General features: G+C 46.6%; 1 pseudogene; it reads right to left on the bottom strand.

Moving 5' to 3' along the window:
• Window positions 1–34,966: 34,966 nt before the first annotated feature.
• Window positions 34,967–131,214, bottom strand: LOC132835329 (beta-1,3-galactosyl-O-glycosyl-glycoprotein beta-1,6-N-acetylglucosaminyltransferase 3-like; annotated as a pseudogene).
• Between the last annotated feature and the right edge of the window lie 12,965 nt (window positions 131,215–144,179).

Genomic DNA, 144,179 nt, shown 5'->3' with positions numbered 1-144,179 from the left:
CAGAAATGGCCTTTCGCCCAACGTGCCCATGCTGTCCTGTTTTCACCGTTAAACTAGTCCCTTTTGCTTGTGTTTGGTGCACGTACCCCCATATTGAACCCGTCCATACACCTGTCTAAATGTTTCTTTAATGATGAAATTGCACTCACTTCCACCATCTCTGGCAGCCCATTCCAGACACTCACCATCCTCAATGTGAAGAAAACTGCCTCTCTATACCCTTTTGTATCTCTTCCCTCTCACCTTAAACATATGCCCCAGAGTTTTAGACTCCCTTGGGGAAAAGATTCTGGCTACCTACCTTATCTATGCCGCTCATGATTTTATAGTTCTGTATAAGGTTACCCCTAAATCTCCTACGCTCCAGGAAAAATGTCCCATCCTATCTCATCTCTTCTTGTAGCTCAAACCTTCTAGTCCAGGTAACATCCTAGTAAATCCTTTCTGCCCTCTTTCTAGTTTAATAGTTACTTTCTATAGTAGAGCGACGAGAACTGCATACAGTATTCCAAATGTGACCTCACTCATGTCATAGAGTCGTAGAGATGTACAGCATGGAAACAGACCCTTCAGTCCAACCCGTCCATGCCGAGCAGATATCCCAACCCAATCTAGTCCCACCAGCCAGCACCTGGCCCATATCCCTCCAAACCCTTCCTATTCACATACCTATCCAAATGCCTCTTAAAAGTTGCAATTGTACTATCCTCCACCACTTACTCTGGCAGCTCATTCCATACACGTACCCTCTGCGTGAAAACGTTGCCCCTTAGCTCTCTTTTATATCTTTCCCCTTTCATCCTAAACCTATGCCCTCCAGTTCTGTACTCCCCGACCCCAGGGAAAAGACTTTGCCTATTTACCTTATCCATGCCCCTCATAATTTTGTAAACCTCTCTGAAGGTCACCCCTCAGCCTCCGACGCTCGAAGGAAAACAGTCCCAGCCTGTTCAGTGTCTCCCTATAGCTCAAATCCTCCAAACCAGGCAACATCCTTGTAAATCTTTTCTTAATTCTTTCATGTTTCACAACATCTTTCCAATTGGAAGGAGACTAGAATCGCATGCAATATTCCAACAGTGGCCTAATCAATGTCCTGCACAGCTGCAACATGACCTCCCAATTCGTGTACTCAATACTCTGACCAATAAAGGAAAGCATACCAAACGCCTTCTTCACTATCCTATCGACCTGCGACTCCACTTTCAAGGAGCAATGAACCTGCACTCCAAGGTCTCTGTTCAGCAACACTCCCTGGGACCTTACCATTAAGTATATAAGTCCTGCTAAGATTTGCTTTCCCAAAATGTAGCACCTCGCATTTGTCCGAATTAAATTCCATCTGCCACTTCTCAGCCCATTAGCCCATTTAGTTCAGATCCTGTTGTAATTTGAGGTAACCCTTTTCGCTGTCCACTACACCTCCAATTTTGATGTCATCTGCAAACTTACTAACTGTACCTCTTATGTGCACATCCAAATCATTTATGTAAATGACAAGAAATAGAGGATCCTTGTGGCACTCCAGTCTGAAAAACACCACCACTCTCTGTCTTCTACTTTTGAGCCAGTTCTGTATCCAAATGGCTAGTTCTTCCTGTATTCCATGAGATCTAACCTTGCAAGTCATTCTCCCATGGGGAACCTTGTCAAAGCCTTACTGAAGTCCATATAGATCACATCTACTGCTCTGTCCTCATCAATCCTCTTCGCAGAAGTAACAAAGAACTTTTGTACACCTGCAACAAGGCATTCCAATTCCTGTACTCCATGCTCTGTAATTTGTTCAATTGTACAATAAACCTATTTGTTATTGATTATTTCTTAATAATTAATTCCCTGTCTTCAGTTGTACATAAAACTATATTCAATTTGTCATAAACATATGCTTACTACACAAACAACCATATGTTCAAGTGTGTAATTATTCCCAGCGTTAGACTTTAGTGACAGTCTGTGTTTGATACTGGGTCAGAGAATGGTCAGCACTGTAACTGTTCCTCTGTGGGAATGACAGGGTCTGCATCAACAGTGTGTGTAAATACAGGGTCAGAGATTCCTCAGCCCTGTAACTGTTCCCCTGTGAGAATAACAGGGTCTGCATCAGTGTGTGTGAAATCAGTCAGGATCAGGTCGTAGTTTGGAACCAGTGACCATCTGCACAACGTGTGCCTGCCCCACTCTCATCAAATACACTGGTGATCCCGACACTAGCAGAGACCCCGCTAACAAAACTCTGAAAGAAATCACATTTGTAAGGGAAGATTAATTAAGTAATCTCCCTCCCAGTACTTAAAAGGCCATTGTTGATGCTCCCACTGCATTCACTGTGATTTCAATTTGACCATCTCTGGTCCCTATCTCATGTTGGGTTGCAGGGTCGGGTCGACATGTCAGTGTCCAAAGGCAATTTTGTCGATTTGTCTGTTAAATGTTTGCCTCTAACACAGATCTCCACAAGGCTCCATTCAATCGTAGAGTTCAACAAATGGTGCATCGGCCAATGGTAAAGACTGGAAAGGACCCAGCATCTCATTGTGCACCCGTGTGTTCAATTCAGACTGTACTCAGCTAAATGTTCAAATATCAGTTCCCACACTGTAGACCATGTATTACTGTAGACCATACAAACGTGCACTCTGCTATCTGTCCACATGCTATTGTCACACACTGTAGACAGCATATCGCTGTTGAAAGTTCACACTTTGCACACTACAGAGTGTCCGTATATTAGTTATCAAATATTATAGATGTTGCATTACTATAGATATTGTATTACTGTAGACAGTATATACATTGCACACTGTGGACTGTCCATACATCGGTTATCTCACACTGTAGACATTATATTCCACATCAGCACTGTAGCAGTACAGGCACACCTTTATTAGGTATGTGACAATTTTTAGAGACTGATGTTGTCAGGATGCACAACCTTTGCAGTATCCAGTGCGACCAGTCAGGTGATGGTAGCTAAGTGGAACAGGGAGGGTTGAACCTAGACTAAGTGTGGGATATCCAATGATCAGGACCCAGCCCGTGCCATCCGCACATCCACACACCAACGTCTCTCTCTGTCAGACTGGCTTGTTAGAACCAGCCGAGATTGCTGCAGATCTGTTCCAGGCCCAGAGTCACAGCTTCTTGATGCTGTTCAGACTGAGCTGGAGGGAAAGGAATTGCTGGACCCTTCCCTATTCCAGCAATTATTTCACACAATTCCCACGGGATCAACACAAGGTATGAATGAGACTGACATAAACCTGTAAAGTCAGAATTTTTTTTTAAATTGAGTTTCCGAGGGTAAACATCAATCCGTTTCAGATTTGGACAAGTTTGTTAATTGTACAAATAACCAGGAGATTCAGCTGTTCCTTTACCTCAGTGTCCCTTAGCTTGGTGTCATGCAATGGTTCTGCAACATGAAACAATATTGGGGTGAAGATATAGCCACAACTACTCCTCTGTTTTCATTGATTTGGTTCCAGTTTCTTCCATCTGTGGGAGAGTTGGCATGGTGGCTCAGTGGTTAGCATGACTGCTTCACAGTGTCAGGGACCTGGGTTCTATTCCACTCCTGTCTGTGTAGAGTTTGCATGTTCTCCCTGTGTCCATATGGGTTTCCTCCTTCAGTCCAAAGGTGTAGAAGTAAGGTGGATTCACTATGCTGTAGTGTCCAATGGTGTGCAATGCTAGGTGAATTGACCATGTTAAACTAGGATTACAGTGGTAGGGGGATGCACTGAGTTTAGGTGGTATGCTGTTTGAAGGGTTAGGGCAGACCCAATGGTCCAAATCACCACCTTCTGCATTGTAGGGATTCCATGATTTCGACAGATTGGGCAAAGAGAATGAATGAGCAATTGACTTCCGAAATAGGCTACATGAGGATAATAACAGCACAATTTCACACAAAATTACCACCACCATCTGAAATAGTTTAAGAGAAAAGAAAAAAAAATAGAAAATTCAGTCTCCTCACTTCAGGGACTGATTCTGAGCTGGCTACCCACAGCCAGTGTACTGTGCAAATGTAGATAAAAGGTGACCTGATAATGGGATACCAGCTCTGGGCAGTTTTTTCCGAATCACAATTATTTTACCCTCTACAACACAACCTGCATCCCCCTACACACCGTTCCCCAGCAGCATCTCATTCATCCACCCACAAAATCAGCCACTAGAGATATGTAAATGTCAAGTTAAGATATTAATAAACCTTCCATGCTTTGGAAACACTAGGATCTGCATTTGGACACTCAATGCTGTTCTATTTGTTGATTACAATGCTGATTTATGTAAAAGAACATTTCACTGCTTTCTTTATCTAGTGCCTGAATTTGGACTGTGTTGCCCCACAAATAAATGCATTTGTGCAACCACTTAAATTCACCAAAATAACTCCGACTTGTTCAAATAAGTGTAAAGAATGATTTCCATCGATGTGATCAGTTCAAGGAATAGTATTGTAAATGAAATTTATCGCACATGTGGAACACAAAATAACAAAGCTACCAGAAATGGTAGAGAGTAAAATTGTAGACCTCCTTCTGCTTTCCATCTCTGGATCACCGTGATTCTCTTCTTTGTTCTGACCCCTCAGTCCCTTACGGACTCGACTGTCTACTATAATGTGTCTGACTGTCAGAGCGTTGAGCAGCAGAATTAGATCAAATGGCAACAATGGATTAAGAACTGTAAGGAACTATTTAAATCCCACCCAGCTGGGATTCACTATAATAGCTCGGCTTTGAAATACAAAACTATGGTGGATTGTTGTTAGAATTACAACAGCATTTCTCTTTGTGCAATATTTAGTTTTTCATTTTCTGGAAGCAAATAGTGACAAAACGATCAAAGCTGAAAGTGACAATGAACCAAACAGAGCAAGAAGTGGCTGTTATTGACAGGACATGCTTCACACAGGAGTTTTATCCAAGAAAGATAAAGGGAAATAATAAACATTGATCTGCCTCGGTATGACCTCAGTGATAACAACCATCAGGTCAGATGCTGCCATGGCCACCAGGTAGCAAGTGGTGCAGGAAGACAGGCCACACTTTCCAGAGACAAAATATTAAGTGCCACTAAATTAACTGTTGTTAGGGAGTTAAAGAAAATAGACTAAAATAGTTTGAATCAAACATACTACTCGAGTCCAGGCTATCATATCTGTATTTTGACACAAAAAGACATGGACTTTGAATTAAGCAAATGGTTAAACATCACAACTGTGATCACATTTAATCTCAGATATGCCTATTCCAAGGTTTAATACACAGAGTTTATGGGATAAACCTTAGTCCACTTCCTGAAAGCTGATTTACACCTTTGTAAGTTTCAATGAGATTTTTGAACCTTGATTTAACTGACTTTGCAGTTTGAGCATTTCCCAGCCTGGTGTGGGAAATCAGGATGCTGAAGGGAGGCAAACCCAGAATCAGTGAAAATGTAAGCACACTTCTTATCAGACTGGACAAATGGGAATGGTTTTCTTTGACTTAGCTCACCTATTTTAGAGTCACGAGAAGCTAAAGTTGCACAATGTTGAAGATAGGATCCAATTACGGTTGTATCTTCAGATCGTACTGGGATTTGGTTAATTTAAGTTTGGTCAGACATTCCTAATTTTAGACATTACCTCGACCAGAATTCCACTCCAGATTCCACCACGTTACCCCATTTCCAATCACACATCTGGACGATGAGTTGAGTGGCCTCTTGCAGAGGAGTAACAGAAGGCCCAAATACGAGGATGAAGCCCTGTATGGAAGAGTTGTCTTCTGACCAAAGTTTAGACAGGTTGCCAAAAATTCATATCATGAGCAGTGACCTCAGTCACCAAAGTGGATCAAATGCAGCTGGACCTCAGTTTGTTCTGGATTCCCCATTTGGGTAGGGGTGGGAGCAGGAGAGCAAGATGAGCTGGAACGATGAAGCTAATAGAAACAAAACCAAAGCTTTCTGAACAGATTCAATTCTGTAGAAGGGTCACCAGGCTCAAAACTTATACTTTGCTTTCTCTACACAGATGCTGCCAGACCTGCAGAGTTTCTCCAGAAATTTCTGTTTCTGATTCGATAATATCAATTTTTCTTTTGCAGGCATCGCTGGTTTAGGTATCATTGTACTAAACAGTCATGCCAACTACAAACAGAACCTCACTTGGATCCGAGGCAGTGAATCAAAACTCCAGAGTTAATTGATACCAACCGACCAGTTTGAAAATATATGATAAAAGTGACCTGGTATCTGCAGAAAGACAGTCAGCAGTATCAGTCCCACAGTAAAACCAGCACATTTACACAGTTTGTGCACAAACCCACTTACCCGGAATACCAGTGATGGCCAGGATCATGTCATATATTTTATTGACATTGCGAATAATTCTGTGCATTTTCTGACTGCATTACTCTGGCTCAAACAACCCGACTGAATTAAACTTGGAGTCAATGAAGCCAATCATCTATATTCTCTGCAAATATCCACAGGGACATTCAGATTGCAGCATTTTCAAAGATTTTGCGTACAGTTTGGGTAAACAAATTCTGGCATAACCTGAAGATCATGACATCTCAGACAAAGGGAAAGGTTGAAAAGAAGAGTCCTTCTTGGTAACCTCAGCCAGGGTGCCATTTGAACTTCTGCTATTAGTATTACAAGCCAGCTGCCCTGCCAACTGAGCTAAACCAATGGCTCATAGTGTTCAGGGCTGTGCAGGTTAGGTTCATTAGACTGGGGTAAATGTAGAGTAGTAGGGTAGGGGAATGGGTCTGGGTGGGTTACTGTTCAGAGGCTCAGTGTGGACTTGTTGGGCCAAAGGGCCTGTTTCCAAATTGTTAGGATTCTGGAAAAAAAGGCAATTGTGATTGTTGGGCCTTATTTCAAGGAGCTTGGAGTATAAGAGTAGGGAAGTCTTCCTGTAACTGTACAAGGTGCTGGTGAGACTACATCTGGAGTACGGTGAACAGTTTCAGTCCCTTTATTTAAGGAAAAGCATCATTCCACTGCAGGCAGTTCAGTGAAGAATAACTCGGATGGTCCCGAGAATGGATGGATTGTCTTATGAACAAACATTAAATAGTGTGGGACTATACTCACTGGGATTCAGAAGAATGAGCCGTGATCTCATTGAAACATAGGCTTTGACAAGAAAAATGCAAGGAGGATGTTTCCTCTCATGTGAGGCTTGGTCAGTTCACAGAACCTGCATATCTTTGGAATGTGGGAGGAAACTGGAGCATCCTGAAGAAATCCACACAGACACAAGGAGAACGTGCAAACTCCACACAAACAGTTACCAGTTTGTTGATGGCATTTGGAGGTGGCAGAAATGGGGCTTATGCAGCGTAGAGATAACTACCTCAATTCTGGTTTTCTTCCATTGACCAGTCCCTTCCCACTTACATCTATAATTTCTCTGACACTTTACTTCAGTTTCAGAAATTCCAGTTTGCAGGTTGCAGCCACCTCCCCTTTACTGTGGACAAGCAATCCTTTCCCCATCCATCCCATCAGGGTGGTCTCAGGGCTCTCTGCTTCTTCCTGGAAAAATGACCTGATGGGCCCTACCACCACCACCCTCGTCCACCTGGCTGAGCTTATCCTCACCTGAACAGCTTCTCTTAATGGCGCTCACCTTCTTCAAGTCAGAGAGGTTACCATGGATACCCACATAGAGCCCAGTTATGTTGTCTCTTTGTGGAATATGTAGACATGGGAAGGAAAGCAGAATTGAGTTAGGTCTCTCTACACTCCATAAGCCCCATTTCTGCCACCTCCCAATGTCATCAACAAATATGTCCTCCCACCTCCTCTCCTCCCGTGTCAGCCTTCTGCAAGGACCATTCCCTCTGGGAGACTCTGGTGCATTCTTCCTTCATTCTGCAACCCCAGCAGGTGGAATATCTGTCCATTTACTTCCTCCATCATCAATATCTCAGCGGCTAAGCACACCTTCTAGATGAAATCATGCTTAATCTATACTTAACTCTATTTAGTTTACTACAATCCCTGCTCAAAATGTGGTCTCTAATACACTGGGGAAACAAAGCATAGACTGGGTGACTGCTTTACAGAATATCCATGTTCTGTGTGCAAACAAATGTTCCTGAGCTTCCAGTTGCTTGAAACTTCAGCATCCCATCTTGCCCTCTGGCCTATATCACTGTGTCAGGCTTGCTGCATTGTTCCAGAACAGTGCATCATTTTCTATTTGAGAGCTCTAGAGCCTTCTAAGACTCTGAGTTCAACAATTTTAGAACTTGAAACACCTTCTTCCATTCCTTACCCCAACCTCAAGCCTTGACCTTGCATGGTCTGCTATTACATACAACCCACTATTAGCCATTAATTTATCTCCCTATTAGCTATTTGATTTCCCAGGCTGCTCCACTTCTCTGTCTGCCCAACTGTTTATCTCTCTCTCTGGGCTCCATCTCCACTTTACTCCTTCCCTCCCTCATCCCAACCCACTCTACCTTCTGCATAAAAAAAAACAACGCTTTCCTAATGACGAGCAGCTATGTGGAAGAGTCACTGGACCCAAAATGTTAAATCTTGACTTCTCTCCACAGCCACTGCCAGACTTGTTAAGGTCTTCCAGCAAATTCTGTTTTTGTTGGTGATATTAGACTAGATTACTTACCGTGTGGGAACAGGCCCTTCAGCCCAACAAGTCCACACTGACCCACAACCCACCCGGACCCATTCCCCCCCTACACCTAACACTACAGGCAATTTAGCATGGCCAATTCACCTAACCTGCATATTTTTGGACTGTGGGAGGAAACCAGAGCACCCGGAGGAAACCCACGCAGACACGGGGAGAATGTGCAAACTCCACAGACAGTCACCTGAGGCGGGAATTGAACCTGGGTCTCAGGCACTGTGATGCAACAATGCTAACCACTGTGCCACCGTGCCACCCAGACTTGCTAAAGTCTTCCAGCAAATTCTGTTTTTGTTGGTGATATGTTGTGATTTGTTTAATTAAATGTTGATTGGTCTGGAACAGCAGCAGCTTCAAATCATGTGATGCTGAGTGACCGTGGGGCATCGCGATTTGCTGAAACACTGGGGTTTCCCGAAGTCCCAATGGAGGCTTTGATTACAGAACGTTTAGGGGATCGATGGCAGCGAAACCTCCAAGCAGCTTCCACCCCAGTGGGTTCGCAAATGTAAGTGTATTTAACTCTATCTTATTTTGTTCATTAAACTATACCTCTTACAGAACCTCGTACAATGATTTTTATTGACCTCAGTATCATTATAGTTATGGGGTTTTAGTGTGGGCTCATTTGATATAATTAGCATTTCTTTCAATATAGTACTTGTTTGAATCAAGTTGCCTGTTACCTTCCTTGTTTTACTGTAGTGTTAGATGTGGAGCTGGAGTTGAGCAGGATTTTCTGAATTCTAATTCTGATATCTGCAGAATCTGAGCCAAAATGTAGAAAGAAGCACGACCCTGAGTTATGGCCAGAGCTACTTTTACACTTGGATGTTGTTCATTCACCCTCCATTTGCCTAAAATAGTCACATTCGCAATAGTGTTTATCACATTGTAGACAGATCCTCAGAACACGGTCACCGGGCATGTGATATCAGAGTTAATCACTTATACTTGCAGTAACCAGCATTTCCTTCTGCTATGTTAAAGTTTTAGGTGAAAGTGAGGACTGCAGCTGCTGGAGATCAGAGTCAAGATTAGAATGGTGCTGGAAAAGCACAGCAGGTCATGCAGCATCTGAGGAGCAGAAAAATCGTTGTTTCAGGTAGGACCCATTCATGAGGAATGAGGCTGGGAGCCTCCGGGATGGAGAGATAAATGGGAGGGGTGTGGGGATGGGGAGAAGGTGGCTAGGTGTGCAATAGGTCAGAGAGGAGGGTGGAGTGGAAAGGCGGGAAGGAAGATTGGCAGATGGGACAGGTCATGAAGAAGGTGCTGAGCTGGAAGATCGGAACTGGGGTCAGGTGGGGGGGAGGGGAAATAAGGAAATGGTGAATCCTGCATTGATGCCCTGGGATTGAAGTGTTCCGAGACGGAAGATGAGGCATTCTTCCTCCAGGCGTCGGGGGGTGAGGGAGTGGCAGTGGAGGAGGCCCAGGACCTGCATGACCTTGTCAGAGTGGGAGGGGAGTTCAATTTCTGCTGTCACTCATACTAGATTTTATCTTTGTGACTAAAGCTGTGCAAGAACGTGAGCATAACTTCAGCACACCATGCACTAACTTCATATCCCGAAGTTTGACTATCTGCGAACAAAATTATGTCATTATTGGAGCATTATTACTTGCTTCAGTTCAAGTGGACAAGTAGACGTCATTTTAACCTAATTGCTGTGCTTAATTGGTTAAAGCAATTTAATACTGAAGGGCTGTACACTGATATATATAAAGTATTATTTCCAATTTTTTAAGCTTCATTTTTGGCTAGCATAGAGACCATTTGCTATTGCATTAGACAGTTTTGGAAATGTGGCCTGTGCCACTTCCACTGTAGGCCTAACTAACACCTTGGTCGGCCGGACTGGTGATAGCCCCTGCATAGGTAAGCTTTTCCTCTTGTTGCTTGCATGGTATTCCTAACTTACCTGTTTTTGCACGCTCTATCCATGCAGTCACAGAACAAGAGAAACCAACTTCCATTCACTGAGAGTGGAGCAAAGGGGAAGTTGGAGGGCTTGAGGGAGACTGGGGGAGATGTGGCGGTCAAGGAACTATAGGATGCAGGGGAAATGGAAGGATTGGTGAATGGGGTTGAATTCTGCCTGGAGAAAAGATAAATGGAGATGGAGAAGAGGAATACTTGGAGGGAATCCCATGTGGAACCAAACCACCTTTTGACAACTATCATTCCTCAATCAAATATATCCACTGGCCACTCATCCTGCTGTCAGTGGAGCCTGTTTCTTTTTCTATAAATCGTTTCTAGCAAATCTTCCCTTCACCTACTCTGCTGTCAGAAGAATATTCCCAGCTTCTCTTGGTTCCAACTATTCTTGCTATCATTCGTTTTCCTCAATACCATTTCAGTGAATCCCCTTTTTGTGCATTGCCATTCGTCCTATATTATGTTACCCGGTGTTGAGCACTCTGATTGTGACTTAACCAATGATTTTTCAAAATTGGAGGAAAGTCTTTTGCTTTATCTTTGCATCTATTTGCTCCTTCGTAACGTCAGAGGTGAAAATATTTGCTGATGACCGTGCAATGTTAAGCACCATGTGCAGCTCCTGTCCTTACTGTATCCTGGAGCCACTTGTCAAGCTGTTGCTTCCAATTCTGGACTCTCCATCATTGAAAAAGACTCACTTGGCAGATGCATTCACATTCGTGTCCTACCTTAATTTGGAACTAGATTGGTATTCCTGCATTGTCACTGAATCAAAGTCATGGAATTCCCTGCCTAACATCAGTATAGATGCATTTTCACTGGATAGACCAGTTCAAGTCAGCAACTCACCAGCACTGTCTCAATGGAAGTGAATGACAAGCCTTGCTAGTGTTGGCCCTGTTACTAAACTGTAAGTTAAAAACAAGATTGCTGGAAAATCATGTATCCATAACCTCTCAACACAAATGGAGCTCCATTTCAGGTGCATTGTTTGTAGATATGTTCTATGTTCAAAGTTATTATACATCTCTGGAGCAGGTGGGATTTGATCCCAGGCCTCCTTGACAAGACACATGGACTTTACCATAAGAGACCTTCAAATTGTGGATTTATCAGGTGCAATTTTGGATTGATTGTCTAATCTATGTTATAACTCGGTCTGTAGATGTGCTATTTAGTTCCTGTCGAGGGAAGTAAACGTTTTGCCTTGGGAGCAGAGCATGATAATTGGAGCGGTTCTGGGAACGTCCTTAAAACAGGTAAACACCTTACAGCTCCGACAACTTTTCATAAGACACAACAGGTTTTAAAGTTAAATTGGTTGGTCAGCTTGTCTGAAACATCCTACGAAAGCAATAAAAATCATACTAATATGAAACCTTTCTGCCTTCTCCCCATGCTCAATAATTGGACTGCATTTTGCAACTGAGGATGATGTAAAAATGCTGAAAATGTGTTGCTGGAAAAGCGCAGCAGGTCAGGCAGCATCCAAGGAGCAGGAGAATCGACATTTTGGGCATGAGCCCTTCTTCATTCCTGAAGAAGAGCTCATGCCCGAAACGACGATTCTCGTGCTCTTTGGATGCTGCCTGACGTGCTGCGCTTTTCCAGCTCTGATCTCCAGCATCTGCAGTACTCACTTTCTCCTAGATGATGTAAAATGTCCTGTACTAAAAACTCCTTAAATTGATTAATGATTTTGCTGCTTTTAGTTTCGAATTCTCCAGACACATCAACGTCAGCAGCGCTTCCACTGACTGCCTGATTTTACAATATCATCTCAAAGGTCTCTTCTGTTTTGAGCAACTGACTATGCAGACATTGGGGAAAAAATGATGTTTTGCAGTGCCCTTCCTGAGTGACTTCTGGATTCTCACCAGAAATGAAATTCACTTTGCGTATATTCTGTCTTCATTTAGATTTCCATCTAACGTGCATCTTTATGTCCAAGGCCTTTCCAAATGCTCGTTCCTTTCAAAAAACTTTGAGCAAAGAGAATTTTAACTACGTCAAGTTAAAGTAACAGTAGTGAAATATAGTTTGTATTTTGAAATACTTCCATTGGAAGCTTTGACGAAAGAAAGAGTAACAGGGATTTCAATGCTTGGCTTTTATTTTTAAAACTGAAGACAATTCTTTGAGAAATCGAATCTAATCTAAAAATAAAGTGACAAAGTTGATTGATGAGGGAAGGGCTGTAGATGTCATATTCATGAACTTCAGTAAGGCATTTGATAAGGTTCCCCATGGTAGGCTGATGAAGAAAGTGAAGTTGCTGGGTCTCCAGGGTGCATTAGCTAGATAGATGGAGATCTGGCTGGGCAACAGGAGACAGAGAGTAGCAGTGAAGGGAGTTTATCAAAATGGAGAACTGTGACCAGTGGTGTTCCACAGGAATCCGTGTTGAGACCACTGTTGTTTGTTATATACATCAATGATCTGAAGTGATGTATAGGTGGTCTGATTTGCAGATGACATTGAGATTGGTGGGTTAGCAGATGATGAAGGAGACTGTCAGAGAATGCAGCAGAATATAAATAGATTGGAGAGTTGGGGAAAGAAATGGCAGATGTAGTTCAATCCGGGCAAATGTGAGATGATGCATTTTGCAAGATCCAATTTGAGAGCAAACTACACAGTAAATGGAAATGCCCTTGGGAAAGTTGACGTAGAGTGTTCAGGCCCTGAAGGTGGCAATGCAGGTCGACCGAGTGATCAAGAAGGTGTACGGCATGCTTTCCTTCATTGGACGTTGTTGAAGAAAATCTCAGATGCAGACCTTGGGAATTGATCAAGCTTATTACATCTCATAATATGACATGGGTAGCAGCCAGTCCATAAAACAAATGGATCACGACTGCGTCGAAAAGCTCCAGTTCAGTGGGGATTTATAAATGGCCCAACGACAATTTGCTTAACTAGACTCAGTGACACAAATTAGCCACTAGATGGCTGACTTGCACTTGCATGCAGCAGAGTTGAGACCTTGCCAAGTATGGGGTATTAATGGTACATTGTCTCAGGACTTGTGTCAATACTCTGTATTCAAATGCTGATTAGAGACAGTCTCCAGATAAGGCAGTTCATGAGTCATGCGAGAAAGCACACTATCTCATAGATAAGGCAAGTCTATTTCTAGAACGAATTATACAATGATGGAAGAGAAAGTTAAAAATCAGACAACACCAGGTTATATTCGAAGAGGTTTATTTGGAAGTACTAGCTTTCGGAGCACCGCTCCTTCATCAGATGGTTGTGGAGTATAAGATTGTAAGACATCAGTCTTTTTCACTTTATCATTTCAGTTACATCACACTGTAAACTTTTGCTATAAATTCTGTGTCTTACGATCTTATATTTCATAACCATCTAAAGCACTGCGAAGGCTAGTGTTTCTAAATAAACCTGTTGGACTATAACCTGGTGTTGTGTAATTTTTAACTTGGAACCGAATGCAATATTCTAAGTATGGCTGAACCAACACAATATAAAGTGCAAAATGACATCCTGACTCTTGAACTCAACGTCCTGACCAATACTGGAAATACAGCACACACCTTCTTAACACCCTACCTACACGCGTGGCCACTTTCAGGGAGCTACAAACTTGAACCCTAATATCCCGCTTTACATCGATATGTTCAGGGTTCTGCCCTTAACTGTCTACTTTTCCTGAACATTTGATCTCCTAAAGAGTAGCACCTCACACTTAGACAGTTTAAACACTGTCTGCCATTTTTCTGCCCATATCTGCAACTGATCTATATGCCATTGCATTCTCTTAGAACCTTCTACAATATCCACAACTTTACTGAACCTTGCATCATCTTCAAACTTACTAACCCACCCATCTACAACTTCATCCAAGTCATTTATGTCTGTTACAAACAGTAGAGGTCCCAGTATGATTCCCTGCAGAACACCGCTAGTCACCATTCTCCAGCCAGAAAAAAACACCCTACCACAACTACTATGGGCCTTCTACGGGCAAACCAATTCTGAATCTATGCGGCCAAGTTACTGTGGATCCCATGCATTATACTCTTCTGGATGAGCCTACCATGAGGGATCTGTCAAAAACCTTACTCAAATCCATGCAGATAATATCCACCCGCTCTGCCCTCATCGATCAACCAAGTTAGTATGACACGACCTACCCTACACAAAGCCATGCTCACTGCCCCTAATTAGATAGTGCTTTACCAAATGTGCTTAAATCCGATCCCAGAGAATTCTGTCAATACCTTCCCAACGACTGATGAAGGAGTCACCAGTTTATAATTTCCTGGATTATCCCTAATTGCAGTATTGAACAGAGGAACAACATTAGCTGCTTGCCAGTCTTCCAGTACCTCTCCAGTGGCTAGTGTTGTGGTCAAGGTCCCAGTAATCTCCTCTTTTGCCTCACTCAAAAACGTGGCGTAGGTAGCATCAAGCCCTTATGACTTATCAACCTTAGTGCTCTTCAAAAAAAACCCAATACCACTTCTTTCTCGATCTCAAAAAACCCCTGCATATTAGTGTGCTGCACACTAATCTCACTATCCTCTAAATCCTTCCTCTGGGTCAATACTGACACAAAGTACTCATTTAGGATTTCGCAAGCCCCCAAGCACAAGTTCCTCCTTTATTCTCAAATGATCCGACCTTCTCCCTCGTTATCCTCTTGGTTTTTTTAAATGCATGCCTAGAATGTCTTGGAATTCTCTTTAAACCTATTTGTCAATTTGCTGGTCCCTTATTGCTCTACTAATTCCTTGCTTGAATGCTTTCCTGCTTTCTTTATATTCTTCACATTCCTTGCCCAATTTTAGCTTCCTAAACCTTCCATTTGTTTTTTATTTCTTTCAGAGTAAATTCACAACCTCCCTCTTTATCCAAGATGCCCTTACCTTGTTATCCTTATCCTTTCTCCTTACTGGAACATGCCAATCCCAATATTGACCCGTTGGGAACTCCACTCCAAATCTTCTCCCAGCCAGAAAAATATTCACTGACCATTGACTCTCTTTCCTTTCACTCAGTTAATGCTGTATCCATGTTACCCATGCCTCTTGTACCATCACTTATAATCTTCCACACAATTTGTTGAATGCTATCTTTTGGAAATCCATGTTAATCACATCAGTAACAATGCCCTCATCGACCCTTTCTGTTAAGTCATCAGAACACTTCAGCATGATAGTTTTACACAATTTCCCCTTGATATTTTTTAAACAACCCACTTTTATCCATGTGCTTATCAGTTTTATCACAGTAGTTGCTTCCAGAATCTATCCCAACACCAGTGTTAAACTGACAAGGCTGTCAATTCCAGATTAACTTACAAATCTTCACAGAACAAGGTCATAATGTTGATAACCCTCCAGTCTCCTGACACCTCCTCTCAGTCCAGAGGAGCCTGTAATGTTATGGCCAGTGTCCCTCTCACTTCAATCAGAATCCTTGGATGTATCTCATCCTGATCTGGTGTCCTGTTAACCCCGAGTGCCAACATCATTTGGACAGGGAATTGGATAGGAAAAGTTTACTCCTCAGCGTATCCGCACATTAACAGTTTACTGATTAGTATCATAGCTGTTTTCTTACCCTCACTGAAAAGACTTAAAAATAAACTCTTATTTCTCTCCAGCACGAGGCCCCAGTCCGCGACCTTGCGCAGAGTCGGTTAAACTGCCGCGGCCTCGAGACCCCACGTGACAACTCAGGGCGGGCCTTTACTCTCATTCAGCTCTGATTGGTCAGAACATCTGTCAATCTCGTGCTTATAGCCAATAGAAGTGCTGTCACGCGTTGGGAACGTCATCTGGAAGTGAATGTGGATGAAAATAGAAATCGCTGGAGAAACTCGGCAGGTTTGGCAGCTTCTGTGGAGTTAAAACAAAGATAACGTTTCAGATTTAGTGACCCTTCATCGGTACTGAAAGTAGCTCGGAAAAAAAGTGCAGTTAGTGGCTCTCACTCCTGCAATAGGTGGAGATGGAGCCCAGAAAGAGAGAGAAGAGACGCAGATAAAGGGGATGGATAATTGTGAGGCAGGGAGAAATAAAAGCTGATACAGGGGAAAATGTAGGAGCAGATTACTGCCGATACTGGAATATATAGAAAACAAGTCCCATTACTGATGAAGGGCTTATTTCTGAAATGTGGACGGCACAGCATTTCTGCATTTTGGGGGTTTCGTTTGAGGGAAGGATAGGATTGATAAATCAGTGGCTGAAAAGGTGGTGCAATGTGCAGGAATTCCGTTTCTTGGATCGTTGGGATCTCTTCTGGGACATAAAAGATCTGTTCAAAAAGGATGGATTTCACCTGAACTGGAAAGGGACCAATATCCGACTGGGGAGATTTGCTAGTTCTAGTTTCAGATCCTGTCAACATTTTTAGAGTGGTGAGGTGGGAGCTTCTAAGTAACAGCGTATAGACAGAAATATGAGGATGGTTCTGAATCAGAAAAGAGCACGTTAATTCGAAAAGACAGACATGAGCGGTCAGAGAATGATTTAACTCTCAGGTAAGGCTGATAAGTTCAGCACATGAATGGGAATGCGGGTTTGGGATGTCAAAGCTACTACAGGAGCTTGGCTGAGGAATTGACAAGAGAGGCAGCTCAACATTTCAGGCTTTAGGTGTTATAGGAGGGATAGTAAGAGAGGAGAGGGAATGGCGTATTTAATTAAGGAATACATGACTACTGCAATCAGAATAGAATTTCTGAGGGACTGTCGTAATGTTAAAGTTTTGGTTGGTAAAGAATTTGATAAATGTGTTCAAGAAAATTTTATTTATCAATATATAAATGTTCCTGTAGAGAATGAGCAAAACTTGAATATCTTTTGCAAAATAAGACAGAGCAAGTGACTGGAACTAGTGATTGTAATGCTTTTAGTTTTAAAGTAGCTATGGAAAAGGATAAATCTTCCAGAAAAGTTAAAGCTCTTAATTGGAATAAGGCAAAATTTAGGGGAATGATGCAATAACTTTCAAAAGTTGATTAGAGCAGACCGTTTACAGGTAAAATATGACTGACAAGTGGGAGTCTTTAAAAGTGTGATAATGAGAGTTCAGAAGCATATGGTCCTGTTGGTTGAAGGATAAAAAGAGGGTAGAAACATGATTAAAAAGCAAATCAGAAAGGCAAAAATGGAAAATTAGATAGCCTTGGCAAGTAAGGGTTAAGATAACCCAAAAAAGATTCTATAAACACTTCAAGAACAGGAGAACAATGAGAGAGAGAGAGAGTAGAACCCTTTAAAGATCAACAATGTTGTCTTTGTATTGAACCTCAGGAGGTGGGAGAGATGCTAACTGAATATTTCACATCAATTTTTACTGTTGAAAAAGAAATGCGGGCTAGAGAACTCATGGAAATAAATCTTGATATTTTGAAAACAGTTCACATTACAGAAGAGGAAGAACTGGAGGTCTTAGAAAACATAAAGATAGATAACCCTCCAGTACCTGATTATATGTGTCCCAGGATGTTGTGGGAAGTTGGATAGGAAATTGTGGGGCACCTAGTAGAAATATTTGTTGGGGAAAAGTTAACATTATTTGCCCAGAAGCCATTTTCCTGGTTCGGGTGAGGTTTCCGTTTTATGTCCCCAGCCAGAACTTTGCTGGTTATGCATTCCTTACTATGAGGTAATGTGAAAGGTTGTCCTTATCTTCCTTGTCAAGATAGTGTCTCCTCCCTTAGCTGAAGGATCAGCCCAGGCTGTAGAACCAGTCAAATTGACATAGACTTTCCAATTCGTCCCCCTTCCTTCTCTAGTTCTTGCCTCTTCATGGCCATTCAGCCAATTGGGGGATCTCTGCTTAGTGTTATCTGGAGCATGTGGTGATATCATTTCATTTGTCCACTTGTAGAAATCATCATAGTGCTTTAGTTTTGAACTTAATGACTAACCTCTAATTTAGTACCAACTTGTAAGCATGCCAAACTGTGTAATTAACGATCAGCTCCTTTCTCTATATTATCCTGATGTACTTCGGAATAACACAGAGCCACAGTTAGGATGGTGAATTCCCATGATATATCGCGTAATAAACTAATTAGTTTGCAAGGTCCGAGTCTCGAGAGTTTTCTTCAACACTATGAGCATGGGTGAAGAACCAAATAACTAGAATTTGGCTAATGTTGTGCTATTGTTTCAGAAAGGATGTGAGGAGAAGCCTGGGAACTATAGACCTGTGGGTCAAACTTCAGTGGTGGGTAAGTTGTTGGCAATGATCCTGAAAGATAGGTGTTATATCTTTTAGAGAGGGAAGGATTGAGTAGAGATAGCATGGATTTTTTGCAAGGAACATTGTACCTCACAAACCTGCTTGAGTTTTTTGAGGAAGTAAACAAAAACATTGAGGGCAGAAGAAGTTGTTTACTGAGATTTTAGTGCAGCCAGTGACAAGGTTCTGCATGGTTGACTCGTTAGTAAAGTTAGATCACACGGAGGATTCAGGGTGAGTTTGCCAATTTGTTACAAAATTGGCTTTGGAGTAGGAGACAGGATGGTGGTGGAGGTTTGTTTATCGGACTGGAGGCCTCTGACGAGCGGTGCTCCACAGAATTTGGTGCTAGGTCCACTACCTTTTATCATTTTACATAAATGATTTGGATGTAAATATAAGAAGGTATGATTAGTCAGTTTGCAATAAATTTGCTTCATCTTAAGATGGCAGCATTATATGGCAGAACGGCTCTTGTGCCAGAACTCATTTGCTCCGATCCTTTTCTTTTTCTTTCTTTTGCTTCTCTGTTTTTTATTTCTTTTCTTGACCTTGTCCTGAGCTTGGACAGTATCATGGCAGCAAGCGTCCAACAGAGGGAAGAGTGGGCCCTGGGCTCACCTCGAGTGAGCTGCTACTTACTTTTCCAGAGCATGCACAGGAACTAAAATCAGTGTCTGTCATATCGGTGGAGACGACATCAGCAAGATCAACCCAGAGGCAAAAGATCGTGCCTGAGGTTTGGCGACTTTATTGTTGGTTGGGTCCAGCACTAGCGCCAGTGAAGCAGTGGTGGAAAGGCACGATGACAACATCGACGAGGTGGGTCTACCGGTGAGAAATACAGCTCTGATGTTGGTTGGTTTGCCACATAATTTGCTTGCAATAGTCGAGCAGTACATGTCTATGGATCAGCAACTTCAATGTTGGTTGGGTCCACTGCATACGGTGGTGAAGTGGCGATGGAAAAAGGATTATGGCATAGGCATTGATTACCGTGTTTCGCTGGCTTATCTTCAGCCATCTCTTTCCATTTTTCCTTATTCTTAAATTATTCAAAATAGTGCTGTATCATGGTGACAAATGAAATGTTTTCACTGTATTTTATTGTATGTTTTATGTAAATACATGTGACAATAACATAATAATCAAATCACACCAAAATTGGTGGTGCAGTGGACAGTACAGATGGTTATGTCAGAGTACAATGGAATCGTCATCATATGGGCCAATGTGCCAAGGAGTGGCAGATGGAGTTTAATTCAGATAAGTATGTGGTGTTGCATTTTGATATGGCAAATCAGGAAAGGACCAATACACTTAGAGGGAAGTGCTGTCAAATAAAGAGACCTTGGTGTGCAGGTTCATTGTTCCATGAAAGTGAAGTCGCAGTTGGACAGGGTAATGAAGTAGGCTTTTGGTGTGCTTGCCTTTATTGTTCAGTGTGTTGAGTATGACAGTAAGAAAGTCCTGTTGCAGATATACAGGACTTTGATTAGACCTTTTGGAATGCTGTGCGCAATTCTGGTCTCCCTGTTGTAGGAAAGACGTTGTTAAACTCGAAAGGTTTCAGGAAAGATTTACGAGGTTGTTGCCAGGGTTGGAAGGTTTGAGCTGTATGGGGAAATTGAATAGGATGAGGCTATTTTTCCTGGAGTGTTGGAGGCTGAGGGGTGACCTTCTAGAGGTTAATAAAATCATGAGGGGCATGGATAGGGTGAATCACCAAGGTCTTTTTCCAAGGGGAGAGAAGTGCAAAACTAGGGGGTATAGGTTTAGGAGACAGAGTTGGAGAATCAGAAGGACTTTGAGAAGGAATTCAGAAGTTTAGACAACGCAGCGACTCAGGATTGTTCACAATTGTCAAAGATACTGTTGTTTCTGGCATTCTTACCTGCATTTCATTTCACTTAATTCTATAAAATTGGTCATTTCTTTCATGATCACACCAGTTGGTAACATTTATATCACAACAGAACAGCTAGCACTTTCATAGAGATTTTATAAAATGTAATTCACACCTCTCCAAGAAAGCAAAAAAATTAATGATGAAAATGGAACATTTTGAATACAGGTAAACAGGTGAGAATGTAAATTCGAGAATTTAGAGGACAACATCCTCCATTATTAAGATTAAATCACATACTTTTTAAAAATCTGTGTCTTTTGACTGCAAACGTATTTTCAGCAATACTTTACTTGATCTGTTTCCATTCAGTTCATCCTGGCCTGATGCTGATGTACCCACTTTTATCATGACAAATTAAATGAAGTTAATTTTGACCCATCAAGCATGCAGGTACCGCAGGCAGTGAAGAAAGCTGTTAGCTTGCTGGCCTCCATAACAAGAGGAATTGAGTATAGAAGCAAAGAGGTTCTTCCGCAGCTGTACAGGGCCCTGGTGAGACCGCACCTGGAATATTGTGTGCAGTTTTGGTCTCCAAATTTGTGGAAGGGCATTCTGGCTATTGAGGGAGTGCTGCGTATGTTCACGAAGTCAATTCCTGGAATGGCGGGACTATCTTACGTTAAAAGATTGGAGCGGCTTGGCTTGTATACCCTTGAGTTTAGAAAGCTGAGAGGGGATCTGATTGAAATGTATAAGATTATCAAAGGATTGGACACTCTGAAGTCAGGATGCATGTTTCCATTGATGGGTGAGTCCCAAACCAGAGGACACAGTTTAAAAATAAGGGGAAGGTCATTTAGAACAGAGTTGAGGAGAAACGTCTTCACCCAGAGAGTGGTAGGTGTGTGGAATGCTCTGCCCCAGAAGGCTCTGGGGGCCAAGTCTCTGGAAACTTTCAAGAAAGAGTTGGATAGAGCTCTTAAGGATAGTGGAATCAAAGGTTTTGGGGATAAGGTAGGAACAGGATGCTGATTGAGGATAATCAGCCATGATCATAATGAATGGTGGTGCTGGCTCGAAGGGCAGAATGGCCTCCTCCTGCACCTATTGTCTATACTATGTCAGATGACAATAGCTTATTCAAAGACATGAATTTTAAATGGTATCTTAAACAGGAGAAGAACCTGTTTACTCGGAATTATGATACTGGCTGAAGGAAAGTGCAGCCTCTCAACCTGCACCAGCCGTTACCTCATGGCTGTGGTGACAGCAGACCTATTTATTACAATCACAGAGGTTATTCTGTGGCAGATTAAATGTTATCAATTTCCCCTGTCTTTCCTGGATCTCACCACTATGTGTAGTGTTCACAATGTTCCGATTCATTCAGCCAAACACTGTTCTGTCTGGTTGAAAGTTACCTCGTCCTTTGATCGATGTAATTGTCACCTATTTCCAGAACGTGGATACACAATATTGCACCAAGAAAAATGCAGCTGTTGTCCTCTAAATACCATGCATTCTGGTCTATTTTTAAAAACATCCCCTTCTACTATAGATATGAACCGACAGAGGTAATTACCAATTGTTTCTGTTCTCCAAAGCAGAATTATTTTTCTGGGCCGGTTGGGTGGGATTTGACTGTTTTGATTGGGTTTTAATGCCCTTGGTTCCATACACTTTCATTCTGTCGCTCAATACAGAGACATATATTTTTATGACAAGTTGGGCCCATCAGAGACTGAGGGGCCATAGCAAAGGAGAGAATCCAACTGACCCAGAGATGGAAAGCAGAAGAAAGACTGTGATTTTACTTTTGCCGTTATCCGACACTTTCATCTTTCTGTGGTCGGTACAAGAATTATAGAATTCTTTTATTATTACATTTGGGGTACATACCTGAGACATTACAACAGTTCAGAATTTATATTTGAAATGATTGGCGTTTCACTGGTGAATTTAAATTGCTGCATAAACACTCAGTTCAAATTCAGTCTGAAGTCAAAGAAATGATGAAGTATCCTGTCATATAAATTATCCAATTAATAAGTAAGCAAAATATCTGACAGTAGTCTTTATAACCCAGTATATACATCGCATGAATGAAAGAAAAAATCACGAAGGCTATTACGAATAACTGGAACCCAATCATTGATCCTTATACTACCCAGTGTCATTACCTTCCATTCCAAACATTACACGTTCTGTTTGCTATGAATTCTCAATTCATGTCAGTCTATTATCTTGATCCCATTTGCTTTGATGTTGCAAACTAACTTTTTATGTGGGACTTCGTCAAAAGATTTCTGAAAATCCAAATACCCACATCCACTAGATCTCACTTATCTATTCTCTGAGATAATACCAACTTAACAGAATTATTTGAGGAAGTGACAAAGTTGATTGATGAGAGAAGGGCTGTAGATGTCATATACGTTGACTTCAATAAGGTGTTTGATAAGGCTCCCCAAGGCAGGCTGATGGAGAAAGTGAAGTTGCGTGGGACCCAGGGTGTACTAGCTAGATGGATAGAGAATTGGCTGAACAACAGAAGGCTGTGAGTAATAGTGGAACGGAGTTTCTCAAAATGAAGAACTCTGGCCAGTGATGGAGTAGCAGTTAGTGATGGGGACTGGCAGAGGATGCAGCAGAATATGGATAGATTGGAGAGTTGGGCAGAGAAATGGCAGATGGAATTCAGTCCAGGCATATGCAAGGTGATGTATTTTGGAAGACCCAGTTCTCAAGCAAATTATACAGTAAATTAGAATCCCTACAGTGTGGAAACAGGCTATTTGGCCCAACAAGTCCACACCAACCCAGTCCCCTACACCAATTACCCTAGACTTGCCCTATCTAATGCACCTTGCTTACATATTCCCGAACACGATGGGCAATTTAGCAAGGTCAATTCACCTAATCTGCACATCATTGGACTTCAGCTCTGGGAAATTTGACATACAGAGAGATCTGCGTGTTCAAGCCCCATATTTCCCTGAAGGTGTCAATGCCACCTCCAAAAAGAACTCACCACCAGGGATATATTTCCCTCCCCAACCCTTTCCGCCCTCTGCAAAGACCGTTCCCTCCATGACTACCTGGTCAGGTCCACGCCCCCCTACGACCCACCCTCCCATCCTGGCATTTTCCCCTGCCACCGCAGGAACTGTAAAACCTGTGCCCTAACCACTATCCAAGGCCCTAAAGGAGACTTCCACATCCATCAAAGTTTTACCTGCACATCCACTAATATCATTTATTGTATCTGTTGCTCCCGATGTGGTCCCCTCTACATTGGGGAGACTGGGCGCCTCCTAGCAGATCATTTTAGGGAACATCTCCGAGACACCCGCACCAATCAACCACACCGCCCCGTGGCCCATCATTTCAACTCCCCCTCCCACTCTGCCGAGGACATGGGGGTCCTGGGCCTCCCTCACCGCCGCTCCCTCACCACCAGACGCCTGGAGGAAGAACACCTCATCTTCCGCCTCGGAACACTTCAACGCCAGGGCATCAATGTGGACTTCAACAGCTTCCTCATTTCCCCTTCTCCCACCTCATCCTAGTTTCAAACTTCCAGTTCAGCACTGTCCCCATGACTTGTCCCGACTTGTCCGACCTGCCTAGCTCCTTTTCCACCTATCCACTCCACCCTCTCCTCCCTGACCTATCACCTTCATCTCCTCCCCCACTCACCCATTATACTCTATGCTACTCTCTCTCCAGCCTCACCTTCCTCCAGCTTATCTCTCCATGCTTCCAGCTCACTCCCTTTATTCCTGATGAAGGGCTTTTGCTCAAAACGTCGATTACGCTGCTCATTTGATGCTGCCTGAACTGCTGTGCTCTTCCAGCACCACTGATCCAGAATCTGGTTTCCAGCATCTGCAGTCATTGTTTTTACCAGAGTGGTCAAGAAGGCATACAGCATGCTTTCCGACATCGGATGGGGTATTTAGTACAGGATTTGCCAGGTCATGTTACAGTTGTATAGGACTTTGGTTCGGCCACAGTTGGAATACAGCATACAGTTTTGGTTGCTACATTACCAGATGGATGTGGATGCTTTGGAGACGGTGCAGAGGAGATTCACCAGGATGTTGCCTGGTATGGAGGGTGCTAGCTATTTAGAGAGGTTGAGCAGAATAAGATTATTTTCATTAAAAAGATGGAGTTTGAGGGGGCGATCCTGACTGGGGTCGACAAAATCATGAGAGGTATAGACAGGGTGGATAGCAAGAAGCTTTTTTTCCGGGGTGGGGGACCTAATTACTAGGGGTCACAAGCTCAAGGTGACATGGGAAAGGGTTAAGATATATATGCGTGGAAAGTTCTTTATGCAGAGAAGAGGTAGAGATGGACGTGATAGCTTCGTTTAAGATGTATCTAGACAACTACATGAATGGCCAGGGGACAGAGGGATACAGATACTTGGAAAATAGGCGAAGTGTTTTAATCGAGGATCCGGATCAGCAGAGGCTTGGAGGGCTGAGGATCTGTTCCTGTGCTGTAATTTTCTTTGTTCTTTTTTGTTAGCGTGGTTTTGTCAGAGGGACAAAATGCATCACAAAAGGAAGTGACCAGGTCTTCGGATGAGAGTAGGGCAATTGATGTAGTTTATATGGATTTTAGCGAAGCCTTTGACAAGATTATATTCAATTCCCTACAGTATGGAAACAGGCCATGCAGGCCAACAAGTCCACACTGACCTTCCAAAGGTTAACCCACCCAGACCCATTCCCCTACCTTTACCTCTACCGAATGCATCTATCTCTATGGGCAATTTAGTAAGGCCAATTCACCTAACGTGCATACCTTTGGACTGTGGGAGGAAAACAAGCACCCAGAGGAGACCTGCACAGACACTGGGAGAATGTGTAAACTCCACACGCAGTCACCCATGTCTGGAATCGAACCCAGGGCCCTGGTGCTGTGAGGCAGCAGAGCTAAGCACTGAGTCACTGAACTGTCCCAAAGCCACCCATAGGCGACTGACAACTAAAGTAAAAACACATGGAATCCAGAATAAATTAGCAAATCGACTCAGACAGAGGAAGCCGAGGCAAAGCTGAAAGAAGGCTGTTAGTGTAATTGGAGACTGGTATCCAGTGGGATTAATTTTGGATCTTTTATTGTTTGTGATATTCTTAAATGATGAAAAAGAGTGTGTGTGTGTACTGTATTTGAGTGAGTGTGTGTATGTCTGCATGTGTGTGTGTGTTCATGAATGTGGGTGAATGTGTGTGTTGTTGGGGGGTTGGGGGTGTTTGGGGACACTAAGTAAGTTTGTGATGAGACAAATATTGGTTGGGTGGTTGGCAGTGAGGAAAATATTCTTAGGCTTCAAAAAATATAGGTAGATTGGTCAAACGGGTAGATCAACGGCAGATACAATTTAATCCTGATAAACCCTGATGTGATACATTTTGCCAGAAGTTGCTTCTGCTTCTTAGAATTTTTATTGCATCTTCCTTGCATTCTGGGTGATTGTAAAGGAGGTGAGTGGGAATGACTGCTCGCCTGTGTTCACTTTATGGGTAGTTGTTCATGACTAGACCCTTTGCTGGTTGGGAATGGCTATTCAGGGAACTGATCTCACACAGGGCAGTTTCGTATGTTCAGCTCCTGTTTGGATGACAGTTCTGAGGTCGGGCCACTTAAATTGAAACATTACATCTGATTTCTCTCCACCAATGCTGCCAGACCTGCTGAGCTTTTCCAGCAGCTTTTGTTTTTGTTTTTGATTTACAACATCGGCAGTTCTTTCAGTTATTATTTGTCATTTTTCGTGTTGTTTGAATCACTGTGTGAGAGTGAGGTGATTTATTGAAGATCACATTTAGGTGCTGAATAACCCCAGACTGCTTTGTGGTTATTGATGGTTGGAAAGTGTATCAGGGTGGGAGTTAGGTAATATTGAAGGGACTTGTTGTTGCCAGCTAACAATTGAAAGTTCATAAATGTTTGCAGTAACAACAACACTGAGCTGAACATTCCCCCAGGACATTGTATATGCCATGTTTTACATCAAGGGAGTAATGCAGTGGATCAGACTTTTTGATGGAATAACAACCTGTTTCTTCAATTCCAGAAATGTTCACTCAAAGGAAATGCTGTTAATGCTTGTGCAGAGGCATGGGGTGTTCAGCAGAGGGTATCATTTTAAACATGAGAGAGAAAGAAAGAGAAAGTGGAAATTAACCCCCAAAACAAAAGCGACTCCATTGGACAGAGACACAGACACAGAGATTACTCACAAATATACAACACACTGATACATTCCCAGGCTGAAGCAAACCTCATGGGAGAGACAGAATATGAGAAACCATCAAGAGAGCTGGGACTAACTGGAATATTCACTCTGTCCATGTCTTAACTTGTGTTTGTCCCTGTCTGGCTTTTCCTCTTCTCCCTCTCTCTCTCTGTCCTTTTGTCTGCCTCCCTCTTTCTATCTCTCTCTCTCACTGTCCTTCTCTTTCTCTCTGTCTCCATCTTTCTTTCTCTCACTCTCCCCTATTTCTTCCTCTGCCCTTCTCTCTGTCCCTCTCTGAGATTCTCTAGCTCTCTCTGTCTCTGTTCTTCACTTGTGCTCCTCCTCCTCGATCTCTCTGTTCACTCTCTGTTCCTGTTTCATCATCACCACTCTTCCTCTCTTCTCTCTGTCACTTACTCCCTCTGTCTCTTTCTCTCTCATTCTCTCTTTCACCCTGTCTTTTTCTCTTAGATCTGAAAGTGCCCACACAATATTGCATGCCCCTATTCTGTTCCCATTTTACTCCCCTCCCAAATGTTTGCCCTTCCCCAATTATTTTGCCCTCCCAAATATACACCTCACCAAATGTGTACCCTCTCAAATATTTTGCTGTCCCCCATATCATGCTGAGCCCCACTCCCTGGCACAGAGATTAATGAGTTTGTCTGGACTAACTGGCCTGTAACTGACTATTTTCGTTCACAGCAAGATCCCAGCCCCAGAAGTATGGAAGCTTCACATCACAGAGATAATCCTTTCAACCCATCATGCCTCCCTAAAACCACAACCCCCCATCCTCTCCCCATTAAGTAATGCTGAGGCTGTCCAGCTCCTCATGCCTTGCCCCGAATGGCATTTGTACTCCCCTACCTGGGGAGACCGCTCTTCCACCCTGTCTCATACTCTGCCTCTTTGTCTTTTCACTCCTCCGTCTCTCTCTCTCTCTCTCCTACAACAGTCCCTTCCCCCCTCAAGGCCCATGAAACACTCCCCCTCTCCCTGGCTCTCTCTCACCAACTCCTTGCTTCCCATTCCTCCGCTCAAGAATTCAGGGGCATGGCTACTCCGCCTCCTCTCACAAACTCCCAACCCCTGGGCTGAAGGACCTGGTGAGTATGTTCAGAGACTAAATGGTCTTTTGACTGACTGCCGTAATGCACAGCAAGATTCCAATCTGCAGCCAACCGATCATACACTCAATGAGAAAGGTACTTTATGCCCCTTCCACTCATCCCTCCACCCCCTGGCCCGGTTTGGACAACGTGAGGGTAAAACCCAGGAGAGACAGGGGAAATGTGTATCCTACTGCATTAACTGTACAGCAACTTGTGGCACTAAGTCCTAATCTTCCCAAACTCCCTTCTCTGCCACTGAGACAGGGCCAGGGAGAAAGAGGGAGAGAAAATGCATTGAGAGAAAAAGAGAAGAACCAACAGGCAGAGAATGAGATAGTGACAGTCAGAGGGAGGGAATGAGAGAAAGAGAGTTCAAGGGAGGAAGAGATAGCAAGTGAAAATCCCAAGTACAGAAACAAGATGTCAGGCTAATAAAAGCAAGTATATTATCTCCATTCTTTATCTACCTTCAGAGACTGGATGCACATTCACCCCAAATCAATTGTCAATGCTTCCCAGGGTCCTGTTATTCATCGTGTATTTCCTTGCCTTGTTTGTCCTGCCCATGTGCATTACATCTCCTTACCTCACCTCATTACTGCTGTTTCCTCGACATCAAGGATTACTTTATGTTTCGAGACTTATTGTTAAGTTTCACCATTTTAACATGAAATTCAGTGGCACTGCTATTACTGAGTCCCCTTTATCCATACTCTCTGGGAGTGAGGGACAACTGAGAAGGCGGGGGGGGGGGGTGTTGGGGGGGGGGGAGGCGAGGCGGGGGTATATGGGCCAACACAGGCAAATTGGACTATTTAACAGTGAAAACTGAGTGGCATCGGCAAAGTGGGCTGAAAAGCCTGTTTCCATGCTGTAGACCTCTAGGACTCTATAAAGTCTTCACAATCACAGCTCCATCTCCCTCTGCTTGACAGTGACTATCACCAACACCCCAACGCTCACCAGCTGCTACTGAAATTTTCCACTGAATCTTGTTGAAACAAGGAAGACTCCACATCACTCCCATTTTATTTCAGAATTCCAGGAATTTCTTTTCTTGAGTCAATGTAATGTCTCACGTGTTTTGCTTTATCCTTTATAGAGGTGAGAGAAATACACCACACTGTAATATCGAGTCCAAATAGTTGGCAACTTCTTGATCCTTTGATCACACAAATATTCAGACACCAGCCCTACATTCTCTGTGATCAGAACTACCTCTTTCCATCTGAAATGAACTGATTAATCCATAATCTAAGAATGAAATAAATGATTAATAACCAACCAATTAATAAAGTTAAAGTTACAGAATCATTTGTCATTTTCCAACTGAAATGCACACATTTTGAAATCAAACTGTAGCAGCTACACAGTAACAAATGGGTGTACGTGGTGGGGGAGAGAGAATCAAATGAGCTGCTGCACGCACAGACAGTGCTGTAGGAAACTAAGGTGTTGATAGTTGGGGAATAATGAAAATTGTGATGTAGTTGGACTGGGGGAACCTCACTGGACATGTAATGCAGTGACTAAGGATACAAATACCAGCAATTGGCAGAATTCAATCTCAAATAATTAATCCATCTGGAATTGAAAGTTAGTTTCATAGTCCCATTGCAGAACCTAACACCAATTGCTGTAAATGCATATCTGCTTCACTCATGTCCTTCACCAAAGGGAATCTGGGAATCTTACCTGGTCTGGCCCAGAAGTGTTTTCAGAAGACATGAAACAGTTCTGACTGATATATAATGCATGGTTAAAGATGTATGTTTCAGACATGAGTGAGGAACAAAAACAGGAATGCTATTCGGTTTCAGCTTCGACATTGAAATTGGCAACACACACAATGAGCACAGTAAAGTACTTCTTCCTAACAATTGGTAGCAAGACAGACATGGTCAGGGTTGTTTTTGCTGATTATTACATCACTTCACTTCTAAGTGTTGATTGCCCTTTAAACACCATCTCAAAGATGTGCTTCAAATGGCAAGGACGGAGAACAGATTCTGACTGGGGAGCATCAGATTCGCAGTAGCAGCACGAGGGACCAAATTCGTCAATTCATGAGGAGATGGTCAATCAAACTAGACCTGAAACTCGCATGAAAGGAACCAGTAAGAGAGACCAGCTTACTTGTGTCCCACCCCTCCAATAGATGGAGTCCAGAAAGAGAGAGAGAAGAGCAGTCTGGCAGACAACAGGATGAATAATTGTGAGGCAGGGAGAAAGACAAGCTGATCATGGAGCTACAGGTGAAAATGGAGTTGGCTGTGCCTGAAGCAGCCCATGTCATCACCAGGGCCTAGGTTGTGGAGGGTCAATGCAAACTCAATGGGCCAAATGGTCTCTTTCTGCAGTGTTAAGGATTCTGTGATCTTTGACAAGTTGAGATGATGATCACGGATAAGTACCTAATGCTATTAATCATTAAAGCAAACATTAAAAATTAGAGCAACACAAACCCTGTCAATTGAGCTAAACGTTGAACTGGGAACCGAACTGAACTGCATTGCCAAAGAATTCATCAATCTTGGAGCGTTGGCACTGGAAGATTACCAGGAGAGCACCAGAGCTGGAGAACTTTATTTAAATTTGTTCACAAATGGGAACATCATTGTTTGGGCCGACATTATTTTCCATCCCCAACTGCCTAGAGGGTAGTTAAAGGTCAAGCACATTGCTGTGGGTCTGGAGTCATATGTAAGCCAGACCAGGTCAAGTGGCAAATTTCCTTACCTAAAGCTCATGAGTGTATCAGACGGGTTTTCACAACAATGTTTTAATGGGGAAGACTCCTTCCTTTTCACTTGAAATTGAATTCAATTCCCACCATCTGCCACGGTAGGATTCAAACTCATGTTCCCAGAACATTGACTCGATTTTTTTTCTGCCCTTGCCCAGTCCCTTCCCACTTCCATCTGTGATTCCTTTGGCATCTTACTTGGGTTCTGGATGCTGCCAGGTTTATAGTGTTATCAATCACAGGGAGTCTGTTTCCTAAACTCATTCAACTTCCACGACAGAATAATCATCTCAATCCTTGTGCTCCTCATGTTGTGGCTCAGACTGGGAACACTTCACAATTCCCATCTTCATATCTCGCAGTTCGACCTACACTGCTGTCCCACAGGGACAAATCACCTTTGGGTGTCGAAGGATGGACTGGGCAAGGAATGGGAATTTTAATCAGTCACTAAGTTAGCTTGGAAATATCTGCTGCACATTATATTCCATCTGCTAATTCCTTTCTCACTCAGTGAAGTTGCCCATATCTTCGGTCGTCCCCACAGCTTTCTCTCTCACCCACTTTTCAGCGAACCTGGAAACATTTAATTTGTTCTCTTCAGCTACTCATTGCTATCAATTGTAAGTGCCTGTGTCTTCAGGCAGTCCCACTTGGTACTAACTCGGAGAAAGTGAGGACTGCAGATGCTGGAGACCAGTGTTGAGAAGTGTGGCACTGGAAAAACGCAGCAGGCCAGGCAGCATCTGAGGAGCAGAAGAACCGAAGTTTCGGGGTTAAGCCCTTGCTCAGGAATGAGGCTGGTGTGCCAAGTGGGCTCAGATAAAAGGTGGGAGGGAGTTTGGGGGAGGGGCGCTGGGAATACGATAGGTGGAAGGAGGTGAGGGTGAGGGTGATAGGCCGGAGAGGGGGGGTCGGAGCGAGAGGTCGGGAAGAAGATTGCAGGTCAAGAGGGCGGTGCTGAATCCGGGGGTTGGGACTGAGATAAGGTGCGGGGAAGGAAATGAAGCAGGAGAAATCTACATTCATTCCATGTGGTTGGAGGTTTCCTAGGCGGAAGATGAGGCGCTCTTCCTCCAGGCGTCGTGTAGCCAAGGTCTGGCGATGGAGGAGGCCAAGGACCTGCATGTCCTTCGGGGAGTGGGAGGGGGAGTTAAAGTGTTCAGACACGGGGTGGTTGGGTTGTTTGGTGCGGGTGTCCCAGAGGTGTTCCATGAAACATTCTGCAAGTCGGCGGCCTGTCTCCCAAATGTAGAGGAGACCACATTGGGTGCAGCAGATACAGTAAATGATGTGTGTGGAGATGCAGGTGAATTTGCAACGGATATGGAAGGATCCATTGGGGCCTTAGAGGGAGGTGAGGGGGGAAGAGTGGGCACAAGGTTTGCACTTCTTGTGGTTGCAGGGGAAGGTCCGGGAGTGGAGGTTGGCCTGGTGGGGGGTGTGGACCTGACGAGGGAGTCGCTGAAGGAGTGGTCTCTGCGGAACGCTGATAGGGGTCGGGAGGGAAATACATCCCTGGTGGTGGGGTCTGTTTGGAGGTGGCAGAAATAACGAAGGATGATACGATGTATCCTGAGGTTGGTAAGGTGGAAGGTGAGGACCAGTGGGGTTCTGTCCTGGTGGCAATTGGAGGGGCAGGATTCAAGGGCAGAGGTGCGGGAAATGGAGGAGATGCGGTGGAGAGCATCGTCGACCACATAGGATGGGAATTTGCGGTCTTTTAAGAAGGAGGCCATTTGGGCTGTTCGATAGTGGAATTGGTCCTCCTGGGATCCGATGCAGCAGAGACAAAGGAATTGGGAATATGGGATGGGGTTTTTACAGGAGGCAGGGTGGGAGGAGGTGTAATCTAGGTAGCTGTGGGAGTCGGTCGGTTTGTAGTAAATGTCTGTGTTGAGTCGGTCGCCTGACATAGAAATGGAGAGGTCGAGGAAGGGGAGGGAGGAATCTGAGATGGTCCAGGTAAATTTGAGGCTGGGGTGGTACTAGCTCACCAAGCTGGAAATGACCTTGTTTACTGCCCACTAGCTAGTCCTCCAACCTCCAGGGCACAACAAACACCGTGACATTCATGATACACTCTGTCTTAACATTGCAATGGTATCACGAACCCACAGAAAACCCACAGAAAGCAGAGATGAGGGAGGGTGGCAGAAAACTGAAAGGCAAAGAGAGAGAGAGAGAGAGACAGGGAGAGAAATAAGGAGACAGAAGAGGAGAGACAGACACAATGTCGATGCCAATGAGGGAGAGAGAGCTGTGAGGGCTCACTGGGCTGAATACATCCCAAAATGATGAAACAAAATTCAGAGACAGATCTATAGTCAATGACAGTGTGTGGAGGGCATTTCAAATCCATGGCCAAAGGAAAAATGATGGGAAAAATGTCGAGGTGAGCTCTTCCTCTGTACCTAACACCATTCTGTCCCTGTCCTGGGAGTATTTGATGAAGGTGGAGTGGAGGGAGATTTACTCTTATCAATCCCAGGATTGTTCCTGCCCTGGATGTATACAGATGGCATTACATGTGGCGTTACAGAGGCAACATTTTTCTTTGTACAGCTTCTGCTGTCGTTGCCCTGTCAGTTTTGGTGGGAGACGGATAAAATGAAGATGTCTGAGTCCTTGAAGTATGAAGCAAGCTCCATTAAACAATCTCTGGATGTTAGACTAACACGGGACATTCACACACATAGGTCAGCTTCCCTCATTTGTACAGAAACTACCCTGAACTCCTCGATTGGATTCCAGTCTGAAACTCACTCCTGCATATCTGTTAATCTTTATACAAACCACCCCAAGACCCTCAATTAGAAGTGGACATCATTGCAGTGTTCTGATTTCTGTTCATTAAACAGCCATAATCATTCTCACTCAGTCCCATTTAGTTCCCATTTCTACAAGTAGATTCTATCTCATTTGTTTTCTTTTTGACTGCTTTCATTTCTATCTGCATCCAAATGATATCCAGCGTCACTATTTCCGGTGTTAGTGACTACAGTTAAAACATATGACATCACAATGTCCAGCATTACACTGTCCAGTGTCACAATCTGATCTCACAATATCTCGTGATAGTGTCCAGAGGGACAGTGTTGTAACCGGAGTGACAGTGTCAAGCGTTGGAGTGTCCGGACTGACAGTGTCATACATGGAGTGAGAGTGTCCAGAGTTATTGTGCCCGGAGGTAAGGTGTGTCCGGAGTGGCAATGTCCAGAGTTATTCTGCCTGGAGTGTTCCAGTAATGTAGTGCCCACTTGTGCAATGTTCCAGTAATGCAGTGCCCACTAGTGCAGTGTTCCAGTCATGCAGTGTCAACTCGTGCAGTGTTCCAGTAATGCAGTGCCCACTTGTGCAGTGTTGAGTATTATTGGTGGATGTGTCCCTGTGAGAGTGGGCACAAATAACCCCATTGACCTGTGGCCAACCACTTCAACTCCCTTTCCCACTCCACAATGACACTTCCTGCCTCGCCAAATCCAAGCTATCTGACAACTGGAGGAAGAACACCTCATCTTCTGCCTTGGGACCCTCAACCATTTGACATCAACATTGAAGTCACTAGTTTCCAAATCTCTCCTCTACCCCCACCTCATCCCAGATACAACCCTCCAAGTCGGCTCTCCCCTCTTGACCTGTCCATCTTCCTTCCTAACTATATGTCCGACCTTCCCCACCGACCAATCACAATCACCCATCCAGCTGGATTTACCGAGCACCTTCCCAGCTACCATCCCCAAAAGCCCCTCCCTCACTCTATTTATCGCTCAACACCCTTATTCCCCCACATTCCTGATGAAGGACTTATACCTGAAACATTGATTCTCCCGTTCCTTGGGTGCTGCCGTGCTTTTCCAGCACCACACATTTTGACTCTCACAGTAACTAATGTTACAGTGCTCAGTCTCACAGTGCCCAGTGTTACAGTGGATAGTATTAAGGTATCCAATCTCCACAGTGCCCAACGCTATAGTGCCCAGCCTCACATTGCCTCGTGCTACAGTAGCCATGTTACAGCATGCAGTTTCACAGTGCCTGGCCTCCACAACAGCCAGTGTTATAGTATACGGTCTCATTTTGCCCAGTTTCACAGTGCCCAGTCTCTCAGCGTTTCCGATGTCTCACCCACCACCCCTACCACCATCACCAAGGTTTACTCTGTCCCAACCTTCAACCCAGCCCCTGTTTTAACAAGTGTCCTGTTTCGGAGATATTCCTCCATGCACTGTACTGCCGTGTTGTCATTGTTGGGGTCAAACTTATTTGCAAAGTAACATCTCTGACGAACCAACCACTGTAGATCTCCTGCCCCATACACACAAGCCAAGTGGCGATACCTTCCCGTGCAGGAAGGTTATAGGGCACCCCTTGCAACGTCACCAGCCTCAAAGGACCACTTTCCTGCCCGGCCAAGTGTCCTGATGGCTCCTTGGGTGTACGGGATAGAGGCGGGAACATTGGGCATTCTGTGCAGGGTAGCCCACACATGCTCGTCCGGGCTGTAGGTGTCCCCCGACCACTTGAGAAAGACTGGAACTCGGCACTGTCAAACACATGGCCGACAAACTCTCTGGTGGCCATGAAGTAGGCACTGCCCACGAAGATGGAGGTGCTGATGTTCGGCTGGTCTTTCTGTTGCGCCGTCAAGATGATTTGGTCGAGGGTATCGTGGTGGTATTGTTAATGTTTCTAAAAGGCAAGCGCAAGTGAGAGAGACGAGAAAGTAGAAATGATAGCTTTTCAACTTTGCCTATGGCTTTTCCCCTCCCCAGCTCCTCTGCAATCTCCTTGTCCCCAGCACCAGCAAGATCCATGCACACTCCTTCTCTCACCTTACAGTGGAGAACAAGGCCATTCAGCCCCTCAGTCCTTTCTCACTCCTATTGCCCAGTGCCAGTCACGTGCCTCCCAAACCATCTCCCAATGCTCATTCGCTGAGCAAATATAAAACTCATCCTCAAACTCTCCCAGTGGATATGGCTCCAAAAATACACTTCAACCTGTGCTCTCTGGTCTTAAACGTTGAGAGCACCAGAAAAATAGATCCTTCAGCCCACCGTGTCTGCGCTGGCAAAACAGGCTCCTTGCTACTCCACTCTTATTTTCCAGCACTGGGAACATCGCCTTCCATGCCTCACCAGTGCAATGGAGATACTTTCCTGTGGTCATCAACTCCTGGAGTGGGACTTGAACACAGAGCTTTTGCCTTAGAGAGAAGGACATGGTGTGCAGGGATCTAGTTCTTTGAAAGTTGCATGGCAGATAGACAGGGTGGTGAAGTATGTGTTTGATACCTTTACCTTCATTGGTCAGTGCATTGAGCATAGGAGTTGGGATGTAATGTTGCAGCTGTAACAGGGATGGATAGAGCTCTGAAAGTTAGTGGAATCAAGGGGTATGGGGATAAGGCAGGAACAGGATACAAATTGTGGATGATCAGCCATGATTATAATGAATGGTGGTGCTGGCTCGAAGGGCCGAATGGCCTACTCCTGCACCTATTGTCTATAAGAAGGAGTGTCTTTGACTATCTCTGATATGCTTTTGCCATTACCAAGTGTGATCTATTGTCTGTAGAGGACATTGGTGAGACTACTTTTAAAATACTGCATACAATTCTGGTCGCCCTTCGAAAGAAAGGATATTGTTAAATTTGAGAGAGTGCAGAAAAGATTCACCAGGATGTTGTCGAGGTTGGAGAGTTTGAGCTACAGTAAGAGGTCGAATAGGTTGGGGCTATTTTCCCTGGAGTGTCGGATGCTGAGGGGTATCCTTACAGAAGTTCATAAAATCAGGAGGAGCATGGATAGATGTTGAAATAATCAGCCGGATGATAATACACCTCACACAGCCTCCTTTATCACATACATGCAAGAAGACTCAACCATCCGGGTCAAAGCCCACCCTTGCCTGGAGAGTCTGAAAGAGGCAGTTGCAATCACACTTTTACACACAAATCAGCGTTCCCTTTTCATGAATTACGTTTTGATTTCAAGCCTTAGCAACACAACTGATCAATCAGATCCTGATCTAGGTACATGACGTTTAGCATTAGATCATTGACCTTAAGCTTCTACAAAAGCTGTTGAGTGTTGTTTCGGTATTCCTGCCTTCTCACTTAGCTGGAGCCAGTTTCAATAAGCTCGCCAGCTTACATACGTGCTTGGCTGCACTTTTCTGTTGCTGCTCAGAATTGTTTAGCTGACCTCCTTTTCTGTTCTTGCCCCATTTTGCTTCCTTCCACGTCGGCTGAGTATAGCCAACGGTCTTTTCCCAAGGGTGGGGGAGTCCAAAACTAGAACCATAGGTTTCAGGTGAGAGGGGAAAGACCTGAGCGGTTAGTTTTTCACGCAGTGGGTGATGTGTGCCTGGAATGAGCAACCAAGAGGTGGTGGAGGCGGCTGGTACAATGACAATATTTAAAAGGCATCTAGATGTGGACATGAATAGGAATAGGTTAGAGAGGTATGTGCCAAAGGCTGGCAAATGGGGCTAGTTCAGCGCAGACAGGTTGAACTGAAGGGTCTGTTCCATACTGTATGATGCTATGACTCCGTGCTCTCTGGTTATTGAGGTTTAGAGCACCAAAATAATAAGTTGCTCTTCAGCCCATCGTGTCTGCACTGGTCAAAAAGACAAGCTCCGAGCTATTCTCATCCCATTTTGCAGCACTTGGCCCATACCCTTGAGTGTCTCACAACAGCAATGAAGACACCTTCCTATGGCCATCAGCTCCTGCAGTAGGACTTGAATCCAAAGCTCCTCCCTCAGAGTGAAGGACACCACACATTAGATTCTCAACAGTATGGAAACATGCCATTTGGCTCAACAAGTCCACACCAATCCTCTGAAGAGCAACCCATCCACACTCATTACCCTACCCGATATTTACCCCTGACTAATGCACCCGAATACTATGGGCAATTTAGCACGACAAATCTACCTGGCCTGTACATCTTTGTGGATTGTGGCAGGAAATCAGAGCACCTGGAGGAAATCCATGCAGGCATGGGGAGAACGTGCAAACTCTACACAGACAGTCGCCCAAGACTGGAATTGAACCCAGGTCCTTGGCACTATGAGGCAACAGTGCTAACCACTGAGCCACCATGCCACCCCTTCTGCAAGACACAAGACGCTTTATTCACATTGTGTCAAAGGGTATCTTTTATCTTCGGTCCTTGTGGCATCATGCATGGGAGATATGGATCCTTGGTTACCAAGGGGAGGATAGATTATCGATGGTATGCAGGAATGTGGATGGTGGAACAGAATCAAAAGGGCCAATGGCCTACTCTTGTTCCTTGTGTGTATGGGAGGAGATCTCTTTTTTTCTCTAACTTACATCGGAACTCGTCATCATCTCATACCAATGTAGTTTAGGCTTCATTTACGTTTCAATTCCTCAGATCTCCCCACCATGCCTCTAACCCAAAATCTTACATCTGCATTCCATTGCACTTGTACAACCGGTGAACAGTGAAGTATATTTCCTTGACTTCATTATTGAGTGCTAACCCTGTACCTATTCAATAAACCTCACCCCACTCTCATTTGTTCCAATGGGACCACCGTTGACCTTTCCAACTGAGCATCCAACTTAAACCCTGGCACCATTCTGCGAAATCTCCTCTTCTCCCTGTCCTGAGGGCCCTAACATCATTTTATAGTCACCGGAAATGACCACAACAATCCAACTGGGGCTAAAACAATTCGACATGCAGCATAACTCAAGCATTTCTTGGCATCAATGCCTCTATTTATGAAGCCTTCTGCTTTTCTACCCTCTTATAGCCTCCTCCATCTTCTAATGTTGATGAATGTTTATCGCCAGGTCCCTCTAATCCTGTGCACTCTTTATGATTGTGCCATTACATTTCTATTACCTCTCCACATCCTTCTCCCAAAACATATCACCTTACACTCTTCTGTATTCACCTCTGACTGGATGCTGTCTGTTCATTGTGGTGACTCTGGACAATTTACGTCTTCCTCACCATTTGCCTATCCTCCAGGTTTATCATGCCCCAAATATGGGCATTTTGCCACATACTCCAAATTGATATCACTGACATATTGAATAAAAGCAGTCATCTATTTAGGGCTGAGATGCGGAAACATTTCTTAACTTACAGGATAGTGAAGTTATGGAATTCTGTACCACAGAAAGTTGTGGAGTTTGAGTCATTGAATATATCCAAGAATGTGACTAACAAATGTTTAGGTTTCAAAAGCATCAAAGGCATGGGGAGAAAGTGGTAGTATGGCATTGAGTTAGAGGATTAGCCATGATCATATAGTATGGTGGGCCACATGTAAGGCCAAATCATCTTCGCCTGCTCCGGGTCTTGATGTTGATATGTCCCAGCTGTGTGGATCATTCCCACCTACCAACCTACCAACCTGTCCTCCATAACAAGATCCATGAATCAGGGATTGTATTGTCAATTTTGTTGTTCAGCCATTTTTATCTAGTGCCGAGTGAAACACTTCATTGAATCCAGTCCAGACACCATTCTCTGCATTCAAATTCTCAGCTGCTTCACCAATGCATGATGCGAGGTTGGAGACTTACCTTTTGAAAACCTGCAGTGGCTTCACTTCATTAATTTGATCTAAGGCAGGTTGGTGCGAATTGCAGCCATAACTATCAGCATCAAGTGCATGATATAAAGTAAACTAGGATCCATGCGGTGTGAGCCTAGGAGACCCGGGTTCAAGTCGCTTCTGCTCCAGATGTGCGATAACATCTTTGAACAGTTTCATCAGTAAATGTAAGACCATTAACAAGTCGGGACAGGAGTCAGCCATTTGGTCCCTCAAGCCAGATCCACTAGTATCATGGCTGATTCAACATTCCTCACATCCATGTTCTTGCCCTCTCCCCGTAACCTTTAATTTCCCACTGGCCAAGAATCTATCCATCCGAGCCTTAAATATATACAAGGACAGCTCTATGTGCAAGGAATTCCAAAGATTCACAACCTTCAGAGAGAGGAAATTCCATCTCTTTTCAGTCATAAACTGGTACCCCTTTATTCTGAGTCAATACCTCCCCCCCCCCCCCCGGTTCTGGACTCTCCCGTGAGGAGAAACATCCTTTCAGCATTTATCCTGTCAAGCCCCTTAATCCTGTCACCTCTCATTCTTCTAAACTCCAGTGAGTAGAATCCTGATTAGCCTTTTGTTTTTAAGACAATCTCTCCATAATGGGGCCATCCCACTGAACATTCTCTTAACTTCTTCCAATGAAACAACATGTTTTCTTAAATAAGGTGACCAGAAGTGCTCACAGTACTCCGGTTGTGCTCTCACAAGCACCTTGCACAGTTGTAGTAAGACTTCCTGGCTTTTATACTCCAACCCCCTTCAAATAAGGGCAAACATTCCACTTCAGTTTTGAAGAAAGGTCACCAGACTCAAAACATTGACTCTGTTTTCTCTCCACGAATGCTACCCGTCCTGCTGAGTCTCTCCAGAAATTTCTGTTTTCATCCAATATTCCATTAGTCTTGCCAATTACCTGCTGCCCCCGTGTGCAAGCTTTCTATGTTTCATTCACTAGTTCCCCCAAGTCCCTTTGTTGCAGCTTTCTGAAGTTTTCTCCATATAAATAATATTCTATTCTTTTGATTTCCCTTCAAAATGAACAACTTCACATTTTCCCACATTGTACTCAATTTGCCGACATTTTTGTCTATTTAATCCATCAATATCTGTCTGTAAAGCACATAAAACAACATTTTTTTACTGTAACTCAATATACATGACAGTAATATATCAGCAAGGTTTGAGAAGGTTTGTAGTTCAGGTTGAGGCTCGAGATGTAGGTTTGCTCGCTGAGTTGGAATGTTCACTGAAGATGTTGCCTAGTATGGTGACGAAACATCTGAAAATGAACCTTCCAACTCAACGAGCAAACCTACATCCAGAGTAATGTTTCCAGTCAACCTTAGAGTACAACGGGGTCTTGATCAGATGGGATAATAGGCCGAGGAGTGCCAGATGGAGTTTAATGTCGATAAATGTGAGGTGCTCCATTTTGGAAAGGCAAATCAGGGCAGGAATAACACACTTCATGGTAATGTCTGGGGAGTGATGATGAAAAAAGAGATCTTGGAGTGCAGATTCATAGTTTCTTGAAAATGGAGTCGCAGATAGACAGGGTAGCGAAGAAGGTGTTTGCTACGCTTGCCATTATTGGTCAGTGCATTGTGTGTAGGAGTTGGGAGGTTATGCTGTGGCTGAACAGGACATTGGTTTGGCAAATTCTGGAATACAGCATGCAATTCTGGTCTCTCCGCTATAGGAAGGATGTTGTGAAACTTGAAAAGGTTCAGAAAAGTTTTACAAGGATGTTGCCAGAGTTGAGTGTGGAAATGCAGGAGATTGGTACAAGATGTGGAAAAATTACAGACACGATGGGCTGAATAACATCCTTCCACAAGAATTATTTTATTCTGTGAATGGCACAGAGGACGATTAACTTCAAGGTTCATGTTATCAGGAGGGACACCAAAGTCCTTTCCTCAGATGAGTGATCAGACAACTCCCTACTCTTTACTTGAACTAAGGCATAACCTGACTCCGCCAGTATCATAGCAAAAATCAGCCATTCGTCCCTTCAAGTCTGCTCCACCATTCAAGAAGGTCACTGCTCTTCTGGTTGCAATTTCAATTCCACATTTCTATCGATTGCCCCGGGGTCCTTATCTTTTTTTAAAAAAAAGGTCAGCTTGCTCACCCTTTCAAAACTTCATCAACCCAGCCTTCACAACTTCGTACAGAAGAGATTTAAACAGTGCACCAGCCCTCTCAGGGGAAAATAATTCTGCAAGGCATTGGTGAGGTCACTTTTGGAGTACTGGGTAAATTTGTGATCGCCCTGCTATTGGAAGGGTGTTGTTAAACTGCAAAGGATGCAGAAAAGATTAACAAAGATGTTGCCAGGACTGCAGGGTTTTAGTTATAAGGAGAGGCTAGATAGGCTAGGGCTTTTCTCACTGGAGTATTGGAGGTTTATAAAATTGTGTGGGAAATCAATAAAAGTGAATAGCCCCAGGATGGGGGAGTCCAAAACCAGAGGGCATAGGTTTAAGGTGAGATCTGAGGGTGGAGCAAATACGGAGCAAGTTGCCAAAAAGAATTGTTGTAGTGTGTACAATTACAAGATTTAACAGACGACATAAATAGGACAAGTTTAGAGGGATATGGATCAAACACAGGATAATGGGATTAGTTCCAATTAGGATACCTGGTTGGCACGGATGAGTTGGATGAAAGGGTATGTTTCAGTGCTGTAGGACTCTGACGATATCTTATTCTACAGAACCTCTTGTCAAACCTACAAGAGAAAGCAATGTCCCACCTTATCATGTCCCCTCAGAAAAAAATATACATTTCAAAAAGATTTCTCAGATTTTCAAACTTAAATGTGTTCAGGCCAATTTGTTTAACCTTCCTTCACAAGATAAAGCCTTCATCCCAGGAAAAAGGCAGGTGAAACTTGCTGTCAACATAATTATTTTATGTTTTAAATGAGAGAAAAATGTACAGACTGATTCTGATGTGATCTCATCAAGGCCTTGTATGGCACTCTCTCCACCCCTCAGGCCTGGAAATGGACTCTACATTTTGAAGAGAAATGTCTGTACTAATGGACTCTGGACTAGAAAGGACTCTGGTTGTTGGTAATTAACTGTCATATGGTTTGTTGGGCTTATCACTTGCACTATCTTGCAAGTCCCTGGGTCTGGCAGGTCTTAGTGTGGGCTGGCAGGCTCATGGGTCATCCTGAAAGCTGTCACCCCGAGAGCCGGAGGGTGTGTACGCCATCCTATGAACCTAAAGTTTGGTAGGCTGTCCCGAAAGCCGAAGGGTGGATCGGCCACTCTGTTGATAGTCTCCCCGAGAGCTAGATGATGGGTAGACCGTCTTGTGTGTCATGTGTGTCCCTGGGTCTGGCAGGCCTTACTGTGAGCTGGGACGTTCATGGGTCATCCTGAAAGCTGTTACCCCGAGAAGCAAAGGGTGGGTAGGCCACCCTGATGCCAGTTGCCCCTAGAGCCAGAAGGCGCATTGGGGCAGGCTGAGATCCAGAAGGCTTGTGGGCTACCCTGCACGCTGTCGTCCCTGGGAAGGGGACGCCTGTCATAGAGGCGCGGGAAAGTATGTTGGGATAGTCCGCTGGTCGGATGGTGCATTGGGGTGATGAGAGCCCAATGGTAAGTAGGGGCAGACAGAGAGCCAGAAGCCATCCACAACGCTGTCGCCCCGGGCGCGTAACGGGGCAGGCTGTCCTAGAGGTAGTCGAATGGTGTGTCAGAGCAGACCAAGAGCCGGAAGGTGCATAGGGGCAGGCTGCCTTAGAGCGGCCAGAAGGTGAGAGGGATTGGGGTGGGTGGGGGAGAGGCTTGCTGTTTTTTTTTGGGAGTCTGTATTGAATGCGCTCTTTCTTACACAAGCGGACCGTCTTACATGTATGAATGTCATTGTTACTGTTTGTAATGATTGAAACTGGGATTTGAGATTTGTCCTCATTTCCCTGAACACCGATTGAATGTCAGGGTTTGGGGCTTGGCTTTGTCATTCCCCTCCCTTGTAAAATTGCTGTTTCTCTGTATACAGCTGTAAATGCAATTGTTTGTATAAACTGTGAATTGTTTAATAAAATATAAATAAACAGGACTATCTATTTCCTTTCTTCCTGGTGATGGAATATAAATTGTGATGAGCAATTAGAAATGTTGTCTGCAAAAATCACAAAGCTGAATCATGAAAGAGGAAGGGGAGTGTAGGTTAAGCTAGATGTGCTTGTACAAACAATTATAAGCATCTGTTTCCCGCGTCTGCAAAAAGAAAAAAAACCACAATCGAGGTCATAAGGCTCAATGTGGACGAAGAATGAGAGGAAATGTTGCTTTAGCAGGGAAGGAAGCAGATGGCAATGAAGGAGGATATATGCTAACAATATTCCACAGAAGGATGTGGAAATGGCCAAGCAAGACCTGTACTGATACGCACAAGACCAGATAAGGCAAGAGATAAACAAAAGGAATGGATGCTGGGTTTAGAGTAGTGGGAGGAGGGAAAGAGAAATGATTTGTACTCGGTGTGCCTAGCTTATAGACACCACTCTTGCAAGAGTATATCAGACGATACTGCTGCTTCAGATCTTGTCTTGGACTGAAATTATTGAAGTGAGTGGGTTCTATTTCCCACATAAATTAAGATTTACACACTTGTTGTTTTTCATGCATCTGAGACCTGCACACATGACCTGGGTATAAGGGATAAATAAGCATGACTGCTGTTAGATGGTAGTGGAAGAAAAATAAACAGGCATGTCAAGGGATCTGCTCGCTCAGAGCTGGCTCCAGGGGAGCTGGACCAGCATATGAAGGACTCTTCAATCCTCTTGAGGAGAGGAGACTGACTTCGAAACAGCCTCAGTATGTATCATGTGCTGCTGTTGGCGTCTTCCTACTGAGGAGGAGTTTATTTTTAACTTTTTTTTTCATAGTTTGTTGTGATTGTATTCTGGGGTTTCTTTCTGCTTATTTCTGTTAATTTGAAGCTGTGCTCAGCTGCACAGACAGCTACTACCACCAGTGCTGCTACAGTCTGGGCCTGCTCCTGCTACTGAAGCCTGGACCTCGCCTGCACCCCTTCGGCTGCTGCCTGACCTTCCTAAGCCTGGGGACGATTTCGACTACTACTCCTGAGGCTGCTTCCGGAAAAAAAAATTAAACAAGACGATCAGATGTTCTGTTCACTTTCAGCTGGCTCTGAGGAAGCTGGATCCATGTCAAGGACTCTCCATGTGTAAACAAAAGGGTGAGTTGGTGACTGGATAATCGCCTCTGTGAAGTTATTCCTGATGTTGGGGTTTCCTGCTCCTAGGATGCTGCCTGACCTGCTGTGCGTTTCCAACACTACTCTAATCTTGACTATAATCGCCAGCATCTGCAGTACGCAATTACAGTCATAGAGATGAGCATGGAAACAGATCCTTCGGTTTAACCTGTCCATGCTGACCAGATATCCCCACCCAATCTACTTCCACCTGCCAGCACCTGGCCCATATCTCTCTAAACCGTTCCTATTCATATACCCATCCAAATGCCTCTTAAATGTTGCAATTATACCAGCCTCCACCACATCGCCTGGCAGCTCATTCCATACACGGACCACACTCTCCATGAAAATGTTGCCCCTCAGGTCTCTTTTATATCTTTTCCCTCTCACCCGAAACCTATGCCCTCTAGTTCTGGACTCCCTGACTCCAGGGAAAAGACTTTGTCTATTTATCCTATCCATGCCCCTCATAATTTTGTAAACCTCTATAACGTCACCCCTCAGACTCCAGCGCTCCAGGGAAAACAGCCTCAGTCTGTTCAGCATCTCCCAAAAGCTCAAATCCTCCAACCCTGGCAACATCCTTGTAAATCATTTTGGAATCTTTTCAAGATTCACAACATCTTTCCAATAGGAAGGAGACCAGAATTGCACGCAATATTACAACAGTGGCCTAACCAATGTCCTGTACAGCCGCAACATGACCTCCCAACTCCTGTACTCAATACTCTGATCAATAAAGGAGCATATACAAAATGCTGCCTGCACTGTCCTATCTACCTGCGACTCCGCTTTCAAGGATCTATGAACCTGCACTCCAAGGTCTCTTTGTTCAGCAACACTCCCGAGGACCTTATCATTAAGTGTATAAGTGCTGCTAAGATTTGCTTTCCCAAAATGCAGCACCTCACATTTACCTGAATTAAACCCCACCTGCCACTTCTCAGCCCATTGCCCCATCTGGTCCAGATCCTGTTGTAATCTGAGGAAACCCTCTTCGCTGTCCAATTTTGGTGTCATCTGCAAACGCAGTAACTGTACCTCTTATGCTCACATCCAAATCATTTATGTAGATGACAAAAAGTAGAGGACCCAGTACTGATCCTTGTGACACTCCAGTGGTCACAGGCCTCCAGTCTGAAAAACAACCCTCCACCACCACTCTCTGCTTTCTACCTTTTGAGCCAGTTCTGTATCCAAATGGCTAGTTCACCCTGTATTCCATGAGATCTAACCTTGCGAATCAGTCTCCCATGGGGAACCTTGTTGAATTCCTTCCTGAAGTCCATATAGATCACATCCATCGCTCTGCCCTCATCAATCTTCTTTGTTACTTCTTCAAAACCTCAATCAAGTTTGGGAGACTATTTCACTATCAACCAACGAACAATCCTTTACATGCTCTGAACCGAACTTACATTCTTTTGTTCACTCTCAACTCTTAATGGGTAGCTATGAGCACCACATGGGCCCCAACTAGGCCTGCCTCTTCATCCGTCGGCACCATTCCCCACCTTTTCCTCCACTACATTGATGACTGGATTGGCACGACCTCATATTTACATGAGGTGGTTGAAAAGTTCATTAATTCTACCAACACCTTCCAACCTGACCTCAAATTCACCCGGACAATCTCGGACTCCACCTTCCCCTTCCTGGACCTCTCCATCTCCATCTCTGGCAACCGACTAACTGTGGACATCTACTACAAACCCACCAACTCCCACAGCTACCTGGAATACACCTCCTCCCACCCTGCCCCTGTTAAAACACGATCCCTTATTCCCAATTTCTCTGCCTCTGCTACATTTGTTCCCATGAGGACCAATTCCACAACAGTACATCCCAGATGGTGTCCTACCTCAAAAACTACAATTTCCTCTCCCACATGGTTGACAATGCCCTCCAGTGCATCTGCTCCATTTCCTGTACCTTCACCCTTGAAGCATACCCCTCCCAATGCAACAGGGACAGAACGCCCTCGGTCCTCACCTTCTACCCTACCAACATTCGGATACATTGCATTATCCTCCACCACTTCTGCCACTTACAAACAGACCGCACCATTAGGGAAATATTTCCGTCTGCACTCCATCTGCATTCGATGAGATCATTCCTCCTACAACTCCCTTGTCAGATCCACACCCCCCAACAACCCACCCTCCCTTCCTGGCACCTTCCCTGGCCTCTGAAAAGTGCAAAACCTGCACCCACACTTCTCCCCTCACCTCCGTCCAAAGCTCCAAAGGATCCTTCCACTTCTGACAGAAATATACTTGTACCTCCACCAATGTCATCTACTGCATCCATTGCACCCAATGTGGTCTCCTCTACATCGGGGAGACAGAGCTCTTACTTGCGGATAGTTTCAGAGAACATCTCTTGAACACCCGCACCAACCAACCCCACCGCCCCGTGGCTGAACATTTTAACTCCCCCTCCCACCAAGGGCATGCAGGTCCTGGGCCTCCTCCATCACCAAACCCTTACTAGCTGATGCCTGGATATTCCACCTTGGAACCCTGCAACCAGACGGTTCAATGTCGATTTCACGAGTTTCCTCATTTCCCCACCCCAACCTATCGCAGTCCCAAGGCTCCAACTCAGCACCACCCTACTGACCGGTCCATCTTCCTTCCCACCTGTCCACTTGACCTTCCACCCCACCCCCACCCCCCATAACATCATCTATCTATCACATTCCCAGCTACCTTCCACACCCATCCCACTTATCTCTCGCCCCCTGGTCCAGAAGCCTTATTCCTGATGAAGGGCTTATGTCTGAAACATTGATTCTTCTGCTCTTCAGATGCTGCCTGACTCGCTGTGCTTTTCCAGTGCCACACTCTTGATTCTGATCTCCAGCATCTGTCGTCCTCACTTTCTCCTACACTCTTAACCTACCTACATTCCTGTATACTCTCGTAATCAGTCTATATCCCTCCCATCCCAGGCCCAGCCCTCTCTATCCACCCCATCCCTTTCACTTGACCATCTTCCTTTTCACCCATCTGCTCCACCCCACCCACTGTCCAATCACAGCCACCTCCTCCCTGCATCTACCAATTGCCATCCCACCCACCTTTCCACAGCCCTACACCCCCATTTATTCTGCAGCCCCTTCCCCTCCCCGGGTTCTGAAGAAAGTTTCCGACCTGAAACATCAATTGCCCTTCTCCTCTGTTTGCAGCTCAACTCTCCAATTCCTCTATATTCCTTGGTACATTCTGAACCTTCCTCCATGCAACTGAACAGTTTTAACAACCCTGTCTCTCTTTGTACAGACAGGAGTGTAGGACTGGAGGGGAGAGAGAAATGATGGAGGGAGGGAGGATGGAAAGCACTTGGATGAAGAGAGGCCCAGCAGAGAGGAAGTTGGTTACCTTTTTGAACCCTGGTGCAGGATCCAACTCAATCACGTTGGAGCCGTTCAGAGCTCTGAGGCTGCGGACGATCTCCCAGTTGGTCTTCAGGGGGAAGTCTTGGCCACATACACTGATGAAGTATCTGCAGGGGACAGGGCTCTCCAGCAGCTCCTTCAGGCAGTTGAGATCCGCCTGAACTCTGCTCCAGCCAGCATAGGTGACCGACTCCAGCTTGGCTGCGATGAAGACATTGTGGAAACACGAAGCGATGGCCCGAACGGCCGCATGAAATGGGCTCGGGGATTTGCGGTCCACGTGGGTACAGTAGACATTCTATGGTGCGTAAATGCTCCATAGAAGCCTCTTGAACATCTCAATGCTCTGGTGGATGACCATGGAGTATGCCAAGGGGAAGTGTTTCTCCTCAGGGCTCAGGGGGACAGTGATATACTTGCGGGCCCTCACAAACGATCTGCAATTTCGGGTCATGTTCAGATAATCTCCCTCAGTGACGGCTTGTTGCTTGAGGGAGACAGTAATAGAGTTGAGGAGGGCCCTTTCCACCTCCTGTCTGTCCCCCTGGATGATCTGCCAGCAGGTGGAGTTCTCGACCAGAAGGAGGTGTTCCTGCATTGGACTGGCGCCTGGTTTCACCAGCCTGAGGGTCAGCCGGCCCCCTCCTCTCAGGACCAGCAGCCATTGGCACAACAAGGCCACACTGAGCACACACAGCGCTGATCTGAGGCATGACCAGTGGGCACAACGCTGGCTCAGCTTGAGCATGGCACTTTCCAGAGGGCAGTGTCCCCAGTCTATAGGCGATAGGTAAATGCAGAATGGATGATCTCTGTGCTGGGCAGCACTGCCTCCACCAGGCCTTAGGGAAGTAATAATTGCAATTTGCTGGAGAGGTCGCCCCAGCCAGTCTCCTCTCCTTGTTAGACTCTGGTCCTCCCTTTTCCCCAAGATTCAACGAATGACTCCGACTTTCACTCCCTCTCCCCCCGGAATTGCTCTCCCTCTGGAATTCCTCTCCCACTTTAACAGCTCTCCCTCTCTCCGTTACCCCTTTGTAACCCCGCTCCCTCTCTAACCCCGTTCCCTTTATATTCCCTCTTGTCCACTAACTCATCCCTCTCCCTCAGTAATTCATCTCCTCCCTCTCCCTCAGTAACTCGTCTCCTCTCTCTCTCCCTCTGTAACTCCTCTCTCTCTCTCACACTGACCTCTCTCTCTCTCTTCCTCTGTCCCTAAGTCACTCCTCTCCTCCCTCTCTCGGTAACTCTCTTTCTCTCGGTAACTCCTCCCGCCCTCCTTTGGATGAAACCTAGCCAATGTTCCGCTGTTTCTCTGTCGGAGTCCAGACTCCTCTCACTCCTGTCTGCCTGCCTGGCTACAGGCGTTTCCTTGCCCAGTCTCTGCTTCTCTCCAGCAGTTCTCTCCAGACAAGCCCAATAAACCACGCCCCAGCCTGGACTGAGATGCTCTTTCAGGAAGGAACCTGCTATCGAGCCCACAATAATGTGGGAGGGGTAACCCTTGGATGAAGAGAGGGCCAGGAGACGGGAAGGTGGTTACCTGTTTGTACTGCCCTCTGGGCAATTAGGGATGGCCAATAAATACTGACCTGGCCAACGATGCCCCCATCCCATGAATTTATTTGAAAAAAAGTGACAATAGTAAATCAAATTAAATCAAACTTCACCACCATCTCTCTCTCTCTGATGCAAAATTGGAATTATGGTGATTTGACCGTTTATAATAAAGCTGGGAATCTGAGCACAGCAAGTTGCTATGAATCCAAAAAAAACAATTCCCCCGGCCGAGAGTGGCTCAGGTTAGCATTGCTAGAGCACAGTGCCAGGGACCAGAGTTTGATTCCAGCCTTGGGTGGCTGTGTGGAGTTTTGCACGTTGTCTGCTTGGGTAACCTTCGGGTGCTCTGATTTCCTCCCACTGTTCAAAGATATTCAAGTTAGGTGGATTGGCCATGCTGAATTGCCCATAATGTCCAGGGATGTGCAGGCTAGATGGGTTACCATAGCCACACACACACACACACACACACACACACACACACACACACACACACACACACACACACACACACACACACACACACACACACACACACACACCTGCAGATTTAGGCAATGCTCAATGTTATGCAACATCCTGGTGGATCTCCTTTGCCCCCCCCCACCCCAACCCCCAGTACAAACACATCCTTCCTATAATGCGGTGATCAGAACCTCGCACATTACTCCAGCTGAGGTCTCACCAAAATCCTGTAAAGCTCCAACATGACACCTCCCTGCTCATGTATTCAGTAGCTTTGACCCTTCTTATTTCCCTTACCTGCCTATCCTGCTGCCTTCACGGATGGCTGGACACACAAACCAGGATCCGTCTAATCTTCTGTGCTTGCCAGGGTCCTCCTATTTGAAATGTACTCCCTTGCCATGTTAGTCCTCCGGAAATGCATGTCACAGAAATTTGGGCATTCAGTAGCACAGAATGGAGAAAAAAAAACGACTGGCATCAAGAGCTGGCATCTTTTAAACATTATAACTATGCTCACATACATTACTTTGTCTGGAAGTTCATTCCATCACAAACCACTCTGCGGAAAAGAGTTGCTCCTCAATCTTTAAATCTTTTTCCTCTGATCTTACAAACATGGCCCTGAGTCTGAACTCTCTCACACTAGGGAAAAGACCCTTGTCATTCACCTTATCAATCACTGTCATGATTTTATACACCACAACAAGGTCACCCCTCAATTTCCTATGCTGCAGTGAAAAACATGTACTGATGTGGATCCTTTAGAGAGGGAACAGAAAATGTTTACAAGGACGTTGCCTGGAATGAAGGATTTTACCTGTGAAGAAAGATTGGATAGACTGTGTTTGTTTTCACTAGAATGCAGGGGGTTGAGGGGTGACTTTATAGAAGTTTATAAGAATGTGAATGGCATGGATAGGGTGGAAAATATGAGGCCTTTTCTCAGGGTGGAAGAGTCAGTTACTCTGGGACACATGTTTAGGGTGCAGGAGGCAGGGGGTATTTAAAAGAGATATGTGAAGCATGTTTATCATGGAAAGGGTGGCGAGTTCATGGAACACACTGCCAGAACAGACAATGGAAGCAGACACACTTGTAGTTTTCAAGAAGCATCCAAGAGCAGGCATGAATAGGAAGGGAACAGGGGAATACAGATCCTGTCAGTGAAGACAGTTTTAATATGGAAGGCAAAATGTGTCAGTGCAGGCTTGGAGGGTTGAAGGGCCTATTCCTTTGTTGTAATGTTCTTTGTAAAATGTCCCCAGCCTCTCCAGTCTATTTTTATATTTCAAACCCTGCACTCCTGGCAACATCCTGGTAAATCTTTTCTGAACCATCTCCAGTTTAATAATATCCTTCCTACAGCAGCGTGAGCAGAACAGGACACTGTCTTCCAGAACTGGCCTCACCAACTTCCTGTCCAACCTCAGCACGCCATCCCAACTCCAATATTCAAGAGCTGAACAATGAAGGTCATCACACTCCAGCAGGTATTGTTTCACCCTGACTCCCCTTGTAACTGTCCATATCTCGCTGGGACACTGATGTGAAACATCTTGGCTCTTTGACTGATTCGACCAAGTCTCATTTCCTACTGTTCCTGTGTATCACTCAGAACAGGAATGTAATGTGCATTCCCATGGCAACATCACAATGACAGAGTTGTTTATGGATTCACATGAAGTGGGCATCACTGACTGGGACAGCCTTGTTACCCATCCCCCTAATCTCTCCGCATAAATGATAAGGAACTCTCCTCTTTAGCTCCACTGTCCTTGTGTTTTTAGAATACCCTGACCATAAATGCAAATTCAGATGGGAGAGAGTTGCAGGATTCTGTCCCAGAAAAACTGAAGGAAGGATGATTAATTTCAAAGTTGGGATTAAGGGTGAAGTAGAGATAACTGCAGAAGGAGTATTGTTGCGTCATATTGCTGGCCTTGTCTTCAAGGTCATATTGATATTGGGTTTACAAGGTGCTGTTGAGGGACCCTTCCTGAATTACTCTAGTAAATTCACAATAGGTATAACATTGTTCCCAGGAAAAAATGGACAGGATTCATCAGAGAAGGGAAATGCAAATTGCTCAAAGTCTTATGAGATGATAACATGGAGGGCCCAAGCAGCTGATGGCTGGTGGAATGATGGAATTAGGGGATGATCAAAAGGCTGGAATCGTAGGAGGGCTGACATCATGGAGTTATAATGCGCATTGATGTAACAACTAAGAGAGCGTTATTAGGACTGGAGGAGGTTTCAGAGATAGGGTGGGGTGTAGGGGGTGGAGGAGGTTCTGGAGATAGGGAAAGTGTCAAGGCTGGATGAGGTCACAGAGATAGGGAGGAGTGTACTGGGTGGAGGGGGCTACAGAGTCATAGAGATGTACAACGCAGAAACAGACCCATCAATCCAACCTGTCCATGCAAACCAGTACTCCTAACCTAATCTTGACTCAATTGCCCGCACTTGGCCCAAATCCCTCTGCACCTTTCCTTGTCATATACCAATCCAGATGCCCGTTAAATGCTGTAATTGTACCAGCCTCCACCACTTCCTCTGGCAGCTCATTCCATACACGCACCACTCCTCAGCCCATTGGCCCATCTCTTCAAGATCCTGTTGTTCTCTGAGGTAACCTTCTTTACCATCCAGTGCACCTCTAGTTTTGGTGTCATCTGCAAACTTACTAACTGTATCCCCTATGTTCATATCCAAATCATTATATAAATGATGAAAAGCAGTGGACCCAGCACCGATCCTTGTGGTACACCACTGTCACAGGCCTCGAGTCTGAAAAGCAACTCTCCGCCACCACCCTCTGTCTTTTACCTTTAAAGTCAGTTCTGTATCCAAATGGCTAGTTCTGTTTGTACTCCATGAGACCTAACCTTGCTAACCAGTCTACCATGGGGATCCTTGTCGAACGCCTTCCTGACGACCACATAGATTGCGTCTACCGCTCTGCCCTCATCACTCCTCTTTGTTACTTCTCTGAACAAACTCTGTCAAGTTAGTGAGACATGATTTCCCACACACAAAGCCATGTTGACTATTCCTAATCAGTCCTTGCCTTTCCAAGTGCATGTAAATCCTGTCCGTCAGGATTCCCACTAACAACTTGACCGCCACCAATGTCAGGCTTACCGTTCTATAGCTTCCCTCAGCTTTAAAGCATCACCTTTTCATTCTGAGGCTATGTCCTCTGGTTCTAGTCTCTCCTACTCGTGGAAACACCTTTCCATGTCCAGTCTACCACAGGGTCTCAGTATTTGTCCAGGTATTTCCTTGAATGCTGCTAATGTGTCTGCTTCTATCACCTCCTCTGGCAGTACATTCCAGGCACTCACCACCATTTGTGTGAAAACTGGACTTGCACATCTCTTTTAAACTTCCCTCCTTGTGATTTAAACCTGTGTCCCTCATCATTGACCCCCCAATCTGTGAAAAAACCTCATATTTCCACTTAATCCAATGCCATTTACAATCTTATAAACTTCTACATTCCAATATAAACAAATCCAGTCTATCCAAACTTTCTTCATAGCTAAAACCACTCATACTAAGGCAACACCCTGGCAAACATTTTCTGTACCCTGTCTAAAGCATCATCGTCCTTCTAGTAGTGTGGCGATCAGATCTAGACACAATATTCCAAGTGCAACCAAACTAAAATTCTACAAAGTTGAAGCATAACTTGCCTATCATTGAAATCATAGAATCCCTACAGTGTGGAAACAGGCCATTTGGCCCAACAAGTCCACACCGACCCTCTGAAGATATCCCACGCAGACCCATTCCCCTCCCCTATTATTCACAATGTCCCCTGAATAATGCACCTACCTTACACATCCCTGAACACTATCGGCAATCTAACTTGGACAGTTCACCTAACCCACACATGTTTGGACTACTGTTATACTCAATGCCCATTCCAATGAAGGCAAGAATGCCATAGGCCTTTTTACTCCCCTATCCACCAGCAAGAAAGGAAGCAGATGTTACGAATAGACAGGATAGATTGAGTGCACATGTCAGGTATAGACAGGATAGATCGAGTGAATTCTAAGAAGAGTAAACATAAGAGAGAAATCAGGAGGGCAAAAAGGGGACATGAGATAGCTTTGGCAAATAGAGTTAAGGAGAATCCAAAGGGTTTTTACAAATACTTTAAGGACAAAAGGGTAACTGGAGATAGAATAGGGCCCCTCAAAGATCAGCAAGGCGGCCTTTGTGTGGAACTGCAGGAGATGGGGCAGATAATAAATGAGTATTTTGCATTGATATTTACTATGGAAAAGGACATGGAAGATATAGAATGTAGGGAAATAAATGGTGACATCTTGAAATATTACAGAGAAGGAAGTGCCGGATGTATTTAAATGCATAAAAGTGGATAAATCCCCGGGACCTGATCAGGTGTACCCGAGAACTCTGTGGGAAGCTAGAGAAGCGATTGCTGAGCCTCTTACTGAGATATTTGTATCAGTGATAGTCACAGGTGAGGTGCCGGAAGACTGGAGATTGTCTAATGTGGTGCCACTGTTTAAGAAGGGTAGTAAGGACAAGCTAGTGAACTATAGACCAATGAGCCTGATGTCTGTGGTGGGCAAGTTGTTGGAGGGAATCCTAAGGGACAGGATGTACATGTATTTGGAAAGGCAAGGACTGATTAAGGATAGTCAATATGGCTTTGTGCGTGTCTTACAAACTTGATAGACATTTTTGAAGAAGTAACAGAGGATTGATAAGGGCAGAGAAGTAGATGTGATCTATATGGACTTTAGTAAGGCGTTAATCAAGGTTCCCCATGGGAGATTGGTGAGCAAGGTTAGATCTCATGGATTACAGGGGGAACTAGCCATTTCGATATAGAACTGGCTCAAAGGTAGAAGGTGTTGGGGGAGGGTCGTTTTTCAGACTGGAGGCCTATGACCAGTGGAGTGCCACAAGGATCAGTGCTGGGTCCACTACTTTTCAAGAAGGCATTTGTTATGCTTTCCTTTATTGGTCAGAGTATTGAGTATAGGAGTTGGGAGGTCAAGTTGTGGCAGTACAGGACATTGGTTAAGGCACTGCTGGAATATTGTGTGCAATTCCAGTCTCCTTCCCATTGGAAAGATGTTGTGAAACGTGAAAGGGTTAAGTAAAGATTTGAAGGGATGTTACCTGGGTTGGAGAATTTGAGCTACAGGGAAAGGTTGAATAGGCTGGGACTTCTTTCCCTGGAGCATCGGAGGCTGAGGGGTGATTCTATGGAGGTTTATAAAATCATGAGGGGCATGGATAGGATAAATAAACAAAGTCTTTTCCCTGTGGTGTGGGAGTACAGAACTAGAGGGCACAGGTTTAGGGTGAGAGGGGAAAGATATAAAAGAGACCTAGGAGAGAACTTTTTCATTCAGAGGGATTTACGTAAATGGAATGAGCTGCCAGAGGAAGTGGTGGTGGCTAGTACAATTGCAACATTGAAAAGGCATCTGGATGGGTATGTGAATAGGAAGGGTTTCGAGGGATATGGGCCAGGTGCTGGCAGGTGGGACTAGGTTGTGTTGGGATGGCATGGAAAAGTTGGATGGAAGGGTCTATTTCCATGCTGCATATCTCTATGACACTGTGACACTGCCACCTGTAGTGGTCTGTGGACGTGTACACCCAGATCCCTCTGCATATTAATGCTCCGAAGGGTTCTGCCATTCACTATATAATTGACAGCTGCATTTGAACTTTCAAAATGCATCACCTCACATTTGTTGAGATTAAACTCAATCTGCCATTTTTCTGCCCATGCCTCCAACTGATCTATGTTCTGTTGTATCCTCCGACAATCCTCCTCATTATCCCCAACTCCACCAATCTTTGTATCGTCCCAATCTTTGTATCATCCACAAACGTACTAATTAGACTCGTCACATTTTCCTCCAAATTATTTATAAAGGCCATGAACAGTAGAGGTCCCAGCTCTGATCCCTGTGAACACCACTAGTCACAGCCCTCTATTCTGAAAAGCATCCTCCACCACTCCCCTCTGTCTCCTATGATTGAGTCAGTTTGAAGTAGGAAAATCCATCTTGCCAGCTCACCCCCAATACCATGTGACTTCACCTTTTGTACCAGTCTGCCATGAGGGACATTGTCAAAGGTTTTACTGAAGTCCATGTGGACAACATCAACTGGTTTTCCCTCATTAATCATCTTCATCATCTCCTTAAAAAACGTGGTCAAGTTAGTAAGGCATGCCTTCTCCCGCACAAAACCATGCTGTCTGTCACTAATAAATCCATTTTCTTCAAAATGCGAATAGATCTTGTTCATGTGAATATTTTCCAATCATTTCCCAAACACTGGCATAAAGCTCACAGGTTTGTAATTCCCAGGATTATCCCTGCTTCCCTTCTTAAAAATTGGGACAACATCAGTTATTCTTCAATCCTCTGTGACCTCACCTGTGGCCAGAGAAAATACAAAGATGTCTGTCAATGCTGCAGCAATTTGTTCTCTTGTCTCCCTCAATATTCTGGGATCGATGCCATCAGGACCCAGGGACTTACTTACCTTAATACTTTTTAAGACACACATACTGTTTCTGTGTCCTTGTTTAACCTGATGTCATGAGGCTTCATGGGATCTGGCATCAAATCTGGGAAATGACAAGGCCGCTCATGGCAGACTGGTACAAAAGGTGAAGTCACATGGTATCGGGGGTGAGCTGGCAAGATGGATTTTCCTATTTCAAACTGACTCAATCATAGGAGACATAGGGGAATGGTGGAGGATGCTTTTCAGAATAGAGTGCTGTGACTAGTGGGTTCACAGGGATCAGAGCTGGGACCTCTACTGTTCATGGCCTTTATAAATAATTTGGAGGAAAATGTGGCGAGTCTAATTAGTACATTTGTGGATGATACAAAGATTGGGACAATACAGAGATTGGTGGAGTTGCGGATAATGAGGAGGATTGTCGGAGGATACAACAGAACATAGATCAGTTGGAGGCATAGGCAGAAAATTGGCAGATGGAGTTTAATCTCAACAAATGTGAGGTGATGCATTTTGAAAGTTCAAATACAGCTGTCAATTATATAGTGAATGGCAGAACCCTTCGGAGCATTAATATGCAGAGGGATCTGGGTGTACACATCAAGAGATCACTAAAGGTGGCAGTGTCACAGTGTCATAGAGTCATAGAGATATTCAGCATGGAAATAGACCCTTCCATCCAATTTGTCCATGCCCCTCATGATTTTATAAACCTCCATAGGATCACCCCTCAGCCTCCGATGCTCCGGGGAAAGAAGTCCTAGCCTATTCAAACTCTCTCTATAGCTCAAATTCTCCAACCCTGCCAACACCCCTTTAAATCTTTATTTAACCCTTTCAAGTTTCACAACATCATTTCGATAGGAAGGAGACTGGAATTGCACGCAATATTCCAGCAGTGTCTTAACCAATGTCCTGTACTGCCACAACATGACCTCCCAACTCCTGTACTCGATAATCTGACCAATAAAGAAAAACATAACAAATGCCTTCTTCACTAACCTATCTACTTGAGATTACGCTTTCATAGAACTATGAACCTGCACTCCAAGGTCTCTTTGTTCAGCAACACTCCCTATGACCTTACCATGAATGTGTATGTCCTGCTAAGATTTGTTTTCCCAAAATGCAGCATCTAACCTTTATCTAAATTAAACTCCATCTGCCACTCCTCTGACCATTAGCCTATCTGAACAAGATCCTGTTGTAATCTTTGCTGTCCACTACACCTCCAATTTTGGTATCTTCAGCAAACTTACTGACTATACCTCTTATGATCACATCGAAATCTTTTGTATAAATGCTGAAAAGTAGTGGACCCAGCACTGATCCTTGTGGCACTCCACTGGTCACAGGCCTTCAGTCTGAAAAGCCACCCTCCACCACCATCCTCTGTCTTCTACCTTTGAGCCAGTTCTATATACAAATGGCTAGTTCTCCCTGCTTTCCATGAGATCTAACCTTGCTCACCAATGTCCCATGGGGAACCTTGTCGAACACCTTACTGAAGTCCATATAGATCACATGTACTTCTCTGCCCTCATCAATCCTCTGTTACTTCTTCAAAAATGTCTATCAAGTTTGTCAGACATGATTTCCCACGCATAAAGCTGTATTGACTATCCTTAATCAGTCCTTGCCTTTCCAAATACATGTACATCCTGTCCCTCAGGATTCCCTCCAACAACTTGCCCACCACCGATGTCAGGCTCACTGGTCTATAGTTCCCTGGCTTGTCCTTACTACCCTTCTTAAACAGTGGCACCACGTTAGCCAACCTCCAGTCGTCTGGCACCTCACATGTGACTATCGCTGATACAAGAGGCCCAGCAATCACTTCCCACAGATTTCTCGGATACACCGGATCAGGTCCCGGGGATTTATCCACTTTCATCCATTTCAAGACATCCAGCACTTCCTCCTCTGTAATTTTTCAAGACGTCACCATTTATTTCCCTACTTTCTATATATATCCTCCATGCCCTTTGTAGGCGGTGTGGTGGCAGAGTGGTTAGCACTGCTACCTCAGAGCGCTAGAGACCTCGGTTCAATTCCCAACTCAGGCGACTGACTGTGTGGAGTTTGCACATTCTTCCCATGTCTGCGTGGGTTTTCTCCGGGTGCTCCGGTTTCCTCCCACAGTCCCAAGATGTGCAGGTCAGATGAATTGGCTATGCTAAATTGCCCGTAGTGTTAGGTATAGGGGTATGGGTGGGTTGCGCTTCAGCGGGTTGGTGTGGAGTTGTTGGGCCAAAGGGCCTGTTTCCACACAGTAAGTAATCTAATCTTTTCCATAGTAAATACCGATGCAAAATACTCGTTTAGTATCTGCCCCATCTCCTGCAGCACCACACAAAGGCCGCCTTGCTGATCTTTGATGGGCCCTATTCTCTCTCCAGTTACTCTTTTGTCCTTAATGTATTTGTAAAAACCCTTTGGATTCTCCTTAACTCTATTTGCCAAAGCTATCTCATGTCCCCTTTTTGCCCTCCTTATTTCTCTCTTATGTATACTCTTCTTAGACTTCACTCGATCTATCCTGTCTATACCAGACATGTGCACTCAATCTATCCTGTCTATTCGTGACATCTGCTTCCTTTCTTGCTGGTGGATAGGGGAGTAAAAAGGCCTATGGCATTCTTGCCTTCATTGGAATGGGCATTGTGGATAACAGTAGTCCAAAGATGCGTGGGTTAGGTGAACTGTCCAAGTTAGATTGCCGATAGTGTTCAGGGATGTGTAAGGTAGGTGCATTATTCAGGGGATATTGTGAATAATAGGGGAGGGGAATGGGTCGGCGTGGGATATCTTCAGAGGGTCGGTGTGGACTTGTTGGGCCAAATGGCCTGTTTCCACACTGTAGGGATTCTATGATTTCAATGATAGGCAAGTTATGCTTCAACTTTGTAGAATTTTAGTTTGGCTGCACTTGGAATATTGTGTCTAGATCTGATCGCCACACTACTAGAAGGACGATGATGCTTTAGACAGGGTACAGAAAATGTTTGCCAGGGTGTTGCCTTAGTATGAGTGGTTTTAGCTATGAAGAAAGTTTGGATAGACTGGATTTGTTTATATTGGAATGTAGAAGTTTATAAGATTGTAAATGGCATTGGATTAAGTGGAAATATGAGGTTATTTCACAGATGGGGGTGTCAATGATGAGGGACACAGGTTTAAATCACAAGGAGGGAAGTTTAAAAGAGATGCACAAGGCCCATTTTCACACAAATGGTGGTGAGTGCCTGGAATGTACTGCCAGAGGAGGTGATAGAAGCAGACACATTAGCAGCATTCAAGGGAATACCTGGACAAATACACAAATAGGAAGGTAAATTAAGGATACGGATCCTGGAAATGAAGACGGTTTTAGTATGGAAGGGTAACATGTGTCAGCGCAGGCTTGGAGGGCCGAAGGGCCTGTTCCTGTGCTGAATTGTTCTTTGTTCTTCTCGTTTCAGTGAGCTCATCCTGCATTTAAAACACAGGGATGCTATGAAACAACTCCAGGTCACTGAGTTACAGACCCACCTTTGAGGATACAATCCCAGATGTGGCTTTTCCAGACTAGTGCACATGGAAGGTTGAATATTGGGTTTTACTTTTAAAAAGACACCTCCCCTATTGGATACTATTGAGACAAAAATATCAGTGCAATCACATTTTCAGAATTCCAGTGGCTTTCCAGTCAGATCACTTCTTCGAATCCCTTGATTAGATTCCAGTCTGTAACTCACTCCGGGGTATTGATTATTCTAATATAAACCTCTTGGGACACGCCAAAAAGAAATCACTGGAGAACCGCAGCAGATCTGGCAGCATCTATGTAGGGATAAGAGAGTTAATGTTTCTAATCCGGGGTAATTGTATTTTGAAACTAGGAACTGAGACTTCTCTGAACGGCTTCCAATGTAAGTATATCATTTTCAGAAAGGAAACCAAAACTGAACGCAATACTCGATGTGTGGTCTAAACAGTGACCATGCAGTTGTAACAAGACCTCCCTCCTCTTATACATTACTCCCTAACGTTAAAGGTCAATATTCCACCTAACTACTTACTTCTTTCATGTACCTGTATGTTACTCTTTTGTGATTCCTTTCCAAGAACAGGCAAATCTTCCTCCTCCAGAATTCTGTCATCTCTCTCCTTTTAAATAATCTTCTGCTCTCTGTTATTCCTGTCAATCAGACAACCTCATGCCACAGCCACATTATACAGCAGGTTCCTTTTCCTTCCATTTACTCAACCGAACCCAGTAGTTTAATGAGATTATAAATAGTTGAGGTTACAGCATTGATCCCTGTGACACTCCATTAGTTACCAGTTTGAAACTGAAGCCTTTATTCTGATTGTGTGTTTCCTGGCATTCAGCCTTTCATCTTCTACCCTGCTTATATATCATCACTGGCAAAATTTATAAAATCATGAGGAACCAGAGACAAGATGAATAGCCAACGCCTTTTCCCCAGGGCAGGAGAGTCCAAAACCAGATGGCACAGATTTAAGGTGAGAAGGGAAAGATTTAAAAGGGACCTGAGGCGTAACATTTTCATGCAGAGGGGGTGTGTGTATGGAATGGGCTGCCAGAGAAAGTGGTCCAGGCAGGTACAATTACAACATTTCGGAGACATTTGGACAGGGACATGAATAGGAAAGATTTAAAGGGATAAATAAATATTGTACTGTTTCCAGAACACTGCAAGTAAATTTAATCTTGAACAACTCTATTACAATCCTTGTCCAGAATTACATGTGAGACAACCTATTTTACTGAATTTGCCTGCGCCAAGGATGTGTTTATGGGATGTTACTCTATTGGAGCAGTTGCTGTTTATGAGATAAATAACCCATTATCCTGCTAAGTTTTTAAATAATTATTTCAACTCTTCTTTTTTTTTTGTCTGTAATTTGATTTTGATTTTATTGTCACGTGTGCTCAGTACAAAGGTCCAGGAATACAGTGAGAAGTGTATTATGTCACCACACAATGCACCATTTTAAGGACAAATACCTCGGCACAGAATCTTAACAAGAAGGTATGAAGAAAGAACAATATTAAAAATTCAACACTTCTTATTTTTAAAGTAAATGTAGTATAACATAAAACATACGATGTAAGGTTAAAAGTTACACGTTGCAGGCATTCTTACTTTTAAGTGGAAAATAAAATAATAAAGATGCAGGTTCAAACATTACAGTCTTTCTTAAGTGCTTAATCTCAGTTGGACCGCACTTCAAAGAATCACCTTGAGATCAGAGGTCCGTGCTAAGGTGACAGCTGGCCAAGAGAGTGCGCGTGCCGGGCCGGGAGATCCCCACGTTGGGCCAAGAGATCACCATTCCCCCAGCTGAGAGTTGACCATGCCGGACCAAGGGATCACCAAACTGGGCTGAGAGATTACCATGGCGGGCTGCGAGATCCTCCACAGCCTGTCAAGAGATCACCAAGTCAGGCAGAGAGAACAACACACCTGGCCAAGAGACTGCACATGCTCAGCCATTGAGAGAGCGGCACCTTGGGTCACTGAGAGATTGCTCAGCTGGGCCGAGAGACTGTCAGGCTGAGTTTGTACACAGTCTGAGGCCAGGAGTCCCATGGCCAGGAAAAGAAAGAACAGGAGAAAGATCAAAAAACGCAAAAGCGAAGAAGGAAAAGAGAAAAATGAAAAGGAAAGGTACTTGTGTGTGCACTGGGCTGCCTGGGGAGGTGGTGGAGGCTGGTACAATTGCAACATTTCAGGGGCATCTGGATGGGTATTTGAGTGGGAGAGGTTTGAAGGGGTGTGGACCAGGTGCTGATTGATTTCATCTAATACAATTATTCTCTCTCATTTAGTTTGAAAATCCCCTTTTCAAATGAAGGAATACTCACAGAGCTCCCATCTGCAGCATAGGAGACAATGCTGAAGCAAACCAATATTCTGTTCCTCCTTCATTGAGCTTGAATAGTATGTACTTCTTCGCTATTCAAGTAATTCTCCTCTTTTGAACAAGGCTGAACTAATCCCACTAATTATCCCTCTAATCTGCAAGGGCACATGGCAATGCTGCAGTTGGGAATTTGCCACACAGGGATTGACATTCTTAAGAGAACATAAAGTGCATTAGGCCTGTATTCTATAGGCCAAGAACTCATGGGAAAGCTACGTAAAAATAAATTTTCAGGGAGTTTGTGCAAAAGTTTATCAACTGTAAAGTAGTGATGATAGGAGCCATTTTGGGAAAGCAAATATTAACAGGAATTATACTCTTAATGGTAAGATCCTAGGGAGTGTTGCTGAACAAAGAGACCTTGGAGTGCAGGTTCTTGCAACTTGAACGTAGAGTTGCAGGTAGGATGTGATAGTGAATAAGATGTTTGATATGTGTTCCTTTATTCGTCACAGTATTGAACACAGGAGTTAGTTGCAGCTGTCCAGGATATTGGTTAGGCCACTTTTGGAATATTGTGTGCAATTCTGCTCTCCTTCCTTTTAAAAGGATGTTGTGAGACTTGAAAGGGTTCAGAAAAGATTCACAAGAATGTTGCCAGGGTTGGAGGATTTGAGCTGTAGGGAGAGGTTGAACAGGCTGGGGTTGTTTTCCCTGGAGCGTCGTAGGCTGTGGGGTGGCTGTATAGAGGTGCATAAAGTATGGATAGGATAGGATAGGATAAATAGACAAATGGGGTGGGGGAGTTCAGAATTAGAGGGCAAAGGCTAAGAGGGGAAAGATATAAAAGAGACCTAAGTGGCAACTTTTTCACACAGAGGGTAGTACATGCATGGAATGAACTGCCACAGGGTATGGTGGAGGCTGATACAATTGCAACATTGAAAAGACATCTGAATGGGTATATGAATAGGAAGGGTTTGGAGGAAGTTGGGCCGGGTGCTGGCAGATGGGGCTAGATTGGGTTGGGATATCCGGATGAGTTGGACCGAAGGGTCTGTTTCTGTGCTGCACATCTCTGTGACCCAATGACTCTAAGTGGGTGGAGTGGACAAGCTCGATCTCATGTCCTACTCCACCTCCATCTTGGAATTGTCGCTATTTTAAAATCACTATTTTAACTGCAGTGTAAGAGTAAAATGCGCTTTGCTTCAAGTCTATCAATTTGTCCAATTGAATTGCCTCTGGAACACAATGACTAACACTTGCCTTTAGAAAATAAGAAATAACTATTCTTTCGCTAATTATTCTAACTCCTTTTTACTTAAAGAACCTTTTTGGATGCATCCTAACCTTTTCAGCGAAGGCCATCCGATGCCCCCTTTTTGCTTTCCTGATTTCTTCTTCAGTAAAACCCTGCATCCCCTGTATATATCCAGGGATTCCATGGGTCCCAGCTGCCGGTACCTCAGCCATACCTCATTTGTTTTCTCTCTCCATTCCCCTCTCTCTGTTCCCCTCTATCGGTCGTCCTCTCTCTGTCACCCCCCTCTCTGAACCCCCACCCCTCTCTCCGTCCCACCCTCGCTCTGTCCACCCTCGCTATCCCCCTGTCTTCTGTCCACCCTCGCTCTGTCCCTCCTCTCTCTGTCGCCCTCTCTTTCTGCCCTCTCTCTGTCCCCTTCTGTCTGTTCCTCTCACTCTATCCCTGTATCTATGTCCCGCTCTCTCTTTTCCCCTGTCTCCGTCTCCTTCTCTCTGTTCCCCTCTCTCTGTTCCCCTGTCTCTGTCTTCCTCTCTCTGTCCCCCTCCCTCTGTCCCCCTTTCTCTGTCCCCCTATCTCTGTTCCCCCCTCTCTCTTTCCTCCTCTCTCTGTCCCCCTCTCTCTGACCAACTCTCTCTGTCCCACTCTCTCTGTACCACACTCTCTGTCCCACACTCTCTGTCCCACTCTCTCTGTCCCCCTCTCTCGGTTCCCCTCTCTCTATTCACCTCTCTCTGTTCCCCTGTCTCTGACCCTACTCCCTCCGTCCTCCCTCTCTCTGTCCTCCACCTCTCTGTCCCCTCCTCTGTCCCCACGTCTCTCTGTCCACATAAGACTGTCTTGCTCCTCTGTCACCCCCCTCACTGCCCTCTCTCTCTCTGCCCCCTCCCTCTATCCAACCCTCGCTCTGTCCACCCTCCCTGTCCCCCTGTCTTCTGTCCCCCATGGGCCTGTCCCCCCTGTCTGTCACCCCCTCTCTGTCATCCTCTCTCTATTCCTCCTCTCTCTCTGTCCGCCCTCTCTCTGTGCCCTTCACTCTGTTCCCCATACTCTGTCCCTGTATCTCTGTCCAACACTCTCTGTACCCCTCTCTCAGTCCCCAACTCTTTGTTCCCGTTTTTGTCACTCTCTCTCTCTGTCATCTCTTTTTCTGTCGCCCTCTCTCTGTCCCCCCTTTCTCTGCCCCACTCCCTCTGTCCCCCTCTCTCTGCCCCCCCCTCTCTGTCTCCCTCTCTCTGCCATTCTCCCACTGTCCCCCTCCCTCTTTCCCCCTCCCTCTGTCCCCCTCTCTCTGACCCCCTCTCTCCATCCCCCTCCCTCTGTCCCCTATCTCTGCCCCCCATCTCTGTCCCCCTATCTCTGTCCCCTTATCTCTGTCCCCCTCTCTCTGTCCCCCTCACTCTGTCCTCATCTCTCTGTCGCCATCTCTCTGTCACTTTCTCTCTGATCCTTCTTTCTGTTCCCTTTCTCTGTCCCCCTCTCTCTGTCTCCCTCTCTATACCCCTCTCTCTGTCCCCTCTCTTTGTCCACCTGTCTCTATCCCCCCATCTTTATCCTCCTCTCTCTGTCCCCAAACACTAATTTCCCCTCTCTCTGCCCCCTCTCTTTGCCCACCTGACTCTGTCCATCCTCTCTCTGTCCCCCTCTCTCTGTCCCTCCTCTCCCTCTCACTCTGTCCCCTCTCTCTCTGTAACCCCCTCTCTGGTCCCACCTCTCTCTGTCCCCATCTCTCTTTTTTACCCTCTCACATCCCCTCTCTCTGCACACTCTCTTTGTCCCCCTCTCTCTGTCCCCCTCTCTTTATCCCCTCTCTCTATCCCCAAACTCCCTGTTCCCCTCTCTCTGTCCCCAAGTCACTATCCTCCTAAGTCTGTCCTCCTCTCTCTGTCACCCCCCTCTCTGTCCCCCCTCTCTCTCTACTCCTCTCTCTGTCCCACCCTGGCACTGTCCACCCTCCTTGTCCCTTGTCTTCTGTCCACCCTCGCTCTGACCCCCTATCTGTCCCGCGTTCTCTGTCTGCCCTCTCTCTGTCCCCTTCTCTCTGTTCCTCTCACTCTATTCCCGTATCTCTGTCCCGCTCTCTCTGTTCCCACCTCTCTGTTTCCTTCTCTCTGTCCTCCCTCTCTCTGTCTCCACTATCTCTGTCCCCGTCTCTGTGTCCCCACTCTCTCTGTCCCCTGTCTCTCTGTCCCAAACACTCTGTCCCCCTCTCTCTGCCCCCCTCTCTCTATCTCCTGCTCTCTGTCCCCCTCTCTCTGTCCCTTCTCTCTGTTCCGTTCTCTGAGTCCCCCTCTCTCTATCACTCTCTCTCTGTCCCTTCTCTCTCTATTCCCCTCTCTCTGCCCCCATCACTCTGCCCCCTCTCTCTTTATCTCCCTATCTCTGTCCCCAATTTCTCTGTTCCCCTCTCTCTGTACCCCCGCTCTTTTTCCCCTCCCTCTGCCCCCCTCTTTGTCCCCCTCTCTCTGCCCCCCTCTCTCTGTTCCCCTCTCTCTGTCCCCCTCTCTCTGTCCCCCCTCTCTATCCCCCACTCTCTGACCCCCTCTCTCTGTATCCCCCTCTCTCTGTTCACCCTCTCTCTGTCCCCAAGTCTCTGTTCCCCAAAGTCTGTCCTCCTCTCTCTGTCAGCCCCCCGTCCCCCCACCCCTCTCTCTGTCCCACCCTCGCACTGTCCACCCTCCCTGTCCCCCGTCTTCTGTCCACCCTCGCCCTGTCCCCGCGTCTGTCCCCCTCTCTCTGTCTGCCCTCTCTCTGTCCCCTTCCCAATGTTCCTCTTACTCTATCCCCGTATCTCTGTCCCGCTCTCTCTGTTCCCATCTCTCTGTTTCCTTCTCTCTGTTTTGCTCTCTTTGTCCTCCTCTTTCTGTCCCTCCTCTGGCTGTCACCCCTCTCTCTGCCCCCCCTCTCTGTTCCCCTCTGTCTGTCCCCCTCTGTCTGTCCCCCCTTTCTGTCCCCTATATCTGTTCTCCACTCTCTGTCCCCCTCCCTCTCTGCCCCTTTCTCAGTCCCCAAATCTCTGTGCCCCTCCCTCTGTCTCCTTTTCTCTCTCCCCCTCTCTCTGTCCCCCCTCCGTCTGTCCCCCGTTTCTCTGTCCCCCTCTCTCCGTCCGCTATCTCTTTCCCCCTCTCTCTATACCCCTCTCCCTGTCCCCTCTCTTTGTCCATCTGTCTCTGTCCCCCCTCTCACTCTCCCCCTGTTCACAGCCCCACTCTCTCTGTCCCCCGTCTCTGTTTTCCTCTGTCTCTGTCCCTTCTCTCTGTTCCCCTCACTCTATCCCGTTCTCTTTGTCCTTTTCTCTCTGGTCCCTTCTCTCTGGTCCCTTCTCTCTGTTCCCCTCACTCTGTGCCCCGCTCTCTCTTTCCCCCTCATCATGTGCCCCCTCTGTCTGTCCCCCTCTTTCTGTTTCCCTCTGGCTGTCTCCTTCTCTCTGTTCCCCTCACTCTATCCCCTTCTCACTGTCCCCTTCTCTCTGCTCCCTTCTTTCTGTGCGCTTCTCTCTGTACCCCTCTCTCGGTCCCCTATCTCTCTGACCAACTCTCTCTGTCCCACTCTCTCTGATCCCCTTACTCTATCCCTGTATCTCTGTTCACCTCTCTCCGTTCTCAGAGTCCCCCTCTCCCTGTCACCCTCTCTCTGTCCCTTCTTTCTCTATTCCCCTCTCTCTGCCCCATCTCTCTGTCTCCCCTCTCTCTTTATCCCCCTCTCTCTGTCCCCACTCTCTCTGTTCCCCTCTCTCTGTACCCCCGCTCTCTTTCCCCTCTCTCTGTCCCACCTCTCTTTGTTCCCCTCTCTCTGTCCCCTCTCTTTGTCCCCCTCTCTCTGTCTATACTCTCTCTGTTCCCCTCTCTCTGTCCCCCTCTATCCCCCTCTGTCTGTCCCCCCACTCTCTGTCCCCCCTCTCTCTGTCCCCTCTCTCTCTGTTCCCCCTCTCTCTGTTCCCCCTCTCTCTGTTCCCCCTCTCTCTGTCCCCAAGTCTCTGTCCCCCTAAGTCTGTCCTCCTCTCTCTGTCACCCCCTCTCTGTCCCCCCTCTCTCTACCCCTCTCTCTGTCCCACCCTCGCACTGTCCACCCTCCCTGACCCCTGTCTTCTGTCCACCATCGCTCTGTCCCCGCTGTCTGCCCCCCGCTCTCTGTCTGCCGTCTCCCTGTCCCCTTCTCTCTGTTCCTCTCACTCTATCCCTGTATCTCTGTCCCTCTCTCTCTATTCCCATCTCACTGTATCCTTCTCTCTGTTCTCTTCTCTGTGTCCCCATCTTTCTGTCCCTCCTCTCTCTGTCACCCCTCTCACTGTCCCCATCTCTCTGTCCCCTTCTCTCTGTCCCCTTCTCTCTGTTCCCTTCTCTCCGCTCCCTTCTCTTTGTTCACTTCTCTCTTTTCCCCTGTCTCTGTACCCCTCTCTCTGTCCCCCTCTCTGTATCCCTCTCTCTGTCCCCTCACTTTGTCCACCTGTCTCTGTCCCCCCTCTCTTTATCCCCCTCTCTCTATCCCCAAACAATCATTTCCCCTCTCTCGATCCCATCTCTCTGTCCCCCTGTCTCTGTCCATCCGCTCTCTGTTCCCCTCTCTCTCTGTCCCTCCTCTCCATATCCCCCTCTCTCTGTTCCCATCTCTCTGTCCCCTCTCTTTGTCCCCCTCTCTCTGTTCCCAAACTCCCTGTTCTCCTCTCTCTGTTCCCCTCTCTCTGTCTCCCTCTCTCTCTCTGTCAGCCTGTTCTCTGTCCCCCTCTCTCTGTCCCCCTCTCTCAGTCCCCTCTCTCTGTTCCCCTCTCTCTGTCCCCCTTTCCATGACCCTTTCCCTCTATCCCCTTCTCTCTGTCCCGCTCTCTCTGTCCCTTATCTCTGTTCCCTTCTCTCTGTCCCCCTCTCTCTTTACCCCTCTCTCGGTCCCCCTCTTCACAGTCACCCTCTCCCTGTCACCCTCTCTCTGTTTTCCTCTGTCGGTCCCCCCTTTCTCTGTTCCCCTCTCTCTGTCACCCTCTCTCTGTCCCTTTTGTCTCTGTTACGCTCTGTCTGCCCCCATCTCTCTTTATCCCCTTCTCTCTTTATCCCCCTCTCTCTGTCCCCACTGTCTCTCTACCCCCTCTCTCTGTCCTCCTTCTCTGTCCCCACTCTTTGTACCCCGCTCTCTGTCCATCCTCTCTCTGTCCCCCTCTCTCTGTCCATCCTCTCTCTGTCCCCACTCTCTCTGTCTCCCTCTCTCTCCGTTCCTCTCTCTCTATTGCCCAGCTCTCTTCACCCCCTCTGTCCCCACGTCTCTGTCCCCCTAAGTCTGTCCTCCTCTCTCTGTCACCCCCTCTCTGTCTCCCCCTCTCTTTACCCCTCTCTCTGTCCCACCCTCGCTCTGCCCCCCTGACTGACTCCCTCTCTCTTTCCCCCTCTCTGTCCCTCATCTCTCTCTCTGTCCGCCCTCTCTCTGTCCCCTTCTCTCCGTTCCTCTCACTCTATCCCCGCATCTCTGTCCCGCTCTCTATGCTCCCCTCTCTCCATCTCCTTCTCTCTGTCCTCCCTCTCTCTGTCCTCCCTCTCTCTGTCCCTTCTCTATCTGTTCCCCTCTTTCTGCCTCCTCTCTCTGTAACCCCTCGCTGTATCCCCCTCTCTCTGTTCCCATTCTCTCTGTTCCCCTCTCTCTGTCCCCCTCTCTCTGTCCCCACTCTCTTTGTCTTCCCTCTCTCTGTCCCCTCTCTCTGTCCCGCTTTCTCTGTCTCCCTCTCTCTGTCCCCCCTCCCTCTGTCCCCCTTTCTCTGTCCCCATCTCTCTTACCCCTTCTCTTTGTCCATCTCTCTCTGTTCCCCCTCTGTGTCCCCTCTCTTTTTCCCCTTCTTTCTTTTCCGCTGTCTCTGTCCCCCTCTCTCTGTCCCTCCCTCTCTCTTTCTACTCTCTCTGTTCACCTCTTTCTGCCCCCTCTCTCTGTCCTCCATCTCTTTATCCCCACTCTCTGTCCCCCTCTCTCTGTCCTCCTCTCTCTGTCCCTCACTCTCTCTCCCTTCTCTCTCTGTTCCCCTCTTTCTGCCTCCTCTCTCTGCCCCCCTCTCTTTACCCCTCTCTCTGTCCCCCCCTCTGTCCACCTTTCTCTGTCCCCCTCTCTCTGTTCCCACTCTCTGTCTTCTCTCTCTCTGACCCCCTCTCTCTGTTCCCCTCTATCTGTCCCGCTTTCTCTGTCTCCCTCTGTCCCCCTCTCTCTTACCCCTTCTCTCTGTCACCCCCTCTATTTTCCCACCACTCTGTCACCCCTCTCTGTGTCCCCTTCTCCACATCCCCACTCTGTCCACCCCTCTCTTCCCCCTCTCTCTGTGCCCCTCTCTCTGTCCCCCTCTCTCTGTCGCCCCAATTTCTGTCCCCCTCCCTCTGTCCGCCTCTCTCTCTCCCCTCTCTCTGTCCCCCTCCCTCTGTCCCCGTTTCTCTGTCCCGCTCTCTCTGTCCCCACTCTCTCTTTGTCTTCTCTCTCTCTGTCCCCCTCCCTCTGTCCCCCTCCCTCTGTCCCCCTTTCTCTGTCACCCTCTCTCTGTCCCCCTCCCTCTGTCCTCCTCTCTCTGTCCACCTGCCTCTGTCTCCCTTTCTCTCTCCCCTTTCTCTGTCCCCCTCTCTCTTACCCCTTCCTTCTGTACCCCTCTCTCTGTTCCCCCTCTCTATCACCCTCATTCTGTTCCCACCAGTCTGTTCCCCCCTCTCTGTCCGCCTCTCTTTGTTCTCTTCTCTCTGTTCCCCTCTCTCTATTCCCCTCTCACTGTCCCCCCTCTCGCTGTTCCCCTCTGTCAGTCCCCCTCTCTCTGTCCCATCTTTCTCTGTTCCCCTCTTGTTGCCACCCTCTCTCTGTCCCCCTCTCATTATCCCCCTCTCTCTGTCCCACTCTCTCTGTACCCCTCTCTCTGTCCCTCCCTCTCTCTTTCTACTCTCTCTGTTCACCTCTTTCTGCCTCACTCTCTCTGTCCCCCCTCTCTTTATCCTAGTCTCTCTGTCCAACCCTCTCTGTCCCCCCCTCTCTATCCCTCCCTCTCTCTCCCATCTCTCTCTGTTCCCCTCTTCCTGCCTCCTATCTCTGTCCCCCCTCTCTTTATCCCCCTCTCTCTGTCCCCACTCCCTCTGTCCCCCTCCCTCTGACCCCTCCCTCTGTTCCCCTCTCTCTGCCCCCTCTTTCATTCCCCCTCCCTATGTTCCCCTCTCTCTGTCCCCCCTCCCTTTGTCCATCTTACTCTGTCCCCCTCTCTCTGTCCCCACTCTCTTGGTCTTCTCTCTCTCTGTCCCCCTCTCTCTGCCCCCTCTCTCTTTCCCCCTTTCTCTGTCTCCCTTTCTCTCACCCCCATCCCTCTGTCCCCCTCTATCTGTCCCCCGTCTCTTTCGCCCTCGCTCTGTCAATGCCTTCTCTGTCCCCCTCTCTCTGTCCCCCTCTCTATCCCCCCTCTCTGTCCCCCCTCTCTCTGTCCACCCTCTCTCTCTGTCCACCTCTCTCTGTCCCCCCTCTCTCTATCCCCCTCTCCCTTTGTTCCCCTGTCTCTGGTCCCCTCTCTCTCTCCTCCCTCTCTCTGTCACCTTCTCTCTCTGTTCCCCTCTCTCTGTCCCCTTCTCTCTGTCCCCCCGCTCTCTGTCCCCGCCTGTGTCCCCACGTCTCTGATTCCCTAAGTCTGCCCTCCTCTCTCTGTCAACCCCCTCACTGTCTCCCACTCTCTCTGCCCCTCTCTCTGTCCCACCCTCGCTATGTCCACCCTCCCTGTCCCTCTGTCTTCTGTCTACCCTCGCTCTGTCCTCCCTGTCAGTCCCCCTCTCTCTGTCCACCTCTCTCTGTCCCTCCTCCTCTCTCTGTCCCCCTCTCTCTGTTCCTTTCACTCTATCCCCGTATCTCTGTCCCTTGCTCTCTGTTCCCCTCTCTCTGTCTCCTTCTCTCTGTCCCCTTCCCTCTGTCCCACTTTCTCTGTCTCCCTCTCTCTGTACCCCCTCGCTCTGTCCCCCACTCCCTATCCCCCTCTCTCTGTCCCCCTCTCTCTTACCCCTTCTGTGTGTACTCCTCTCTCTGTTCCCCTCTCTCTGTCACCCTCTCTCTTTACCCACCAATCTGTCCCCCTCTCTGTGTCCCCATATCCACATCCCCCTCCCTCTGTGTCCCTCCCTCTGCCCCTCTCTCTGTCCCCCTCTCTCTGTCGCCCTCCGTCTGTCCCCCTTTCTCTGTCACCCTCTCTCGTATCCCTTCTCTCTGTCCCCCTCTCTTAGTTCCCCCTCTGTGTCTCTTCTCACTAACCCCCTCTCTCTTTCCCGCTGTCTCTGTCCCCCTCTCTCTGTCCCCCTCACTCTGTGCCACCTCTCTCTGTCCCCCTCACCACATCCCTCCTCTCTCTGTCCCCCTGTCTCTGTTTCCCTCTTTCTATCCCCTTCTCTCTGTAGCCCTCACTCTATCCCCTTCTCACTGTCCCCCTCTCACTGTCCCCCTCTCTCTGTCCCCCCTCTCTCTGCCCCCCTCTCTCGCTGTTCCCCTCTCTGTCCCCTTCTCTCTGTCCCCCAGCTCTCTGTCACCCCTGTGTCCCCACGTCTCTGATCCCCTAAGTTTGTCCTCCTCTCTCTGTCAACCCCCTCTCTGTCCCCCACTCTCTCTGCCCCTCTCTCAGTCCCACCCTCGCTATGTCCACCCTCCCTGTCCCCGTCTTCTGTCCACCCTCGCTCTGTCCCCCCAGTTTGTCCACCTCTCTCTGTCCTCCTCTCTCTGTCCCTCCTCTCTCTCTGTCGCCCTCTCTCTGTCCACCCTCTCTCTGCCCCCTCTCTCTGTTCCTTTCACTCTATCCCCGTATCTCTGTCTCCTTCTCTCTGTTCCCCTCTCTCTGTTCCCATTCTGTCTGTACCCCCTCTCTCTGTCCCCACTCAGTCTGTCCCCGTCTCTCTGTCCCCTTCTCTCTGTCCGCCTCTCTATGTTCCCTTCTTTCTGTTCCCTTCTCTCTGTTCCCCTCGCTTTGTACCCCCTCTCTCTGTTTCCATCCCTCTGTCCCCCTCTCTCATACCCCTTCTCTCTGTACCTCTCTCTCTATTCCCCTCTGTCACTATCTCTCTGTTCCCAGCACTCTGTCCCTCCTCTCTGTGTCCCCCTCTCCACGTGCCACATCTCTCTGTCCCCCCCTCTTTATCCCTTCACTCTGCCCCCCTCTTTATCCCCTCTCTCCCCACTCTCTCTGCTCCCCTCTCTCTATCCCATCTGTTTGTCCCCCTCCCTTTGTCCCCCCTCTCTATATCCCCCTCTCTCTGTCCCCCGTCTCTCTATCTCCCTCTCTCGTTCCCCCTCTCTCTCTGTTCCCCCTCTCTGTCCCCTTCTCTCTGTCCCCGAGCTCTCTGTACCCACCACCCCCCTCTCTGTCCCACCCTCGCTCTGTCCACCCTCCCTGTCCCCCTGTCTTCTGACCATCCTCGCTCTGTCCCCACTGGCTGACCCCTCTCTCGGTCTCCATTCTCTGTCCCTCCTTTCTCTATGTCACCCTCACTCTGTGCCCCCTCTCTCTGTCCCCGTCTTCACAGCCCGCCTCTCTCTGTCCCTCCTCTCTCTCTGTCCCCTCTCTCTGTCCGACCTCCGTCCCCTTCTCTCTGTTCCTCTCACTCTATCTCCATATCTCTGTCCCGCTCTCTCTGTTCCCCTCTCTCTTTCCCCCTCACTCTGTGCCCCCTCTCTCTGTCCCGCTCACCACGTCCCTCCTCTCTCTGTCCCCCTCTCTATGTTTCCCTCTTTCTATCCCCTTCTAACTGTCTCCCTCTCTCTGTCCCCCCTTCCTCTGTCCCCGTTTCTCTGTCCCGCTCTCTCAGTCCCCACTCTCTCTTTGTCTTCTCTCTCTCTGTCCCCCTCTCTCTGTCCCCCTCCCTCTGTCCCCCTTTCTGTGTCCACCTGCCTGTCTCCCTTTCTCTCTCCCCTTTCTCTGTCCCCGTCTCTCTTACCCCTTCCTTCTGTACCCCTCTCTCTGTTCCCCTCTCTCTGTCACCCTCATTCTGTTCCCACCAGTCTGTTCCCCCCTCTCTGTCCGCCTCTCTTTGTTCTCTTCTCTCTGTTCCCCTCTCTCTATTCCCCTCTCACTGTCCCCCCTCTCGCTGTTCCCCTCTGTCAGTCCCCTCTCTCTGTCCCATCTTTCTCTGTTCACCTCTTGTTGCCCCCCTCTCTCTGTCCCACCTCTCTCTGTCCCCCTCTCTCTGTCCCTCCCTCTCTCTTTCTACTCTCTCTGTTCACCTCTTTCTGCCCCACTCTCTCTGTTCCCCCCTCTCTTTATCCTACTCTCTCTGTCCAACCCTCTCTGTCCCCCTCTCTCTGTCCCTCCCTCTCTCTCCCATCTCTCTCTGTTCCCCTCTTCCTGCCTCCTATCTCTGTCCCCCCTCTCTTTATCCCCCTCTCTCTGTCCCCACTCCCTCTGTCCCCCTCCCTCTGTCCCCCTCCCTCTGTTCCCCTCTCTCTGCCCCCTCTTTCATTCCCCCTCCCTATGTTCCCCTCTCTCTGTCCCCCCTCCCATTGTCCACCTTACTCTGTCCGCCTCTCTCTGTCCCCACTCTCTTGGTCTTCTCTCTCTCTGTCCCCCTCTCTCTGTCCCCCTCTCTCTTTCCCACTTTCTCTGTCTCCCTTTCTCTGATCCCCTTCCCTCTGTCCCCCTCTATCTGTCCCCACTCTCTTTCGCCCTCGCTCTGTCAATGCCTTCTCTGTCCCCCTCTCTCTGTCCCCCTCTCTATCCCCCCTCTCTGCCCCCCCTCTCTCTGTCCCCCTCTCTCTCTGTCCACCTCTCTCTGTCCCCCCTCTCTCTTCCCCCTCTCCCTTTGTTCCCCTTTCTCTGTTCCCCTCTCTCTCTCCTCCCTCTCTCTGTCACCTTCTCTCTCTGTTCCCCTCTCTCTGTCCCCTTCTCTCTGTCCCCCGCTCTCTGTCCCCGCCTGTGTCCCCACGTCTCTGATTCCCTAAGTCTGCCCTCCTCTCTCTGACAACCCCCTCACTGTCCCCCACTCTCTCTGCCATTCTCTCTGTCCCACCCTCGCTATTTCCACCCTCCCTGTCCCTCTGTCTTCTGTCCACCCTCGCTCTGTCCCCCCTGTCAGTCCCCCTCTCTCTGTCCACCTCTCTCTGTCCCTCCTCCTCTCTCTGTCCTCCTCCCTCTGTCCCTCCTCTCTCTCTGTCGCCCTCTCTCTGTCCACCCTCTCTCTGCCCCCTCTCTCTGTTCCTCTCACTCTATCCCCGTATCTCTGTCCCGCGCTCTCTGTTCTCATCTCTCTGTCTCCTTCTCTCTGTTCCCCTCTCTCTGTTCCCACTCTGTCTGTACCCCCTCTCTCTGTCCCCACTCAGTCTGTCCCCGTCTCTCTGTCCCCTTCTCTCTGTCCGCCTCTCTATGTTCCCTTCTCTCTGTTCCCCTCTCTCTGTTCCCACTCTGTCTGTACCCCCTCTCTCTGTCCCCACTCAGTCTGTCCCCGTCTCTCTGTCCCCTTCTCTCTGTCCGCCTCTCTATGTTCCCTTCTCTCTGTCCCCCCGCTCTCTGTACCCGCCTGTGTCCCCACGTCTCTGATTCCCTAAGTCTGCCCTCCTCTCTCTGTCAACCCCCTCATTGTCCCCCACTCTCTCTGCCCCTCTCTCTGTCCCACCCTCTCTATGTCCACCCTCCCTGTCCCTCTGTCTTCTGTCCACCCTCGCTCTGTCCCCCCTGTCAGTCCCCCTCTCTCTGTCCACCTCTCTCTGTCCTTCCTCCTCTCTCTGCCCCCCTCTCTCTGTTCCTTTCACTCTATCCCCGTAACTCTGTCCCTTGCTCTCTGTTCTCCTCTCTCTGTCTCCTTCTCTCTGTCCCCTTCCCTCTGTCCCACTTTCTCTGTCTCCCTCTCTCTGTACCCCCTCGCTCTGTCCCCCACTCCCTATCCCCCTCTCTCTGTCCCCCTCTATCTTTACCCACCAATCTGTCCCCCCTCTCTGTGTCCCCATATCCACATCCCCCTCCCTCTGTGCCCCTCCCTCTGCCCCTCTCTCTGTCCCCCTCTCTCTGTCGCCCTCTGTCTGTCCCCCTTTCTCTGTCACCCTCTCTCGTATCCCTTCTCTCTGACCCCTCTCTTAGTTCCCCCTCTGTGTCTCTTCTCACTAACCCCCTCTCTCTTTCCCGCTGTCTCTGTCCCCCTCTCTCTGTCCCCCTCACTCTGTGCCACCTCTCTCTGTACCCCTCACCACATCCCTCCTCTCTCTGTCCCCCTGTCTCTGTTTCCCACTTTCTATCCCCTTCTCTCTGTAGCCCTCACTCTATCCCCTTCTCACTGTCCCCCTCTCTCTGTCCCCCCTCGCTCTGTACCCCCTCTCTCTGTACCCCCTCTCTCTGTTCCCATCCCTCTGTCCCCCTCTCTCTGTCCCCCTCTCTCATACCCCTTCTCTCTGTACCTCTCTCTCTGTTCCCCTCTCTCTGTCACTATCTCTCTGTTCCCACCACTCTGTCCCTCCTCTCTGTGTCCCCCTCTCCACGTCCCACCTCTCTCTGTCCCCCCCTCTTTGTCCCCCTCACTCTATCCCCTTCTCTCTGTCCGCCTCTCTCTGTTCCCTTCTCTCTGTTCCCTCTTCTCTGTCCCCCTCTCTCTGTCCCTCCCGCTCTCTCCCTTCTCTCTCTGTTCCCCTCTTTCTGCCTCCTCTCTCTGTCCCCACTCTCTTTATTCCCCTCTCTCTGTCCCCACTCTCTGTGTTCACCTCTCTCTGTCCCCTCTCTTTGTCCCCCTCTCTCTGTCCCCCTCTCTTTATCCACTCACTCTGCCCCCGCACTTTATCCCCTCTCTCCCCACTCTCTCTGCTTCCTTCTCTCTATCCCATCTGTTTGTCCCCCTCCCTTTGTCCCACCTCTCTATATCCCCCTCTCTCTGTCCCCCGTCTCTCTATCTCCCTCTCTCGTTCCCCCTCTCTCTCTGTTCCCCTTTCTCTGTCCCCTTCTCTGTCCCCCCCCTCTCTGTCCCACCCTCGCTCTGTCCACCCTCCCTGTCCCCCTGTCTTCTGACCATCCTCGCTCTGTCCCCACTGGCTGACCCCTCTCTCGGTCTCCATTCTCTGTCCCTCCTTTCTCTATGTCACTCTCACTCTGTGCCCCTCTCTCTGTCCCCGTCTTCACAGCCCCCCTCTCTCTGTCCCTCCTCTCTCTCTGTCGCCCTCTCTCTGTCCACCCTCTCTCTGCCCCCTCTCTCTGTTCCTCTCACTCTATCCCCGTATCTCTGTCCCGCGCTCTCTGTTCTCATCTCTCTGTCTCCTTCTCTCTGTTCCCCTCTCTCTGTTCCCACTCTGTCTGTACCCCCTCTCTCTGTCCCCACTCAGTCTGTCCCCGTCTCTCTGTCCCCTTCTCTCTGTCCGCCTCTCTATGTTCCCTTCTCTCTGTTCCCCTCTCTCTGTTCCCACTCTGTCTGTACCCCCTCTCTCTGTCCCCACTCAGTCTGTCCCCGTCTCTCTGTCCCCTTCTCTCTGTCCGCCTCTCTATGTTCCCTTCTCTCTGTCCCCCCGCTCTCTGTACCCGCCTGTGTCCCCACGTCTCTGATTCCCTAAGTCTGCCCTCCTCTCTCTGTCAACCCCCTCATTGTCCCCCACTCTCTCTGCCCCTCTCTCTGTCCCACCCTCTCTATGTCCACCCTCCCTGTCCCTCTGTCTTCTGTCCACCCTCGCTCTGTCCCCCCTGTCAGTCCCCCTCTCTCTGTCCACCTCTCTCTGTCCTTCCTCCTCTCTCTGCCCCCCTCTCTCTGTTCCTTTCACTCTATCCCCGTAACTCTGTCCCTTGCTCTCTGTTCTCCTCTCTCTGTCTCCTTCTCTCTGTCCCCTTCCCTCTGTCCCACTTTCTCTGTCTCCCTCTCTCTGTACCCCCTCGCTCTGTCCCCCACTCCCTATCCCCCTCTCTCTGTCCCCCTCTATCTTTACCCACCAATCTGTCCCCCCTCTCTGTGTCCCCATATCCACATCCCCCTCCCTCTGTGCCCCTCCCTCTGCCCCTCTCTCTGTCCCCCTCTCTCTGTCGCCCTCTGTCTGTCCCCCTTTCTCTGTCACCCTCTCTCGTATCCCTTCTCTCTGACCCCTCTCTTAGTTCCCCCTCTGTGTCTCTTCTCACTAACCCCCTCTCTCTTTCCCGCTGTCTCTGTCCCCCTCTCTCTGTCCCCCTCACTCTGTGCCACCTCTCTCTGTACCCCTCACCACATCCCTCCTCTCTCTGTCCCCCTGTCTCTGTTTCCCACTTTCTATCCCCTTCTCTCTGTAGCCCTCACTCTATCCCCTTCTCACTGTCCCCCTCTCTCTGTCCCCCCTCGCTCTGTACCCCCTCTCTCTGTACCCCCTCTCTCTGTTCCCATCCCTCTGTCCCCCTCTCTCTGTCCCCCTCTCTCATACCCCTTCTCTCTGTACCTCTCTCTCTGTTCCCCTCTCTGTGTCACTATCTCTCTGTTCCCACCACTCTGTCCCTCCTCTCTGTGTCCCCCTCTCCACGTCCCACCTCTCTCTGTCCCCCCCTCTTTGTCCCCCTCACTCTATCCCCTTCTCTCTGTCCGCCTCTCTCTGTTCCCTTCTCTCTGTTCCCTCTTCTCTGTCCCCCTCTCTCTGTCCCTCCCGCTCTCTCCCTTCTCTCTCTGTTCCCCTCTTTCTGCCTCCTCTCTCTGTCCCCACTCTCTTTATCCTCCTCTCTCTGTCCCCACTCTCTGTGTTCACCTCTCTCTGTCCCCTCTCTTTGTCCCCCTCTCTCTGTCCCCCTCTCTTTATCCACTCACTCTGCCCCCGCACTTTATCCCCTCTCTCCCCACTCTCTCTGCTTCCTTCTCTCTATCCCATCTGTTTGTCCCCCTCCCTTTGTCCCACCTCTCTATATCCCCCTCTCTCTGTCCCCCGTCTCTCTATCTCCCTCTCTCGTTCCCCCTCTCTCTCTGTTCCCCTTTCTCTGTCCCCTTCTCTGTCCCCCCCCCCTCTCTGTCCCACCCTCGCTCTGTCCACCCTCCCTGTCCCCCTGTCTTCTGACCATCCTCGCTCTGTCCCCACTGGCTGACCCCTCTCTCGGTCTCCATTCTCTGTCCCTCCTTTCTCTATGTCACTCTCACTCTGTGCCCCCTCTCTCTGTCCCCGTCTTCACAGCCCCCCTCTCTCTGTCCCTCCTCTCTCTCTGTCCCCTCTCTCTGTCCGACCTCCGTCCCCTTCTCTCTGTTCCTCTCACTCTATCTCCATATCTCTGTCCCGCTCTCTCTATTCCCCTCTCTCTGTCCCCCTCACTCTATCCCCTTCTCTCTGTCCGCCTCTCTCTGTTCCCTTCTCTCTGTTCCCTCTTCTCTGCCCCCTCTCTCTGTCCCTCCTCTCTTTATCCCCTTCTCTCTGTTCCCCTCTCTCTGACCCCTCTCTCTGTCCCTCGCTCTCTCTCCCTTCTCTCTCTGTTCGCCTCTTTCTGCCTCCTCTCTATGACCCCACTCTTTTTATCCCCCTCTCTCTGTCCCCACTCTCTGTGTTCACCTCTCTCTGTCCTCTGTCTTTGTCCCCCTCTCTCTGTCCCCCTCTCTTTATCCCCTCACCCTGACCCCCTCTTTACCCCTCTCTCTCCCCACTCTCTCTGCTCCCCTCTCTCTATCCCCACTCTCTCTGCTCCCCTCTCTCTATCCCATCTGTTTGTCCCCCTCCCTTTGTCCCCCCTCTCTATATCCCCCTCTCGCTGTCCCCGTCTCTCTATCTCCCTCTCTCTTTCCCCCTCGCTCTCTGTTCCTCTCTCTCTGTCCCCTTCTCTCTGTTCCCCAGCTCTCTGTACCCACCCTCGCTCTGTCCCCCCTCTCTCTGTCCCCCTGTCTTCTGACCATCCTCGCTCTGTCCCCACTGGCTGACCCCTCTCTCGGTCTCCATTCTCTTTCCCTCCTTTCTCTATGTCACCCTCACTCTGTGCCCCCTCTCTCCGTCCCGGTCTTCACAGCCCCCCTCTCTCTGTCCCTCCTCTCTCTCTGTCCCCTCTCTCTGTCCGACCTCCGTCCTCTTCTCTCTGTTCCTCTCACTCTATCTCCATATCTCTGTCCCGCTCTCTCTGTTCCCCTCTCTCTGCCCCCCTCTCTCTGTCCCCCAGCTCTCTGTCCCCCCCTCTGTCCCCACGTCTCTGTCCCACAAGTCTGTCCTCCTCTCTCTGTCAACACCCTCTCTGTCCCCCACTCTCTCTGCCCCTCTTAGTGTCCCCCTCTCGCTATGTCCACCTTCCCTGTTCCCCTTTCTTCTGTCCATCCTCACTCTGAACCCCCTGTCTGTCCCCCCTCTCTGTCCAACTCTCTCTGTCCCTCCTCTCTCTGTCCCCCTCTCTCTGTCCGCCCTCTCTCTGTCCCTCTCTCTCTGTTCGTCTCACTCTATCCCTGTATCTCTGTCCCGCATTCTCTGAAACCCTCTCTCTGCCTCCCTCTCTCTGTTCCCCTCTCACTGTCCCCACTCTGTCTGTCCCCCCTCTCTCTGTCCCCCCTCCCTTTCTCCTCTCTCTGTCCTCCTCTCTCTGTCCCCACTCTCTCTTTGTCTTCACTCTCTCTGTCCCCCTCTCTCTGTCCCCCTCCCTCTGTCCCCTTTCTCTGTCTCCCTCTCTCTGTACCTCCTCCCTCTGTCCCCCTTTCTCTGTCCCCCTCTCTCTGTCACCCTCCCTCTGCCCTCCTTCTCTCTGTCCCCTTCTCTCTGTTCCCCTCTCTTTGTCCCCCTCTCTCTGTACACCCTCTCTTTATTCCTTCACTCTGCCCCCCTCTTTATCCCCTCTCTCTCTCCCCACTCTCTATGTTCCCCTCTCTCTGTCCCCCTCTCTCTGTCCACCTCACTCTATTCCCTACTCTCTTTCCTCCTCTCTCTGTCCACTTCTCCCTGTTCCTTTCTCTCTGTTCCCCTCTCTCTGTCTCCCTCTCTCTGTTCCTTCTCTCTCTGTTCCCATATTTCTGTCCCCCTCTCTCTGCCCTCCTCTCTCTGTCCCCCTCCCTCTTTCCTCCTCTCTCTGTCCCCCTCTCTCCGTCCCGCTCTCTCTGTCCCACTTTCTCTGTCCCCCTCCTTCTGTTCGCCTTTCTCTGCCCCCCTCTCTCTGCACCACCTCTCTCTGTCCTGCTCTCTCTGTTCCCCTCTCTCTGTTCCCTTATCTCTGTTCCCCTCTCTATGTCCCCCTCTTTATGTCCCTCGCTCTCTTTCCCCCTCTCTCTGTTCCCCTCACTCTGACCCTCTTTCTCTGTCCCCCTCTCCACGATCCCCTCTCTCTGTCCCCATCACTCTATTTCCTACTCTCTGTCCTCCTCTCTCTGTCCCCTTCTCTCTGTTCCTTTCTCTCTGTTCCCCTCTCTCTGTCCCCCTATCTCTGTTCCCATATTTCTGTCGCCCTCTCTCTGTCCCCCCTCTCTCTGTTCCGCTCTCTCTGTCCCACTTTCTCTGTCCCACTCTCTTTGTCCCCCTCCCTCTGTTCCCCTTTCTCTGCCACCCTCTCTCTGCACCCCCTCTCTCTGTCCTGCTCTCTCTATTCACCTCTCTGTCCCCCTCTCTCTGCACCCCTCTCTCTGTTCCCTTCTCTCTGTTCCCCTCTCTCTGTCCCCCCTCTCTCTGTTCCACTCCCTCTGTCCCCCTTTCTCTGTCCCCCTCTCTCATACCCCTTCTCTCTGTACCCCTCTCTCTGTTCCCCTCTCTCTCTGTCACTATCTCTCTGTTCCCACCACTCTGTCCCTCCTCTCTGTGTCCACCTCTCCACGTCCCACCTCTCTCTGTCCCCCCCTTTGACCCCGTCACTCTATCCCCTTCTCTCTGTCCGCCTCTCTCTGTTCCCTTCTCTCTGTTCCCACTTCTCTGTCCCCCTCTCTCTGTCCCTCCCTCTCTCTCCCTTCTCTCTCTGTTCCCCTCTTTCTGCCTCCTCTCTCTGTCCCCACTCTCTGTGTTCACCTCTCTCTGTCCCCTCTCTTTGTCCCCCACTCTCTGTCCCCCTCTCTTTATCCCCTCAGTCTGCCCCCCTTTATCCCCTCTCTCTCCCCACTCTCTCTGCTCCCCCTCTCTATCCCATCTGTTTGTCCCCCTCCCTTTGTCCCACCTCTCTATATCCCCCTCTCTCTGTCCCCCGTCTCTCTATCTCCCTCTCTCGTTCCCCCTCTCTCTCTGTTCCCCCTCTCTGTCCCCTTCTCTCTGCCCCCCAGCTCTCTGTACCCACCACCCCCCTCTCTGTCCCACCCTCGCTCTGTCCACCCTCCCTGTCCCCCTGTCTTCTGACCATCCTCGCTCTGTCCCCACTGGCTGACCCCTCTCTCGGTCTCCATTCTCTGTCCCTCCTTTCTCTATGTCACCCTCACTCTGTGCCCCCTCTCTCTGTCCCTCTCTCTCTGTTCGTCTCACTCTATCCCTGTATCTCTGTCCCGCATTCTCTGAAACCCTCTCTCTGTCTCCCTCTCTCTGTTCCCCTCACACTGTCCCCACTCTGTCTGTCCCCCCTCTCTCTGTCCCCACTCTGTCTGTCCCCATCTCTCTGTCCCCCTCCCTTTCTCCTCTCTCTGTCCTCTCTCTCTCTCTGTTTCCCTCTCTCTGTTCACCTCTTTCTGTCCCCCTCTCTCTGTCCCCCCACTCTCTGTCCCCCCAGTCTCTGTCCCATTCTCTTGTCCCCATCACTCTGTCCCCCCTCCTTCTGTCCCCCTTTCTCTGTCCTCCTCTCTCTGTCCCCACTCTCTCTTTGTCTTCACTCTCTCTGTCCCCCTCTCTCTGTCCCCCTCACTCTTTCCCCTTTCTCGGTCTCCCTCTCTCTGTACCTCCTCCCTCTGTCCCCCTTTCTCTGTCCCCCTCTCTCTGTCCCGGTCTTCACAGCCCCCCTCTCTCTGTCCCTCCTCTCTCTCTCTGTCCCCTCTCTCTGTCCGCCCTCCGTCCCCTTCTCTCTGTTCCTCTAACTCTATCTCCATATCTCTGCCCCGCTCTCTCTGTTCCCCTCTCTCTGCCCCTTCTCTCTGTCCCCCAGCTCTCTGTCCCCCCTCTATCCCCACGTCTCTGTCCCCCAAGTCTGTCCTCCTCTCTCTGTCAACACCCTCTCTGTCCCCCACTCTCTCTGCCCCTCTCAGTGTCCCCCTCTCGCTATGTCCACCCTCCCTGTTCCCCTGTCTTCTGTCCACCCTCACTCTGACCCCCTGTCTGTCCCCCTCTTTCTGTCCACCTCTCTCTGTCCCTACTCTCTCTGTCCACCTCTCTCTGTCCGCCCTCTCTCTGTCCCTCTCTCTCTGTTCGTCTCACTCTATCCCTGTCTCTCTGTCCCGCATTCTCTGAAACCCTCTCTCTGTCTCCCTCTCTCTGTTCCCCTCTCACTCTCCCCACTCTGTCTGTCCCCCCTCTCTCTGTCCCCACTCTGTCTGTCCCCATCTCTCTGTCCCCCTCCCTTTCTCCTCTCTCTGTCCTCTCTCTCTCTCTTCCCCTCTCTCTATTCCCCTCTTTCTGTCCCCCTCTCTCTGTCCCCCCACTCTCTGTCCCCCAAGTCTCTGTCCCATTCTCTTGTCCCCATCTCTCTGTACCCCCTCCCTCTGTCGTCTTTCTCTGTCCTCCTCTCTCTGTCCCCACTCTCTCTTTGTCTTCACTCTGTCCCCTCTCTCTGTCCCCCTCCCTCTGTCCCCTTTCTCTGTCTCTCTCTCTCTCTGTATCTCCTCCCTCTGTCCTCCTTCTCTGTCCCCCTATCTCTGTCGCCCTCCCTCTGCCCTCCTTCTCTCTGTCCCCTTCTCTCTGTTCCCCTCTCTTTGTCCGCCTCTCCCTGTACCCCCTCTCTTTATTCCCTCACTCTGACCCCCTCTTTATCCCCTCTCTCTCCCCACTCTCTATGTTCCCCTCTCTCTGTCCCCTCTCTTTGTCCCCACTCTCTGTCCCCCTCTCTCTGTCCTCCTATCTCTGTCCCCCTCTCTCTCTGTCCACCTCACTCTATTCCCTACTCTCTGTCCTCCTCTCTCTGTCCACTTCTCTCTGTTCCTTTCTCTCTGTTCCCCTCTCTCTGTCTCCCTCTCTCTGTCCCCCCTCTCTCTGTCCCCCTCCCTCTTTCCTCCTCTCTCTGTCCCCCCTCTCCGTCCCGCTCTCTCTGTCCCACTTTCTCTGTCCCCCTCCCTCTGTTCGCATTTCTCTGCCCCGTCTCTCTGCACCCCCTCTCTCTGTCCTGCTCTCTCTGTTCCCTTCTCTCTGTTCCCTTCTCTCTGTTCCCCTCTCTCTGTCCCCCTCTCTTGTCCATTCTATCTCTGTTCCCCTCTTTCTGACCCCCTCTCTGCCACCCCTCTGTTTATCCCCTTCTCTCTGTTCCCCTCACTCTATCCTGTTCTCTTTGTCTTCTTCTCTCTGTCCTCTTCACTCTGTTCCCTTCTCTCTGTTACCCTCCCTCTGTCTCTGCTTTCTCTGTCCCCCTCTCACTGACCCCCTCTCTCTGTCCCACTCTCTCTTTCACCCTCTCTCTGTCCCCCTCTCTCTGTCCCCGTCACTCTGCCCCTCCTCTCTCTGTTCCCCTCTCTCTGTTCCCCTCTCTCTGTCATCCTCTCTCTCTCCCCCTCTTTATGTCCCTCGCTCTCTTTTCCCCTCTCTCTGTTCCCCTCACTCTTACCCTCTTTCTCTGTCGCCCTCTCCACGATCCCCTCTCTCTGTCCCCATCACTCTATTCCCTACTCTCTGCCCTCCTCTCTCTGTCCCCTTCTCTCTGTTCCTTTCTCTCTGTTCCACTCTCTCTGTCCCCCTATCTCTGTTCCCATATTTCTGTCCCCCTCTCTCTGTCCCCCTCTCTCTGTCCCCCTCTCTCTGTCTCCCTCTCTCTGTCCCTCTCCCTCTGTTCCCCTTTCTCTGCCCCCCTCTCTCTACACCCCCTCTCTCTGTCCTGCTGTCTCTATTCACCTCTCTGTCCCCCTCTCTCTGCCCCCCTCTCGTTGTTCCCTTCTCTCTGTTCCCCTCTCTCTGTCCCCCCTCTCTCTGTTCCCCTCGCTCTGTTCCCCCTCTTGTCCATTCTATCTCTGTTCCCCTCTTTCTGCCCCCTCTCTCTGTCCCCCCTCCCTTTATCCCACTCTCTCTGTTCCCCTCTCTCTGCCTCCCTCTCTCTGTTCCTACTCTCTCTGTTCCCCTCTCTCTGTCCCCACTCGTTGTCCCCTTCTCCCTGTCCCCCCTCTTTATCCCCACTCTCTGTCCCCCTCTCTGTTTCCCTCTCTCTCTGTCCCCTCTGTTTGTCCCCCTCCCTATGTTCCCCCCTCTTAATCCCCCTCTCTTCGTCCCCACTCTCTCTGTTCCCCTCTCTCTGTCCCCTCTCTCCACAGCCCACATTTCTCTGTCCCCCTCTCTCTGTTTTCCTCTGTCTGTCCTCTTCTCTCTGTCCCCTTCACTCTGTTCCCTCCCTCTGTCCCTGCTTTCTCTGTCCCCCTCTCACTGACCCCTCTCTCTGTTCCACTCTCTCTTTCACCCGCTCTCTGTCCCCCTCACTCTGTCCATCCTCTCTCTGTCCCCCTTTCTCTGTTTTCCTGTCTCTGTCCCATCTCTCTGTCCCTTCTCTTTGCACCCCGCTCTCTGTCCCCCTCTCTTTGTCCCCCTCTCTCTGTCCATCCCTTCTCTGTCCCCATCTCTCTGTCCCCCTCTCTCTCTGTCCTCCCTCTCTCTCTGTCCTCCTCTCTCTCTGTTCCCCTCTCTCTGTTCCCCTCTCTCTCTCCCCCTCTCTCTGTCCCCCTCTCTCTCTCTGTTCCCCTCTCTCTGTTCCCCTTTCTCTGTCCCCTTCTCTATGTCCCCCAGCTCTCTATCCCCCCCTCTGTCCCCACGTCTCTGTCCCCTAAGTCTGTCCTCCTCTCTATGTCAACTCCCTCTCTGTCCCCCACTCTCTCTGCCCCTCTCTCTGTCCCTCCCTCGCACTGTCCACCCTCCCTGTCCCCCTGTCTTCTGTCCACCCTCGCTCTGTCCCCTTGTCTGTCCCCTCTCTCTATCCCCCTCTCTCTGTCCCTTCTCTTTCTCTGTCCCCCTCTTTCTGTCCGCCCTCTCTCTGTCCCTCTCTCTGTTCCTCTCACTCTCTCCCCGTATCTCTGCCCCACTCTCTCTGTTCCCCTCTCTCTGTCCTCCCTCTCTCTGACCCCACTCTCTTTGTCCCCGTCTCTTTGTACCCCCCTCTCCATCCCCAATCTCTCTTTGTCTTCTCTCTCTCTGTTCCCCTCTCTCTGTCCCCCTCCCTCTGTCCCGCTTTCTCCGTCTCCCTCTCTCTGTCCCCCCTCCCTCTGCCCCCTCTCTCTGTCCCCCTCTCTCTGTCGCCCTCCCTCTGTCCCCTTTCTCTGTCCTCCTCTCTCTTACCCCTTCTCTCTGTACCCCTCTCTGTTCCCCTCTCTCTGTCACCGTCTCTCTGTTCCCACCACTCTGTCCCCCCACTCTGTGTCCCCCTCTCCTCGTTCCCCCTCTCTCTGCCCCCTCTCTCTGTTCCCCCTCTCTCTGTCCCTTCTCTCTCTGTTCCCCTCTTTCTGCCCCCTTCTCTTTTCCCTCCTCTCTTTATCCCCCTCTCTCTTTCCCCCCTCTCTCTGTCCCCCCGTCCCCCCTCTCCGTCTCTCCCTCTCTCTCCCTTCTCTCTCTGTTCCCCTTTTTCTGCCTCCTCTCTCTGTCCCCACTCTCTTTATCCCCCTCTCTCTGTCCCCACTCTCTCTGTTCACCTCTCTCTGTCCCCCCTTTCTTTATCCTCTCACTCTGCCCCCGCTCTTTATCCCCTCTCTCTCTCTCCACTCTCTCTGTTCCCCTTTCTCTGTCCCATTTGTTTGTCCCCCTCCCTTTTACCTCCTTTCTATATCCCGCTCTCTCTGTCCCCACTCTCTGTCTTCCCCCTCTGTGTACCCTCTCTTTGCCCCCTCTCTCTTTCCCGCTGTCTCTGTCCCCCTCTCTGTCCCCCTCACTCTGTGCCCCCTGTCTCTGTCCCCCTCTTCACAGCCCCCCTCTCTCTGTCCCCCTCTCTCTGTTTTCCTCTGTCTGTCCCCTTCTCTCTGTTCCCCTCACTCTAACCCGTTCTCTTTGTCCCCTTCTCTCTGCTACCTTCTCTCTGTTCCCTTCTCTCTGTTCCCCTCTCTCTGTCCCTGCTTTCTCTGTCCCTCTCTCACTGTCCCCCTCTCTCTGTCACCACTCTCTCTGTCCCCTCTCTTTGTTCCCCTCTCTCTGTCCATCCTCTCTCTGTCCCCCTCTCTCTGTCCCCCCACTCTGTGTCCCTCTCTCTCTGTACACCCTCTCTCTATACCCACCTCTTTGTCCACTTCTCGTCCTCCCCTCTCTCAACCTCTCCTCTCTCTCACCCTCCCGCCCCTCTCCACCCTCACTCCCCCTCCCCATCCTCCCTCACCTCTCTCACACTCTCCATCCATCTCGCCCTCCCCTCCCTTTCCCCCTCTCTCGCCCTCCCCCTCTTTTGCTCCCCTCTCACTCTCGCTCCCCCTCGCTCCCATCCTCTCTCTCAACCTCTCCCTTTGTCTCGCCCTCCCCTCTCTACCTCCCTCTCCCTCCCTCTTGGCCTCCCCTCCCTCCTTCCCCCTCGCACTCCCCTCCCTCTCCCCATCTTCCTCCCCATTCTCGCCCTCCCCCCTCACCTCTCTCGCACTCCTCTCTAGCCCTCTCCATTCCTCTCGCCCCCCCTTCCCACCCCTCTCTTGGCCTCCCCTGCATCCCTCCCCTCTCTCGCCCTCTCCTTCCCTCACTTTCCTCTCATTCCCTCTCCCTCCTTCAAGCCCTCCCCTCCCTGCTTCCCCTCTCTCACCCTCCCCTCCCTTCCTCACCTCTCTCGCCCTTCTCTCTCACCCTCTCCCTTCTTCCCGCCCTCCCTTCCCTCCCCTCTCTCGCTCTCCCCTGCCTCCCTCCCCTCTCTCGCCCTCCACTCACTCTCCCCCGTCTCGTCCTCCCCTCTCTCGCACTCCCTTCTCTCACCCTCAATTCCCTCCCCTCTCTCTAACTCCTCTCTTTCACACTCACACTTCTCTCGCCCTCTCCTCCCTCCCAACCTTCTCGCGCCCTCCCCACCCTCCCTACCCTCTCTCGCCCCCTCCCTCCCTCTCGCCCTCTCCGTTGTCTCGCCCTTCCCTCTCTCGCACTCTCCTTCTCTGTTGCCCTCCCCACTCTCTCACTCCCCCTCTCACCCTCACCCCTCTCTCGCCCTCCACGCCCTTCCACCTCTCACGCCCTCACCCTCCCACATGCCCTCCCCTCCCTCCTTCCCCTCTCTCGTCCACCCTCCTCTCTCGCCCTATCCTCTCTCGCCTGCTCCCTTCTTCTCACCCTCCCCTCCCTCCCTCCCCTCTCTCACCCCCTCCCCTGTCTCGCCAACCCATCCCACGGTGCTTTCGCCGTCGCCTCTCTTACCATCCCCTCTCTCACCCTCCCCCCTCTCACACTCCCATTTCTCGCCCTCTCCCTCTCGCCCTCTCCCGCCCTCTTGCCCACCCCTCACTCCCTGCCCTCTCTCACCATCCCCTCTTTCACCCTCTCCCTCCCTCTTGCCTTCACCTTCCTCTCCCCTCCCTTGCAGTCCGCGCTCTCCCCCTCCCCATCTCTCACCCTCCACCTCTCTCGCCGTCCTTCTTTTCTCGCCCTCCCCCTTTCTCGCCCTCCCTTGTCTCACCCTCCCCTCCCTTCCCTCTTGTCTCTTGCTCTCCCCTCTCTCGCCATCTACTCTCTCGCCCTCCTGTCTCTCGCCCTACTCTCTCTCGCCCTCCTCTCTCTTGCCCTGCTCCTCCCTCGCCGTTCCCCTCTCTCTCCTCCCTCTCTCATTTTCCCTCTCTTTCCCGCTCTTTTCTCTTGCCCTCCCCTCCCTCACTCCCCGTCTCATCCTCCCCTCCCTCAACCTCTCCCTTGTCTCTCTCTCTCCACTCCTTCCCCCTCTCTTGCCCTCTCCCTTCCTTTTCCTCCCCCTCTCTCGCACTTCCTCTCTCTCCCATCTCCTCTTTCGCCCTCTCCCTCCCTCTTGACATTCCCTCCCCTACATCCGTCCCATCTCTCGCACTCCCCTATCTCACCCTATCTCTCCCTTGTCCCCTCTCTCTCTTCCCCCTCTCTTTCACTCTCCCTCCTCCTTCTCTCACTCTTGACCCCCCTCAATCAGTGTCACTCTCTCTCCCTACCTTCCTCCGTTTCTCTCTGACTGAATGTCCCTCCCTGGTCCTTCCCTCTCCCTCTGAACCAGAGACTGGGGGGTGCGGGGTTGGTTGTTCGTGAGGCTGCGTGTGGGGGGTGGTGAGATGTGGGTGGTAGGAGGAGGGGGAAATGGGGTAGAGGTGGAACTGCTAGAGGGAGGCAGATACAGCAGGACAGAGAGAGTGTGGGTCAGGGGAGATGGAAGAGTGTGGTCAGTTGGAGAAACCGGGGTTGGTGGGATTGTGTGTGAGAGGGGAAACGAGGGAGTCTGAAGAGGAGAGGTGATGAGAGAGAGGGAGAGAATTGAGCAGAATGAGTAGGGGAGATGACATGGGGAGGCCATGCTGCAATAGTGAGACAGAGGGAGTTAAACCCAGCTCCTGAGCCTAGGGCGTGGTACCCTCCCCTTCCCTGAGGACCAGGACGTGGGGCTGAGTCTGTGTCTCTCCAGCTGAGCTTCTCCAACACAAAGACACACAACAACATCGGTCACTCTACTGCTCGGCACGTTTTAGTCAACATTTTTATTGGTTACAAATGGAAGTGATGGATACAGTCAGTGGGATGGTGCCTTTTCTCACTGGCCCCCTGAGTTCTGAGAAACATTGAAATGTTTCCCTGTAACCCCCCTGCGGGATAAGGATGGACAAACCCGCGCTACCCTCAGTCTGTTACCATAGCGACAGGCTGCTCCATCGCTGAAACACTGAACTGAAATGAGAAAATCCCGGTTGGATTGATTAATGAGGGAATTTGATGGATGGATGGATTTCGGTGAAGGGATATTTCAGCACATTCTTCAGCTGCTGCCTGAACTTAGTTTGGGTCACGGCATAAATCGCGGTGTTTGTGCAGCAACTGAGGAGCTGCAGCATGAAGCCCAATTCCTGCACAAACCAATGGAGAAACATCGAACGATATCCAATCCACCACATCCGTCTCCATATAGAAAACAGCATTAACATTGACCATAACAGGATGAAATTGGCCGAGATCATAAACAGTAAAGTGATGGATTTTTTTCGGTTTCTCATTTCTGTGTCAGACAGAGCGTCCCCATTGGTATGAGCGCGGAGTCTCCTGCGGGCTCTGCTGGTCACTAAAATGTGTCTGACGGTGAGAACATTTAGCAGCAGAATCAGGAGAAATGGGACACACGGGGTTAGAATGTGGTGCAGGAACTCGATTGTGACCCAGACTCTAGAGAATGCAACAGCATCTGTTACATCACAAAACCAGGGGACGTTCCACAGCCGATACCGAGCCGTGAGAATAAAATACCAGAAAATGTTCTTTAAACAGCTCATCCCAATCACGGCTCCCAGAACCACAGCTGCCGTTTTCTCACTGCAATATTTACTTTTCAGCTTCTGGCAACAAATGGCCACAAACCGATCAACGGTGAAAGTGACGGTGAACCAGACAGAGCAGTCAGTGGCTGCATAAAGCAGGATGGCGTGGATATTACACACGGGGACGGAGTACAGGAAATAAAACTGTTCCCGATAAACAATGGGAATGTGTCTCAGGATCAGGTCGAGGATAATGATCAGGAGATCCGCCGCTGCCATGGCCCCCAGGTAACGTCTGACACATGGAGACAATCCACAATCTTTATAAAGCAGAACGTAAATGGTCACTACGTTAACTGTGAGGAAGGAAAACAAACCCATTATCCATCAGCCTGGAGGCAAAGGGACCCATTTGATTGGGGACCCAGTGAGATTTTCAAATGTGTCCCTGTATTCAGAGATTTATTTAAATTATTGGAGCTAGAATAACAAATGGGAAGGTCGGAATTACTGACAAAAATGTGACATAAACCACAAGAAACCCTCCCTCCCCAAACACACAGAGACACATCCATAAGGACAAATGGTTTCTAGAGCATTCCTAATTACTCGATCACACGAGAGCAGACACAGGTCACTCCTTCCCAGTCCCTAATAGTGAGGGTGGAAACGTTGCTGTCCTGAAGGATTCTCTCCCAGTTTCCTGAAGACAGACAGAGTTTGGGAATTCCTGTATTTTGGTCTAAATTGTGGTCGATCCTGTATCATGAAGAAATGTAAACTCAGGGAAAACGTATTCACCCCTTTAACTGCCTGAGGGGCCCTCGGAGCAGTGTCTCCTTCTCCCTGGAACGGGATCTCTTCCCTCGTGATCTTATCATTTGTTCAATTCACTGACGTCCGGCCGTTCACAAACAATGTCAGGGACAGAAGGTTCCGGGGAACGGCAGTTATAGAATGTCGGCGACAGAACGTTCCGGGGAATGGCAGTTATAGAATGTCAGGGACAGAACGTTCCGGGGAACGTCAGTTATAGAATGTTGTGGACAGAACATTCCGGGGATGTCAGTTAGAGAATAATGGGGACAGAACGTTCCGGGGAATGTCAGCTATAGAATGTTGGGGACAGAACGTTCCATAGAGCTCCATGACCTGTCCATCACCTTTCCTCCAATCCACCCCACCACCATGATGTACTGTGCACAGGCTACAGATCTGTCCAGTACCGGGAGCTGTGCAGACCACAGCAGGGCACTAATGTGTGAACCTGAAAGAAACATTTGTGCTCATATACATCCAGCGCTCTCTGCTCCTACAGCCCCTTTATAATGGCACAGCCTGTTTTAAACTGTCTTTCTTTTTCTTTCATGCCAAAGTGCATCACCTCTCACTGCTCTGCATTGATTCCCATCTACCAGCGGGTCACTGTCCTGTTAGAGTTCCACACTGTCCTCCATAGATTTTACAATCCTTGCAGGTTTGGTACCATTTACAAACATTAAGATTGCCATAGTATTACAGTCCCCATGAAACAACTGAAATCCTGCCCCACACACACGAGTGTGAGCAAGTGAAATACTGATATATTCCCACGGACAGAGTCAAATAATGACATACTGTCAATGGATCAACAAAAATCCTGACACATACGAGACAGAATAGATGAAATATTGACAAATCACAGAGCAAGAGAAATCTGGATAGGTTCCACTTATCTATATTCATCAGGGTTTAATGGGATAAAGTTGAAAGTGTGTACTGTACCTTTAAGAGAAAGTGAATGCTGCTCTGAACTGAGAGCTTAGAAGTACCTGTGATATGAGAGGATGACAGACCCATAAACAGTATATTGCTGTAGAGCTTGAGTCGCGTTATAATGTTTAGTTTAAATTATCAGATGAGATCTATGCCGTGTCCTAACAATTGCTCTGTGTGTATCAATGTGTCTCTGTCTGGGGCAGGTCTGGCAGTCTCGGTGGTGCTGAAAGTGATGCAATGCCACCCTCTGCTGGCCTCCCCACGCCACTGCACTGGCATTGGCAGAGAGTGAAAACCAACAGGGATTCATTCAGAGAGGGGGAGGGAGAGGGCAGTTGCTCACAGCACCATCCAAACCGATGTTCTATCCATGTACTGATCTAAATTAAAATCGTTAATTTTAAAAACTACCAATCAGGAATGGACCCGGACCATAGAACAGGCTGTCACCATAGCACAGAACAGGACCACACACCGCAAAAAAAGGCACTAAAAGAAAAAATGGCCAAACTAACACACAACGAAAAGGACACCACAACACACACCTGGATTAAAAACCTCTCCCACAGACAGCTCACAGACACGGAAAGAACAGCAATGGCCAAGGGACTAAACTACAACCACAGGGATGCCAAGACATCAGACTTCCGAGCAGCACTAGAATGCACACTCAGGAACAATGGATTGACAGAAGAGACACAACAAACAGTGAGACAAAGTATCGTACCTATGATAACAAGGAAAAGACAAACACACAACCTCAACACTAAGGAGAAAGCACTAAAATCACTAAGAAACGATAAGACCATAATCATACTACAAGCAGACAAAGGAAGAATGACTGTTATACTGGAGAAGTCAGACTATATCCACAAAGCAGAACAATTACTTGCAGACACCAACACCTACCAAAACAGGTAGTTTGATACCACTCCACAGCTCACCAATAGGATAAACAACACACTGAAAAACCTACAAAAAAACGGACAGATCGCCAGGTCTGACCTACAAAGAATGAAACCGGAAAGCAACAACACCCCCAGATTCTATGGACTACCTAAAGAACACAAACCAGACATCCCACTCAGACCCATAGTATCACTACCAGGAACACCATCACACAGACTGGCTAAAGACCTACAACAGAAACTGAAACACCTGGTTAGCGGATCCAGACACTCTATATAGTCAACACAAGAATTTTTGGACATCATTAGAAATACACACATAGACAAGGAAGAAACTATGGTCTCGTTCGATGTAACAGCACTGTTCACGTCTATTGACAAAACCCTAGCCAGAGAAACAATATCCAACCTGCTGGACACACATAACAGACAACAGGACGCTGAACCTATTAACAAAGACGGCATACTTAACCTACTGGACCTGTGCCTCACAAACCACTTCACATTCAACAAATCAACGGAACACCCATGGGCTCACCGATCTCCGGACTCATAGCAGAAGCAGTAATGCAAAGGTTAGAAAAAACAGTTTTAACGCAACTACAACCCAAACAATGGGTCAGATACGTGGACGACACCTTTGTAATAATTGAAAACACAGAAATAGAGAACACACACCGGATCATCAATGCCACACTCACAAGAATCCGATTCACGAGAGAAAAAGAAAAGGACAACCAGCTCCCATTCCTGGACGTGATGGTACAAAGAACACCGAACGGAGGATTCACCACGAAGGTAAACAGAAAAGCCACTCACACAGACCAAGTCCTGAACTATGAAAGCAACCACCCCAACACACACAAACGAAGTTGCATCAGGACATTATTCAAAAGGGCCACAACACACTGCAGCACACCTGAACTACAAAAAGAGGAAGAAGAACACCTATACAAGGTATTCAACAAAAACGGATACCCGCACAATTTCATCAACAGATGCCTCAGGGAAAGACAACGAAATGAGGACATGCCACAACCCAAAGGACTGGCCATACTCCCATACATCAGGAGCATTTCTGAACTGACAGCCAGACTGCTGCGACGACTAGGACTCATAATAGCACACAAACCAACAGCCAATCTCAGACAACAACTCACCAGGACAAAGGACCTGATACCCAGCAGCAGCAAAATCAATTTAGTTTACAAAATCCCATGCAAGGACTGCACAAAACACTACATAGGACAAACAGGAAGACAGCTAACAACCCGCATCCATGAACACCAACTGGCCACGAAACGATACGACCAGCTATCCCTAGTAGCCGTACACTCAGATGACAAACAACATGAATTCGATTGGAACAACACCACTACTATAGGACAGGCCAAACAGAGAACAGCCAGGGAATCCCTAGAAGCATGGCACTCATCCACGAATTCGATCAATAGACACATCGACCTAGACCCTATGTACCGGCCACTGCAGCGGACAGCAACTGACAAACGGAAACGGCAGACCCAAACCAGTATAAATGCCGGAGGAATCAGCACAGAAGCGCTCCACAGGAGGCTCCCAAGCACTGAAGATGTCACCTAGAAAGGGGACGAAACGTTTGCAAGAAAAACTCCCAGCTCGGCGAACAGAACCACAACAACTGATCTAAATGTCCTTTAAACGTTGTAACTGTCCCTGCTTTCATCACTTCCTCTGGAGGTTCATTCCACACACAAGCCAGCTTCTGTCTCAAAAAATTACCTCTCCTGACTTTTGTAAATCTTTTTTCCTCGCACCTTAAAATATCACTCAATTTTGAATCCCCAACTCGAGGGAAAAGATATCAGCCCTTCAGCTTATCTGTACCCTTCATTATTTTATAAACCTCTGCAAAGTTACCCCCCCCATCTCATACTCTCCAGTGAAAAATGTCCTAGCCTATTCAGCCTCTCCTTATAGCTCAGTCCCTCCATTTCCAGCAACATCCAGGTTAAACTCTTCTGAACCCTCTCCAGCTTAAAAAATATCAAGGTCAATGTTATCAAAGTGTATAGTCAATGTATTTTATAAGGGTAGTGGAGACCAAAACTAGAGGACATAGTTGTAAGGTAAGAGGGGAAACATTTAAAAGTGACCTAAGGGCAGCTTTTTAACCCAGAGGGTGGTGTGCCTATGGAATGAGCGGGCAGGATGTCCAGACTGGACACAGTATTCCAGAAGAAGTCTCACCAATGTCCTGTACAAACTCAACATGACGCCCCAATTCCGATACTCAAAGGTCTGACCATTGAAGACAAGTGTGCAAAACACCTTCTTCATCACATTATCAATATGAGATGCAACTTTTAAAGAATTATACCTGATGGCCGAGGTCTCTGTTCTACAACACTGCCAAAGGCCTGACATTTAATTGTATAAGTCCTGCTTTTGTTTGATTTAACAAATCCAATACCTCGCATTCATCCAAACTAAACTCCATCTGCCACGCCTCGGCCAGTGAGTGATATTACCACCTCCTTACTTTCCCCGTTTAATTTTAAAATGCCCACCCCTCTCCAGGAGGCCTGCACACTCCGGCCTTGATTTTCACAAAGACCCTGAGCTTGGTTTGCCTTGTGTGGTTAGAGGGAGGAGGGACGGATTGCAGACACAGTCCGTGGGGAGGAGAGGCTGGACAGTAATCAGCGGCCTGGTATCATTTCATGGTTTTAGGCAGAGGGCAGACACTTGAAAGTTGGGTTATGCTGATCGGTGTTTTGGGACCAGAAATTATGGTCTTTTTTCCGTATCTGGTGTTCAGTAATAAATATCTATTTGAGATCCTTCATTGGGCAGAGTGTGCCTGCAGGATTTCTTTCCCTAATATTGCAGACTACAGATAATAGCGATTAAAGATGTTCATAGTTAACTTCGATCTTGCACTTGTTTAACAAAACAAAATGTTTTGTGTAGTTCAGTAATGGTAACCTGATTATAATAAATCCACACCGAGCTGAAAGCTGCCCCTTAAAATGTGACCCAAAATCTGGGTATAGTAGTGTAGTGGGTAGTGTCCCTGCCTCTGAGCCGGAGCTCTGGGTTTGATTCCAATTCCTGAAATTGTTTGGTACTGTTCCTAGCTCTGGACCAGAAGGTGTGGATTCATGTCCTGCCTGTTGCAGAGGTATGTCACAGCATGTCAGAACAGGCTGATGAACAAACACACAGGCAAATAATGTTACAGCTTTATGGGTATTGCCGAGTGGTGCTCGTGTCCCTACCTCCGGACACAAAGGTCTCGGTGTAAATCCCACAGAAGGGTCTCCTAATATATCTGAACAATCTGATTAAACTGGTTTTCCAATTGTGACTTGATGGAGAAAGAACAGGTGTCGGTGTTGAATTTCAGCATTTAGGCCCGGGATTATTGAAAGTACAGCCATTCGTGTTGATTGAAGTCACATTTCGCAGCAGTAAAGGTTTATAAAATCAGAATGGTCATGGATAGGGTTTGTATTCAAGGTTTTTCCCCAGGTTAGGGGCATCCAAAACCATAAGACATTGGTGGAAAGTGAGAGGGGAAAGATTTTGAAGAGGCCTAAGGGCCACCTTTTCACACAGAGGGTGGTGTGCGTATGGACTGAGCTGCCAGAGGAAGTGGTGGAGGCTAGTACAACTACATCATGTAAAATGCATCTGGATGCTGACAGACCTGTCGAGCTTTTCCAGCAATATCTGTATTTGTTAAACAAAACATTCATTTTAACACAGGTGTCTGTGTTAGCTGTTTTGATACAGAATTGGCTGGCCAGCAGAAGACAGCGAGTGGTATTGGAAGGAAAATATTCTGCCTGGAAGTCTGTGGTGAGTTGTGTTCCACAGTGATCTGTTCGTGGGCCTCTACTCTTTGTAATTTTTATTAATGACTTTGATGAGGGCATTGAAGGATGGGTCAGCAAGTTTGCAGATGACACAAAGGTTGGAGGTGTCGTTGTCAGTATAGAGGGCTGTTGTAGGCTGCAGTGGGATATTGACAGGATGTGGAGATGGGCTGATTTGGCAGATGGAGTTCAGCCTGGATAAATGCGAGGTGATGCATTTTGGAAGGTCGAATTTAAAAACTGAGTACAGGATTAAGGATAGGATTCTTGGCAGTGTGAAGGAACAGAGAGATCTTGGTGTGCATGTACATAGATCCCTTAAAATGGCCACCCAAGTGGACAGGTTTGTTAAGAAAGCATATGGTGTTTTGGCTTTCATGAAAGGGGGATTGAGTTTAAGAGCCGTGAGATCTTGTTGCAGCTTTATAAAACTTTGGTTCAAACGTACTTGGAATACTGCGTCCAGTTCTGGTAACTCTATTATAGGAAAGATGTGGATGCTTTGGAGAGAGTTCAGAGGAGGTTTACCAGGATGCTACCTGGACTGGAGGGCTTATCTTATGAAGGGAGGTTGACTGAGTTCGGTCTTTTTTCATTTGAGAAAAGGAGGAGGAGAGGGGACCTAATTGAGATATTCAAGATTATGAGAGGCATAGATAGAGTTGATAACCAGAGACTATTTCCCAGGGCAGAAATGGCTAACACGAGGGGTCATAGTTTTAAGCTGGTTGGAGGAAAGTATAGAGGGGATGTCAGAGGCGGGTTCTTTCCACAGAGAGTTGTGAGAGCATGGAATAAATTGCCAGCAGCAGTTGTGGAAGCTAGGTCATTAGGGACATGCTGGATACGCATATGGTCACAGAAATTTAAGGGTGCATTCATGAGGATCAATGGTTGGCACAACATCGTGGGCTGAAGGGCCTGTTCTGTGCTGGACTGTTCTATGTTCTATGTTCTATGTATTCTGAATACAATAAACATTTTTTTTAGTGATGCAGGGACACATAAACATATCTTCAAATCGACCGAGACCATTTTCTGCTCAGGGTATGGTTCTGTGTATGACAGCAGCAATGATGCACCGACATGGAACAGGGAATGTGATGGAGACATAGTTTGGACAATGTACAAGGAGACCTCATACGGTCCAATTTGGGAGAGAATTACATTATTGTGAATTTCAACTCAGAGAGGGAGAAAATGTCATCTGCCTGAGAAGAAACGGTCTATTGCACTCTCTCTCCTTCATTATTCCCCATCACAGTAACATGTACGAGCTAAAACAAAACTCTACTGTCATCGTTACCATTCTTATTTTTATAGAATCCATGCAGTGTGGAAACAAGCCCTTCGGCCCAACAAGTCCATACCATCCTTCCAAAGTGTAACCTTCCCATGCCCTTACAGTTACCACTGACTACTGCACATAAAGTAGAAATCGCTGAACACTATGTACTATTTGACCAATCCACTTGAATTATACAGCTTTGGGCTGTGGGATGAAACGGGAGCACCCATCAGAAGCTCACGCAGACAAGGGGAGAAGATGCAAACTCCATGCAGATAGTTGCCCGAGGCTGGAATTGAACTCATGTCTCTGATGCTGTGAGGCAACAGTACGAACTACTGAGCCACTGTGCTAACCTGGAGCCCTCTGACTGCCTAATGCAAAGGGAATTCAGCCAAATCCAACTCTCCCAGGATAAAATCCCATTGCTAACAGCTGTGTGAGTAGAATATCTTCAGAAGCAGAATAACATTTTGGACAATCTCACAATTTTTCCTTTCATCATGAGTTACACTAAAGTTTTGACAAGGTTCTTTCAAAATTGTTGAGATTTTGTTTATTTTGTGTGGGTGTGTGTGTGTCAGTGTTTTTAGAATGGGAAATAACGATTCTTTATTTGCAATATCCAGTTTGCCATTCATCATTCCATCATAGTTGGAGTAACATTGCTCTGGATCATAAATGTGCTATTTGAGCAGATTAAAGAAACTAGCCTGACTTGTTCCTAAAACTGACCCTGACCCAGTCTGAGGCCGATATCGTCGGACACAACGACCTGGTTACATTTAACATTTGTTGTGAGCAGTGGAGAAGTGGGGCTAGAAAAGGAAACAGTGACCCAAAAAGTTGGGGAACTATAGACCGGTGAGCCTGATGTTAGTGGCGGGTAAGTTGTTGGAGGGGATTCTGAGGGATAGCATTTACATACATTTGGGAAGGCAAGGGCTGATCGGGGCAGACATAGTGGCTTTCTGCATGGGAAATCATGTCTCATTCATTTGGTTGAGTTTTATGAAGAGGTGGCAAAGAAGATTGATGAAGGCAGTTTGGTAGACATTGTCACTATGGACCTCAGCAAGGTGTTCACAACATTCCGATTGGTAGACAGATTAGTAAGGTTCGGTCACATGGGATACAGAAGAAGCTCGTCACAATTGGCTTGAAGGAAGAGGGGTATTTTTCAGGCTGGAGGCTTGTGAGCAGCAGTGTGCCGTAAGAATCAGGAATGAGTTCACAAAACATTTCATCATTTATGTAAAGGATTTAGATGTGGATTTTTAAGCCATAGTTCGTTACAGACGACGTCAGAATGGTGGTGTAGTAGATTATCTCAGAGTACAACAAGACCACAAATAGATGGGACAAAGGGGCAAGGAGTGACAGGTGAAGTTTAATTTAGATAAAGACGAGGTTACGCATTTTGGGAAGGCAAATCAGGGCAGGAATTATACACTTAATGGTAAGGGCCTGGTGAGTGTTGTGAAACAAATGGACATAGGGCTGCAGGTACATTGTTCCTTGAAAGTGGAGTCCAATGCAGACATGCTGGTCCGGTGACAGGTCGAGTGCACAATCACCCATTGTCTTTTCCTGCTCTTCTCTGGTGTACAGCTGCCTTGAAATGTCTGTTCAAACAAAACAGACTGAATCAAATTCGAGCAGTCGAGAAGACGTTCATGAGTGTGTATTTCAATCAGGATTTAATGAAGGATGAGATTCCAGAATAACATAAGCAATGAATGAAAAACAGGGTATCACAAGAAATGGCAGCTGAGTACAACGTGTGGTTCCATGTAGGTCTCATGCTATTACCAATAGATTATCAATCCAGAAAAATCAGCTCCTGTTCTGTGGATCAAGGTTGAATCCCACCACTGAAGATGGGGGAAATTCAATTCAATAATGTAAAAATATCCCTGGAATTAAGAATCTACCTCTGAGAATGAAATCATTGCCGATTGTCAGAAAAATTCACTTGTTTCCCCAATATCCTGCAATGAAGGAATCTTCCATCCTCTCCTGGTCTGGCTGACATGCAACTCCAGACCCAAAGCAATGTCATTGTCTCCCAATCGCCCACTGAAATGGTCTAATGAGTCATTCAGTTGTTCCAAGCGCTACAAAGCTTCAAACAAATGAAACCGGATGGACCACCTGGCATCAAAATTGGCACCGGAAAAATCAACATTACAAACAATACTGTAGCACCTGAAAAGTCTTCCTTACTAACATCTGAGGTCTAGTGCCAACATTGGAACAACTGCCTTATAGACTAGTTAAGCAATAGCCTGACATAGCCATACTCACGGAATCATACCTTACAGAAACAACAGAAATTAAACATGGACAAAGGAGTCTCTCACTGATTACCACGGAATGTCGTTCCTCAGCTGAATGAATCCTCCTCCATGTTAACAACACTTGGAGAAAGCACTGACTGTGGCAAGGGCACAAACTGTATTCTGGCTGGGGGATTTCAAAGTCGACTGTCAAGAGTGGTTTTGGCAGCAGTACGACTGCTCATGCTGGTCGGCTCCCAAGGACATAGCTACTAGATTGGGTCGGCAGAAGGTGGTGACGGAATGAACGAGAGGGCAAAAAACATACTTGACCTCATCCTTACCAATCTACCAACTGCAGATGTATATGTCCATGACAGTATCGGTAAAAGTGACCATCACACTGTCCTTGTGAAGACAAAGTCTCTTGTCTCCATAAACTCTATTGTGTTGTCTGGCACTACCATCATGCTAAATGGCACAGACTTTTAGCAGATCTAACAACTCAAGACTGACCGTTCATAATATACTGTGGACCAACAATAGCAGCAGAACTATACTCCAGCACAATGTATACCGTCACTGCCCAGCATGTCCCCCACTACATCATTGCCATCAATCCAGAGGATTAACCCTGGTTCAATGGAGAATGCAGGAGGGCAAGCCAGGAGCAAAACCAGGAATATATAAAGATAAAATGTTCATCAGCTGAAGCTTCCAAACAGCAATACATGCATGCCAGATAGCATAAAAAGCAAGGGACAGACAGAGCTTAGCGATCACAAAACAAATGCATCAGAATTAAGCTCTGCAGTTCTGCCAATCCGATTGTGAATGGTGGCGGACAATTAAACATCTCACCGGAGTAGGAGTCTCCACAAATATCCCCAACCTCAATGATGGAAGAGCCTAGCAAAACAGTGCAAAATATAAGGCTGAAGCTTTCGTTGCAATCTTCAGTCAGAAGTTTTGAGTGGATGATCCATTTCAGCCTCCTCCGGTGGTCCCCATTATTACAGATAGCAGTCTTCAGCAAATTCGATTAACTGATATCAAGAAACGGTTGAAGACACCGGATACTGCAAAGTCTATAGGCCCTGATAACATGCTGACAATTGTCCTGAAGACTTGTGCTCCAGAACATCCCGCTCCCCTAGCCAAGCTGTTCCAGTATGTTTACAAACCGACATTGGGGAAAAACTGCTCAAGTGTGTTCTGTACATAAAACGCAGGACAAATTCCACCCATCCAAATACCGCCTTATCAGTCTACTCTCCACCATCAGTAAAATCATGGAAGGTATCATCAACAGTGCTATCAAACTGCACCTGCTCAAAACTCACCTGCTCAGTGACGCCCAGTTTGGGTTTTGCCAGGGTCACTCAGCTCCTGACCTCACCACAGCCTTGGTTCAAACATAGAAAAAGGAACTGAATTCCAGCCCTTGACATCAAGGCTGCATTCTGCCAAAGGTGACATCAAGGAGCCCAAGCAAAAGCAGTATCGCTGGCCAACACTCTATTATTGGAGTCATACCTAACAGATAGAAAGATGGTCATTGCTGTTGGAGGTCAGTCATCTCAGCTCCAGAACATCTCTGCAGTAGTCCCTCAGGATAATGTCCTGGGTCTAAACATTTTCAGCTACTTCAACAATGACCTTCCTTCCATCATAAGGTCAGAAGTGGGGATATTCGATGATGACTGCACAATGTTCAGCACCATTCTCAAATGCTCAGATACGGAAGCCGGCCATGCTCAAAGCAACAATATCTGTGCAATATCCAGGCTTGGGCTGGCAAGTGGCAAGTAACATTTGCACCACATAAATTCAGACAATGACTGTCATCAATAAGAAACAATGTAACCACTTTGTATTCGGCAGCATTATCATCACTAAACTCCCCCACTATCAATATCCCTGGGGTGGGGGTGGGTTGGGTGGGGGATGGTTGGAATCATTGACCAGAAACTCAGCTGGACTCAACACATGAATATAACAGCAGATCAGAGGCAAGGGATACAGCATGAAAAACTTACCTCCTGACTACCCAAAGCCTGTCCATCATCCACAAGGCAGAAGTCAGGAATGAGATGGAATATCCTCACTTGTCTGAATGGGTGCAGGCCCAACAACACTAAAGAAGCTTGACACAATCCAGGACAAAACAGCCCATTTGATTTGCACCACATCCACAAGCATTCACTCCCTTCACCACGGTCACCCAGGTGCAGCAGTGTGGACTATCTCCAAGACACAATGGAGGAATTCCCCGAAATATCCTCAAACAGCTCCTTCCAATCTCACAAACACTTACATCTGGAATGACAAGGGCAGTAGACGTTTGGAATACTACCACCTTCAAATTCCCCTCCAAACCAGTCAACATTCTGATTTGGGAATGTATTGCCGTTCCTTCACTGTTGCTGCGTGAAAACCCTGGAATTCCCTCTTTAACCACTCATGGGTCACTGTGCAGCAGGTAGGTTGCAGCAGTTCGAGATGGCAGCTCAGCACCACCTTCTCAAGGGCAACTGCGGACGGGCAAGAAATGCTGGGCACATCCAGCGATGCCCACATCCAAAAAAAATTTTTAAAAATAGTTCCAAGTTGAGCATCTCAATGGGACAGGTTATCTGATTTGAACACGAACAGGAAAGTAGTGTTTCTAATATTGAACATTTTAGACCTTTCTGTTATTAAAGGGTGTTCAGTATTCGATGACTTATTGTTGCTGAGTGCTGTGATGAATTTCAGCTGTTCTGTTTAAATCAACAACACTGGTGTAACAGGATCAATTCTTCGAAAATACCAGACAGAAAATGGCAATCATCGTAGAGAGAATGTTCTCCCGCCAGATGAGACTCACTTATAGCAGCTCATATTCAAAATATTAATGGAATACTGGCTGACGCTGAATCTCCCCACCGTCCACATCACAGGGGTTACCATTGACCAGAACATGAAGTCAAATCAACGTGCAAATACAAGGGTTACAAGAGCAGGTCAGAGACTTACAAGTCTATACTGAATAATAGACCTTATGACCTAAACGGCAATAGATTTAGGTCATTCAGCCTATTCCTTCACTCTGATACTGTGCCATTTTGTCATTGTCTCTCTGAAAAGTGGAAATATCTCCTACATACTGACTGTATCAATCTTTGCAGTAATCCATTAGTTTCAATCAGACCCCCCAATCCCTCAAAATTCTTCTACATTCCATCGAGTACACACACTGCTGCTGATATGACAAGCTGTCATTCCCAGGATCGATCACCTCCAACACCAGCAGATCTTTCTCCAGAGATAGTGTCCAAAACAGCTCACAATTGACCAAATGTCGTCTGTCCATCACCCATTACATTCTGAGCAGTATGTCTCCAGTCTTGCATTCTCGGTCTCTTGAAATGAATGCAAACATTGCTTTTGCTTTCCTAACTGCCAACTGAACATGCACGTTAACCATAAGACAGGACGAGTTGCTTCAAAATCCTTTTGTGCTTCAGATTTAATGGATCTTATTAGAACATAGTGCCCCCTCTATTCCGCCTACCAAAGTGCATATTCTCACATGTTCCCATATTGTGTTCCATCAGCCATGTGTTTTCCCACAGTCCTAAAATGTTAAAGTCTTTCTGCAGCTTCCCCACTTCCTCAATATCATCTGCAAACTTAGCAAAACTGCCCTCAAGTCCTTTGTTCAGTTTGTTCATATATAATACATTTCCTGGCTCCCAAAGGACCGTCCACCATCTATAAGGCACAACAGTCAAGGTGCGTGACTCCATTCAGATTTAAGCAGTGGCTTGACTTGAATTACACCTGTAAAGTCTTCACTACCTGCAACACTGACTCTCAGGAGAACCACACCCTACCCCTTTTCTTGTGAGTTTACTTCATTATGGCGCACAATCCCAGTCTATTGATGTCACTCTGTCTCAACACTAACTGAGTGGTGCTCACACCAACCATGTCACTGTGTATTGATGAAGATGGAGGGAGGTCGGCGAGGGGATGTCTATGATGAATAACTGTGTGACTGTCAGGCTGAAACCTGCCCCGAAAGCCTCGGATATACCTGTTCCCGCTGTCACCGCTGCAGGCATGATCAGTCTTCCTGCACGTCAAATCAGGGAAAGCAACAGGCCTGGATAGCGGTCGCAGCTGAGCACTCAGATCCTGTGAGGACCAATTGGCAGAGGTATTCACATACAATTTCAGCCATTCCCTCCCACAAGCTGAAGTCCCAAACCGCTTCAAGAAGATCAACATCAACCTTGTAAGTGAGAAAGCTCATGCTTTAATGACTTAACGATTACCGCCCAGTGGCTCTAACCTCAATAAACTTGGAGTGATTTGAAAGGCTAGTTATGGCCCACATCACCTCCATTCTCCCAGCTTAACTTGATCTGCTATAATATGCCGACTGATGTAACAGGTCCACAATAGATGCCATATCCCAAGCCCTGCACTCATCCCTAGGACATCTGGACAAGAAAGACACCTACACCAGACTCCTGCTCATTGACAACAGCTCCACCTTAAACATCATTATCCCCTCCAGACTGATCTCAAAATTCCTTGACCTTAGTCGCGGCTCCAGCCTCTACAACTGGATCCGCCGGTTTCTGACCCATGGACCACAATTAGTGAAGATAGATATCTGCACCTTTGCCACAATAACACTCAACACTGGACTCCTGCAGGATGTGTCCTCACCCCCCCCCCCCCCCCGGGACTCCCTGGACACACACGGCTGTGTCCCTCAGCCCCCTACTGCACTCCCTGTACACACACGGATGTGTCCTCAGCCCTTACTGTACTCCCTGTACACACACGGCTATGTCCTCAGCCCCTACTGTACTCCCTGTACACACACGTCTGTGTCCCGCAGCCCCCCACTGTACTCCCTGTACACACATGGCTATGTCCCTCAGCCCCCTACTGTACTCTCTGTACACACGCAGCAGTGTCCTCAGCCCCCAACTGTACTCCCTGTGTACACACGGCAGTGTCCTCAGCCCCCACTGTACTCCCTGTATACACACAGCATGTCCTCCGCCACTACTGTACTCCCTGTACACACACAGCTGTGTCATCAGCCCCTGCTGTACTCCCTGTACACACCCGTCTGTGTCTCTCAGCCCCCTACTCTACTCCCTGTACACACATGGTTATGTCCCTCAGCCCCCTACTGTACTCTCTGTACACACGCGGCAGTGTCCTCAGCCCCCAACTGTACTCCCTGTATACACACGGCAGTATCCTCAGCCCCCACTGTACTCCCTGTATACACACGGCATGTCCTCGCCCCCTACTGTACTCCCTGTACACACCCGTCTGTGTCTCTCAGCCCCCTACTCTACTCCCTGTACACACATGGTTATGTCCCTCAGCCCCCTACTCTACTCTCAGTACACACGCAGCAGTGTCCTCAGCCCCCAACTGTACTCCCTGTACAGACACGGCAGTGTCCTCAGCCCCCACTGTACTCCCTGTACACACATGGCAGTGTCCTCGGCCCCCCACTGTACTCCCTGTACATACACGGCTATGTCCCTCAGCCCCCTACTCTACTCCCTGTACACACACGACTGTGTCCCTCAGCCCCCTACTGTACCTGTACACACACGGCTGTGTCCTCAGCCCCTACTATACTCCCTGTGCACACACAGCTGTGTCCTCAGCCCCCTAATGTACTCCCTGTACACACACGGCTGTGTCCTCAGCTCGCTACTGTCCTCCCTGTACACACACACGGCTGTCACCCTCAGCTCGCTATTGTACTCCTTGTATACACGCACAGCTGTGCCTTCAAACCCCCACGGTACTCCCTGTACATCCAAGGCTATGCCCTCTGACCCCTATTGTACTCCCTGTACATCCACGGTTGTGCCGTCAATCCCCTACTGTACTCCCTGTTCACCCACAGCTGTGTCCTCAGACTCCTACTGTACTCCCTGTACACACACGACTGGGTCATCAGACCCCTACTGTATTCCCTATACACCCACAGCTGTGTCCTCAGCCCCCTACTATACTTCCTGTACGCACAGGGCTGTGTCATCAGCCCCCTATTGTACTCCCTGTACACACACGGCTGTGTCCTCAGCACCTACTGCACTCCCTGTAAACCCACGGCTGTGTCCTCAGTCCCTACTGTACTCCGCTACACACACGGCTGTTTTGCCAAATTCCAAACAATGCCAACTGTAAGTTCGCTGATGATATCACCAAAGCAGGAGGGATAACATACAACGATGAGTCTGAACACAGAAAGGAGATAGTGGGTTTGGTGGCATGGTGGAATGATAATAACCTCCCTCTCAAATTCGGCAAAAGTAAAGAACTGATCATTTACTTTAGAACAAAAGGAGGGGAACAAGCCACGATCTACATCAACGGTCGAGACAGTGCAGAGCGTCAAGTCCCTCGGAGTGATGATAACTGCCAACCTACCCTGGACTTCTCACATAGGTGTGACAGTCAAGATGATTCAAAAACATCTCTCCTTCCTCACTTGGCTCAGGATATTTAGCATGCACTACTTCTACAGATGCATTATTGTGAACGTACTGTCCGTGTGTGCAATGGCCTGGTACGGCAACACTCTGCCCAGGACCATCAGAAACTACAGAAGATTGTGATCACAGCCCAGACTATGACGGACTCCAATCTTCCACCATTGACTCTATTTACACGGCTCATTGCCGCAGAAAGGCTGCCAACATCTATCCAAGATTACTGAGGGAAGGGAGAGAGGAAATAGGTAGGGCTTTAACATATATCTTTGAAATAGCATTGAACACAACTGAGGTCCCGGAGGACTGGAAAGCTTCTAATCCCCTTGTTTAAGAAGGGTAGCATGAATAATCCATTGATTATAGACCGGTGAGCCTGACGTTTTGGGTAGGGAAGCTGCAAGAGAAGATACTGAGGGATAGGATCTATTCTCATTGGGATGAAAATGGTATTATCAGTGAGAGGCAACATGATTTAGTGCAGGGAACGTCATGTCTTACCAACTTAATAGATTTATTTGAGGAAGTGACAAAGTTGATTGATGAGGGAGGGGCTGTAGATGTCATGTACATGGACCTCAGGAAGACGTTTGATAAGATTTCCCATGGTCAGGTTATGGGGAAAGTGAAGTCACATGGTGTCCAGGGTGTGCTAGCTACATGGATAAAGAACTGGCTTGGCAACAGGGGACATGGCGTAGTAGGGAAAACGAGTTTCTCAAAATGGAGAACTGTGACCAGTGGTGCTCCATTTAAGATGTTTCGGGAGAGAAACATGAATGGGCAGGGAGCATAGGGATACACACCTTTAGGTTGAGATGAAGGATTTTGATCGGCGCAGGCTTGGACCGCCGAATGGCCTGTTCCTGTACTGGAATGTTCTTTGTTCTAACATTACCAAAGACCCATCATATGCATGTAAAGATCTCCCACAACCTCTTCCATCAGGCTAAAAGATACAAACGCTAGAACACACAGAGCAGCAAGTTCAGGAACAGCTTCTTCCTAGCTGTTATTAGACAAAATGAGCATTATCTGCGATTAGAGAGTCCATTCATGGACTCTCTAATCGCAGATAATGCTCATTTTGTTCTTATTGATCTCGCCTAGCGCACACCCTGTGCAGCGTAACCTATCTGCCTCTCAGACATGTTTTACACCCATCGTTCAGTACATCAATTCTTACCATGATCTTCCTGGACATCTTGGAACAGGACAAAATAAATCCTCACCTCCCAACCCCCAGCTCCCTCCAGTGCTCACGCCCATGTCTCTCTGGTCCTCATCCCCAGCTCCTCCCATTCCCCCAGCTCCCCTTGACCCTATCCCCAGCTCCTTGTGACCTTTGTCTCTCAATGTTTCTCTCACACTGCCTATTTCCCTGTGTTTTCCTATTCCATGTCTTCTGTTTCTTTCCCTGAACCTATTATATTCCCTTCTCCCTGCACATGTGACTGTTTGTTTCCTTGTTTTGTTTCCTTTCTCTCTTTGACTGACTATCCATCTGTTTCCCTCGCTGTGTTCTCTCTCCTTCCCTTTGTTTCTGTCTCTTTCTCCTTTGTTGTGATGATGATTGCTTGAAGCAGGTGATGGCTCATTGTTTCGATGCTGGCAATGCAATACACTCAGCAAGGTTTTGGTATAGAGGACATAATTTAACATTATCAGTTAAATTTCAATTGTTGTCAAAACAGCAACCAGAACGTGGGTATCTATTTAACAGCCAATTGTTACATCTAACTATTTTGAAACTGCCCGTCTCCCAGTGCTCTGCATACTGACAACTCAAAGCATTCTATTCGGGTGCATAATGACCTGACATGGTAACTGCTCTGCCTAGGACCATAAGAAACTCCAGACGGTTCTGTGCATAGTCCAGCCCATCACGGAAGACAACCTTCCGTCCATTTGTACTTGTTATTGTCGCAGAAAGGCTGGCAACATCAAAGATCTCTCCCAGAACAGTAATGATCTCCTTCAACCTCTTCCAACAGGGAGGAGACACAAAGGTTTGAAAACATGGACCAGCATGCTCAGGAACACTTCCTTTCCTACCATTATTAGACTGACAAATTGACATCTCTCACTTTTCAAATAATATTAATCTTGCTAATGTCCATCCTACTTTGCACACCTCCTGTGAAGCTGTAACCTTGTATGCCTCACTCTGTCAAAGGATTCTGTGATCTCTGTTTTCTTGTTTAGGGTCATGTGCCTGCACTACAACAAAAATAAATCTTTCCATTGTGCATGTGACTAAAATAAATGAAACCAAATCAGTTCAAACACGTGGACTGCAGGGGCTCCAGGTCTTCTCAAGGGCAACTGGAAAAATGAACTAATGCAGCCACAATCAGAGATACCCATATATAATTAATGAATATAAGAAGATGACCACACTTTGGGGGGACAGACAGAGGGAATCAAATTGCTTTAAACATGATCTTAGATATATCCAGTTTTCCATCACTATTTGTAAGCAGAATGTTCCTACGAAACCGTTCGCCATCTGATATAGTGTAAAGTGCAGTAGCACTAATTTATAAGGGGAAAAAAATTGGCTTTCTTCGTAAAAGTGAAAATCCTGTTCGGATATCTTTTGGTTAGCGCAACAATGTCATAATGTAAGTCATTCGGAAAGGGAAGTGGCGAAAAGCGAACTTTTGAAAATCGGGGATACCCGTATTTACAAGGGCATGATATTCAGGAAGATGGGAAAGGCAAACAATAAATGAGGTGAATCTCACGTTTTATTTCCAGCCCAGCTGATCATCATTCTCTTTGTTTTCTCTTTTTCTTCTATATCTCTCTTTCTCTATTGATTCCTCCTCCCCTTCAAAGCAGACTTCCCTGTCAACGGCATTAATCACACTCCTTTCCAGCTGCTTTCAGTTCAGGAAAATTTCCTAGCACTATCTGCTCGTTTCTTTGCATTTCTTTCTATAATTTCAGATTTTCAGCATCTTCCTTTATTTGATCTCACACTCAATTTTGTTAATTCGTGGGATGTTGGTATCTCTGCCAAGGGCAGCATTTGATCCCATCACTAATTGTTCTGAATATGAGGCCATTCCACAAGCCAATATAAAGTCAAGTACATTGTCAAGGGTCTGAAGTCACAATTAACTCAGACCGGGTAATAGCATTAGATTTCTTTACCAATGGTGATCAGTGAAAGATGAAGGTTTTCAGACAAAATGTTGCTTTTATGTTTGTTTTTCGTGAAATTCACTTTTATTCCAATTCTTATCATGTTTATTTAAGTTCTGTCATCAGCTGTGGGAGGACGTGAAACAAATCACTTGAAACAATATCTTTCCTTTAATAAGCTTTGCTTCTGAATTACATCCAGCGACATCCCTACATTCGTACATTGTCCTAATCATTAAATAATGCCCAAGACAAGAACATTTTTATGTTTGAAATATTTGTAATTGGAAAAGTGGTCAGAAGAGAGCTTGAACCATTAAGTCTGAATTTTACCAACGTGCAGCCAATGGTTTGTTCAGCAACAATAATGACACAGAGATGAAGATTGGGGATGAAGATTGGACAGGTTTGGTGACAGAGAGAGCACGAAACATAAATCAATTCAGGGCAAAAGGGGATCTCGAGGTTTTGCATGTTTTGTTCGCAGATATTTGTGAGGGAGTGGTCTGCAATTCATGGGTAATGACTGGAGACTGCAATTGAAACTGAAGACAATAGTTTCTTTCTCTGACAAATATGGATAACAGGAATTGCAATGAAGTTCAAACTTGTTTATGGGATTATTGAATGGACAGAGGTAGAGAATACCAACAAAGGCGAGAATAAGTTAGTAGCACACCCTCCACCCCGCCCAGAATAATCATCAGCACTGCTGATATCCGATATGGTAGAATTCCCCAATAGGGGGAAATCTTGAAAAGACTCAAGGAAAACCTCCTCTCCATTATTGTAATGTTCCAGTCCGCTATTCTCAGATTCAGATCTGTGCAGCTTTTGATGTCTGTTTCTGTTGGAGCTGATGTATCTGTTACTAAAGTAGGATAGCGCACTGAATGAAGCCTCTTACTAATAGGAGAGGGAAACCCTCCAGTGACACAGATGCATTGCACCGAGACTGACATCAATCACAGTCAGAGCAAACCGTCCCAGCTTTCAATACAACACATTCAGTTCACAATATATCTGGACTGTACTACATGTTGACATTGCTGGCTATTGGTCACATCTCCCATCACCAATCGCTCTAGTGAAGTCAGTTGTGAGGGAGAATAAGAATATTTTCTTTTCGTAGGCTACATGATTCTGCTCTGTTGTCTGTTTACTATGCTGTAACCATCTCTCCAAAAATCATTCCATCCCCCTCCTCCCAAAAAGAATCATAATCAGGATGTTGTGACTGTGCTGATCTCTCCTCCACGGGAACAAACGCCAGCCAACAGACTGTCACTGGGCACAGTCGCCCTGAACATAGACAGGAAGTGTGCACTTCTCTGAATGTTCCTCTCCCTGCTCTAATAAGGCAAATTTGGAACTTCCATAGGGAATAAGCTTCAGAAATTTATTTATATAAATTGACAGACTTCTAAATGCAGTTTTATTTGCTGTAAACCGTATTTTTAACGCATTTTGGCCTCAGTCCAAAACTAAAAGTGATAATTACAATGAACGTATTCATTAAGACTTATGAATTAATGAGTCAGATTCGAGTGAACATGATATTGGCTGGGAGATAGGGCGGAGTGGGAGAAGTGGCTGTGGAGACTGCATGGGGAATACAATGATATTCCCCAGTCATCATCCCTCTTTCTGACAGACAGAATTAAATCTAATGCATAACAAGGAAACAGCCAACATTTGGGAGATACAATGCTGAATGACATTGTAAACTAAAAGGATAATATTAAATGTGATAAAGTGAACTATATTGTATATACATATCATTGGGAATACAGATTGAGTAAAGTCACCGGACCTGAAACATTCACTTTGATTTCTCTTCACAGATACTGACAGACCTGCTGAGCTTGCCCTCTAAGTTCTGTTTATCTTTTTGTCTGAGATTGGTCATATTGTTCATATCTGGCAGGATACTTACAATTAAAAGCAGACGCGAATAACAAAATGTGGAGGGCTATGGGGACAGTACAGGAGACTAACAGTAGAGATATAGTCATTCCAAGCTGGAAGAGACAATGGGCTGAGTTTCCCCCACTTTTGCTGTCAATAATTCTGTGATATGTATTCAAAACCTTTGGAGAGGGGGTAGACAAGCTAGTTCAATGAAGGACACAGAGTGTTTCACCATCAATAATCTATTCCTATTATCTCATGAAATTTCAGATGCCTCTAAAATGTCTTTTCAAACAAAGTGGAGTTACTGAGATTTACAGGATAATCACAAAAATATTCTTTTTTCCTTTGAATCCTAAAGACGAAACAGATTTCGGCCGTAACACAGGTGTCCCAGACACACCAACTATAATAGGAACAGGAAAGGACTACATTGTCCATATATAACCAAATTCAGCATACAGCCCTGTCAAGAAACATGAAATATAGTGATACGGAAACATGAAATACAAACAGAAAATGATGGTAGAAGCGCAACAGCTGAGGAAGTATCTGCAGAGAGAAACAGAGTTAACATATCGAAGATGATGTGACACTGTTCTGAAAAAGTCATATTGGAATTAAAGGTAATTCTGTGTATCTCTGCTCAGAGAGTGCCAGACCTGCTGTGTTTCCCTCTACCGATTACTTTTTCTTTCTGAACTGTTACAAATTGAATGATCTGAACGATATAAGCCAAGCTGCTATCTCAGTTGAATCGCGAGTATTTTTTATGGACATTAAATGAGAAATTACAATGTTCTTATGTTTGACAGAGCTCTAAATATCCATGACGTATTGCATTGTGATACAAATAGATCGTGAGACATTGTTGAAACAAAGACCGAAGTTGCTGCAAAAGGTCTGCAGCTTCTGTGCAGAGAAATCAGAATTAACGTCTGTAGTTCAGTGGCCCTTCATCAGAACGGATGGAAGCCCTGAAAATGTTGATTAATATACAGAAGAGGCTGAATAGCTGTTGATGGAGACTGTTAGTAGATAACAATAGAGAGTGAGTCATGGAAGGCTACGTGAGAACTAGGCCTGGTGTATGGGTAGAGATTAATCCCTAAAATTATTAACCATTATTTTGAGTCTGAATGGCTGCAGGGTCCACCCGCGGAAAATGAGGTGTTGTTCTTCCAGCTTGCGTTGAAATATCCTGGAATACTGCAGCAAGCCTGACGCAGAGATATTAACCAGGGAACAAGATGGTGTATTAAACTGGCAGGCAACTGGAAACTCAGGGTCTTTGGCATAGTTACAGCTTGGATATTCAGTGAAGTGTTCACCCAGTCTACTTTTAGATTCCCCAACGTAGAGCAGATCACAATGTGAGCAGCGAATGTACTAGACCGCATTGTGGGAAATGTTGGTAGTTGCTTCTTCACCTGGAAGGTATGTTTGGGCCCTTGAATAGTGAGTGGGAGGAGGTAAATGGGAAAGTGTAACACCTCCGGCAGGGGAAAGTAAAGTGGACCTGGGGTGTAGGGTGGGGGATGTGGGGGGAGGTGTGGGCAGTGAATAACGAGCGGACCAGGGTGCCCTGGAGGAAATGGTCACTTCAGAAGGTGGAAAAGGGAGAGGAGGCAAATATGTGTCTGGTGGTGGCATCTCGCTGGAGGTGGAGGAAATGCAGACTGACGATCGTCTGCATGTGAATGCTGGTGGGATGGTAGGTAAGCACAAGGAGAACTCTAACACTGTTGCAGGAGCAGGGAGAGAGGGTGAGGGAGAAGTGCAGTAGGTGGGTCAGAACTAATTGTGGGCCCTGTCGACAACAGTGCTGGGGAATTCTCGGTTGGGGAAGAAGGTGGATATTTCAGAGGACGCATTTCTGAAGTTGACATAATCAGAAGCAATGCGGTGGAGACGGAGAAACTGGGGGAATGGAATGGAGTCTTTGCAGGAAACAGGATGTGAGGATGTATACTCCAGGTAGCTGTGGGAATCGGTGGGTTAATACTGGATATCAGTGACTGGTCTATACGCAGAAATAGAAGCAGAGATGTCGATGGAAGGAAGGGAGGAGTCATAGATAGACAGGTGAAAGTGAGGGAGAGGTGCAAATTGGAAACAATAAACTTTTCCATTTCAGGACAAGAGAGAGGGGCAGCAGCTATGTTATCATCTACGCATCGGAGAAAGTGTTGTGGATGGGGGGTGGACAGAAATGTAACAAGGAATGGTCTACGTACCCCATGAAGGAAGAGGTATAACTTGGGCCCACGTGTTTATCCATACACCTCCTCTGTATGGCAGGAGCAGGCTGAAGCAATGGGTCTGCTCAGGCAGTTCTGTTTGTGGATTTTCAGGAGAATATAAAAGCGAGCTCTGCTATCTGAGGACCATCAGCTTTGGGACTGTTAGGTGGGGGCGAGGTGGGGGTAGGGGGGGGTGGTCCGTGTGGGTGGGAATCTCCAGATGAAATGTGGTCATATTAGGTTAATAAAATGACCTGAGGTGCCATGGTAGGGTTATGGACCAGCAGGTGACATGTGGTGGTACCTGAGAACTGGCACTCAGCCTCTGAAATGTAGAGGTGAGCCCCCCACCCTTATCGACGCAGGCTGAATAACACAGTCAGGTTTGGATCGAAGCATACAGCATACATTCTGTTCAGAGGGTGATAGGTTGGACGGGGTGAGGGGAATGCAGAGACATTAAGACAATGAGTGTCAGGTGGAAAGTTCTCAATGAACAGATTGAGTTCAAGTAAACGCCAGAGGAAAGGGTCCAGGTGGAGGGACAGTGGTACAGCTGAGTGAAGGGTCTGTTGGATGGTGAGTGGACTCTTGTCCAAAGAAATGGACATCAAGGGGAGATTGGTGGAAGAGGAGTTCAACATTATGTCGTTCCTGAAATTCATTAAAGTGGGGGCACAGACGGATAAAGCTGAGTACAGAACATTCAGCATCAGAGCTTGGAAGGTTAGGAGGGATGGTGAATAGACGATAGGAGGTGGGCTTGGGGGAGGGGATGGAGTCAGATTGCAGGGCTTGTGTGGGGTGGCAGGTTCCAGAGGCTCACAGGCATCTCTAAGTTATTCCATCTTGTGGGCCTCGTATATCTGGTGAGCATAGCGAATGAACTGGAGAATGAAGTAGAATTGGGGAATGGTGCAGCCCTGAGCCAATGTGATGTGATGCTGTTGGACAGAGAAAATATTGATCTCAGTGGCACTGACATCTTACAATCAGACCTCAGAAAATAGCTGATTGAAAATAATCGGAATCGTTATCTTATTGCAATGCCCTGATTTCATTGGGGTGACACTCAACCAGCAAGGTCTTACCTTTCTGAGACTTTAGATCAAACTGTGAAAACAGAATGTATCTTGATGTTATTAATAAGACAAATCCATCCATGGTTTTGGAAGGCACTCGCAAGGGCAGAGTTTATTTGTCATTCCCAACAGCTCGAAGGAAGGTGTAATTGCTCATTGAAGAAATTACCAGCACAGAAGTTCCTCTGATTTCCATTAACCACAGTTTCCTGAGGAGGAATGATGCTACATGAGAGAAATATTACTTTGATACAAGGGAAGTTACTCTGATCTCACTTCAAGTGACATTGGAACATCAGTTAAAATAGCAAAGAGCAAAATGATCGAACACGCCTCTTTTGAACAATGTGGTCACTGTCCTCACAACGTTTAAGGAAAAAAACTGATGCTTGGACTTCTGATTCTGAGGAGAGGTTTGTCCTATTGGGATGAGGCTGTTTGCTTAAGCGCTGTGACACCGAAACAGAGGAAACAAAATCCACTCTGTATGGGGAACAGAACCACACTTTTCATGTTGTATTGACAGTGGCAGACACACACTATCGTCTGTTCCTATTGGACATTGATCATCCCAATCTCATCATTGACTGATGACCAATAGGAGCACGAAACCAGCAGTTCCCATCACTCCAGTTGGAAAGGTAAAAGGGCAAGGGAGTAACTAGGGAACTGGTGTAACTTACTGTGGGAGTGGCAGAAGAAAGACGTGAAGAGACATCATCAGTGGAAGAGTATGTAGCAGCAGAAGGGATAATGCAAGGGAAGTAGGAGTGTAAAAAAGAGTAGGAAGGCGGAAGAGGAATGGCTAATGAAGTTTTAGTGACTGTGAAAAACTTGCTTTAGCAAAAGTGAGGTTGGGTGAAAAACATCAATGTTCAGGAAAATTGGGATCTGGTTCCATTGAAAAATACGATTTGATGTATTTCTTTTTCTATCACTTGATTATTGTTCAGATTTCACACTCACTCTGTATTTCTGCATCTCCATCAATTGCAGATGACATTGTTTTCCCTGGTTTGGTGTCTCAACATTTTTAATTTTTTTGAACAGTATGTATTTGCTTCAAATTCAAGGTAGACATGAGCATATGATTTGATCTCCTGCAGTTTGTCCTTAACGTAGAATTTAATTGAGTATTTATCCTCATCACATTAGCTGATTCAAGCAATGAGTTTGTGTCGATCCTGCAGATGAAAAATTCTTCAGTTCTGATTATTGTTACAAAGGACAGTGCCACACAAAAGGCTAATGTTCCAGTGCAAGGTGCCAAACCATAGTTCATTCTAAATTAGGTACGCACTTTATGAATAAGACATGCTAGGGGCAGAGTTTAAAAGGTGAATTCAACTCTGTGGTGCAAATGCTATTTGCAGCTCCCTCATAATAGTTGTTAACTACATCAGTTTGTAAATTCGCAAAATAAGAATAGCAAGAGACTGGAATTCTTAATTCTTCTTCTGTGAATAACATGTGGAGAACAGGAAGGAAATCAAGGTTTGTTTGTGATATTCATAAATGATGATGATGAGAATGTGGAACATGGATGGCAGTGAAATGATAACTAAAGTTCGGGATGACACAAAGATTAGTTGGGTGCTTCACAGTGAGGAGGAAAGGGTTAGGCTACAGGACAATATAAACAGATGATTTCTATAGCCAGGTTAATGGCCGATGAAGTTTAACACTGATAAATGTGAGTTGATGCACATCTGAATTAACAAGACAAGTGAGTATTCAGACTGTGAAGGGCGAGGGCTAAATTTTTCATTGCAGATTGCGGAGGGAACCTGGCACAGGTGTACAAGAGTATAAGGCGAATGGAGAGGATGAACAGACCGCAGCTGTTTCCCTTGCTCGAAGGGTCAAAAATAAAGGAACACATACTTAAAATGAAAGGCAATGGATTGAGAAAGGATTTGTGAGTCTGTTTTGAACCGACAGGATGACACAGACATAGAATATAAAATTCCCACAGTGTGGAAATAGGCTGTTTGGCCCAATAAATCCACACTGACCCTCCAAAGTATAACCCACCGAAACACGCTCCTCCTATATTTACCCCTGACTAATTTAGTTCACCCAACCTGCACATCTGTGGATTGTGGGAGAAAACCAGAGTACCTAGAGGAAACCACGCAGACACAGGGAGAATGTGGAAAATCCATACAGGCAGTCACCTGGGGCTGGAATCAACCTGGGTCCCCAGCGCTCGAAAGCAGGATTGCTAACCACGGAGCTGCCATTCAGCCCCTGGTGCCATGTGTCTAGAATGCATTGCTAGGCGGGTGATTGAGCCGGTAATCTCACACACTTTCTAAAAAGCCTTTGGATATGCACTTGGTCGTGCAGGCTCACATTTTCATTCAATGATTCCATGTGGTGGCAGCCATAAGCACTCTGATAGACTCTGAAGCAATAGCTAATGGCAGTTGCTGGTTTGTTCTATTGGCTGTACTCAGTAAGTGAGCCTCCAGTGAAGTGCTGGTGTTATGTTCCACTTTCTATTTGAGTGTTTCAGTTTCGTTGAGTTGGTAATGCAATTTCCTGTGTCGATGAAGTCATTTCCAGCCCTTCTTCTCAGAGGCTGGTAGATGGAGTCAAAATTCATGTGTTTGTTGATATAGTTCCGGTTGGAATGCCATGTTTCTAGGAATTCTTGTGCTTGTCTCTGTTTGGCATGTCTGAGGATGGATATGCAGACCGAGTCAAAGTGACGTACTTCCTCATCAGTACGTAAGAAATTAAGGCTGGGGTCATGTGGCCAGTTGATGTTCATATATCCTGGTGAATAGTTTTCTGTATGTTTTTTCCATTGTAGTGTTTGTTACAGTTCTTGCAAAGCTCGTTGCTCCTGGAGCAGAACAGACAAAGATGTGAATTTATTGCGGTGCTCAAGAGTATGAAAAAGTTGTTTAGTAAAAAGAAATACTCAATTAGTTGGCATTACAGCATCAAGGATTTCTAATTTCAAGGTTGTCAGCAAAAGAGCTAGGAGTGAAATAAGGAAAAACGTCTTTATTGAGAGAGTTGTAACGAATTGGAATTGAATGGCTGGGAAAGTTGTGGATGAAGATTCAAAAGAGAATTGGATACATATTTGGAAATTAATAATGTAACGGTAAACAGAGAGTGGGCTGGCAAATGGGAGGTGCTTGGGAGACATTTGTGGAGCTGATGCATACATAATGGCCAGTGCCCTCCTCCTGTACTTTACAGTTTTGCACTTTATCATGTGCCAGGTATGAATAAAAGTCAGTATCCAATTATGTCACTGTGTAAATGCTCACAAATATGTGATTATTTGGTGCAGCATAAGCATTTAAAATGCAAGTATTGTAAGGTCAGCTTCATTATGAAGTCTAATTATTACTCAGAACATGAATATTTTGCATGTTGTATTCCAATTACTCAAACAAATATATTATTGCTTGGTGACAAAACTTTTTGTAAAGCTCTGACTTTTCACTGACACAATATTATGTTCGTTGCTTTTTTTTCACTCTCCACATTTCATATTAAACATCCTTCTAAAAATTCTAACAACATTCTAAAAATTGGAAGTTTTCAAATTATTGTTCACTAAAATTTGATAACACAAATAATTTATTTAGTTTAATATACACTGTCCATGTTGAATTGTTGCCATTTTTGAATTGCTGCCAAATAGTTGAAGATCGTACATTTCAGTGAGAAATTAAACTGATTGATTATATGTAAATGAATAGAACGCTAATTCTATTTGTATGTTCAATCGTTTGCTCACTCTGAACATGAAATCGTTCAGAAGCCAACCACTTTAAAATTATTGGAGTGGCAACACATTGCTTTGAATCCTGACATTGAATATCTAATTCTGATTACCACAAGAGTTATGGTCTCCCTTAGATAAAATAAAATGTACATACTTTATTTCTGTGTTAGAAAGTCTTGACAGGAGTTTATATTTTAGTTCCATAAATATAGAATCAGCATAATTGAATTAAGAGATTATAGTTCAGTTGAATGATGATCATTCACATCTTATTTTTGCCCAATTCATGAAACATAACAAACATCCGATTATTGTTCTGGTCAGTAAACTCAATACCTTGCAATGAGCTACGCTGAAAATTGCTTCCAATAGATCTGAAATCATTTACAGTGTTATTGGACTTCACAGCTGCCTGTGACACAGAGAGACTCAGTGGACTGTTCCAAAGTCTGTGCATTGAGCTTCTAACCTGGTTCAGGGCATTCAGTCAAACAAATAATTTGGAATCCACCTTGGGCAGGAGAAGAACCCGCCAACAGACTATCACTGGTCTCAGTGTAGGTACAAATGCTGTCCAGGTTAAATACTAATGGCTGACCAGCACCCACGTTTTAAAATTAATCTTCAGTCAAAGCCTGGCCCAGAGAGCAGACGTGTTGACATGGAGAGCCAGAATCACACCATACAAGCTACCTATAGTGATGAAATCTGACCTGCCTCCCAGACTCCATACATCTGCACCCCGGAACAAACATGGGTGAAGACGTTAACAAGTTGACAATCTATTGCAGTACCTTGTGTCTCACAATGAAACCTCTAAAGCCATATCCAATAAATGTCACCTTCACATTCTCCAGTATCAAAATAAATTTGTACATCTCTGTGCATGGTCAGAGATTACTGCATGGATCACACATTAGAATGTATGTGAAGTAACCAGCAGCAAACGGCAATCCAAAAATCACATTAATAACTGAACTTGGCGGATTCTGTCTGGTCTAAGTAAACACACATATTATACTGGCTTTCAGGTGAGTGTAACAATGCACAGCATAACTGGAGGATTTGGCCTTACACACCTTCAAAGCTTCCTGATCTCACACACATCACTCCCTCACACATTCAACAATTGATGAGAATCCACAAGCCGGGTGAAACTGGAAACATAGAACAGTGCAGAACATTGCAACACTGTGCAGGCCCTTCGGCTCTTGACGTTCTGTAGAACTTTTTATCCTATACTAAGATCAGACTAACCTCCATACCTTTCATTATACTATCATTCATGTGCCTATCCAATTAAATATCCCTATTATAGCTGACTGTACTACAACTGCTGGCTGTTCATTGCACACACCCACCACTCTCTGAGTAAAGAACCTACCTCTGATATCGCCCCTAAACCTTCCTCTAATTACCTTAAAACCATATCCCCTCGAGAGCCATTTCCACCTTGGGAGAATGTATTTGGCTATTCAATCTATCTATGTCTCTCATAATCGCTCATCACCGCTGTCAAGTCACTTTCCATTCTTCCTAGTTCCAATGAGGAAAACACGCTAGTTCCCTCAAATTTTCTTTGTAAGACATGTCCTCCAGTCCAGGTAGCATCTTGATAAGTCTCCACAGCACCCTCACCAAAGTTTCCACATCTTTCCTAGAACGAGGCAACCAGAACTGATCACAATATTCTTAGTGTGGTCTCACCAGGGCTCCATAGAGAAGCAGCATAACCTCGCAGCTTTTAAACTCAATTCCTCGGCTAACGAACACATCAAATGCCTTCTTAACAACATTATAAACCTGGGTAGCAACTTTGTGGGAGCTATGCTATGGACCATATGATCCCCCTGTTCCTCCACAATGTGAGAATCCTGCCTTTATCCCTGTATTCTGCATTCAAATTCAACCTCCCAAAATGAATCATAACCACTTTTCCATATTGAACATCATCTGCCACTCAGCAGCCGAGTCCTGCATCCTGTCAATGTCCTGTTGCAAACTGCAACAGCCCTCCACACGGTGGCACAGTGGTTGGCACTGCTGCCTCACAGCATCAGAGACCAGGGTTCAATTCCCGCTTCAGGTGACTCTCTGTGTGGAGTTAGCATATTCTCCCCGTGTCTGCGTGGGTTTCCGCCGGGTGCTCGGGTTTCCTCCCAAAAATGCTCAGGTTAGGTGAATTGGCCATACTAAATTGCCCGTCGTGTTAGTTGAAGGGGTAAATGTAGAGGAATGGGTCTGGGAGAGTTATGCTTCGGTGGGTTGGTGTGCACTTGTTAATCTAATCTAATCTATTCATAATTCCACCAATCTGTGTTACATCATCAAACTTACGAACCTACCCTTCCACTTCGTCATCGAAGTCATTTATCAAAATCACAAACAGCAGAGGTCCCAGAATCGATCCTTATGGAACACCACTGCTCATCTAGTTCCACACTGAATACTTCCCATTTACCACCACCCTCTGTCTTCTATGGGCGAGCCCATTCTGTATCCAGACAGATAGGTCTCCCTGTATACCATGCCTCCTTACTTTCTGCATGAAACTACCACAGGGAACCTTATCAAATACCTTGTTAAAATCTATGCCCTCTGCATGCACTGCTCTACCTTCTTCAGTGTGCTTAATCCCATCCTCAAAGAATCCAATAAGGTTTGTGAGGTATGACCTGTCCCTCACAAAGCCATGCTGACTATTTCAATCAAACTATGATTTTTCAGAATCCTCTCTTATACTTTGCCCAATATTATATAAGACTGACTGGTCTGTCATTCTAAGGACAATCCCTGTTTCCTTGCCTGAACAAGGGACAAACATTTGCCACCCAATCAACTGACGCTTCTCCAATGGAGAGTGAAGATGCAAAGACCATCGCCAAAGACACAGAAATCTGTTCCCTCTCTTCCTGTAGTAACCTCGGGTGTTTCCCTTCTGGCCGAGGGATTTATCTATCATTATGTTCAATCGGTCTGTTTTACACCTCAACTTGTTCACTCCCCGTCCAACCAACTGATCGACAGCTTTCCATTTCAGGGCTCTGTACAGTGCTGCCTTCCTGAGTAAGTATGGTTCCCAATATTCTGTGTATTATGGAATGGAAAACATGGGAAGGGCAGATGCCCAAAGCATTGACTCTGCTGCTCCTCAGATGCTGCCTGACTGGCTGTGCTTTTCCAGCTCCACAATTTTCGACTCTGATCACCAGGATCTGCAGTCCTCATTTTCTCCATTACTGAGGGCTGTCCCCTCCGCACACTGAGCAGGGAACTAATCAGCCGAAACTCGTTCAATTTTGGAAAGTTGCATTTGATGAACACATTTACTAAAATCGAAATTAAAATATAACAAATATTCATTCAGTCCCAGAGTTACAGTTTTCAGGGTGATATATTCCAGATTGGATGTGCTTTACCTTGATGCTGGTAATTTTATCAGACAGACAGATCTGATAAGAAAACGAGGTGACATGTAGAAGTGCGACATTTTGCCATTTCTGAGATGTGTTTGAGGGAGGCCAGGGCTGATAACTCAATATTCTGTGGTACCAGAACTATAGTCAGGAAAGGAGAGAGGGTAAAAATTGAGGTGGTGTTGCCTTATTCATTATGGAGTCAGTTACTGGCATAAGAAGGGACGATATCTTGAAAGGATCTTCTAATGAGGATGGATGGTCAGAGCTCAGAATCAAAACCACGACAGAAATACTGCTAGGGATATATTATAGACACCCAGATAAAGGAAAACACGGGAGCAGGTATATAACCAAGTTATTGAGGTGTGTAAAAACAATAATAGGATCATTATATTCAAGCATTTCAATTCCAAACATTCATTAGGGCAAAGATAGTTTTTTTTAAGAGGGGGCAGGTGCTTTGAAATGTATTCCAGACAGCTTCTTATATCAACACCGAGCAGATACAACAATGGGCAGTGGAGTTCTGGGCCTCACTGTGGGGAACGAAGCCAGTCAGCTGTTCCAGGCAGATGCAGGAGAGCATGATATAACCAGTGACCATGACATCACACATTTTGAGTTTGCTAAGGAAAGACCCCAAAAACGTTTAAAAAATAAAAGCTTTTTTGGACTGGGGAGACAGATTTTATGAGAAAAAATGTTAGGATCTGGCCAAAATGCAGTTGCTTCTGGGTGAAACTATAGCAGAACAAGGTGGGGCGGGGGTTGGGGGAATGGAATTGATGACAGTGTCGGCCCAGCATATTACACCGCAGATAAAATTTTGGAAAACAAGCCCAAAGAACCTCAGATGTTGACACAAATTCCAAACAGAATGGAAAAGGAAAGAGAAGCTTAAAGCAGGTATCAAGTGAACAGGTCACTGGGGTCTTAAAAATACAGAAAGTGTAGGGCGAAGCTTAAAAAGTCAGTGAAAGAGCAGAAGTCGGGGTGATAAAATATGAGCAGGTAAGATTGGGGAAGAGGTTAACGCTGGAAAGAATGGGGAGTACTAGGGACCAAAGGGACAACCTGTTCACAGAGCCAGAGAATATGTTGAATATATCCAACGAATCGGTCTTTAGTTTGGAGAAGCAGTTCCTGGATTCAGGGAGATTGACAGTGTGACCCTTGAGCAAATTTATACAGGAGCTGAGGAAGAATTGGAAGTTTATGCAAGATAAAGGTTGGGCAAATCCCGAGATTAAAGACCACCAAGTCTCACATCACTGAGAGGGAAACAATTGTTGAAAGTTTGGAGAGCTGTTGAGGCTGGATCGTTAAATATCTTCTAGGCTGAGACAGACAGATTTTTTTGTACAAGTGTTACGGGGAAATCACAGGAAAGTGGAATGGGGAATTATCAAAATAAATATAACCTAATCGAAGAAAAAACAGACTCGGTGAGCGGATAGACATATTGTTGCCCCTATGTCCAATGGTGTTCTTTTCCAATAGCCCTGTATCTATATGAACATCCACCGGTCTCAAAATGGAGTGAGCCACAGTTTGGAATGCAATCGAGGGATTCAAGGAATTCATAAATGCTATACTAATAGACAGAAAGGACCAGAGGACTGCGATAATACGGATTCACTGACGGGTGAGGATTTGCATCGACACTGTCACCCCTACCAGAAAGAAGACTTTCGTAAGACTCTCTCCAAGGACAAGCAGCGACCTGCACTGGGGAGCAGATAGTCAGGGGCCAGGTGTCAAGGAGTGCTGATGGCCCAAACACTACATCGCCGTAGTTTCTCCTTCCTTCCCTGACCAAAACTAAATGTGGAGAAGTAGAGAGACATGTCGTTGATAGCAGAGTAAGCAGTAAGGCTTTGACACGAGAGTCTGCGCACAACAGCCAAGAGAGTTTGGACATACTAGAATGTTTAAAAGTGAATAAATGTTGCGGTCCTTACCTGTTACTGGAGAAAGCCAATCAACCCTCAGGGTTTATAAAACTGTACCTAGAGTAGATCATACAGCACCAGTATCCAGTTACACAGCAACAGGAACAGTCTATTCAGCTACTTGAAGTTAGTAAGACAGGAAATGGAAGAGGCCACAAAATGACTGGTCTATGGGGTATACTGGAATAACACCAGGCTACATAACCTCTCAGGCCTGACCTTCAATTCAGTAAGTCAGGGCTGATCTGCACTCGGCCGCAATTTCTTTTTCGTGCCCAATTCTTTGCAGCCCTCGACGCTCTGACGGGTCAAAATCCATTGACACCCACTCCCACCCCGCAACATTTCAGTGATGGAGCCTCCCCTGACTGTCTGGTACCAACCGTCATTACGCTCTGAGAGAAGGAAACAATCCCCACACATAAACCTTGGCCTATTGACATGATCAAAAATGTGAACATAACGTGAGAGTGATTGAACCTGACATCACGGCAGTATTTGACTGAGCAAGGTGTCAAGGAGACTGAACAAAATTGAACTTGATGGGAATCAGGTGTAAACTCCCCACTGGTTGGATCATTCAGAAGGCAATGGTGGTAGTGGACATCAATCCTCCCAGTCCCTGGATATCTCTGTGGGCAATCCTCAGGCTGCTTCATCAATGTCTTTCCCTCTGTCATACGATCAGAGTTGGGGATGTTCTGTGAAGATTATCTAATGTTCAGAACAATGAGTCAACCCCGAAGGTATAAAGTATCAAATCTGGATAATATTCAAGCTTGTGCTGTTCATGTATAGGTTACATTAGTCAAAAATATTGCTGGACATGAAACGTTTCCCCTGTTAATAAAAAGAGGAACCCCTTCTGCAACTCTGGTTTGTTTTACAGCAATGGAAGAAAATCATCCAGCCCATTAGAACTTTTGGATAACAAGAGGCACAACACATTCACTCTCTCCTGCCTATTATACAAGAAGATAATTTTTTTAAAAAAAACAGCAGCTGTTGGAATTCAAAGTAGACACGCAGGAAGCTGGAAGAACCGAATAAGCAAGGCAGCATCAAGACGTTGAGAAGTCAATGCCTTGGATATAACCCTTCATCAGGACTGTGGGTGGAAGTAAGGGGTCTATAGATAATGGGGCAGGTGAGAGAGGAGGAGGCAGAGTGGCGAGGTGGGGACAACTGAACACAGATAAAAGGTATCAGCGGGTTGGCGATGAGAGGGCTGAATCCAACTGGCAGCAGGGCAAAAGGGTTGCTCACAGGAATGGAACGGAGGGGAGGGCCTGGGAAGGGAGTCAGGGGATTGGAAGGGAGGTTATTTGAAAACCAGCTCCTTGAAAACCGTGTTCGGGAAATGGAGCTGGAACTGGATGAACTACGCATCATTCGGGAGGCAGAGGGGGTAATTGAGAGGAGTTACCGGGAGTTGGACACTCCCAAGGCTCAGGATAAGGATAGATGGGTTACAGTTAGGGGGATGAAAGGGGACAGACAGACAGTGCAGAAATCCCCTGTGGACATTCCCCTCAGCAATAATGGGGGGGGGATGACCTACCAGAGGTAAGCCATGGTCGTCAGTTCTCGGGCACTGAGCCTGACACTGCGGCAAAGAAGGGAAGGGGGCAGAATAGAAAAGTACTCGTGGTAGGGGACTCGATAGTTAGGGGAATCGACAGGAGATTTTGTGGTCAGGATCGGGATTGCCGGAAGGTATGTTGCCTCCCTGTTGTCAGGGTTCGAGGTGTCTCCGATCGCGTGTATAAGGTTCTAAAAGAGGAGGGCGAACAGGCAGAAATCGTGTTACATATTGGCACTAATGATATAGCCAGGAAAAGGATCGAGGGTATAAAAAGTGATTTCAGGAAGTTAGGATGGAAGCTGCAAAACAGGACAAAAAGAGTAGTGTTCTCTAGTTTACTACCAGTGCCACGAGATAGCGAGGCGAGGAACAGGGAGCGGGCGCAGCTCAATACGTAGCTGATCAACTGGTGTAGGAGGGAGGGCTTCAGATATGTAGATAACTGGGATGCCTTCTGGGGAAGGTGGGACCTGTTCAAGAAGGACGGGTTGCATCTGAATTGGAAGGGAACAATTTGTCCTGGCTGAATGGTTTGCTCAAGTAGTTTGAGAGGGTTTAAACTAGTATGGCAGAGGGGTGGGAACCTGAGCTGTATGCCGGAGGTGAAAGTTGAAGCAGGTGAAGCAATAGCAAGAGGTAGACCAGCTAGTGGAAAAGATTTTCATGGGAAGGAACCAAGGGATCAGTTGAAGTGCGTTTGCTATAACACAAAGAGTATCAGAAATAAAGTGATGAACTTAGAGCATGCATCAGTACCTGGTGCTATGATGTTGTGGCCATAACAGAGACATGGGTTTCTCAGGGGCAGGAGTGGTTACTGGATGTTCCAAGGTTTAGAGCATTTAAAAAGAATAAGCGGGGGGAAAAAGAGGAGGGGGTATAGCACTACTAATCAGAGAGGGTATCACAGCTACGGAAGCTTCCATTGTCGAGGAAGATCTGCCTACCGAGTCAGTATGGGTGGAAATTAGGAACAGCAATGGAATAGTCACCTCGTTAAGGGTTTACTATGGGCCCCCAAATGGCAGCAGGGAGATTGAAGAAATCATAGATCGGCAGAACCTGGAGAAGTGTGGACGTAGTAGAGTTGTTGTAATGGGTGACGTTATTGATTGGAACCTCCTTCGACCAGAAGATTTAAATGGAGTTATTAATGTAAGGTGTGTTCAGGAGGGTTTCCTAACTCAGTACGTTGACAGGCCGACAAGGGGAGAGGCCATTCTAGACTTGTTGCTCGGAAACGAGCTGGGGCAGTTATCAGATCTTGTGGTGGGAGAGCATTTTGATGATAGTGATCATAACTACCTCACATTCTACATAGCTATGGAAAAGAAGAGGATGAGGCAAAATAGGATGATAGTTATTTGGGAAAGAAGAAACTATGATGCGATTAGACATGAGTTAGGAAGCATGGACTGGGAGCAGTTGATCCATGGGAAAGGCACTATAGACATGTGGAGGCTATTTAAGGAACAGTTGTTGCAAGTGATGAATAAATATGTCCCTCTGAGACAGACAAGAAGGGGTAAGATAAAGGAACTTTGGATGATGAGAGCAGTGGAGCTTCTCATCAAAAGGAAGAAGGTAGCTTACATAAGTTGGAGGAAGCTAGGGTCAAGCTCAGCTCTACAGCATTATAGGCAGGCGAGGAAGGAGCTCAAAAATGGTCTGATGAGAGCCAGGAGGGGGCACGAGAAAGGCTTGGCAGAACGGATTAGGGAGAACACAAAGACGTTTTACACTTATGTGAGGAATAATAGAATGGTCAAAGAAAGAATAGGTGAAAATGTGTTGCTGGTTAAAGCACAGCAGGTTAGGCAGCATCCAAGGAACAGGAAATTCGACGTTTCGGGCCAGAGCCCTTCATCAGGAAGAAAGAATAGGGCCGATCAGGCATAGCATAGGGAATTTGTGTGTGGAGTCTGAGGATGTATGGGGAGCCCCAAATGAGTTTTTTGCTTCTGTCTTACGAAAGTAACAAACTTTGCAGTGAATGAAACCTTTGAAGAGCAGGTGTGCATGCTGGAATGGATAGAGATAGAGGAAGCTGATGTGCTGAAAATTTTGTCAAGCATTAAGATTGACAGGTCGCCAGGCTCAGACCATATTTTTCTTGGTTGCTTTGGGAAAAGAGAAATGTGATTGCTTCGCCACTTGCGAAGATCCTTTCATCCTCACTCTCCACTGGAGTTGTATCTGAGGACTGGAGAGAGGCAAATGTAATTCCTCTCTTCAATAAAGGAAATAGGGAAATCCCCGGCAATTACAGACCGGTCAATCTCATGTCTGTCGTCTGCAAGGTGTAAGAAAGTATTCTGAGCCATAGGATTTATGACCATCTGGAAGAGCGTGGCTTGATTAAATGCAGTCAACACGGCTTGGTGAGGAGCAGGCCATGCCTCACAAACCTTATCGAGTTCTTTGAGGATGTGACTAGAAAGGTTTATGAGGGTAGAGCTGTGGATGCGGTGTATATGGACTTCAGCAAGTCATTTGACAAGGTTCCCCATGGTAGGCTCATCGATAAGTTCAGGAGGCATGGGATACAGGGGAACATAGCTGGGGATACAGAATTGGCTGGCCAACACAAGACAGCGAGTAGTAGTAGAATGAAAATATTCTGCTTGGAAGTCAGTGGATAGAGGAGGTGAGTGTAGTGTCCCTGTGGTGTTCCACAGGGCTCTGCTCTCCCAGGCACCACCCATTTGAATTCTCCTTCCCACTCACTTTCCGACATAAACATCCCTAGCCTCCTCTCTTGCCATGGTGAGTTAGACTGCAAATTGGAGGAACAACACTTTACCTTCTGGTAAAAACAAGGATTGCAGATGCTGGAAACCAGAGTCTAGATTAGAGTGGTGCTGAAAAAGCACAGCAGGTCAGGCAGCATCTGAGGAACAGGAAAATTGACGTTTTGGCAAAAGCCCTTCATCAGAAATAAAGGTAGGGTGGCTGCAGAGTGGAGAGATAAATGAGAGGGGGTGGGAGTGGGAGAAAGTAGCATAGAGTTCAATAGGTGAATGGGGTCGTGATGGAGGTGATAGGTCAGGGAGGAGGGTGGGGAAAGATAGCAAAGAGTACAACTGATGAATGAATGTGGGGATGAAGGTGATAGGTCAGAGAGGAGGATGGAGTAGATAGGTGGAAAGGAAGATAGGCAGGTAGGACAGGTCCTGAGGGCGGTGCTGAGCTGCAAGGTTGTAGCTGGGGTGAGGTGTGGGAAGGTGAAATCCAAATTGATGCCCTGGGGTTGAAGTGTTCTGGGGTGGAAGATGAGTCGTTCTTCCTCCAGGCGTCGGGAGATGAGGGAGCGTCGGTGGAGGAGGCCCAGGACCTGCATGTCCTCAGCAGAGTGGGCGGGGGAGTTGAAATTTTGGGCCACATGGCGTTGGGGTTGATTGGTATGGGTGTTCTGGAGATGTCCCATAAAGTGCTCTGCTAGAAGGTGTCCAGTCTCCCCAATGTAGAGTAGACGCATCAGGAGTTACAGATACAAGAAATGATATTGATGGATGTGCAGGTAAAACTTTGATGGAAGTGGAAGGCTCTTTTGAGGCCTTCGATGGAGATGAGGCGGGGAGAGGTGTAGGCACAGGTTTTGCCATTCCTGCGGTGGCATTGGAGGGTTCCAGGAAGGGAGGGTGGGTTGTTGGGGGCGTGGACTTGACCAGGTAGTCACGGAGGGAGAGGTCTTTGTGGAAAGCGGGAATGGGTGGGAAGGGAAATATATCCCTGGCGGTGGGGTCCGTTTGGAGGTGACATAAATGTCTTCAGATGATGTGGTTTATGAGAAGGTTGGTCAGGTGGAAGGTGAAATCATTTCCAATTGCTGCCGAGACATTAACTGCTTCAACCTGTCTAAACCCCTCCTCCACTCCAACCTCTCACCTCACAACTCTCAGTCCTCCACTCCCTCTGCTCCAATCCCAACCTCATCATCAAACCCGCAGATAAAAGGTGTGCAGTGGTAGTCTAGCACATTGACCTCTACACCACTGAAGCCAGACATCAACTCGAAGTCACTTGCTCCTACCACTCCCTTGACCATGACCCCAACTTCCATCATGAAACCGTCATTTCCCAGACAACACAGAACCTCATCACCTCAGGAGATCTCCCACCCACAGCTTCCAACCTCATTGCCTGGGAACCCCACACTGCCCGATTCTACCTCCTTCCCAAGATCTACAGACCTGACTGCCCTGGTTGACCCATTGTCTCAGCATGTTCCTGCCCCATTGAACACGTCTCCACCTACTTTGACACTGTCTAGGACCTCCCTTCATACGTCCGAGACACCACCCACGCCCTCCACCTCCTCCAAGATTTCTGTTTCCCTGGCCCCCAATGCCTCATCTTCATCATGGATAACCAATCCCTCTACACTTCCATCTGCCATGACCAGGGCCTCCAAGCCCTCCGATTCCTCCTCTCCCGACGTCCCCAACAGTACCCTTCCACCGACACTCTCATCCGTTTGGCTGAACTGGTGCTCACCCTTAACAATTTCTCCTTTAAGTCCTCCCACTTTCTCCAGACAAAAGGGGTAGCCATGGGACACCATATGGGCCCCAGCTATGCCTGTCTTCTTGTTGGCTACGTAGAACAGTCTATCTTCCATAATGTGGGAGAAGATTTGTAGCTCGGGTGCTCGTTGTTGTGGTTCTTTTCTCCGAGCTGGGAGTTTTTGTTGCAAATGTTTCATCCCCTTTCTGGGTGACATCCTCGGTGGTTGGGAGCCTCCTGTGAAGCGCTTCTGACATGTTTCCTTCAGCATTTATAGTGGCTTGTCTCTGCCGCTTCCGGTTGTCAGTTGCTGTCCACTGCAGTGGCCGGTATATTGGGTCCAGGTCGATGTGTTTGTTGATGGAATCAATGGATTCCAATATATCGATCTGGACCCAATATACCGGCCACTGCAGCGGACAGCAACTGACAACCGGAAGCGGCAGATACAAGCCACTATAAATGCCAAAGGAAACGTGACAGAAGCGCTTCACAGGAGGCTCCCAAGCACTGAAGATGTCACCTAGAAAGGGGACAAAACGTTTGCAACAAAAACTCCCAGCTCGGCAAACAGAACCACAACATCTTCCGTAATTACACTGGCGCCACTCCCCACCTCTTCCTCCGCTACATTGATATCTGTATTGGCGCCAGCTCGTGCTCCCGCGAGGAGGTTGAGCAATTCATCAACTTCACCAACACATTCCACCCCGACCTTAAATTCACCTGGACCATCTCTGACACTTTCTTCCCCTTCCTGGACCTCTCCATCTCCATTAATGTAGACCGAATTGACACTGATAACTTTTACAAACCCACAGACTCCCACAGCGAACTGGGTTATACCTCTTCCCACCCTACCTCCTGCAAAAATGCCATCGAGTATTACAAATTCCTCTGCTTTCGCCGTATCTGCTCCCATGTGGTCCAGTTGCACCATCGTACACACCAGATGGTTCCTTCTTTAGAGACGGCAATTTGCCTTCCCACGTGGTTAAAGATGGCCTCCAATGCATCTCATCCACATCCCGCTCCTCCGCCCTCAAACCCCACCTCTCCAACTGCAACAAGGACAGAACCCCCCCGGTGCTCACCTTCCAACCTAACAACCTTCGCATAAATCACATCATCCGAAGACATTTCTGTCACCTCCAAATGGACCCCACCACCAGAGATATATTTCCCTCCCCACCCAGTTCAGCTTTCTGCAAAGACCGATCCCTGCGTGACTAAATGGTCAGGTCCACCCCCCCCCCCGAACAACCCACCCTCCCTTCCTGGTACCCTCTTCTGCCACCGCAGGAATGACAAAACCTGCGCGCACACCTCCTCCCTCACGTCCATCCAAGACTCCAAAAAGGTTCTCCATATTCCCATTCACCCGTTGTACTCTTTGCTATCTTCCCCGACCCTCCTCTCTGACCTATTACCTCTATCCCTACCCCCATTCACCTATTGTACTCTATGCTGCTTTCCATCCACACCCACCCCCTCTCATTTATCTCTCCACTCTGCAGCATCCTGCCTCTATTGCTGATAAAGGGCCTTTCCCAAAACGTCGATTTTTCTGCTCCTCGGATGCTGCCTGACCTGCTGTGCTTTTCCAGCATCACTCTAAACTAGACCTTATATTCTGCCTGTCAAGCCTACAGCCTGGAGGATGCAAAGTTGTCTTCTCCAATTTGAAATAACATTCCTACCCATGTCCCTTTTCCATTTCCAGCCCGTCTCCCTCCTTTCCATTCCAACTAACGACAATATCTTCCAGCTCCCAACAGGATTAATCCCTCCCATCGCCCAACCACATGTCCACGTACCTCACCATCCTGCTGCCCTCCCCACCCCAACCACTCCCTTCCCTCTTTACCTACAGCGCTCCCTACTCCCACCCCTAGTCCTGAAGACCGGTTGTACCCGAAATTTTGAGTTTCCCACCTCATGATGCTGCCTGTCTTGCTGTGTTCTTCCATCCTTCTGTTTGTCTCCTATAACTCAGGAACATAGAGTCGAGTCAGCACAACACACCGATAAGCAGGAACCACGAGTTGCCCATTGAAGTCCTTGAACCTCTGCCCTCGGGCCAGGAGGAAGACATTCAGTTCCTCGAGAGACTGACACATGAACAGAAGAGGCCATTCAGCCCCACCAAACTGTTACAATGAAATAGGAGGTTATCATCGATGCTGCAGTACGACAAACGAATGAAACAGAGACTGCACAGGCAGACTGCTCCAGGTTGTTCCTCCTGGCCCCATTGCTCATAGTACACACATGTTACGTTAACATGGTTTGCTGACCATGAGGACAGAAAGTGATTGTTTTTTTTTAACCAAGTACCAAGGAGGCATCTTCCATTTCCGAGATGTTATGGACAAGGTAGACCACTCAAAACAGCCTTAAGCAGGCAGCCCAGAGCATAACTTGGCAATTTGTTTCAGTAAGTGTATAATAAAAATTACCTGGAGTCATTTAGCTGATTGACTACTAGATTTTAAAGCTGACAAAAACTTTATGCATAAAATTACAAAATGAAACACAAAGAACAGAATAAAGAATCCCAACAGAATTCAACCTATTCAGCTCCACTTAATTATGCTGTTCCGAATATACACAACTCTCCTAAAAAGCAAGCTTCCATTTGAAACCAGTATCAGTGGAATACATGCTTCCAGGTTGAAGTTTAAGGTCAGAAAATATAAAGAGTTTCACACAGCACTCTGTTGAACTTCGCAGTCCAAGACTCAACTGAAAACTACTCCGCTCAGCTTAGCTAGGACAGTGAGAAGAGCTCACCACTCCCCTTTCATTATGCAGGTCACTAATAAAGCATGACCACTTCGGCCTGAAGTCTCATCTGTTTCCATATAAACAAAAGGCCTCTGAAAATCCTTGTCATCTCTGTAACAAACCAAACCGATCGGAGCCCGGCCCCGTTTTATTGTCCCTCTGAAAAACTTAAAGGACAGAGTCTCCTTGAGCCAAGGAACAGCTTTTGGACAAAAAAAAAGGGACTAGCTTTGTGACATCTCCCCCTCCCCTTGAAAAAATAACCGGAATACAAAAAGATGGTTACATTTTTATCCCTTCAAACCCAGACACAAACACTATACTAACTAACCATGCAAACATGCACAAACCCATGCAAATTCAGGTCACCGCATACCCGTCACTGAACGCCTCCGTATGTCATTGGAGTCTGACTGGCTCATCAGATTTCATGTTTTCGCGACCTGCCACATGCATAAATGTCAGATTGAACGGCTGCAACAACAATCTCCATCTAAACAGTCTGGCATTTTTGTCCTTGAATCTTTCCACATACATCAATGTGTTGTGATCAGTGTCTATGATTGTCTCCGATGCATTGTTGGTAATATAAACACTGTGATGTTTTAATGGCAACACCAAGCTTAAAGTCTCTTTCTACACCGTTGAACATTTCTGTTGATACACGTTCGACTTCTTTGAAAAACACCCGATGGATCTTTCTATTCTCTCGTCATACTCCTGCAGGAACATCGGACTAATACCCACATCACTGACATCGATAGCCACCTTGAACTGCTTCGTGTAATCCTGGGTAGCTAATACTGTGGGCAGTGGTTAACACAGTTTTTAGGCTGTCAAATGCCATTTGACAGTCCTCTGTCCACTGAGAGTTTTTGCCCTTGACAATTCAGTGAGGGAAGCAGCCACACTGCTTAACGTTTGGCACAAACTTTCGGTAGAATCCAGTCAATCCCAGGAACTGTAGTACTCTGCTTTTTTTGACGACGGTGTGGAACATTCACCAACTACGTTCATTTTTGTATCTTACGGGGCCATTTGTCCAATTCCAATAAAGTCACCCAGGAACGTGACTTGGGCTTTCGCAAATTCACTTGCAGCTGGGTTTAACACTAAGCCTGCCTTCTGAAGTCGATGGAAGAAGTCTGATAAATGCTGTAAATGTTCCTTCAATGAGTGACTAAAAATCATCAGGTCATAAATGTACACCACATAGTTGGATAATCCGGCAATTACCTGATTATCAGTCTCTGAAATGTGGCTGGATTATTTCTCATACCAAATGCCACGACTTTGAACACCATTTGGTGTTACAAAAGCTGAAATTGCCTTTGCATTCTGTGACAGAGGTCCTTGCCAGTAGCCTCTGAGCAAGTCCAATTTAGAAACATAAGTAGCTTCTCCCACTTTTTCGACAGTTCTCCAAACATGGAATTGGATATGCATCAGTCTTTGTAACAGCGTTGACTTTGTGATAGTCCACACATGACCTTTGGGTTCTATCTGGCTTTGGCACCATGACTATATGTATGCGATCTTGAAGCATGCACTCTACTCCTTCCGAGCCTGTGCCAATTTTGGGGAGTCATACCTATAAGGATGTTGCTTAATCAGAACAGCATCTCCTGTGTCTAAATCATACACAATTACGTTCGTACTGTTCAGTTTATTTCCAGAAATTTCTCCACGAGGTAGTAATAACTTTTTCAGGTCACTTTTGTTTCAATGTGGAAGATAAGTCAATAATTTATCCCAATGTTTGACAGCTTTCTCATTGTTCAATTTGATTTGAGGAATGTCCAATTCAGAATCCTCTGAACTTGATTCTTCCTTCTGTGCTGTAATCTTTAACATCTTACTTTCCGTCCCTGTCAAAATACCCTTTGAGCATATTCACATGTCGCACTCTGTAAGATCATTTCCTGTCTGGAGTCCGTATCAATTAGTTTACCTCATTGAATTTCTTCCCAATTTGATAAGGTACACAAAAACTTGCTTTTAAAGGCTCAACTGTTACTGGAAGTAACAGCAATACCTTATCCCCAATTGCAAAATTCCGAATTTGTGAATTCTGATCCACGTCCTGTTTCACTGTATGCTGCAATACCTTTAAAATCTGTCTACCCAAATCTCCAGCTCTATTTAATCGTTCCCTAAAATTTGACACATCATCCAAATGGGTGGTTTCTGAATTCTGACTTATTAATTTCAGTGTTAATGGTCCTTTTACTTCATGCCCAAAAATTAAATAAATTGTCTAAATTTGGTCGACTTGAATTGCTTAATTCCCAAGTTATCCATCACTGCCTTGAATAGTTTGGATGTGAGGTTTGATCCTTGATCTGTCTGGATCTCGATTGGCAGTCCGTATCTAGTAAAACAAAGTAAGTATTTTTTCTACAATTCTTTGAACTGTGATGCTGCATAATGGGATTACCACTGGACACTTAGCTGACACACCCATTATTGTTAATAAATTGTTATTCCCACTTTTTGATTGAGGTCGGGGACCTACGCAATCTATGAAGACACTTGTGAAAGGTTCCCCAAATGCTGGAATAGCTATTAAAGTTGCAGGTTTTATTACTGCCTGTGTGATATGTTTGAGACGTCTGGTAAAATTCCACTACATCTTTGTGTAGTCCAGGCCGATGAGAATATACTTGTATTTCAATCTGCATTGTCCTCACCCCGAAATAATCTCCAAGTGGTAGCTCTTAAGCCACTCACAGCACCTCCTTTCTATACCCAACAGGCAAAACAATTTGATAAATTTCTGCCCACGTCTGATCTGCTTCAATGTGCGCTGATCTCCATATCCGCATTAAGACATCATTTGTTAAGTAATAACACACAGGAATGCATTCATTCTCTTTCTTGCTCAATGTCTTTTGAGTTAACTGTTTTAATTCCCCGTCTTTCTGCTGCAAATTATTCAGCTTAGCAGAGCTAAAAAATACTTGCATGTTTTATTACTTGCTCCTTCTCTGTTCCACTTATTTGGTCAAAAAAAAAGGTTTCGGATAACTCTATGTCAGCTTCCTTATCTGTACCTTTTGATCTCTCCTGCTTCAAACTGTACATCTATGATCTTGTGATTACACAATCAGGGAAACTTCCTGGACAACTGTTCTCCAGTTCTCCACTGGCTTTCCAATTAGAATAGACAGCACACCTACTGGTGAATCAGCTATATCATTTGCAAGGACAAATTTTATTCCTGGAGCTGAGAGTTTGGGCGTCCAGTGCTCCTACCACCCATTCTCCACTCTTCTCTGGACCCTCTAGATCACTTTACGTAACTGAGCACTTTTTGTCTCACCATGAATTCCTGCTACCCGCACATTTCCTGGCAGTAGTCCCTCAGGAGTACATATCTCCTTATCCCTCAGTATTACAGACTGAGAAGATCATGTGTCCCTTAATACTGGAACCTCCATATTGATTACTCCTGGCCTATGTGAATAAACTTTACCCTTGCATGTAGATGTTTTAATCAGATCTGGCACGTCCTCCTTGATCAACCTGTGACGACCTTGTACACTGTGAGGCAGTTGTCTAACTTCCCTTGAGCTTCTTCTTACTTTCCAACAAATCTTACAGTCTTCTCTGTTTTTTTCTACATCTGGTTTTCTCCTCGCACAACAACTCTGTGATTTTGTGTGGCTCACTTTATTATAATGAAAACGCCCGGGTCTTTCATCTTGTTTGTTCCCCTCAAGGGTTTCTTTTTTGACCCTGTGGTAAATTCGCCTTATGACTATCACTGAGATCTACTTTTCCCTTTCCATGTGAGGACATCTCCTTGCTCCAATTTCTATTTCTGATGGACTGAAATTGATTCTGGAAGCCAAACTGAGTTTATGGAACAGCTCATAATCATCAGCCCCTTCAGCTGCTAACCTTGATATTATCACTCTCTGCTCTTCCACATGAGTTTGCACACCTTCAGGCAGTGAATTTATGAATTACTCCAAAATAATTACTTCTCTAAGGGCATCATAGGTTGCTTGATTTTTAAAGCTGTTGTCCATCTATCGAAATTACTCTGTTTGATCCTTTCAAACTCACTGTAGGTTTGACCAGGGTATCTGTTAGATTCCTGGAACGTTGTCTGCAGGCTTCTGGTACAAGCTCATATGCAGTTAAAATGGCTTTTTTCAGCTCCTCATATAGGGATGCGAATACTTCACTAGCCCTACCTACAAATTTCGTTTGGATCAACAAAACTCTTATTGCCTCCGGCCACTGCATTTGTTTAGCTACCTTTTCAAATGAGTTGACAAAGACTTCCACATCCTTGTCATCAACTTTAGACAATGCTTGTAATCGGCTAGGCTTCTGACTACCTGGGGGTTGCTCATCCTCACTCTCTTCCTCACTAACCCTACCCCCAACCTTTATCTCCCGCCTTCTACGCTGAATTTCCTTTTTAAGTGTCAGTTTTTGCTGTTCAAAAGCTGTCTCTTTCTTTCTCCTCTGCTGCAATCTCTATTTTTCCTCTGTTCTGCTTTTAATCGTAACAGAAACTGTTTCATTTCTGCTGCCCATTCCTTATCTCTCGCCGCTAAGTCAAGCTGCTTCCTTTGCAATTGCATTCTGACCATCTGTATAGATTCTGATGGCTTCTCCAACAAGTCTAATTGATGATTTACTGTTACAACTAACTCTCCTTTCCTCACAGAAGCAGACAGTTCTGATTCCAGCTTCTCTGCTAATTCATGCAACTTGGTCTTATTCATTTTCTTCAAAACATTTAGTCACTGCATCCACATGCAGAAAGCTTTTGGCAACTGAAAGAACGATTGCTATCCCAAGCTTTGTCTACACAACAAAACCAAAACCCGCAATAAAAATACGTGCATCTCACGCTTGCTGCTTAAAGTCCCGCAAAGAGTCGCCAATCTGTTTTGGACTCGGCTAGACCACTTAAAATATTCTTAAGCAGGCAGCCCAGGGCATAACTTTGCAATTTGTTTCGGTAAGTGGACAATGAAACTTACCAGGAGTAAGATAGCGAGGTTGTCAACTAAATTTTAAAACACACAAAAACTTTATTCACAAAATTACACAATGAAACACAAAGAACAGAATAAGGACTCCCTACCGAACTCAACCTATCCATCTAGACTTAATTATGCTGTTCCAAATATACTCAAAAGTCCCAATATGTAAACTCCCTTTAAACATCAGTAGAAATGGAACACATGCTTTCAGGTTGAGATTGAAGGACAGAAAAGAGAGAGAGTTTCCACTTATCTCCCTGTTGAATTTCCCAGTTCAAGACTCAACTGAAAACAACTCATCTCAGCTCAGCTCATTCAGCTAAAAAAAGCTGACCACTCCGCTTTCATTATGCAGATCCCTTCTAAAGTATGACCACTTGGGCCAGAAGTTTCATCTGCTTCCATATATCATCTCTGTACAAAGCCACACTGATCAGAGTCAGGCCCCATTTTAATGCCCCTCTGAAAACAGTCAAGGACAGAGTCTCCTGGAGCCAAGGGCAAGCTTTGAGAAAAAGAGCGGCTAGCTTTGTGACAGAGAAGACGGGTTAGTTTTCTGTACGGAGGTCAGAAGCAGGTGGGATTGGCTAACTCTATCAGAGTGCGACCTCTGACAGGTTTGTGAACAACAAGACGTTCAGTGCAGGGTCACAAACTAACTGTACCTTGAGGCAGTGAAAGTTCATTCAGAACCTGGAGCTCTCCCTCAACCAACATGTGGGTCCACAGAGCTATGTACACTATCATAGAATCATAGAGTCCAACACCACGGAGATACTCCCTTTACCCCAAAATGGTTCATGCTGACCAAAATGTCCATCCGTGCTCACCCAGATTTCCTGCACTTGGCCAATACCCTTCTCAAAGTTTCCTATCTATATACTTGTACAAACGTGAAGACGTGTATCACAGAAAACACGTTATATTTCACAGTATCAATGTTTTGCGTTGGAAATATGAGTGTTAGTTCATAACACTCAAGTTTTAATGCAATCAGTTTTTAATATTTTGTAGCGATACAGATTAAGCAGTCACCTCCTTCACAGTCTCCTCATGGTACCACCACTGTAGAGATAGTCTGGTGAAACGCCATTACACTGTAGCAAATAGATCATTCATTATAAAGGAGAGAAAATCTGTTCACACCTCTCCAAGTACTGTCTCAAAACACTTTACAACTGCAGGATGGTGTCTTCACTCTTAGACCTAATCATTGTGTAATGAAGGACACCACTCATTTACTGTGCTGATTAATTACTGCTCCATATGAATTCTGTCAGTGACCAAGGACCAAGGACCAAGGACCATTTCGCTTATCATAAATACAACATGAGAAGGATGATATGTTTTACCAAATCATTTCTTTGCCCTATGAAGCAAAGCCAAACCAACAGTGGCATCACCATTGCCATTGGAGATGGTTGGAAATGTTGAGGAGGCAATTGGCTAGGCTGTATTTTCTCCGGAATATTAACCCAGAGACCCAAGCAATGACCCAGACCCCGGATTTGAATTCCACCTCAGCAAATGTTGGAATTTTAATTCAATAAAATATGAGGAATTATGAATCAAATAAAATGATGAAGCCATTGTTGATTGTCCTACCTGGCACCTTTATGCCCGTGAGGGAAAACTACTATCTTCACCTGGTCGGGCTGACGTGTGACTCCAGACCTACAGCAATGTGGATAACTCTCAGTTGAAGTTTGCATTGACCAAGCCAGGAACTCAGTTATATCACTCACTACAAAGTCTCAAAGAAATGAAACTGGATGGACCTCAGCACTGACTACTTACAGCCCACGGACTACATTGGGTCAGAAAGGCAGCTCACCAACACCTTCTCAAGGACAATGAGGAAAGGGAATTTAACACTGACCCAGCATCCCATTATTGAATAGAAGTAAATAATCGCACGTTAGCAAAGAGAGACAAAGGGACATAACTCACTTTAAACAGGGACTTTGATGTATGCCCTAAATCGGTGTGATTTTCAGTAATATGGGAACAGGAGAAAAATATAAATTGTAAATCTCGTTTATATTTCCATTCCAGCTGATCATCAACAATTCCTTTGTTTGCTTCATTCTGTCTACGTGTCTCTTTCTACATCTATTCAACTCACTCCTTCACCCCTTCACAACAGACGTCCCTGTCACCAACATCAATTACACTATTTCCCAGCGATGTTCAGTCCTGATATATGGTCCGTGGACTCGAGGTGCCAATTCTGTTTTTCTTTCGACCCTAAGCAGCCAATGCTGCTCTGTGTCTCTGGCAATTTCTCTGTTGTTTTTGTTTCTGATCTCGAGCATCATGCTTTATTTTATTTAATGTTGTTATTACATGGGATACATGCATCACTTTCAAGGGCAGCATTTGTTGACCATCACCAAAAGCCCTTTATTGTGATGTCATTCTTCCAGGCAGTAGAGAGCCAAGCACATTGCTGTGAGTCTGAGTCAGACCAGATAATAATTCTAGATTTCTTTCACCAAAGGATATCAGTGAAATAGATAAAATTATAGTTAAAATGTTTGTGATGTAATGGTTGTTTTTAGTTAAACTCACTTTTATTTTCAATTCCTGCATTTAAATATATGTTCTGACATCATCTGTGATAGCATGTGAAACAGCGCCTTTATGTGCAATAACCTGTGCCTCTGAATTACATTTCTTGCAATATTACTAATCTGACACAGTGCACCTGTCATGGAGTTACGTTAGAGACAAGAACAAGGTTGTTAACGAAATATTTGCAACTGAAAGAGGGCTTACAGGAGAGTTGGAACTATGAAGTCAGAATATTACCAAGTCATACATAATGGTTTATCAAACATCAGCATTGACGCTCAGGTGGGGACTGGGGGTCTATTCCAGCTGGTCGTGGATAGGTTTAGTGATGGACAGAATACTGAGACATAAATGAATTCAGGACAAAACGGTACATCGGGATTGTGAACAGTCTTGTTCTGAGATGTTTGTGAGGCCGGAGGTGTGGGTGGTTCTGAAATTTGTCAGTAATGAATAGAATTTACATTTGAAACTGAAGACAATAGTTTTCGTCGTTGCCAAATATAGATAGCAGCAATAGGAATGAGTTTCACCATGGCTTATGGGCTTAATAAATGGATAGAGATGCAGACACTTACCAGGAACACCAACAATAGCGAGGAAGGGATAGTAACCTGCCTGGATAATAAACAGTACAAAGTATATCCGACCTGGTAATGTCAGCCAAGACTTGGAAAGATAAAAAAGACCAGCGGATAAACTCCTGTCCATTGTTACAGCATTCCAGTCGACTGTTCTCAGATTCTGGTCCATTAATGGAACATTCCAGACTTTTCTCAGATGTTTATCTCTCCTCTTCCGATCTCTGCAGCTGTTGATCCCTGTTAATGTGGAGGTGATGATGTGCTGCTACAATTGGACAAAACATTGCAAGGAGCCCCTTATTAATATAAGAGGGAAACCATCCAGTGACACAATTAGGATCCATGGAGACTGATATCAATTACATTCACTGAACAAACAGATCCAGTTAACGCCTTTCAGTGTGGTTCCCTCATATCACAATAACAACTGGACTGGATTGAATGTTGGTATGGCTTGGATATTAGTCACATCCCCCATCACCAATTGCTCTCGTGAAGTTCGTTGTGAGGGAGAATGATAGATGCTTTCTTATCGCAAGCAAGATGATTCTGCAGTGTTTGTCTGTTTGCAATATTGTAACCACCTGAACCTCCCACCACCACCATCCCCATAAAACACAATCTAGATGTAGTTACCATGCTGATCCCTCCTTGACTAGAACAAGTGCCAACCAGTAGATTTACAGTGGACATATTTGGCCTGACCATAGGCAGGAAGTGTGGATCTGTCTGGACTTTCCTCTCATTGCTCTAATAAGGCAATTCTGTTTTGTCAACACACAATGTGCGCCAGCATAGTTTACATAAACGCACAAACACTTTAGTACATTTTATTGGCTTCAAAGGAATAAGACTAACATTTTTTGAATTCAGTCCAAAGCTAAATGTGGCATGTTGTCACAAAGACAGTCTCTTTACAAGGTCATGTTGTCCTTGATCTTTTTTGTTGTCAGTGAGCGTCTAACCGATCCAAGATTCCAATATGGCTGATTTTATAAATGTTCATTGGGTCAATTTTATTTAGACCTAGCAGGTAATGCCTCAGGCAGTAGGCTTTCAAGTCTTAAAAAAAAATGACTTGTATAATCAAGCGTATAATTAGCTCGGCAGATTGGTTCAGTTTGGGGGTTAGTTCAGTCAGGGTTACTATTGAAACTGGATGCTCTCCCCCTTCTTCTGCCCTTCTGACAGCATAACCTGTAAGTTTTTTGCATCAGCTTTACTCCTTGTGCTAAAGGGCTTGATGATTGGAATTTTGCAAGTATTTGGAGCAGCATCCTTAAGTCAGGATAACCTGTCAAGTTTGGATGGGACAATTTATTCAATATTCCATTTTTGTTCCTTGTAACTTTATAATTTGGTAAATGCATTCTGTTTGTTTAAAACTCAGCATTCTGAGCAGTTAATTCACTCCGGGAATATCTTTGACACACTAAACTTCAACGAATAGCAAAATTGCTGTCTAGGGCTACCTGTTTAAAATATTTTGGGGGGCCGGGCCTGTCCCATAATTGATTGGGGGCCATTTGTGGGATTTAGTCGGCGAGCGGCAGGTGTTCGTGTTTCTTACTTCGTGTGTTGATTTGGTCGAATAAACAGAGCTTTGGATAGCAATGGCTCTTGCAGTCACCAAGCATGTTTTGGAGGTGGAGGCATTAACTTTGGTTTTTACAAAATTGCACATGAAGTCCTAGCTGCAGGAATTAGTGGACGAGCTGAACGCGAGGAAAGATGAGATGCTTGCAGCATTGGCTCACCATTACAATTTGCTGGAAACTCCAGCAGAATCTGGAGAGATGACTAAACTTCAATCGCAAATGAAGCAGTTCTACTAAATCTTCTCAAACGCTGCTAAACATAAGAATAATTCAAAATGTCCAACAATTGGTTGCTCTTCCATTTTCCTCAGAAAGACAATCCCCTTCTTCTGTTCGAAAAGCTGAAAATTATTTTGATAGAGGAATAGCCACCGGAGAATTTTGAACTAATTTCTTATCTTTCTGACAGCCACACATCTAAACGACTGATGTGCTGTATAACTTTTTTCTAGATCTTCCAACCATCCTCTCTGTGCCTAATATGTCACCTTAATAATATTATGCTGAAAAGCCGGACTTTTTATTACCACCTTCTGTTAATTTTCATTACCTACCAACAATAATGTTAAACTTGATAATAAATATATGCATATACATATTAAACATAAACTCAAACAAAACCAAACAAAATCAACCATTTAGCTAATTAACTGAATACAAATATTCCTCCTCAATAAACTCCAAGAAGAAAATAGTCTTCTCCGGAGCTGAAAATCTGTTGGAATTTCCGAAAGCAAGGTATAACTACTTATTCTTTTTTTTAAAAAATAACATTTATTTCAGAATACAAAAAAATGTTCGCAGTGTAATAAAAGAAACCTTTTAAAGCATAAATAGACTTCTTCCTTTTTTCTGTAAACTACCCAGAAAAAGTCCGTTAAAAAATATTCGTTTGAAAGAAAATCGTGAGTTTGATTTGCTTTTTTGTTTGTTTGTGAATGTAAATAAAATGGAAAAAATAATATTAAGTTAATAGACTATAATATCAACTGCAAAAAAGACTATATTAAATATTTAACTCCCTGCAATCCCAGGAGCAGCTGTAAGAACCATGCTGCTCTCAGGACGTTTTTTGAAACTGTTTTTACAATATGAAGAAAACTGGGTGTATGTTTTAATATGATTTGAACATATGCTGTGAGTCTATATGTAGAATTTGTTTGAATTCCATCACTCCAGCTCTTTCAAACAAAATTATGAATTTGTGTCTGTTGTAGACGGAAAGTTTCTTCAGCTCTGCCTATTGCAGTGAATGGAAATGATCCAGAACCACGTAGAACACAAATGTGAAAGCCACCAAAAACCTAATTCAATACTAATTATGTACAAACTTCATTAATAAAACATACAGAGGCG

The sequence above is a fragment of the Hemiscyllium ocellatum genome, chromosome 44 (assembly GCF_020745735.1).
Source record: "Hemiscyllium ocellatum isolate sHemOce1 chromosome 44, sHemOce1.pat.X.cur, whole genome shotgun sequence".
Lineage (NCBI taxonomy): Eukaryota > Metazoa > Chordata > Chondrichthyes > Orectolobiformes > Hemiscylliidae > Hemiscyllium > Hemiscyllium ocellatum.
The sequence above is the reverse complement of the archived record's forward strand: the minus strand, read 5'-3'. Positions and strand labels throughout refer to the sequence as shown.